At 37.2% G+C, this 121,896-nt stretch overlaps 3 protein-coding genes and 1 long non-coding RNA gene across 20 annotated transcripts in view; all 4 read right to left on the bottom strand.

The window, feature by feature from the left end:
- Positions 1–635: 635 nt before the first annotated feature.
- On the bottom strand, positions 636–43,211 carry pdzrn4 (PDZ domain containing ring finger 4). The gene is made up of 8 exons (XM_065285126.2): positions 42,923–43,211; positions 14,641–14,888; positions 13,364–13,466; positions 8,418–8,519; positions 7,273–7,335; positions 3,233–3,334; positions 2,943–3,059; positions 636–2,864 (listed from the first exon to the last, which is right to left on the bottom strand). The coding sequence occupies exons 1-8, from the start codon at positions 42,989–42,991 to the stop codon at positions 1,299–1,301; spliced, it is 2,370 nt and encodes a 789-aa protein (XP_065141198.2). The 5' UTR covers positions 42,992–43,211; the 3' UTR covers positions 636–1,298.
- A 5,969-nt stretch (positions 43,212–49,180) lies between these two features.
- Positions 49,181–52,292, bottom strand: LOC135779131 (uncharacterized). Of its 2 annotated transcripts, XR_012337799.1 has the most exons (5): positions 51,996–52,292; positions 50,395–50,451; positions 50,192–50,255; positions 49,844–49,905; positions 49,181–49,684 (listed from the first exon to the last, which is right to left on the bottom strand). It is a non-coding gene; the product is annotated as an uncharacterized lncRNA (long non-coding RNA). The 2 variants fall into 2 exon arrangements; XR_010544692.2 differs by lacking the exon at positions 51,996–52,292 and having other exon boundaries at positions 50,395–50,729.
- Positions 52,293–93,962: 41,670 nt separating this feature from the next.
- cntn1b (contactin 1b) lies at positions 93,963–113,343 on the bottom strand. Of its 4 annotated transcripts, XM_065289807.1 has the most exons (25): positions 113,058–113,143; positions 111,200–111,260; positions 110,352–110,421; positions 108,765–108,806; positions 108,490–108,616; positions 107,988–108,169; positions 107,820–107,915; positions 107,355–107,561; positions 106,682–106,781; positions 104,912–105,093; positions 104,192–104,316; positions 103,961–104,078; positions 102,997–103,147; positions 100,207–100,334; positions 99,953–100,125; positions 99,751–99,874; positions 99,345–99,512; positions 97,713–97,862; positions 96,588–96,658; positions 96,261–96,492; positions 96,066–96,178; positions 95,788–95,977; positions 95,593–95,708; positions 95,359–95,515; positions 93,963–95,246 (listed from the first exon to the last, which is right to left on the bottom strand). In XM_065289807.1, the coding sequence occupies exons 3-25, from the start codon at positions 110,404–110,406 to the stop codon at positions 95,164–95,166; spliced, it is 3,090 nt and encodes a 1,029-aa protein (XP_065145879.1). In that variant the 5' UTR covers positions 110,407–110,421; positions 111,200–111,260; positions 113,058–113,143; the 3' UTR covers positions 93,963–95,163. The 4 variants fall into 4 exon arrangements, with proteins under 4 accessions (XP_065145879.1, XP_065145878.1, XP_065145881.1 ...); XM_065289806.2 differs by lacking the exon at positions 111,200–111,260 and having other exon boundaries at positions 113,058–113,343; XM_065289809.2 differs by lacking the exon at positions 111,200–111,260 and having other exon boundaries at positions 110,352–110,416; positions 113,058–113,179.
- Positions 113,344–115,582: 2,239 nt separating this feature from the next.
- Positions 115,583–121,896, bottom strand: part of nrcama (neuronal cell adhesion molecule a) — a 134,443-nt gene continuing 128,129 nt past the window's right edge. For 12 of the 13 annotated variants that reach the window (XM_065289810.1, XM_065289814.1, XM_073814538.1 and 9 more), the window contains 3 exons: positions 121,476–121,607; positions 121,030–121,108; positions 115,583–119,362 (listed from right to left, as the gene is read on the bottom strand). In XM_065289810.1, coding sequence (XP_065145882.1) covers positions 119,128–119,362; positions 121,030–121,108; positions 121,476–121,607 — 446 coding nt within the window. In that variant the 3' untranslated portion in view covers positions 115,583–119,127. Of the gene's footprint in view, positions 119,363–119,864; positions 120,948–121,029; positions 121,109–121,475; positions 121,608–121,896 lie in introns of those variants that run through there. The other variant, XM_065289818.2, reaches the window with a different exon arrangement.

Genomic DNA, 121,896 nt, shown 5'->3' with positions numbered 1-121,896 from the left:
AATTAAACAATGTTAGCTACAGGTCTTTGAATTCTTGCCAGGCTGCACAGCTTTGATCCATGCTTGTCGTCTCCCTTCATCTTTAGCAAACCAAAACACTTTTTTTCGACAAGGTATTTGTTTCAGAGATCGTTTTAGCCACTGGCCAGGCCGATAAATTAATACAGACCAAAAGTTCACTTCGGTTCAGACGCTATTACTGATTACTGATACTGAGAAAATCTTCTTTGCTTTCAGTTTTCAGCAATATTAACAATAGAGATGTTTGTTAATAAAATAACCCATTCACGACTATACATTCATAATCCAACAGATCTGATCTTAATGCCACTGACTGACAGGATGTAGGTTTAAATGTGACAGGTGTGGTATTTGGGTGAGATGCAAATCTGAGAAATGCCAAAGCTGTCTGACTAATGACATCATTGCCGTTTATCTCGCTTCTTCATCTTAAGCTTAATTAGTTCGGGAAGTCAATCAAAAAGCAAATCAATTCCTTTGGCTACAAACATCTCCGCATGCTGAACACACAGGAAAGACAAACATTTTTGGAGAATAAAAAATTAAACATTTGAGTTATATAACAATAATTTATTATTCTTTTTTGCATGTAGCACACAACACGTAGACTTGGCTACAAAGTTGTCTTATACATCGAAAAGAGACCAGAAACATGACAAGATAACTCTGTCTCCTCACAACCTGTGGTAGAAAAATGAGCCTCCCTACAAGGCACATGAGTGTGGTAGGAATTCGATATACAGACCGAGTCATTTGGCATTATAAAGATGGAACAAAGGCTACATAACTTATAACTCAAAAATATAAATAATATTCGTTCGTTTTAGAACAGTACAAAAATCGGTATACAATACCATTAAAATGGTAACATCGTGCGTCTGCCAAATGTGTAAACCTGATGCTGAAATGAAGACCTTTTAAAGAATATTTACATTTCTAGATCCAAAAGATGAAACGGCAGCAAAATGCCGACATCGCACATTCAAGTACTTTATCCGATGAAAACTTTATAAAATACAAATGCATGGACAGAAACACTACATTAAACCACAATGTAGTGCGTTAAAAACGTCTTTTATACATTCGATCAGAAATCACAGCGAGGTCTGTAACGGTAGTGTCCAAATATCAAAAGAGAGTTTGAACATTCACATTTCTTGAAACGACACCCAGTCGAGTTAAAGTACGACTCGGCTTCAAGGAAAAATATTTGCATCTTAACCTTTATAAAATGGCCACTTGGAACGAGGCAAGTACATAAAAGCAAGACCACACCCTTAAACGGTGGTGACTGAGAGGAAGGCGTTGTGAACTTTGGTGCCCTCAGGCGCTCGTGCCCCGTGGCTCATTAGCTCTTGAATGGTCATCCAGTTGTCTAGGATCTTCTTGTTTCGTTTCTTCAGCATCTTTTTATGGCTGAGCTCCAGGATGCTCACTTCCCCGCTCGCTGTCCCCACAGACTCTTTTAGACACTCCAGCCTGCTCTTCTGCATGAACTCCCTCCTGCGTCGTTGCTCTCTCGCGCGTGCTAGCTGCTGCTTGCGTTCCTCTTTGCTCCAATATCGACCCATCTTCAGTTCGCTGACTGCGTCGTCATCTGTAGTCATCCCCCCGCTACGTTCCTCACGGATCCGCAAGGCTCGCTCCCGTAGGATGCGGTCTCGTGCGGGTCTGCGTGCCACATACCTCGTTCCATCTGCCCGGACTTTGACCTTCCATTCTAGCCGGCCGGATTGTGAGGGACCGGGCCGTCCACGGAGGCTGAGAAGACTAAGCTGGCTCTGGGAGTATTCCAGAGAAGAAGAGGAATGTTGTTGTAGGAGTTGTAGGTAGCTCTGGTAACGTCGTGTGCTGGGGAGCTGGGTTGTTGCAGTGTTGCTGTGGTAGGGTGAAGGGTGGTACAGAGCGGCTGCGACTCTGTTGCGGTTCCTTTCGCAATGTTCGTCATCTGCCGGGAGGGCTGGGTCAGATTCTGAGGGGTTGCTGGGGCTTTGCTCCAGGCTGCTGGAGAAGGCCTGGCTGGGACCTTGTGAACCAGGACTGGTGATGGGAATCTGTAAAGGGGTTGTTGAGGTGGTGTAAGTATGGGCACGACTTTGGCTGGGAAACGTCAAGATGGGGCTATTGTATGGACTCTGTATGTGATGGGGACTCTGGAGGTTCTTCTGATTGGTCAAGTGGACGCGCTGGTGTAGCGAGTGGTCAGGTGATCCTTCCGTTCCCAGTGGCGTTGAGCGGGAGCTTTCTGCTGTGTTGTAGGCACTAGAGCTGTCTTTATCTCTCAGCTTCTCCCCTTGAAGTCTTTCAGGATGCTCATTAATATCTGCAAGCTTGCCACGCCGCAAGCGATTTTCTTTATCTGTTCGGGGTGAGTCGTGTTTGCTCCGGCGGAGCTGGTGTGCCTGCATGATGCTCTGGCACTCGCGTTCAATGCTGCGTAGCTCCTCGTTTAACATATGCAGCTCCCGCGCCACGCCGCTTCCGCCTTGCTCCGTCAAGCTGCATTCAATAGTGCTGCTTCGCCTGTACACCAATCCGCATTCCCCACCATTCCGTATCTGGCACTTGAGTTCCAAGAGCTGTTGGAAGTGGTCGCATTCTACTCCACTCTCACTTATCCTTTCATCCTGACCCGACTCAAAGCTTATGGTGTCCATAGGAACCGAACGTGAGCCTGCCCCCCATTTGTCCAGAAGTTGTTTTTGAGTCCGGGTTTGGGCGTGAGAGAAGGTTTCATGTTCAGAGGTCTCCTCAAAACTGCATTTTATACCACTGTCCTTCTCTAGAATGCTAGAAGAGCAGGTTGCCGTATCTGTAGATACTTCCTCCTCAAGTCTTTTGGACTGCAAGAAACGAACAGACATGAGTCTTCAACGGCCGTCAAAGGATCTAGAAGGAACATATCAAACGGTCACACTCACCCGCTTCATGCGACATGCTGTTTGAAGGATTCCTTCTTTTTTCTGTTCCTCTAAAATCTCCATCTTCAGTTCCTCTAGGAAGTCATGGTGGGCTTCATCAAGCCAGCTCCCATCCATCTAAAGGAGACAAGACAGATAGAGTTCACCGGTTGTGCACCAACCAAAGAGGTCCACAAGCTTGTTGCCATGCATTCTGGGATGGCATTCTTTGTGCTGACAAAGCTATATTAGAATTTATCTCTTGCACATGCACATTTGTTTGAAACCATCAACAGTGCCTATTAGCTCACCTGTCCTTCAGGTCTGGTGACAAGCAACACTATGGATCTGGAATTTTCATTTGAGAGAAGAGCAACAGCCTCTTCCTTGTCCAGCACGTCATGACCGTTTATCTGGAAGAAACATGGATTCAGAGAGACAATGAATCCCACACAAAGATAATGATAGACTGTCAAGATTTTCATACCGGAAGCACACTTCATCAAAGACAGAAGTGGAGCAAAATTGCATTTCCTCACACGCGCACCAATGCGCCGGGCTCCCGCCGTGTGATAACAACCTCCAGTCAATTATGCATTTACTACAGGACAGACTTTGCATCGATTACCAAGACTGCCGACTGGGCTGCAGGAGCCGCAGCATTTATAAAAGCATTTTGGCGGCACACACGCCTCCGACACACAATTAACCAGGATCTGACAGGTGTCGTTCATCTTTTCTCCTACAGAGTAATGGTACTGTCACTGAAAGATAATAGGGGTGGGGTGAATGAGACAGGCGCCGGGTGAAGCACTGCATTCATCTCCTTCACTGTTACATCCGCAGATGCCTCATGTCCTTTGTACTGTATCTCTCTCCGTCGTCTTTTGCTCGTAAATTCTCTGAACCTTTAACCCCACGGCCTCCGCTGAATGTCACACGGTCTCTGTCAACACGCAGTAAAAGCTGAGGCATTTAAAACTGATATTTAACCACAGTTTATCATGATGATCTAGTTTATTTACGGGTGGCTGACTTTGTTAGTTCAATTTACATGGCTATAAAGACAGGGACAGATAAAGTCTGAGACCAATTGTGAAAATGCTGCTGTTATGGCCTCTTTCGAAATTTTTCATTTCCAGGTAATATTATTAACTTAAGTTGGAGATTTAATTTAAAATTGATTATTAAGACATATTTTAGATTTTGTTTATATGTTTTGTTCATATTCTGTAGTGCGCAGAGATGGATGTCACAAATTTGCTAACATCTTTAGAAATAGTGATGTAGGTTTTTAAAATTATGATCGCAAAAGCTGTACTGTCAAGTCTTGCGATAGCTAGACCACTGACACATGACGAAAAAAAAGATGTTACATTTATTAAAATTGCGAAATCCTCCGGATTCAAATATTGTTGGAAAAATTTTGTATAATGCAAGTACACAAAGAAACAAAATATAAAACAATGTTTCAGTGATTTTATGTATATTTTAATGGGACCGGGGGAAATTTTCACAGCCTGTGAAGATATACCGAAACAAACCAACATAATCACAAATGTCGCAATGGTTTACAAAAACTGAATGATTTTAATACTTCAAAACGTTATGTATAGTCAAAGTTTTAGGTCGATGTAAATAGACTGGTGAGACAGAAAGAGTGATGCTTTTTTATCCTAGAAAGAATGTGAAACGTGTATAGTTTTATACATTTATGAAGGGTAAATGTTTTTAAAATTGAGATTTATTATTTAATCTGAAAGCTGAATAAATAAGCTTTCCATTAATTTGTTGATTTGTTATTATAGTAAAATATACAACTATTTAAAAATCTGGAATCTGAGGGTGCAAAACATCAAAAATATTGAGAAAATTGCCTTTCAAGTTGTCCAAATGAAGTCTTTAGCAACACATATTACTAATGATAAATAAATTTTATGATATATTTACGGTAAGAAATATCCAAAATATTTTTATGGAACATGATCTTTAAGTAATATCCTAATGATTTTTGGCATAACAATTGATAATTTTGACCCATACAATCTATTGTTGGCTATTGCTACAAATATACCCGTGCGACTTACTTGTTTTGTGGTTTCAGCATTTAAAATTGTTATATTTAAGATATTTTATTATTATCCAAATTGATTTTACAAATTAAATCTTTATTGTACAGCATATCGCATAATTTTGCAAGTTATCACCAGTGTTGGGGGTAATGCATTATAAGTAACGAAGTAACGAGTAAAGTAACAAATTACTTTATAAATGTACACATTAATATTTGAGTTACTTTTTTTTAAAGTAATGCGAGTTACTTTTCGCTTTAATTAATTCAATTTAAAAATAAATTAAACTGAACATATTAACATAGAATTACGCACTCTGTGCGCATGAGCGGGAACAGTTTGAGTCAGAAACGGAGATGGCAGGCAAGAGCTTGACATTTTTTGCGAACACTAAATATTGTAATGCATTACTTTTAAAAGTAACTTTCCCCAACACTGGTTATCACATTTTCTTCAAACATTGGTTCATATCAGTGTTGTTTTCATCAACGATAACGATAATGAAATGATTTCGTTGATGCACCTTTTTTTATGACGATAACGTGACGATGACTAGCTAACAATGGCTCTTAGGTGACTAAAACAAGACGAGGCGCTTAAGTGTTTTCATTGACAAAACGGAACAAAATTTCATTTCTGCCTATTTTGCGTGAAATCTGTTTGTTTTTAGCTAAAAAGTATCAGCAATGCTGCCGTTTCCTATCCTTGTTTTGGGTACGCCCACCACCCGGCTGCCGCCATGCCACACACCAGATTTCACACAACAACAACACACCCGCGGCTGTGTCGAGTTCGAAAGGACCATGGCGGTGAGGCCAGTAAACGGGCTTGGTAGTCGGAAACGACAAGATGATGATTTTAGTATAACCCATCAGAAAGAAAAACTGAATGCATAGTGTTGGGAGACGACAGTAAATGTAGCCACAAACTAAGTGTGAAGAATAGCACCAACCTCAAGCGGCACCTGAAGGCTCATCACGCTAATATTTTTTTAAAGGTAACTAACAAGCCATGCTGTTAACATATCATATACATTCAATTTTACTCAACAATCGGCTTGTGACACATTTCATTTTAAGCTTAAGGTTTTACATGTATCTACTTGTCAAACCTAAGCCCATTTCCAATACTTTTTAACCTAAATTAATTTGTTAAAGACTACTGTTTTTACTAAAATTGACTTAAAGGAATATTCCATTTTCTTAAAAGAAAAATCCAGATCATTTACTCACCACCATGTCATCCAAAATGTTGATGTCTTTCTTTGTTCAGTCGAAAAGAAATTATGTTTTTTGAGGAAAACATTGCAGGATTTTTCTCATTTTAATGGACTTTAATAGAGCCCAACATTTAATACTTAACTCAACACTTAACAGTTTTTTTCAACTGAGTTTCAAAGGACTCTAAGTGAACCCAAACGAGGCATAAGGGTCTTATCTAGCGAAACGATTGTCATTTTTGACAAAAATAAAATAAAAAATATGCTCTTTTAAACCACAACTTTTCGTTTAAGTCCGGTCCAGCGCGACCTAACGTAAATGCGTAGTGACGTAGGGAGGTCACGTGTTACATATATAAAACGCACATTTGCGGACCATTGTAAACAATAAACTGACACAAAGACATTAATTAGTATCAGTTGACATACAACAATGTCGGAACGGTCCTCGTTCTCAACACTTGTAAACACTTGGGCAGAGTTTCGCGTTCGTCCTCTGTGACCTCTTGACGTCATGACGTATTGCGTGGGGTCACGCTGGCGCATCACGACCGGATATACACGAGAAGTTGTGGTTTAAAAGTGCATATTTTTTATTTTTCTTGTCAAAAATACAATCGTTTCGCTAGATAAGACCCTTATGCCTCGTTTGGGATCGTTTATAGTCTTTTAAAACTCTGTTGAAAAAAAACTGTTAAGTGTTGAGTTAAGTTTTAAATGTTGGGCTCTTTTAAAGTCCATTAAAATGAGAAAAATCCTGCAATGTTTTCCTCAAAAAACAAAATTTCTTCTCGACTAAACAAAGAAAGACATCAACAATTTGGATGACATGGTGGTGAGTAAATTATCTGGATTTTTCTTTTAAGAAAATTGACTAATCCTTTAAACTTGACTAAGACCTTTTGCGTTTTCATCGACTAAAATTAGACTTAATCTATCAAGTTTATAAGTGACTAAAATGTGACTAAAACTAAAAAGCATTTTTGTCCAAAAGACTAAGACTAAAACTAAAAGGGCTGCCAAAAACAACACATGTTCATATGGGTTTTATGTACCACACCTGTAAAATTCTGTCGCCCTGTCTGATCCGTCCATCCCTTGCGGCAATGCTGTTTGGCTCAACCTATAAACAACAAACGTGACATCAATATGTGAGCTTATTAATAGGACAATTCAATATAAAGTCATTTAAGTTTTGATACAAAACAGAGGGTGGTAATCTGTCCCCCACCCTAATGGATGGAATAAACTTACTACAATCCATATCAATATGTATCATGTTCTTTATAAATTGTTTTTTTATTGACGAGTACAGATATAGTAGTTAACTTCAAATTGTAAAACGGCATCCATTGATATAACACAATGCCTTTATATCTTTGTGTGAAAGTAAGTCAAGAAATGAAGGCTCATACATCAGAGATGTATAAATTATGAATATTTGAATGAACTATTCTTTTTATAGACACGTTCTGTATGTTGTTTACTATAATCCATTCCCGTGATGATATGAATGAGAAAATAATCTGTTTCAGGAGCAGTTTCTCCCTGTTTGATGTCAGGTGGTCTGAATTTACATATCTCCAAGCGAGAAATGGTGTAAGAGTCGGCAACATCTGCACAATAATTCTCTCCCTGTCTGTGTCGAAACACGTTCTCCGTTTCGTGCCTTTGTTTGCCAAAGGAGGTGAGTGGAGAAAAAGTGGCATTTTACACTTCCCGGGAAACAAGAGAGGTGCCATTCCCTGCTAATTAAAATCAGCAATTAAAAAGCTTGAAAAAGGCCCATCTATATGCTGAATAATTTCTAAATCTCTACTCTTCATGTTTTGCACAGTTCTGGTACTTTCGTTTGACATTTGAACTTCGGAAAGGAGGAAATCATCCACAAATGTTCCATATTAAGTCCTTTTGATTTTACTCGGATGTGGAAAAATTAGATTGGATCAAACCAAGCTTTTATCTTTTAATTAATTTTTTGAAAATTTAATTGATGCTTAAAGCGTTCAGTAAGATTTTTTAGATCGCCCAGATTTTATGCTCATTGCCACATCTTACAGTTGAGACCTATGTTTGATAATGAATGAATCAAAAAACCGCTCTTTGCTTATAAAACATCCATTGTACATACATTTGTTTTTCAGGTTTTCTACAACAAGTTTAAGTTGATATGATAGGTAATCTCTATCGCTCATAATTGCTCACCTGGCCAACAAAAATAGCCGCATCTTCTTCATCCTCATCGGTGCGGTAACAGAGGGTCAGACCCAGTTTTTCCTGGCTGTTCATTCGACAGAGCTCAACCTCCTGTAACACAAACACACCCAGATATTTCAAACATACATTGCTGAAAAGTCAAATTGGAAAATCTGTTAGTTAGCAGATATGCAGGTTAAAGGTCACCAGTCGCGGGTCACTCATTTGGTCTCTTTTGAAAGGGAAACTATGGGGTTATGGTTAAAGTCCTGCAGAGGATTATGTCAGTGGATCTGTGATATAATAATGTAAGCTTTTATGATATAGGTCTAAGCTGATGTTTAGCGCTGAAAGACATTTATTTGTCAAGAAACAGCAGGTACACTGCAAAAAAAAATTTCAAGAAAAAAAATTTGTAGCATTTTTGTCTTGTTTTCAGTAAAAAATATCTAAAAATTCTTAAATTACACTGTAAAAAATTCTGTAGAAGTTACAGTTTTACTAGGTATTACTGGCAACTAGCTGCCAGTAACTTACTGTAGATTTTACATTTATGTTATTTACTGGCAACAGTTTGTTCAAAGTTAAATGAACATTAAACATTTTCACTCACTTTATCTTCTACAGTAAGTTACTGGCAACCAGCTGCATAATTACAGCAATTTTTGTTACAGTGAAGATGCTTTTTGATAAGCAAAACTACCCAAGAAAATAAGTCTAGTAAATTTAAGTGATTTTGTACATAAAACAAGCAAACAAATCTGCCAATGGGGTAAGGAAAAAAATCTTGAACATTTCTCTTAAACACTTAATTCAAGAAAAATTCCTGAAAAAATATTTTTTGCTCGTTTTATGCACAAAATCACTTTAATGTGATATTTTTTTTATCTAAAAACTAGACCTATTTTCTTGGGTCGTTTCGCTCATCACTAAAAGTATATTAATTTAAGAATTTTTAGATATTTTTACTGAAAACAAGACAAAAATACTAAGAACATTTATTTTCTTGATTTTTTTCTTTTCTTGATTTAAAACGAGCAAAAAAAGAAAAATGTTCAAGATTTTTTTGCTTACCCCAATGGCCTTTTTTTTGCTTGTTTTATGCACAAAATCACTTAAATTTGATATGTTTGGTCTAAAAACTAGACTTATTTTCTTGGGTAATTTTGCTCATCAAGAAAAAGCATATTAATTTAAGATTTTTTTAGATATTTTTACTGAAAACAAGACAAAAATACTAAGAAAATGTTTTCTTGAAAATAATTTTTTGCAGTCCACCTGAGGCACTGTAAAAAATGACTTTCTTAATTAGTTTTTTTGTCTTGTTTTAAGCACAAGTATCTAAAAATTCTCAAGTCAAGATGCATTTTCTTGATGAGCAAAATAACCTTAGAAAATAAGTCTAATTTATAGACAAAAAATATCCAATCTAAGTGATTTTGTGGATTAAACAAGCTGACAATAAAATCTGACAATGGGTACACTGCAAAAAAAAATATTTTCAAGAAAAAGAATCTTATTTTTGTCTTGTTTTCAGTAAAAAAATAAAAAATATCAAATTTAAGTGATTTTGTGCATAAAACAACCAAAAAACTGCCAATGGGGTAAGCAAATTTTCTAGAATTTTTTTTATGTTGTGATTTTTTTTTTGCCTACCCCATTGGCCGATTGTTTTGCTTGTTTTATGCACAAAATCACTTAAATGTGATTTTTTTTAATCTAAAAAAATTAGACTAATTTTCTTGGGTCGTTTTGCTTATCAAGAAATAGCATCTTAATTTAAGAATTTTTAGATATTTTTACTGAAAACAAGACAAAAATACTAAAAATGTCTTTTCTTGAAAATATTTTTTTGCAGTGTAAGCAAAAAATCTTGAACTTTTTTCTTAAACACTTAATTCAAGAAAAAATCAAGAAAAATTTGCTTACCCCATTGGCAGATTTTTTGCTTGTTTTATCCACAAATTCACTTAAATTTGATACATTTTGTCTAAAAAGTAGACTTATTTTCTTAGGACATTTTGCTCATCAAGAAAAAACATCTTGATTTAAGAATTTTTAGATATTTTTACTGAAAACAAGACAAAAATACTTAGTAAGAAAGTCATTTTTGCAGTGTTGCCAAAACCAGGCGTACCGCTTAGACTCGGTTCATTCAAGCAAAGCGACTCATTTACCGGTCGACGGTCCTGACCGAGCACTCGTGTCATACATCAACCAGTCCTCCTTCCCCATTAACCAGATTTACAACAGCGACAATATGACGTTCCAGCTTCTCTTCCAGGAACACATATCCCAAACTGTCAAATATCCTTATTTGGCAAATAATTTCTAAAAATGAGATACCAACACCTTCACGAGAACGTCCACGGTGTGATATAAATAGCTGGACTCCCTCATATTTCAGCCCAACCCGAGTTACTGTCAGTCCACACAATGGGTGCAATTCATCACCAACGGCTTTAATACGGCTTCATATTGATCGTTTAGAAGCTCGCCGATACTTCATATTTTCCTCAAGCCTATTGTGTTCACAGGAAGGGATCAACCGATCCGCCGAGCAAAATAATCCTCCACAATCCGCTTTAAACCAGATCGTCCACCTGAGGCATTGCAAAATTATAGTGATTATTCTACGTATATTACAGATTTAAAGATGTGACGTATTCATATACCCTCTGAATGTTATTAGTTTGGGCCGGTTATGAAAGATCTTGTGACAGACAGCTGAAGTTATTTCGGATGGAAAGAGCTCGTCCATGCATGAAGCGACGTAGGCTAATGCAGAACCCAGAGAGTGAAGCCGTCTATCATTATTTACTCACCTATCAAGTCTTTCCAAACCTGTATATTGTATTTTTTTCTGTGGGACACTAAGAGGAATCCTGAAGGATCCTCACAAATGTGGGCTTGAAAGACGTAGTCACTCTAAACTGTCGTTGTATGCAAAATAGTATGTGAAATGGTATGGAAAAGAACGTTTTCGCTGCAATGTTTTACGGTAAAAATAACAACAAGAGCATGAGTTTGGAAAGATACGAGTGCCAGAAAATAACAATGACAAAATCCATAATTATTCCTTAATTAAAAACCCATCGTAAATAGTATCCACTACTTTCGCGAGACGTCTGGCAACAAGCTGTTTGTGTAGCGTCAAGCAATCTTTATTAATGACGAACCATTAAGAGATATACGTGTTTTTCTTACAAGTACTATCAATAAGAGATCCATTAGAGAAGAACATTAGTGATACTAAAGTAAAACTAATCACATCCGTATCTGGCCTTCTGTATCTATCATTCAGAGTTATAATGGCATCATTTGCGAGATCTCCAGCTGTAGCAAAAACCCAAAAATGAAAATGATGTCATTATTTATTCACCCGCATATCATTTCGTGGATCACAAGAGGAAGACTGATTTGCATAAAGAGGATTCACATAAATCTTTTCCATTCAAATGGCAGTAACCACAGAATGTCATGCAACAAAAGTACAAAATGGCCTATGTCGTTATATAAAAATACTAAGTACTATTCCACCACATCCCAAAGATGCTCTATTGGGTTGAAATCTGGTAACTGTGGGGGTCATTTTAATACAGTGAACTCATTGTCATGTTTAAGAAACCAATTTGAAATGATTCGAGCTTTGTGACATGGTGCATTATCCTGCTGGAAGTAGCCATCAGAGGATGTGTACATGGTGGTCATAAAGGGATGGACATGGTCAGAAACAATGCTCAGGTAGGCCGTGGCATTTAAACCATGGCCAATTGGCACTAAGGGGCCTAAAGTGTGCCAAGAAAACATCCCCCACACCATTACACCACCACCAGCAGCCTGCACAGTGGTAACAAGGCATGATGGATCCATGTTCTCATTCTGTTTACGCCAAATTCTGACTCTACCATCTGAATGTCTCAACAGAAATCCAAACAGAGTCCAATTTTGTTGAGCTTGTGTAAATTCTAGCCTCTTTTCCTATTTGTAGTGGAGATGAGTGGAACCCGGTGGGGTCTTCTGCTGTTGTAGCTCATCCGCCTCAAGTTTGTGCGTGTTGTGGCTTCACAAATGCTTTGCTGCATACCTGGGTTGTAACGAGTGGTTATTTCAGTCAAAGTTGCTCTTCTATCAGCCTGAATCAGTCGGCCCATTCTCATCTGACCTCTAGCATCAACAAGGCATTTTCGCCCACAGGACTGCAGCATACTGGATGTTTTTCCCTTTTCACACCATTCTTTGTAAACCCTAGAAATAGTTGTGTGTGAAAATCCCAGTAACTGAGCAGATTGTGAAATACTCAGACCGGCCCGTCTGGCACCAACAACCATGCCACACTCAAAATTGCATAAATCTCCTTTCTTTCCATTCTGATATTCAGTTTGGAGTTCAGGAGATTGTCTTGGCCAGGACCACACCCGTAAATGCATTGTAGCAAATGCCATGTGATTGGTTGATTAGATAATTGCATTAATGAGAAACTGAACAGGTGTTCCTAATAATCCTTTAGGTGAGTGTATTTTTTAACTCTTCCCCTGCCATTTACGAGTTAACACGTCAATTAAGAGAAAACGCTTCCCTGACAATGATCAGGTTTTACGGCAATTCATATTTCCGCTATTATCCACTAGGTGGCGCCCTTACACAACTTATAAAACACTGAAGCATCCACTGATCCTTAAATAGTAAAAACTCTGTGTATGTTGTATATCGCTCTGAATCTGATCTTTAACAAAAGTAAAAAACACCAAAATGCTTTGGAATGACCTTAAAGTAAGTACAAATGACAGAAATTTCATTTTTGGGTAAACTATTTCTTTAATATAAAAGCAATATCCCTTGGACCTTCTTCTTTATTCGCTTTAAACTTTGTTGGAACCCATAAAAATATGAACTTGATTACGGTAAGTAGGTCTGCATTTTAACTCATTATGACCCTGCGGACTTTAACTCACCTCACATTCAAATTCGTCGGCCCTTTCCACTTCTGCCTGAGTGGCGGATACGTACTCCGGACAATCGAAATATTCACGATCCACTGTCTGAATGGAATGACAGCTGGGGAAGAAAACAAGAGAAAAGCATGATTTACTATATAGTTAAATACGTAAGCACATATTAAACAGACCCCAGAGCCATGCGTTACACTACTCGTCAGACACCAGAATTTGTTTGTAGTCAAAGGGCGCATGCAATAACAAACAATACTCATTAATCTGTTAACACATTATGTCGGGATACAACTGCAAATGAACCGTTCCAAGATCCCAAGCAATCTGTGCGAAGCCTGGTCGTACACATACACACGCAAATGAGATGAATCCTTAATTTTGTTTAGCCGTATCCACACACACACACAAGCACATAAGGAGGTATCTGATCAGATCATCCACAGAAACGCAGTGCTGAAGCCCTGAGTGATTTGTGTTTCATTGGACAATTTGAATTGGATGAGGGGCCATAAAAGAGGGTATAAAACACCAAGAGAAACCTGTGTGCCAGCCTGTTTGATATTTTAGCACTCCATTAGGTTTTAATCACCCTGCATACTACTCATTACAGGAAATGGATAAGGGAAGCCACCGCAATAATTACACATAGGCCCCGGCGTGACTTTACGACTGTGATGGGGAATAACTCGAAAGGGGAGGGGGGTTACGGCCATTGCCGCGTGATGAAGAAAATCGTGTACCGGTGGGACATCGTTGAAATTCAAACCTGAGTGGTTTAGAGAGACTTAGATGTAATGTTGAAAAGTCCACAGAGAAGATGCATGTGTCAGGATAAAGGTAGAGGCAAATTGTGCTATTAAATTAGCATTAATGGTAATAACATAGTTATAAAACGGTAATACATATGAAATAATATCTGCCTGTGAAATTCAGGCTCAAGTCTCAATCTAATGATGAGATAAGGAGCATTAAAGTGTGATTACAATCTTGAAATGATCTTACTCAGTCAATATTAACTCTTTCCCTGCCAATTACGCTTTCCTGATGAGTTTTTATGGTAATCTGTAATTCTGCTATTATCCACTAGATGGCTCTTACCCAATTTATAAAAAAAACTGAAGCAAAAACGAATTCAACAACTTTGTAAACTCCATATATGTGTTGGTAATCATTCTTAATCTGATCTATAACTAAATTAATTTACAAAAATGCAATTATTTCAGCTTTTTGCTCAAAATTTGGTATGTTTGAAGAAACCTTAATGTTTTTTTCTTTTGTACCTGTCAGACAGCAGGAAGGGACAGATGTCCGGCACAGGTGGGGTACTGGGTCTCATTTTGGCCAGAGCCATGATGTGCTCGAAGGTGATGTCCGTTTGAGTGCATACGTCCACCACACAGACTTCCTGTAGGTTGCTCTGGTTTCGGGACGAGTGACCCCGCCTCAGCACCTGCACCACTATTGGGTCTTTCCGCATGGCTTCCACTGCCCCTTCATGTCCGGACTTTGAGAAGTCACGGCCATTCACCTGAAAAGAACAAAGGCCAAACCCACAAATTGAAGAATTATTTACTAATCTAAAGGAAACTGTGGATCATAAGATCAGCACAATACATCTCATGGCGTTCAATAGATATTTCATAAATGTGAGCCTGTTTGTGGCTAAAGTCTCAATCTCATTTTAAGATTAGGTGCATCAAAGTTTAATTGAATTTATTGATTTCAATCGTTGACATGACCTTACTCAGTCAATATTAAAGAAATAAAGGTTAAATTTAAACAGAACGTTCTTCTACCTTTTTATGTAGAAAACAGTAAATCATAATAAAAATGACTAGGTTGCAATTTTAAAGCTCTTGTAAAAAATTTTAATGACTAGGTATTATTTGCCTTGGTTAACAGGTACAGGTGACTGCAGGTGATTGAAGTTATGAGGGATTAAAATGAGTGCCACAGGAATAACCTATATAGGAAAAGCAAGATAATGAAAGAATATAACATTAAATCTTATCTTTTTTTGGCTAATACAAACTCGCACCTGACATGTACGCGCTGCTTTCATGGACAACTTTGCTTTTTACTTTTTCTAGCTGACTGGCCACTAGCAAGCTAACATAATAGTCCTTTTAAAATTCCACAATATTCCATGACTTGGACAAAAATATTAATTTTCCTGACTTTCAATGTCTGGAACAGACCTTTTAAAATTCCGTGATATTCCATGTCTTGGGCGAAAAAATATAAATTTCCCTGACTTTCAATGTCTGGCATAGACTTTTTAAAATTCTGTGATATTCCATGACTTGTACATGTATGAAAAAATGTACATTTCCCTGACTTTTAATGTCTGGAACAGACCTTTTAATATTCCATGATAATCCATGACTTGAATGAAAAAATATAAATTTCCCTGACTTTCAATGTCTGGCATGGACCTTTTAAAATTCCATGATATTCCATGTCTTGGGCAAAAAATATAAATTTCCCTGAATTTTAATGTCTGGAACAGACCTTTTAATATTCCATGATATTCCATGACTTGAATGAAAAAATATAAATTTCCCTGACTTTTAATGTCTGGAACAGACCTTTTAATATTCCATGATATTCCATGACTTGAATGAAAAAATATAAATTTCCCTGACTTTTAATGTCTGGCATAGACCTTTTAAAATTCCATGATATTCCATGTCTTGGGCAAAAAATATAAATTTCCCTGACTTTTAATGTCTGGAACAGACCTTTTAATATTCCATGATATTCCATGACTTGAATGAAAAAATATAAATTTCCCTGACTTTTAATGTCTGGAACAGACCTTTTAATATTCCATGATATTCCATGACTTGAATGAAAAAATATAAATTTCCCTGACTTTTAATGTCTGGAACAGACCTTTTAATATTCCATGATATTCCATGACTTGAATGAAAAAATATAAATTTCCCTGACTTTTAATGTCTGGCATAGACCTTTTAAAATTCCATGATATTCCATGACTTGAATGAAAAAATATAAATTTCCCTGACTTTTAATGTCTGGAACAGACCTTTTAATATTCCATGATATTCCATGACTTGAATGAAAAAATATAAATTTCCCTGACTTTTAATGTCTGGAACAGACCTTTTAATATTCCATGATATTCCATGACTTGAATGAAAAAATATAAATTTCCCTGATTTCAATGTTGGGCATAGACCTTTTAAAATTCCATGATATTCCATGTCTTGGGCGAAAAAGTATAAATTTCCCTGACTTTTAATGTCTGGAACAGACCTTTTAATATTCCATGATATTCCATGACTTGAATGAAAAAATATAAATTTCCCTGACTTTTAATGTCTGGAACAGACCTTTTAATATTCCATGATATTCCATGACTTGAATGAAAAAATATAAATTTCCCTGACTTTTAATGTCTGGCATAGACCTTTTAAAATTCCATGATATTCCATGTCTTGGGCAAAAAATATAAATTTCCCTGACTTTTAATGTCTGGAACAGACCTTTTAATATTCCATGATATTCCATGACTTGAATGAAAAAATATAAATTTCCCTGACTTTTAATGTCTGGAACAGACCTTTTAATATTCCATGATATTCCATGACTTGAATGAAAAAATATAAATTTCCCTGACTTTTAATGTCTGGAACAGACCTTTTAATATTCCATGATATTCCATGACTTGAATGAAAAAATATAAATTTCCCTGATTTCAATGTTGGGCATAGACCTTTTAAAATTCCATGATATTCCATGTCTTGGGCGAAAAAATATAAATTTTCCTGACTTTCAATGTCTGGCACAGACCTTTTAAAATTCCATGATATGCCATGACCTGTGCGAAAAAAATATGCATTTCCCTGACTTTCAATGTCTGGAAATTCTGTGATATTCCATGACTTTGAAAGTCAGGGAAATGTATATTTTTATCGCCAATTTCAGGAACAGACCTTTTAAAATTCCACGATATTCCATGATTTGGGCGAAAAAATATTAATTTCCATGACTTTCAATTTCTGGAATAACCTTTTAAAATTCCATGATATTCCATGACCTGGACGAAAAAATATTAATATCCCTGACTTTCAATTTTTGGAATAGACCTTTTAAAATTCCATGATATTCCATGACTTGGACGAAAAAATATAAATTTCCCTGACCTTTTTAATGTCTGGAATAGGCCTTTTAAAATTGACAATATTCCATTACTTGGGCGAAAAAATATAAATTTCCCTGACTTTCAATGTCAGGAATAGACCTTTTAAAATTCCGTGATATTCCATGACCCGTGGGAACCCTGTGCACCTGACACCTGTCAAAACAGCCCAATCAGAACTCATTCACCCGAAACAGCAGGTTCAGCACCTGACCAATTAAATGTGCTTGTTATAAGCTCAGAGTATTCAGTATTTTAAACATTAATTCAAGACAGATTTGTGGCAAGCACACACATCCTACTACTGTAGATCAATGAGAAAATAGTCATACTTTATAAACAGAGCTGAAATATTTTTTATAATTCACTTAGGACAAAACATCATGTTATTTGATGATCGACAAACAACACACAGACATTAAATATAAATATAAAGTCTCATTTTATCCAATTTATAAAAACGGGAATAAACAGACCCAGTCTGTGAAAACCAAGCTGAAGTCATTTTTGTGATGTTTACTGTTATAAAATCCTCTTACATAATGTAAAGGACATTCAGTGAAAATATAACCTTGAAATCTTTAATATTGACCATGCTCCAAATCTCAATTAGATCTTGGATTTCACAAGCAGGGTCACATTTATTCGGTCTCCAAATCATCTTAACAGCATCCTTAACAAATAGTATAGGTAACCCCAAATAACCTTTCGCATCTGCTTCCCTTGCACATGCATTGAGCTTTCCAGCAGCTCATTCAATTGACAAATCGCAGCGCTGCTTCTATTGATTTCCTGAGCGAAAACATCACGGGTGCATCTCTATGGTTTATCAATTAAATATGATTTGTATTTACAGCTAGTTCTGCACAGCTACATCAGCACGATGTCCTTGAATCACAAAATTCACCTGACCTTTGCGTTCCATTAACTTTGCCCTATACATGACATATTTCAATTATAAAAATGTATACTTTGAATGCAAAGCAATGCACTCTTTTTGTAATGTAAATGTGAATCAGACTTCTTACAAAACCAAAACTGACTGGTGTGTCAGACATCTGTCTTCTAACCTCATAACCTCATTTAAATTTTGTTTCAGGAGAATATTTGACACCTCAGGCTGCTTTTGAAATCAGCGTGAACAACCTCAGCATCCGACACAACATGACAGTGACCTTTGCTCTCAGGCATTCATCAACTCGCAAATATCCCCCAAACACCATCAATGTCAAAATCTAAACAGACCTTCCCCCTTTCAGCTCATCAATGTCCAAGCATGACTATCATGTTTTTTACAGGAAAACAAGAGAGCGTGAGATATCCAAGCTGGATGTCTCACCAGATGGGCCAGCTGATTCCCAAGTTAGTAACTGACGGGGACACTCGGGGAAAGCATAGAGAGGAGAAGAGAGCTTTTGGGACTCTCACCAGATGTACAAAATACTTGAGTACTAAAATCTAGAAAATAATCTGGTGCATAAGCTGTAGCAAAAATAAAAACTGAAAGAAATCGACTTCTATTGAGCAGGTAAAGAAACGTTGAAGTTCACTTCGGTCAACGCTGATCAACGGCGATATGAATGTAAAGGTCATTGACGTCAATGAAACATGGCCGCCGCGTACCGTCAAAGTCCCACCTGCCCACCTCCATACACGACTCGAAAAAGGTCAGGTGCCACACGACTGGATAACAAGGAAAAAAACGCAGTCACCTCAGAGCTTTCATATTGATTTTGGACTTTTATAATATCAGCTGTGCCTCAAGAGGACCACGTGGTGAAGTGGAGAGCAGAAAATGCAAGAACCTCAGCTATCTAACATCAATGGAGGAGAGTACAATATGTATGTGTGTTAAATGTCAGAGCTGTCATACTTGGGTCAGTTCTCATCAGGTGATGCGATGCAATGTTTATTTACTCTAAGCTGAATGATATGCACACGTGAGATAAGCCCGAAGAAGCGATAAGACTGCAAGAGTGTGTGTCTAAACACATGTGGCTCGTGAGATAAGAATTGGATGAGGACCTCGTGGCCATGCGACCCGAACAGAAGAAAATGCAACAGTTAACACAAACACACACAAAGAGCATTACAGCAACCCAAAAAGTGCCAGTGGCTGTTTGGAAGAAGTCTGGCTTCTGTGCAGGCCCGGATTAAGAATTTGGAGGCCCCTGGGCACAATTTCTTGTAGGCCCCCCCACGCACACAATCAAATTATATATATATAATATATATATATATATATATAATATATATATATATATATATTAATATATATATATATATATATATATTATATATATATATATATATATATATATATATATCTAAATAATTAACAATTAGATTTTACATTTTATTTTCTCCCGTCGCTTGGGCCCTGACTGCGCGTGGGCCCCTGGGCATGTGCCCATAATGCCCATTGGATAATCCGGCCCTGCTTCTGTGACAAAAGACCAAAGTCAGTGAAAATTCAGTGGGTGTATTTATGCTGCACATTGCATGCTTTTGTAATGCTATGGATTCAAAGGTGACACCAAGCTGGGTGTCAAACAAGTGGAAAAGATATTCACCAGGCCCAAAGACATCTGACACACGGCCCTATTCTTAAGCCCAACAGCATTATATCTTCATAATGGGCTCATGGGAAAAAACACAAAGATTGCATGGTGTTGTGGTGACAACTATGAGAGTCGAACTATAAATCATGAACTTATCAGTTTCTCTATAAAAAAATCAGAATTTTGCATATTATTTTAGTGCCTGTCAAAATACCCCAACAATTATTATTAAAGCATGTCCAAAATGCTCCTAATTGGTAAAAAAGCTCTGTTTTCATGCGTGTACCTTTAAATGTAAATGAACTACAGCTCCTTACTCCCTTACGAACAAACAGTGAGCGCTTTTGGTTAAAAATAAATCTGATTCCTATGAATACAGTCTGGGACAATAGTATCTTTAGCCGCATTAGCGCTACAACGTGATAACAAACACATTTAGAAAAGCTTTTGAGTAAAATGAACCATTCAGTCAGTGGCCGTGTGGCGGGGCTTTATCAGTGTGATGTCACATTAACAAGAGAATCAAAACAGCATGTCTAATGAGACAGCTTTGGTTTAATGGGTGATTAAAAAAGAGAGGGTGGATTTTTTCATTGTTTCATTGTAGGGTTGTTGTGTTGACACACAATTGAAACAAATTTATCTAAAAAAAAGTGGATTTTGCATAATATGTGCTCTTTAATACTGTGCAAACATATGACAGAGAGACTTCGCATTATTTAACAGCAAATACAAAACGGCTGAAAGCTTTATTTTACAGCATTAAAAACACGCTCCATGAACTTGTTCTGTGTCATCGACTCATCGATTTTATTTAAAGTGTGTAAATGTATTTCCACAGGAATCACCAGAATTTCTCGCATACTGAAAACTAACTCTCTACCAACTCGCAGTGTATTTAAAATATTCACATATTCAAAGGAGACTATTAAGTATTTGCATATGCTATTTTCTATGTCGTATCTGAACCAATTAATCAACGTGGCAGAAAAGTAATGAGAGGCAATTAGTCCTCTAACAAAATTCAGACTGAATGAGAGGTGAAGAGAGAGAGAGAGAGAGAGAGAGAGAGAGAGAGAGAGAGAGAGAGAGAGAGAGAGGAGAGCGGAGAGAGAGAGAGAGAGAGCGAGAGAGAGAAGAGAGAGAGAGAGAGAGAGAGAGAGAGAGAGATGCGAGAGAGAGAGAGAGCTGCGAGAGAGAGAGAGAGAGAGAACTTGGTGCAAGTTGTGTTATTTATTAATAGCATTAAAAATAGTTTTTGTCTCATTACACATATCTAATCCAAGCATACTAAACAGATGGCAAACAAACAAGCCAACTGAGCAGATTAGTAATGATAACAACTTGGTATAATTACCTAAAATCAGACTAAATGCCGTGCACTCACAAACATTATCCAACATTATGAATGCGGTTTCTCAATTCTCCACCTGACAAAGCTTAAACTTTTAGGGGTGGTTTTCCTGGGCAGGGTTTATTCTAGTCCCAGATTAAAACGCATGTTTTGAGCTGTCCTAATTTCAAAACACCTTGTTCTGACGTATCTAAACATATATCAGTGCCATTGTTTTGCACACCAGTATTGTTTTCTGTAAGGTTTGTTTGTAAAAACTACTTAAATGTCCTAATATAACCAAGGCCTAGTCCTGGATTAATCTAAACCAGGGGTCTCCAACCTTTTTGTGAGCAAGGGCTACCACACTCCATATAACAAACTGGAGGGCTACCTTTTTGATATAGTCTACTCAAAACCTTTTTGTTTTTACTTGTTGAGTTTTTTTTTATTTTACTTGTTGATATGTTTTATCATTGCTTAAAATGTTGCCATACACAAAAGAAGCCAAGCTAATGTAATAAATAATTAATAAATAAATATTAAAATTGAGGCTATTAGAAATTGTGCTTTTTGCTTGTGGTAACTCACAGACTCTACGCGGGCAACCTGGTGCCACGTTGGAGATCAATGATCTAAACCGTGTCCAGGAAACTGCCCCCAAATGTGATCTATGTCACTATTTCAATGTTTAAAACGAAAGGAGCCTCAGGTGCAAAAGCCCCTAAATGCCACCTTTGGTCAAAAATAAAATAATGATAATAAATGTTGATCGTGCCTCAAAATACTTTCGCTTCAAATCTGTTTAATCTCAGGCCATTCAGAAATACCAGTTTGTTTGCAGAATCCATGTCGAGAGTGCACGGAAGATGAATGTGAAACTACATTAAATCTCATTTAAAGCTGCAGTCCGGCGTTTTTCCTCTTTGTCGCCATCTCTGTTCGAAAATCTGCCATTGCAGCTATTTGCGGAATTATCAACTTAACCTGGGTTGTACATCGGCACGAAACAGCGAGGATGAACACAATGTATTGTGGAGAATCTGTCAATCACCACGTCCCTGTGGATACTGTCATCCTGACTGACTTCATATCTTATTTTTTTATCAGATTTAAAGACTAAATACTGCATATTGGGATGATAAACTTATATATACACGTGAGTAAGATCTTCAGTTATGTCTGAACAATGAGGACAAGTAAATAAGCGTTCATCTTAGTTAGATACTTTATTTATCCCAGTGGGAAACTTTACAGATCAATGGAAGATCGACTGGAGGAAGATAATATTCCTGAAGTAAGTCATTTATTTTAGGGATGCACCGATAGGATTTTTTGGGGCCGATACCGATTTAAAACAGACAACTTCTGGCCGATACCGATATTAAACACTTGTATACAATACTATACAGTTGGTCTATTAGCTAGTTTATTTCTGCATCAAATTATTTTTACTGAACATGGATTGAATCTAATTAACATTCAACTGACCAACATAATAAGAGAGGCACAAATTAAGCTAAAACAAATATAATAAGACAGCATGACAACCTTCAAAGGTGGTTTTTGCTATTCAGCATTTATTTTATTAACAACATTAACTCATTTTTTTTTTTACATATAATGGATTTCTTTATGCAGTTAATTAATAAACAATCGGTATCGGCCCTCTCTCGTGTTATTGCCGAATATGCCGATGGTTTCAAATTCATCAAAAATCGGCCGATAAATATCGGCTGCCGATACATCGGTGAATCACTAATTTATTTTCATTTATATTTGCTGTCATGTAATATTCTTATTACACATCACGCGGATAAGTTACACGCGTCCGCGTATGTATTGTTTACAAACAAGAACGTGTTACTCGTGGCGTGTATTACTCTACATGTTGTGTATTACATTCGCTATTATGTTTTCTTGATAGTAAAGGGGGTCGCACACCGGACGCGCAGCTTAGCGGATTGTCGCGTCTAGGAAAACTGGAAGGTATCGTAAACTGGAAGTGCACATTAAATAGCGCGAGCTTAGTCAGATAGTGTCTACTTCAAAATGCAAAATATACTTTGGCAGCCATTGTTAATTGTTAATGATTTGGGCAAATATGATGTCATTCAATGTTAAACTATGTGAGTGGCGCTCTTTGGTGCGACAGGGAATTGAGCAACTTCCTGAGTCGTAGCTGAGCACCGGCGCCACCTGTCGGCGTCGGTGTGCATACACTCATAGAAAACAATGTGTTAGATTTTTTTAGAACGGCGCAGCGCTGCGCGTCCGGTGTGCACTACAGGATATTTTAAGTGTGTGCTCTAATATGATTCCATACATTGCGCTGCTGTTTTGCACGTGACACAATGCCAGTCAGTTTGTAGGGCGTTTACAGAAACCCACGCATTAAACATTGTTAAAAACAGAAGCTAACCAATCAGTCGATGGCATCAGAAAACAGCTTTTTATATAACTAAGCACTGCAGATGTTCACCAAGTGCCTGTGAGAAAGGTTATAAATATCCACCTCCATCATTCTCACATGCAATATAACCTACTAGCCGGCTCACCTTCTTTTTGTGTGCTGAAGTGATGTAATGACGCAAAGACGTGATCAAATTTCCAGCGGAAAACCACCAGTACCACTGGAATTAAAATCATTATTACAAGTTTACCGTTTTGAATCGATCTTAGGCAAGCAGATAGTTTTGAAACACTGTCTGGTTGTATTTTCTCAAAATGTTTTTTAAACCCAAATAAGTGCCGGACTGCAGCTTTAAAGTTGCGCCCCCTTGTGAGTACTTGGACCTGAATACAACCCAAATGTGGCAGCAACATACATCACAGCGCCCCCTAATGTGTGCTTTAGTTTCTATATTTTTGCATTTTGAATTCTGGCTTTCATCATTTGCATCTTAAGAGATTTTTGCAACTGTTTACTGTTATGGCCGTAAAGACAGGGGGATCGTTCTGGGAAACATCATGATACTCAAAATCGAATTATTTTAAAAGTACGCATTTCACACCTTAGCACCTGCAATTCACAGTGTTCACTTTCCCACATCAGTATCTGTGATTAGGACACCATCCCCACTGAGATCAAGCTTTCTGCACCTCCATCATCATTATCTATAAAACTCATGTGCATCTGCATTAAATTAAAATTGGTCTTTAGGGACAAAGCAATGACTCTCCTGTTTCTGCCACCAATATGACACCACGTTACTCTGTGGATTCCCAGGTAGCGAGACACAGTTCAGCCTCCAGGCAAACGTCTGCATCTCATAACATAAATAAATTCTCCATCAGCGCCAACCGCGCTTTGATCCTCCAAGTGAGAGAAACGCCTCTCATTCTTTTCTATTTTCCGCGTAAAAATAAATAATGCATTCGAAATAACATGCACATATATCACACGGAGCCGTGCATTGTGTCTGTGTATGCCTAACTAATGAGTCTTTCAGCAGGACCCAGTCACGGATGACACGGGTTATGACAAACCCCCATCAACAAAACATTTATTAAGCCTCGGTCCTCAGTGCCTAACAAACAATAACCTGATTCAAGCGCTCTTCAAATACGCATTCACGCTGGCGTTGAAAAGATTGCGTGCATTGAATCTGATGGGGGTGTGAGGACATTTTTTTTCTCCATTTACTACACTGCAGGTGTGTAAATAAATGAAATCTTCTCAGGATGATATTATGTGATGGAGACACCAGTGACAGTTCTGGGGTCACCTGGTACCATGAGATAAGAAGCTAGCAGAGAAAAATGCACTTTTTAATAACTTTGTAGTCCTTTATGTATTTGTAATATACAGTATGTTAGTCTTGTGGTTCCTTTTGTGTTCAGCGCACATGGGGTCCTGGTTCAAATCATGTCCTAATTTGTTTTTATTAACCAAGCAACTGAATATTGTGCACATTTTTTATTTATTTTTTATTGAATAGAAGACATTTATCATGTATAGTTTGAGAAAAAAAGTTTATTTTAAGCTTAAGGCCAAATTATCGGAGTGAAAATAATCGACTCAATCGGATCAAACTTAGACAAACAAGTGAATGAATATTTCAGTCTGTGCTGTACAATGTATTAAATATTCAAATACACTTTTTTAAAATTGCATTTAAGAAAATAAAAACTGAAGCAGATACTTCCTTTTAAAATGGCATAAAACGTTTCGTCTTCATTAAAAAAATTACAACACAAGATTTTCAACAATGCCGTGTTTGTTTTCTGCAGGTCATCCTTAAACCCTCCATGCTTGTTTCTTTTCCATGGTCCACTACTGGATTTAATCAGGAGCTTTTGGAGCTTTAAATCTACAGGACTTCGAAGCCACTGATCCTTACTGAACAAAAATACCCCACCAAAACCAATTTCGCTATCGGCCGTGCCGTGCCGCTGAACCCGACCTCAAAGTTCACCAATAAACGTCACAGCAAAAATGCTGTGGTCCGGGCCGACATTAATCATATCAAACACGTAACGGCACAAGGCTATTCAACAATACAAATAGTCGACCTAAGGATCAGGGCTAAATACAACTTTTTTGTACGCGCTGACGTTCACTGACCCGACACCGTAAACTACTGATTGTGCCTGAAGGGCAACGCACCTCAGTCTTGTCCTTAAAATGCCCAAGAAAATCAGTCCAAGCAAGACGTGGAGAGTATGGGCACTGCAGGCGGGCTATAAGAAAGGGGAGAGAGACAGATCTGGGTGTGATTTATGGCTTCAGTGCGTATGCTTTATTATATCAGCTGATTTTCTAGTAGTAGATGTCCCACCAGGCCTCTCTAATGACCTTAATGAAGTCTTTCCCAGAACGGTGATTTCGAGCCGGTGGGGGGGGAGGGGGGGGGTTGTTTTCTATAGCAAGTACTTAAGCGGGTCGCAGGAGGTATTTGGAAATGTGATGTGTTAAAGTAATCTTTGAGTTTACAAGACGTCTAAATAATACTCTCTCATTGCAAATTGTGCATATTTTTATATATTTATGACAGCAATACGTTTTTGTAACGACTCACTTCGTACGAATTCCATACAAATCGGCCTACCTCGTAAACACGAATCATTTCTTGTGAAATCAGGCCGGTCCAAACACCACCCAGAGGCTAAAAAAATGGCACAAATATGTTTGAATCAAAACACCTTGTAATCAATGATGACTTTGCCTACATGATGGAATATCATACATCTTAAGCAAAAAAAAATTGGTTTATTTCGGATAGAGCGTGGGTTACTAATAGCCAGACTATATCGGATCTATAGTTAATTGGACTATATAGTGTCTATAGTTACCCCCGTCTATATCGCATCTATAGTTAACCCGACTATATCGGGTCTATAGTAAACCAGACTATATCAGGTCTGTAGTAAACAGGACTACATCGTGCCTATAGTTAACCCGTCTAAATCGTGTCTATAGTTAACCGGACAATATCGGGTCTGTAGTAAACCGGACTATATCTGGTATATAGTTAACTGGATTATATCGGGAATATAGTTAACCGGACTATAAAGGGTCTATAGTTAACCGGATTGTAACAATCTATAGTTAACTGGACTATATCAGACCTATAGTTAACCGGACTATATCGGGTCTATGTTAACTGGACTATATCGAGCCTATAGTTAACTGGACTATATCGGGTCTATAGTAACTGGACTATATCGGGCCTATACTGTCCTACAAAGGCTAAGTGCAGTAACTACGCAAACACAGAAACTGAGAAAAATGCCTTTTTTTTACACCAGCCAGTCAAACATGTTACTGCAGTTTTGGCACACACGTTTCTCTAAAATGGGACAACACTAAACCAGGAGACTTTGTCACAAGACACAACAGATCTCACAAAGCCCATTTCAACCCTAAACTCAATTTTGACCAAATGCGTAGTAACTGCGCTTTGGCTTTGTAGGGCAGTATAGTTAACCAGACTATATCAGGTCTATAGTTAGCCAGACTACATCGGGTCCATATTTTACCAAACTATATCAGGTCTATAGTTAACCAGACTATATTGGGTCTATAGTTAACTGGACTATATCGAGCCTATAGTTAACCGGACTAAATCGGGTGTATAGTTAACCGGACTATATCAGGTCTATAGTTAATCGGACTATATCGGGTCTATAGTGAATCGGACTATATCGGTATAGTTAACCAAAATGGTGAAATGACGCGATTGCTTGCTGGGGATAGATTCAGGATTTTAATTTTAAAAATTCTAATAAATCTTTAGGATTGTAGCACAACAGCTACAATCTATAGCCTATAGTTATCCGGACTATATCGGGTCTGTAGTAAACCGAACTATATCGGGTCTGTAGTAAATCGGATTATATCTGGTCTGTAGTTAACTGGACTATATCTGGTCTATAGTTAACTGGACTATATCTGGTCTATAGTTAACTGGACTATATTGGGAATATAGTTAACCGGACTATAACGGGTCTATAGTTAACCGGTCTATAATGGTCTATAGTTAACTGGACTATATCGAGCCAATAGTTAACCGGACTATATCGGGTCTATAGTTAACTGGACTGTATTGAGCCTATAGTTAACCTGACTATATCGGGTTTATAGTTAACCGGACTATATCAGGTCTATAGTTAACCGGACTATATCGGGTCTATAGTGAATCGGACTATATCGGTATAGTTAACCAAAATGGTGAAATGACGCGATTGCTTGCTGGGGATAGATTCAGGATTTTAATTTTAAAAATTCTAATAAATCTTTAGGATTGTAGCACAACAGCTACAATCTATAGCCTATAGTTATCCGGACTATATCGGGTCTGTAGTAAACCGAACTATATCGGGTCTGTAGTAAATCGGATTATATCTGGTCTGTAGTTAACTGGACTATATCTGGTCTATAGTTAACTGGACTATATCTGGTTTATAGTTAACTGGACTATATTGGGAATATAGTTAACCGGACTATAACGGGTCTATAGTTAACCGGTCTATAATGGTCTATAGTTAACTGGACTATATCGAGCCAATAGTTAACCGGACTATATCGGGTCTATAGTTAACTGGACTGTATTGAGCCTATAGTTAACCAGACTATATCGAGCCTATAGTTAACCGGACTATAACGGGTCTATAGTTAACCGGACTATATCGGTATAGTTAACCTAAACAGTGAAATTATGCTATTGCTTGCTGAGTACTGTATAGATTCAGGATTTTAATCAAATAAATCTCCAATAAGTAATTAGGATTGTATCACAACAGCTACAATCTATAGTCTTTAGTTAACCTGACTATATCGGGCCTATAGTTAACCGGACTATATCGGGCCTATAGTTAACCGGACTATATCGGGCCTATAGTTAACCGGACTATAACGGGTCTATAGTTAACCGGACTATATCGGGCCTATAGTTAACCGGACTATATCGGGCCTATAGTTAACCGGACTATATCGGGTCTATAGTTAACTGGACTGTATTGAGCCTATAGTTAACCAGACTATATCGAGCCCATGGTTAACCGGACTGTATCGGGTCTATAGTTAACAAGACTATATCGGTATAGTTAACCTAAACAGTGAAATTATGCTATTGCTTGCTGGGTATAGATTCAGGATTTTAATCAAATAAATCTCCAATAAGTCATTAGGATTGTATCACAAAAGCTACAATCTATAGTCTATAGTTAACCAGACTATATCGGGCCTATAGTAAACCAGACTATAACGGGTCTATAGTTAACTGGACTATATCGATATAATTTACCTAAACGGTGAAATTATGCTATTGCTTGCTGGGGACAGATTCAGGATTTTAATGAAATATATCTCCAATAAATCTTTAGGATTGTAGCACAACAGCACTGAAACAGTAATTCATGCCACCTGATGTGTTCCTGCAGCTCATCTGCTTCACCCATGAGTTTGTTTCCTACTTATTAAATCTATACCCTGACATATGCTTCTTCCAAATGCATAATTATCAATTGCTGTAAATATAAACAAAAGCTTTCGGCGGTTCATGAAGATATAAAGCACAAAAGTGAAGCACACCTCCACATCACTATCCACTAAACACTGCCAATTCGAGTCTAATTCAAGTATTTCAATGCAAATTATTTTCTGCCATTGTTTTTTTTCTACATCCCACATTTGCCTATCCAAAATCTGATGAATGCATCTGGCAGGTGAGCGTAGGCTGGCACGGGCTGGTCATGTTCTGCGTGCAGATAATGCACCACTACAGGTGTGACACATGCGGCCGTCAACACGCAGCCAAAAGCGACATCTGTTCCTAATCAAACCTGAAGCTCCATATTCTGATTAACCCAAAATCAGCCACAATCTCTGAGCAAAACCCAGCAATTGAGTAAATAATTTAATGTGTGAAAGATTGAAATAAATTTATAACTATATCTTTGTAATGAGCTACCAGAAGTTTTCTTTCTTTCTGAATGCGTACGTAATTCCTGCTTCTTCCTGTTACACGCCAATTAGCATTGTTCCCCATGTGTGAGGTTGGATTCCACTCCTATAGAGGCTTAAAAATAACACGTTCCTTCACACCTGAGCGCTCTTCAAGAGAAGATCTGAGCTAAAAACACGCACGCATGCTTTACGATCGCCTCCGACTCGCAGGGATAAGTAATGCGCGCCACACCGGGTTGTTTTGGAGAGCAATCTAGCTCCATTCAGCCTGTTGACAGTCAGTCAACACCCGCGTTCACAGTCGCTCTACGGATGACTTCAAGTATGAATTGGGCGTAATTGGCTAATCAGTAGACATGTAGACAGGATTTCAATGAGAAGATATACAGGCCAATATAATTAGATAGTAAATACTGGGGCTAGTTGTCACACTCCAGTTAACATTGAGGGAAGGTTTTTTTAAACGTAATTTGTTTATATGTCGAATGTGTCTAGAAATGCTAGGGCTGTGGATTTAATTCCCATGAAACCCACATACGGACACATATCTTAAATGTATTTAAATCACTTTGGAAAATGCATAAATGTAGATGTATTTGACATAATGTAAAGCTACACTGTAAAAAAATGCTGGGTTATTTTCAACCCAGCCTTGGATCAAAGCGAGGCAAACCCAGTTGTTGGGTTAAATTAACCCTAAAAATTCATATTTGACCCGACAATGACTTAAAACAACCCAGTATAGGTTAAATTACAACCCAGCAGATTGGAGTATACAATATAGTTATTGAACATTTCCACTGATTTTGCATAAAAAGAGGAATGTCAAATTATCACTGCTGAATATTATGTGCATGTATTGAATATTATGAATATTTTACTCTGATTTACAATTACTCTGAACTAGGATACAAAACCACTACTGGGAAAACACTCATTTGTGTAATTGGACTTTGTACACAAACCCTACAATTACCAAAATACCATCCTATCTTGTGTGACAACTTGCCCCATTCTCACTATAAGCCTTACAATGACACACAAAGCAGCAATGGCACATCAAGGTACTTGTTTCCCAGAAAGGATCCGATCTGCTAAACCCCGCTGATGTTTCACAGATCGGATCTGGTTACAGATTGGAGGCGCTACTGCGTGCACCACAGATGGGCCGTCTGATACTTAATACGCAAGCGGTTGGCGCAAAAGACCTCAGAGAACCGCTAATGACTTTTCAAGCACGCTAGAAACCCAACACAAGTTTGATGGTCCCGCAGTATTGAATGAACATTCAGTCTGTGATAAAACACAAGAAGTTCTGACTCAGGCATTTAGACAGTAAGCAGAAGTTCAACGCATTCACAAGAAATGCTTTAGTGATTGAATAAGAAAAGCTTAGTGGTTGAATAAAGGATGCCATGGCGTATGTGTCAGACTCAGAGGAAATGACCCGGCCCAGTTTGTGTCTCTCTGACAGACTGACACTCACATAGGGGTCCGGGGCCAGCCAAGAGGAACAGACTGGAGCGATGACCTCCTCTTATGTGTGTGTGTGAATGGTGAAAAACATTGAATACTATCTGGAATAGCTAGATGTATGCAGGAAAACTTATCTGCAATGACAATTTTATCTTTATATTTTACAGAAGCATCCCTTATTTTATAGGATCATAGGGGTTTCATAGTTCCACATAACAAAGCATGGTCCATGAAGACATGGTTTGTGTCCGAAATCGCATATTGTGACTGTAGGTACTCAATTAGATGAAGTACCTACTCATCGACCATTAAAACAGTAGGTATGAATATGGATGATATGAATGAATTCGGACGTACCACATCTGCCATGTTGATACATTACGTGATATACGTCGTCATGACAAGTTAGTTGTTAACTGGAATGACGTTAAAGTAGTGCAATTTAAACAGCTGTTTCTCAGGTCCAAAGAAATGTACCCGACTCGAAATGACCCGAATCACTTGTTACCCAAACCTGACGGGCATAAATAAAAAAATTTTTTAAAGACCTGACCCGAGAAAATTAGACCCGAGTCCGTCCCGAACCAGTGCCAATTTTTTTTTTACCCGACTGGACTCAAATGTAAACGGCACCGACGTATGCAGTCTGCAGCCCCACACGCAGAAGTTAGACAGAGAAAAACCCCGCTGGTCTCGCAATCAATTTGGCGAGCTGCTCCATTTGTTTTACTTTGTTATCTGACGAAGACACCAAGGTAACCGCTAAAATGTAGGCTTGACTGCCATGTTTGTCTCAACGAAAATTAAACTACCGCCAGCCACACAATGTCGCAAGCGCTCTTGGCAAACAGAGGAGAGGTTTGAAAAGGACATTGACGCACACACGCGAGAGAGTTCAGGTCTTCGGGTTCGTTTGGCAAAAACACATTCATTTTAAATTACCTGAGACTCGGGTCGGACCTCAGGTTTTCGGATCTAAGTGGACCCATGGAGACCTCTAGGATAACTCCTCTTCGGGGTTCTTCATCAAATTAACACTTCGGTAGGGCTCGATTTTTCGATTAATCGTTTTTTAAAACGTGGTCGATTAAAAATCGATTCTCAAAGAGCAGAATTGATTTTTTTTTCATATTTATTTCCGCAAACATTAAATGGAGGAATGGAAGCATTTTAGATTTCGCAAGCAAGACGTGTTGTGGCTTTTAATTTCTTTTTATTAATTACCCACTTGTAAACTGCTGTTCACTGTTCTTTTTTATTAATATAGTATGTGTATTAAATCTATATTCATTGAGTTGAATCGAGAATCGAGTATAAAAACCTACCTGAGAACCGGAATCGAAAATTTAATCGAGAATCGGAATCGAATCGATAGCTTGTGAATCGAATCGATCTGGAACATCTGAATCGATACCCAGCCCTACAGTTCAGGATCTTCCGGGTACTTTTCGCCCACTATGTTTGGAATAATATAAATTGATGTTTTAATATCTAAAGAAGAGGCTTCCCAAAAGAATAAATACTGTTATTGCAGAAAAGGAGGGCTAACTCCTTCCCATAGCCCATGATTTTGAAATAAAGTTGTTCTGGTCTCAATATACGTTGGCAATGCTGTGTATATACAGTACAAAGACACGCTTGTTTCACTAGATGATGTTTACACCTGGTATTAAGATGCGTTTTGGTCTTTTGGATCACAAGTGGATAATGTTAAATACAGGTGTAAAAAATTTGGGCTAGTCCACTTTCGACCACATTCAGAGGTAGTCAAAAGTGCATTTGACCAGAATCCCGGATGTGTTTGAGCAGCCACAAAAGCCCCCCTACTCTCTGCCCATTGATCTAATGTGATGTACCGAGAACAATGTTTGTCCATCAGACATGACTTCTAGCAAGAACACGTAGTGTACAGCGCTATCTTTAGGCTTTCATTGATAAAATTGAAGGGGCTGCTCTCTGCCTCTTTCATTCGTTTCATTTTGTGAGCGATTGAAATTTGCGTGAGATTATTTCATCAACTGCTCTGAAATATCAGAAAAAGTGCTTACATATATGTATGAAACATTGTGCAGCTTGTTTACTAACAACACAAGTTGCAGACTCTGACCTAATATTAGTTCAAGTCAATTTAAACCCGTCATTTTTCCTGTGTCAGCGTGGGTTTACTCCGGGTACTCCGGTTTCCTCCCACAGGCCAAAAACACGCAAGTTTGGCAAATTGGAGATACCAAATTGTCCCTCCCCCAACTTGTGTATAAATCAACTTGTCTGAATAAACTTGTGTATGGATTACCTGGTTCTCGCCATGAATATAGCCGTAGATGCTGGAATGGCGTTAAGAAATAAAGGAAGAAGAAGAAGAAACCCGTCATTTATCCCGCTGCACCCAAACAGTATTAACATAAAAGCAGACCATTAATCGGGACAAAAGTGGTCGAAAGTGGACAAAAGAGAAAAATTAAAATATGTGAATGTGTCTCTCTCGTCCACTTGTGATCCGACTGACCAAAACACATCTTAATATCAGGTATAAACAGCCACTTAGTGAGGTCATTTCATAGACGTCCACTGATTTTATATCAGGCTACTGATACTTTCGATCTTCTAACCCTACTCCGAAACCCTAGTTACAGAAAAATGTGCATAAAATAAAATAATCAAAATAAAATGAAATTAAGAAAATAAAATAATTTGTATGATTTATGACCATCTTTAATGTGGAGAGAGAGAGAGAGAGAGAGAGAGAGAGAGAGAGAGAGAGAGAGAGAGAGAGAGAGAGAGAGAGAGAGAGAGAGAGAGAGAGAGAGAGAGAGAGAGAGAGAGAGAGAGAGAGAGAGAGAGAGAGAGAGATGGGGGTTGGTTATTATCCTTACGTTTTCAGTGCCAGACAGACACTAGAAGCCACACTGAGAGCTATTCTTGTGCCGTAACCTTGCATAGAGACGCTTCATCATTTGGTCTGCATAACAATTTTGCCAAGTAACTGCGCTACCGGGCGGAACGGCGGCCTGGTTTTTTAATATCGCAGCGCACACAATCCATAAATTAACTGAATTTGTCTGAAGAGCTCTCGAACTCCATTTCTCCTTGATACAGCGGCAGATGTACAACGCACAAGTTATTTTCTCCCTAGGTGCTCGGCCAGATGGGATATTAGGGTTTGTCATCTACACTTATGCACCTGATAATTGTGTGCTAATTATACATGGATGTATTCATTGTTCTCCGGTGCACTAAAAAAACGGTATATATAAACATATCGATTCGAAACAACATAATCGACTACATTTACCGATATACCACACTATGTTTGGCGCAAGTTAGCAACATGCAATCAAATAAGCGCTGTGGAGGCAGATATCGAAACATTTCATCTTACACGTTACCCTATCACGCCAACTCTGCTCATTAAGTCAAGTGAACAGCAGTATGTAGATTTAATGCCCTGTTTTTTATTCGCTCATGTGTGACAGAGGTGTAATCAGCCCCTTTCGACTCGGCAAGTGGGGCGACTCGCAGAGGATTGCATGATGAACACAGACGAAACTCCATAACTTCTTATAATTACCAATCAGCTCTGGATCCCAGCTCTAATTACACACTAGTGTGTCTGGAGCAGACAAGCAGGTCATCTCCTCTGCCATTTTAGACAAAGAACTTTTACTATCGGTTTTGTTAAAACTACACCATGATTTCCTGAAAAGTAGGTGTTGGTTGGGCCAAAATATGCGAGGCAAAATACGAGAAAGCAATTGGCCCACACCTTTTTTATTTCTATTGGTGCTCAATTTAAGGTTGAAATAAAAGGTCGTCTAATATGAGAAATTCACTTTTATATATATGTTTTTAGATCTTAACTGTCTAGGGGGTCACACACCGGACGCGCAGCTTAGCGCGGCGTCGAGTCGCATCTAGGACAACTCGGAGGCATCGTAGAACCGAAAGTGCACGTTAAATAGCGCAAGCTTAGTCAGATTGCGTCTACTTCAAAATGCAAAATATACATTAGCAGCCAATGTTAATCGTTAAAGATTTGGGACAAATACGATGTTATTTAATGTCAAACTATGTAAGTGGCCCTCTGTGGCATGACAGGGATTTGAGCAACTTCCTGAGTCGTAGCTGGGCGCCGCAGACAGGCACCACCTATGTGTTCAATTTTTTTAGAACGGCGCAGCGCTGAGCTGCGCGTCCGGTGTGCGACCCCCTTCTGTGTGACTGCTATGTGTGTACACAACCACCCTGTAATGATAAAAATCGTTTTTTAATTCCTGTGAAACCTCAACAGTCTCATGGGACAAGCTGTTGACGTTTTCTGAGCAAACTGACATCACTTTGCACAGGCCCCCGCCCACAACCATCCAAATACCACAGTTAGGTTACAAATTTCCATGTTTTAGGTGCTGTGTGTGGATTTTAGCTGCATCTGGTGGTGAGATTGCTAATTGCAATCAATGGCTCAGTTCACATGCAGCTCCCCCCTCCCTTTCGAAACGCATAGAGAAGCTACGGTAGACGTCACAGGACAAACACGTCATCATCAGAGACAACATAGTGACAAAACGCACTCTGTTAAGCAGTTTGTCCATTTAGGGCTACTGTAGAAACATGGCGGCAGGAAATGGCGACTTCCATGTAAGGGGACCTACGGTGTACAGTATGAAGATAAAAACGGCTCATTTTAAGGTAATAAAAACAAATACAATTCATTATGTAAGGTCTTTATACACCACTGATAATATCGTTTTATATATTGCATTTCTGTCAAGAGATCCTCTTGAAAGTTACACAGTGCACCTTTAAATCTTCTTTACGTAATTCATTACCACATAATGAACAATGAAGTAAGTTGATTGTCTTATTAAAAACGGTGTATGTTTTCGCTATCGATAAGTAAACACAGCTCATTTGCATTTAAAGACACACACAAAAACAGCAAACACAAAAATTGACCTTTTCAACCTCAGAAACTTTAGACTTCAAAAACTTATACCGTATCTGACTGCCCACATTTATACATTACTGCCTATTAAGTGTTGGCTCACACTGAAACACTAGCATGAATGAACCACGATTTTGGGGGGGAAAATAGTTTAAAAGAGACAAGTACAATATGAATTTCAATAAAGTGTAAGCCATGTAGGGTAACATGTCGAAACCAATGCAGGCAAACACTAGAAGAAACCAAAGGAAGTATCCCGTGTGCACAGAGAACCTTTTTACAAAAGCAGGCAGAGGATCTGGGTCAAGTGGGTTGTCTATATGGATGTAAAGGTCAAGCTTACGTTTTTAAAATGAAATAACACGAAAAAGAAAAGGTCACTTCATAATTTCACTTGAGAGACAGAAAGTAGATCAGACAGAAGTGTAAAACTCAATGAAACTGAGCAGACACTATTGTGATTCCAGTAACAGCATTAAGTATTCAGTAATGACTCTGTGGGGAGTTATAACCGCCTGTATTATATAAAATAAACATTTCTATTACATTTATGCATTTGGCAAAGCTTTTATCCAAAGTGACTTACAGTGCATTCAATGTGTAGATTTTATTAGTTTGTACGTTGCAAGCGCAAACCAGTTTAGCTGCAGAGCAATAGTTTTATAGGGATACAAAATTACACACTTCAGCTTTATTTTGACCAGATGCAGTCCACCCAAACACTATTGATAATTTTGACTAATAAGTTGGTTCATTAACTTAAAAAACGGAAGCTTGCTTGGTAAAGCATTGTGTTAGCGTTGTAAAGGTTTACACAACAAAGTTTTTTATCTTAAACTGTAATGTTTTTATGCAGGTGGTTTGTTTACACGACAGTGCCGTTTTAGAGTCCTGAAAATGCAAAGTTTTTAAGATGGGTGTCAAAGTAAAGTTTTCATAACAACGCCTTGTCGTCTTCGTGTAATCTACATGTGAATCTGTGATAACGGTGACGTTATGCGCATGTGTAAATTCAGTCTTTATACCTGTGCGAGAAACTAAAACAACAATTGCGGACTACAGGACTGTGTTTGTACTGCTCAAGATACTGAGTGTATTAACGCTTCTCCGACAAAGTTTACAAAATTATAGTCAGGGTCACTTGTAGTAATAAACTTACCTCATTGTCAATCTAAACAAAACTGCTTGATGCTTTCGACATCTTGATTGTTTTTACTTATCGCACTGTAGAAAAATGCGTATGCGTGCAGGCGTGTAGTGATCCTTACGAAGTAACATTGCCATCTACTGGCCTGGCATATGTATTACGGCGTATTTAGTCGTGTTTATGGATCTGTGTAAATGCGGATCTTTTAGACAGCGCCGTCGTGCATGTGACCTTGGACCACAAAACCAGTCATAAGTCGAACGGGTTGTAGCAATAGCCAACAATACATTGTATGGATTATATTTATATTGTTTATACATTGTATGGATTATGTTATATTAAAATAAATGCACATAAAAAAGCATTTTTCATGATTCATTGGCAATGCTTGGCCAACTTTAAAGGCGATTTTCTTAAAGGCGATGTTCTTAAATTAATTCTTAATATTTAGGTTATTTTGCACCCTCAGATTTTTAAAAAGTTGTATCTCGACCAAATATTGTCCTTACAAATCAGAATCACTGAAAAGCTTATTTATTCAGATGATGTATAAATCTCAATTTCCAAAAAATTAACCCTTATGACCAATTTTGTGGGCTAGGGTCACATGTGAAATTTTTAAAAAGCGCAAAAGAAAATTTTCGTTTTCACTACATCTTTGTCTTTAAAAAGTAAAGGAACTGTGATGAATCTGTTAATGTGAGAAACCACATTTAATATTCATATAAATGAACCATATAGCCACACATATATCGCACAAGGTAATACTGTCTGTTAAGGAAGATCAGTGGCTATGTAAATGACATGAGACAGGAGGTCCCGATAAGGTCATCCGCTCTCCTTACAGACCAGGAAAAAAGATCAACTCACCATCTATTATTTCAGAAAACCACCCAGGCAATGACAGATTGAAACAGAGTAGACTATTTTAAGCAATAATTATGCAAGCATTCCATACATGCAAGACCTTAAAGATGAGACTTCAACAAAGGCTGGAGCTGTAAGCGTCCACTGAGACAAACAGTCCAGGGTCTGTGCTATCCATCAGCCTTATCATTCAGCACGGTCACAGAATCTGTCAAAACGACATGCTTTTCTCTCTATATATATATCGCCTTACACAGATCTCAACACATCAGCGAGGAGCATCATTCAAAGAAACGCTCCGGCACAAGAAGATGGATGAGTATGTTGTGAGAAACGGACAGAGGACGGGGCCCAGCTGCAACGATCGTTATAAGAGAGATCTGGGTTCAGACATCCATACATGCAACAGCCAAATCCTCTTGGCATGCCTCTCTAAGGTTGTCCTCCATCTGGACACCCATTAAACTTGAAGGCCGTGATACACTGACTGCCCGTTTCTAGATCCATATGGCTGTTTAGCGCTCATGGGACCGACACTTCCTGTATGAACCTCGATGGCCACAGTAGGTGGTGCAGAGGTAAGCTGGCAGTCGCCCAAAGCCCAATGCCACATAAGTTAATTAGAATTACATTTTTATTTAATTAAAATAGCTTGGAGCAGATTTTTTGGTAAACTACAGGTGGTCCAAAGTTAATTTACAAATTATTTAAAATTTTAAGCTAAAGAGTAGAGGTCCAAAAAAAATTTACCCAAACCCAACGTGCATAAATATTTTTTTAAAGAAAGACCCATCCCGAGACAAGCCCAACAAAATTAGACCCTAGTCCGCCCAGTGCCAATTTTTTTAACTAGACTGGCCCCAATGTAAACGGCACACTGCAACCCCCATTGCACAAGGCAGACAGAAAAAACCCTGGTGGCCTCGCATCCAATTTGGCCCGCTGCTTCATTTATTTTCATTTGTTATCTGACAATGACACCAATGTAACCGCTACAGTGTGCATTAAAAACTGATTGACAGGTCTGGTTCAACAAAAATTGACCTAACGCCAGCCACACGATGTCACAAGCGCTACTGGCAAACAAAGGGTGGTGAGAAAAGGACTCGATGCACACACATAACATAGTTTGGGTCTTCTCGGATTCACTCGGCAAAAACACATTCATTTTAAATTACCAGAGGCCGCTAATATTATACCCGACCCGTGTCCAAGGCACACATGAAACTTTTAGACCTTGAGACGGACCTCAAGGTTTTCGGATCTAAGTGCACACGTGAAGACCCCTACTAAAAAGTCTACTTTGTAATTTTCTTGTTTGACATGTATGCTAATAAAAAACAAAGTACATAGGAAGAGCTCGGATACAAAAGCGTCTAAAGGGCATAATTGACGTACAATTGTTAAATACAAAACCATCTGTCCGTCCAAAAGATAACCCTGACCCAAGCTCACACCACAAGCTGGTTGGAATTTTCAGGAATATTCCCATTTTAGGAAATAGACTTGGAATGGGCTCCCATATATCTTTAATGAGCTGCTTGAAAACATCTTCACATTAATGAGATATCCTGGAAAAATTAGCGTTGGAGCAACTACAGATGGAGAAAATAAGTCCAGGCATGATCCACATACTGGAAACAAGACACAGCATCTGTCCCCATAGAGACTCCCGACTGATGCTGTAAACTCCCTTGGGTCTCTGCATCTCAGCTCCACTAACCTAAACAGCCCTCATACCAATACACCCAATTACCATTTTTTGGAGATTACTGACAAAATGAATGTCTAGTATGTCTGGTGTAAAGAAGAGGGTCATATCTTGTATCCAAAAGGAGACTTCAGCAAGGCATTCCCAATTATTCGCAATTTCGTTAAATCGATATCAGTATGATTTAACAATACAAACCGCATGTCATAATGAGACTCATATGACATCACACATGACATCATAATGTATAAACAGCAACCAATCAGAGCAAGTTTGACAGTCTGCTCTCTATAAAGACTGAGGAATCAATTTGAAGTGAAGTACTGCGCTGACTGAACACGAAGATCTTAAAAAACAAAAGTCAGTGTTTCTGCTGAGTGAACAAAAACGCCAACGGGGAAAGAGACTAACTGAGAGAAAGATGGAGAGAGAGGGAGGGGTGCTTGCATGGGACATCTTTGTAATGTAGGTAACAAAGACCGAACCCACAGAAGGGAAAACACTTGCACTCAACTCATAAATCTAACAGACCACCAGGGCTAAAAGGGTTGAGCTGCCAGTAATGGTGTCAAAATTATCAAAGCGTGCGAAATTGCTGAGCGTGTCTGTGTTTGTATCGTTGTTGTCATGCGCCGTGTGTGCACGACAAATTTCCTTTGATTCCTTTGGAAGCATGAATATTTAAATTGGCAAAAATCAGAGACGAGGCAACAACTCCTTGACACACTTTCGTTTCCGCCTGGGATTTCACTCTGAACCGAATCTTGTATTTTTATCCGTTGCATTTGATTTTTCACTTTCTCTCCATCACTATCCGGAGCTCAAACACCACGTAACATGGATATAAATTCACTCATAGGTATTCACTGGAATGTGAAAGCAGCGGCACGCTGCTCACTAAAATATTCCCCGTCCCTCTTCTCTAAAACGTACTTCACTTCATAGTGCCGCCTCACGAAAGAGCAAGTGCTTTTACAAACCTACCAATCACATGCAATGAAGCACCGCTGACAGTGGTCGTGTGGCTGGGCTTAATGTTATCTGAATGAGTAACTCTTAACAGATCCCCACTGGTTAAAATCAGTAGGGTTCAAACTCCCATCACCTCGAGCAGGCCACCGACAGGGATAATCTTTCGGATTGGATTTGCACAGACAAAAGTCACCTTTAAACGTCTAATTAGGGATCAAAGCCTGTTTGTACAACAGCTTAATAAGGCTGTGAACAGAGCATTTCCTTGGTGTTCGGACTTTGACCTCCTGTACGGCACTAAAGCGTATAATCATTCAGCCCAAACAGAAATAGGGTTTGAACTGGTGGGAGATCAGTATCGTTAATCCTTTACATAATATGATTTTTTTTAGCAGTGCACAATTAAAGTACATCTACTTTTGCTAAAGTTGATGCAGACATACTGTGCAAGATGCCAATACTCACTTTTATGAAATACATGGTATGATTTAGCACTATAATGAAACAAGTATGTGTTATGAACAGATATAAGGCACTACTACAAAACTTTTATTGGAAGTGCACCAGTATACTTCAAACATTTCTTCACCAAATCCAGAACCTTACGTTCAGCAAATCAGCCATTCACAAACGGGAACAAAATCACGTTCCTGCTCGTTTTCCTTCAATTCTCCCTGCTGGTGAAATGATCTTCCTATTGCAATCCGGTCAGCCACAACTCTTGCAACTTTCAAAAAACAATTGAAAACCCATCTCTTCCAAAAATACTTGAAATAGAAGAGAAATGGTGTCAATATCTCTCTTACAACACTTACTCTCTCTTTATCTTTCTCTCACAACAGGTATTGCGTCGCAATAGTGAAAACTTGTATCTTGGTATAAGCACCTTATAACATTATACTTGTACTATTGCCTCCCTATTACATATTGCTTTATTGATTCAAAATCTTTGGATAAAAGTGTCCGCTAAATGCCTTAATACAAATTAATACGTCCATAATATTTTCAATTAATTTCTTCACTCGAGCTTGAGTTTAGATCAAGTTTTTTACCACAAGTTAAATTGCTAACCCTACTTATATCTCAAATGACAATACTTAGTGGCTTAAATACCAATGGGAGGTCTTTTTATATGTTTTTAAGCATTTTTTCAATTATTTTCCATAGTTAGGTAACTGTCCAGAAATCCTAAATTGTCACATGCATAACGTTTTTCCTTCTCATAAAGGCGCACATGAAAATTTAAATAAAAACTATTTGTTTTTTATGAGCCATCCCTCCTCCATTGGTTGGGTATTATTGCTTCTGGTTTGTGCTTTTTAATGCACAGAATTCCTACAAAGTATGTTGTCTCCTAAAAACTTGTGTCTGTATTTTTCACATCCCTTACCTATAATAGAAATCATGAGTATAGACTGATATTTTGGGGTTTAGGAAAATATAAACAGATGGTTTAATATATTGTTCATAAATAAATAATATTTAAAATTTTTGACTGAATTGTCACATCCATAACGCTGGAATAACTGCGCATCCACGGTGATCTAACTTTGGTTTTCGTAGACACCAGGCAACAGGCAAGTTGCCAAGTGTGCAATTCTACAGCTCTCCTCCTCCTACCTGCGAGCATCTTGTACGACAAATGCGCCTACATTCACATGCGTGTGCAAATCTTCCTTTGATCTTTGACACATTTTTCCAGTTAAAAGTTGAACACTGTTGGGAATGACTTCCCATGAAAACTTTCTTCGGAGACCAGAACCAAAGAACTCAACTTACTTGCAAATTTCCTAAGTCCCTGTTATTATTCTCATTTAGTATGAGTGTTGGTTAAAAGTAAATCCATACAATCACCCTAACAGACCTTTCTTAGATAACATATCTCCAGAGAAGATAAAAACTTGCCATTTCACCTGTAAAAAGTCCTATCTGACCTTGTGCCTCAATCTCACGATATTTTCTTTAAAAGTGGACTCACCTGCGCGATCTCATACAGCAGCTTGTAATGTTCCTCTCTCTTCTGCAAAGTACACAGGTTGCAGCCCATCGTGATCTCCGGCAACACTCGCTCACACGCGCACCAGGGATTTCCCTCAAACGTGGAGTAACGTATCTCATCGGTGGGTATCTCTCAACCCGTCGTCTTTGTGTAAAAACCAGGCAGTCTGTCAGGATCCTGGATGAAGGAATGTGCGTGTGCATGTGTAAGAAGCACGTGATGATGTTTCATACCACCTTCATACCATTGTCTCGCTGTCGCTCTCTCATCCACACTAGCAGTCATCCACACACGCGCTGTACTAACCCTTCTTCATAGAGACACACCCCCTTTCTCACTCGCCCAGCTCTCTCTCTCTCTCTCTCTCTCTTTCAAGCTCAACACACATGAATACACCTACTCTAGCTCATGAATAATAATAGATATGAATAAACAGTAGATAAAGACGGTGTTAACTGAGCATTTATCTCTAACTATGAATAAAGGTGATAACAAGTATTAGATTTAGTCAATGAGGACAAAGAAACATTTATTTTAAATGTACTTATTGGATTTTTTATGCTATTTATGGGTTTGTTTGTTCATTTTTGTGCAATATTTCAGTGAGATACCAGATATTTAGGGCTGTTAAAAAATTGTATTGCGATTAATCGCATACAAAATAAAAATTTGTTTTTGCATAATATATGTGTGTGCACTGTATGAAATTATTTTGTATATATAAATATACATATTTATTTATTTATATTTTATTCATTTATTTTTATAAAAAAAATATATACATAAATAATTATTTTCTTACATGTATACATGTATGTGTGTATTTATATATACATAATAATTATACACAAGAAACACACAAATATATTATGCAAACACAAACGTTTATTTTGTATGCTATTAATCGTGATTAATCTTTTGACAGCCCTACCGATATTTCAAAAAGATATCTGAGATATAAATATATAAGGTTAGTAGGTATGAGGTTAGTAGGTTAAGTTACTATTAAATTCTATTTTTTAGTATTTTATTATATAATTTTTTCATTATTTTATTGTATTATTTCATTTTATTTTATTTTATTATCTAGGGTATTATTAAACATTTTAAATAGCTTCCGCAAACCTCAATTTACTATTCACTGATTTATTAACAGTGTAAATTTTTCGTCCACCATTCATAATACTTGGAGGGGGCGGCACCCCTATTTTTGTCCTTGCAACTGTCAATGGTTGATAAATTAGATTTATGTCGTAGGCTTATTGAAAGACAATGGTCCAGTAAATATGCATAGGAAACAAGACAAGACACGGACCATTATTGATCGCCCCCAAATTAGTTTCCTGACTAACAGTGAAAGAAAGGAAACAGAGAGAGGAGGAGGAGGAGGAGGAGAGAGGAGCGTGGTGATAACAGTGTACCGTAGAGACGCTTCTCTTCTGGCAGCGCGACAGCTCTCTAGGGAAGCAATAATCCGATTCGCAGAGCTTTAATTTCACTCAGCAGGTTTAAAGAGGATCTGAGCCAACTTAGCCCCAACTGGAGCTTCTCCGTCCCAAACACGTCTCTCGCCGTGCCACACAACATGGGTCTGTGGATACTGAACATTTTTCTCCTTTCATCTCGAAGTTTATTAATCTCCAAACAGCCTAGAAGCAGAAATAGTTGTTTTAGGGCTTTTACTACAGCTCAGACAGACATAAACCAGCAAGCAATAGCCATTTCACTGTCTAGGTTAACCATAGACCCAATATAGCCTGGCTATAAGTAACCCACTTGAATTTAATTTCCACTTAAAATAACTTGCAAGATGATATTCTGTTAAATGTTTATTTTATTTATTTTATTATTTTATATAAAATTTCATTCAATTATTTATTTTATATTATTTTATATATTTTTTGCTTCATTTTATTTTATTTTATTTTAAGACCTCGTTATAGCCTTGACGTCTGGGTTGTGTTTGGACGTCTATTAGATCTAGTCTTTTAAACGCAAAATTGCTTGCGAAATTAGGTACGATGACAAGCTGTATAATCTAAATAATCTGAAATTGATCAATAATCAACAGTAGCATTAAACACCCATAAAAAGAGAGTTCATTCAATCCCATTCAATTCAGTTTCATTCAATATAGCATATAGCCTTTCTTCTTCAAAGTTGTAATCCATATTCACCAAGGAGGGACAGGTCATCTACAGAGATCAGAACGCACTGTCGCAGATAACATCAGCTGTGACATCACAGGTCACCGAAGATGACCCCTATAAGTGACATCATCAGGAAAAAAGGTGCTTAGAGACGCTAAAAGAGGTGACCTTACGTATCACTGTAGTTGCATGTTTAATGCTATTATACTGTGGCATTAAAGAACAACTATGGTCCGATTCATGATTTTACATTTCCTTTAGTGTGTAAGTGTGTAGTACATGTTAACGATACGCAAAAAGTACAAACCCCAAAGTAAACAATGACACGAGCTATCGTTTACAATGTAAATCTCTTTTCTTGGACTACAACAAACACGCGGATTATAGGCAACAGTTTACTTCCTGAGATTGGTGATGTAGTAAAGACTGACATTATCATAATTCCTGTTTGGATCCTAAGGAATGAATGGGGCTAGGCTAAATGCTAACACATTCACGACCTGCTGTACAAAGATTAAGTGCACACATTGTAGAAAGGATAGGTATGTATTATTTTTCTAAGTTGAGGTAAGACCATAGTAAAATATTGAAAAACAATGCTGTTTTCCTTTAACGGCCTATGGTAGTATGATAATGATATAAAACATAAAAAATTACATTCACAAATATACACAAATTTGAAGTAATTTTATCTACAGTAAAACTTTAAGCACTATATCAATTGGTTAAAATTAGTATTCACACATCCGCTCTCCTTTTATCAGTGTCCTTAAGACTCCAGGGTAAATGTAATCTTTCATGTAAAGTTCAGGCCCTTTAAAACCTTCAGAGCTCTGTTCTGCTGGATACTTCATAGTGTTTCGACACAGTTAAGATGAGTCATCAGTTCAGAGATTTAAAATCCCTTCAACATCACCATCTGGCCCTCAGATATCCTCAGAGACATCAACTTGTCCTTGAAAGTTCTGTATGCTAAAATGATAAATGAATCAAACCAAAGACACTGGATATAACAAGATTAAGCACTCATTAATATAACCGGGGGGCAATACAATGCTCAATGTGGCCGCTATGTCAACGCAAGTTCCGCCTTTCAGGTAAAAGAACCAATCAACAATCAATAAAACTGACGATTCTCTGGGGGAGGGGCTTTGTACAGAGTTGCAGCACAGCAGCAGCTGAAACGACTGCGAAAAACTTGTTTTTTTTTTAAACATTTCAGATTATAGAAACAAAAATTATGGTACAGTTGATTTTATTAATTGTTGGTCAGAAACGTGTTGTTTAATTGTTTAATTTTAGCACGCAATTTTAAGAGATATCTGTGTTTCCCCATTCAAGTGCTGTTCACATTATAACAATAACTATAACAATAACTTTATTTGCGTCCACGCCACCGGACAATAACGATAAATTGTATGCTAATTGTAGTGTTGTAATCAAGACCACCTTAACCGAGACCAAGTCATGACCAAGACCAGGACAGGCCGAGACAAGACCAAGGGCTCTATCTTACACCCGGCGCAATGCAGCGCAATGCGTGACGCAAGTGTCTTTTGCTAGTTTCCGCCCTGCGCAATTATCATTTTCACATTTAGCGCCATGTTGTTTAAATAGCAAATTCATTTGCGCCCCCTTTTGCGCCCATGGACGTTCTGGTCTGAAACCGAGGTGTGTTCAGGCGCATTGTTGGCGCGTTGCTATTTTGAGGCAACTAAAATAGACTACGCCATTGACCAACAAAAACCTGGTGTAAAGTCAACGGCGCAATATGTTTTTTGTTATTTAAAGAGCGCATTAGTAATATGCGCCCATAAATGGGACGACAACGTGGGTTTGCTTATCACATACATGAATGCACAGCAGCACAAAAACACTTTTAAATATGAAAAATTAAAGGATTGAATGTAAAAGATTATTATTGAGTCTCTTGGATATAAATGAGGACCGATTATGAGACGTTAGAAGGCACAAAGAGCTGCTTCAGCAGCCTGGTAAAATAAATGCTTTGCTTTAAACAAATGCATCTGTTTTTAAATGTTTTTTTGTAAATGCTACCTCACGGATTTATTGTATATGATGACGCTGTACCTGTGGATATGGTGGGATGAGAAACAATTTTAAGTAATGCTTAAAAAAAACTCAGGACGCTGTCCAAGTGCTGAAACTGGCGGAGAGCCGTTTGTAAATTCTTTATCTCCTGTTTATTACAAATAAAGTATTTTTACAGTACAAACCTTTTCTTACAAGCTTGATATTGGATAGCCATACATTTAAAGAAATTAAAAGCCTGCTTTTTTACTTCTATGACTAAAAGAAAACGGGTTTTAAAGGTTTTAATAAAAAAAATAACAATTTCTATACAAGTGAAAAACAACACAATTATTTAACATTAATCTTAAACTGGAGATCTTCTTCCTCCGCTTAGTTTTTCAGTTTACAAAGTCCGTCATCTAAATAGGGATTAGACATAGCGCCAGCGCAACTGGCTTTTAAAGGGGATGAGAGCTGGGACTCTCATTGGTTTATTGCACGTTACGCCCAAAATACTCCCATTACTCATAAAAAAAAGAACCAGCCCTTTTCGACCATGCGCTTGGCACACAAACCATTTTTCCCGTCGTTAAATTAGCCTAAGTGGATTCGAACACGCCCATTTAGACGTTGCGCTGTGCGCTTTAGACAATGCGCTTAGATCGTTAAAATAGGGCCCCAAGACTTTTAAGGGTCGAGACCAAATCAAGACCAAGACCAAAACAGACCGAGACCAAGAACCAAACAGGCCGAGACAAAGTCAAGACCAAGACCAGTGTAAGTCACTGCATTAAAACACTTATGATAAAATGTAGAATATGCATATGATTAGGCACTTCTTGTCTGTGTGTGTATGCCATGAGAGAAGTTGATAAAACAATCAAAGTCATTGCAGATATGTGGGAATTTTTCTTTGTCTATAAGCAAATAAAGGTGAACAAACACTAAAGAGCTGAAATCAACTTAAATATTTATTTTGATCCGTCCTTCCATGGCTTGCCATCCACTTAACACAATGCAGGTGTTTTTAGTAATAAAAGTAGAAAAATTGTCATTGGGAGAAACTTAAACAATGCTTAAACAATGCCAACATCATATGCCAAACCTGAATAAACTTCATAAAATTAATTTGTGATGTTCCATCAGTTGTGGTCTTGACCGGTCTTGAAATAAAATTCCAAGTCCTCTTTGTCTGAGACCAAGACGAGAAAAATGCAATCGATTCCAAAATGAGACCAAAACCTTTAAAAAGTGGTCTTGAGACCGGTCTCAAGACCACAGTATGTTTGGGCACATTTTTTGGGCACACAGCGGCAGTTATGTGGGCACATTTTTAAAGATTTGAAAACTGATAAGTTGACTTGTCCTAGCCATTTGTTTTGAACTTTTTTACTAACAACATAACTCCCATAATTATTTGTTATTTACATTATAATATTTAATTTTGGATGTTTAGAATTGACCATGCAGCTGCTTCACAGAAAGTTATAAAACATTTCAAAACTTCAATGTAAAATCAATTAATCTGCAATAATAACCACACTTACAATATCAAGGTGAATAATCGTCAATTGCGATTTTCGTCAATCTTGAAGTGTAGCCCTAGTAAGTGGGCATAAATAGGTGATAGGTTTCCCCAACACTTAAATCATTGCACACACATCTGTGTCTATTATTGTTAAGTAGCCTTTAACCACACTGTTAACGATTTCCCTGTATTTTTACAGTACGGTACTGGCAGCACGGTTGCCAGTAAGTTACTGTATTTTGGTTTTACAGTACTGTACTGTAATACCATTTTACAGTACACAAACTAGTACTGTATAGTTACAAAGCAGTACTGTACTGTAATTTTACAATATTTTATTACAGTAGTCTATTTTTACAGTAATTTACTGTAATGTCTATATTGACCCATAAATACTATTTATTACTTATTGCAGTTAATACAATAATATTATATAAAATAGCTAGAGATTTAGGTTTAAATCTATAGTTATTAATATGGTAAAAATGCTAAATTAAAACATAATGAATTAAAAGGCAATCCAAGCAATGTATGTATCAAAATTTTATTTAAAAAAACATTTAATTGAAACAAACATATTTAAAACAAGATTTTAAACAATAATAAACATATAATCAAGTAACATAAAATAAAATCAACAAGTATAAACAAGTTTGGAGACCCCTGCTGTAACATATTTAACTCTGGCAAATAGAACACTGGTCCATAGTTTGAAGTTTTCAGTTTAAAGTCCATCATCGACTAAAAGGTAACATTTCACTGTGGTAAAAAGAACACTGGCCCATAGTTTTAAATATTCTACTTGAATTTCATTTAACACTAAAAATAAATGCATTAAACTGTGGCAGACAGACCACAGTGGCCTTTACTTTGAAGTCGTCCATTCGAACTCAATCAGGGACTGCATGAAGCTGTTCACAGGGGTTAATGGCCACAGCTTTTCTCTGCACCAAGTTCCTTGTCTTTTTGCTTGCTCCTTGTCTGGATGTGCACTTTTTCCCATCTTTGGAATTAATTCTATCCAGAAACCTGTTAGAAATATCATAAACATTAAGTCAACAAATATAAGATAGAAAAAGATTCTTAAAAAATTAAACTCAGCCTTGAATTTACTCCTATTCTGAAACCTTTTGCTCTTATTCTACTGTTCCACACCTAATTTCACTAAAATACAGAAGATTCACTTACCTCTGAACAAACTCTTTCCTCAATGGACAGCATCCACCTGGATCCTGTCATGATTGAATGTCCTGAACAGAAAGTACAATTGTTACTGATTTGGACACAACTTTTTATTCTGAAAACAAAATCTTTTGTCAATAAAGTCCAGGGACACCTCTGCTAAATAAATACAATTATTAAATTAAATTTCTTATAACCAAAGTGTGAATATTTCTGTTTGTATATTTCTACATGGCAAACTAAGACAATTGTGTACATGTTGTGTATGGTCGTGTTACAGTGTTGTGTGTGAATGAGTGAATGAGTGTATACATGGGTATTTAAAGAAACTGTAGTGGTAAAGTGCAAACTTACCGAACATAATGTGCTTGGTGTGTGTCTGGTATCACCCGTTGTGCCTCCACATCTGCCTTAACTCCTGAAAAGTGCAATGACACTCATGTAAACTACAAATAAAAAGTCAGCCACATTCCTGTGTAATTTTGCATGTGACGTGAAAGCATTTAATATTGCAGTCGAAAAAATACATGACTTGTAACTGTACATCATGTACTTGCCTGGTGCCTTTAAAGATGATCCATCTTACCCAATCCAGTTTACAAGCAATGGTAAGACTGTAAAAAAGACAAATGTTACAAAATCTGTTAGCCATAGAAATAAATAGACATTGTGAAGGAAATGGTAAAAGAAAATTTAGTAACACTTTACTATAAGAGTTTATTCCTTAACATTTGGTAATGCCTTAGCTAATATGAACTAACAATGAACAATATATTTTACAACATTAATAATATTTGATAATGTTCATTGTGCAGAGACAAAGTGATTGATTTAAAAATTTATTAAGTGTTTAAATCTAATATCATGCTATGCTAACAAATAAAACATTACTGTAAGTGTTTAGTCAGTTGTAAAACAAATATATATATATATATATATATATATATATATATATATATATATATATATATATATATATATATATATATATATATATATATATATTAGTTGTTATATTATATATTATATCTAAATAAGTCTTTTTTTAATTATAACATCTTGTCTACAGAAAATCTCTGAAAATGTCTCGTTTAGTGCAGAAAATAGCGATTTATAGTGACAAGGTAAAAAGACTGTCCCTTTAATGTTTTACCCGGACCGGCTGCGGTGTAACACGCTATTTCACGCAAAGTTTTTTTAACAAGTTAGTAGCTAGCTGCTCACTTTAAAGATAAACATGATCGCCTAAATCTGAGCAATCCTGGTGATGCCAGTTTCCTACACGATGTTATTATGGACTATTTTACATCCAGAGATGAAGGATCAGATGACAGAGACGAGAAGACAAAGGTACGTAAATGCGGAGCCCATTCTCTTTTCGTGCATTGATTTGATGTGTTTTGGAAACTTATATATACTGCATGTAATGCATCTGAAGTGGTGGAAACAATATGCCATAAAAATGTATTGGACAACTTACTGGGAGTGTAAAACGCTTAAGAGAAGATATTCTCTGCTTTTGCGGATATACCGTAATATAATAACAACAACAATACGCGCGGCAATCCCTTTCGTTCATCTGATATTAAGATGAGCCCAGGTCTGAATGATATTTGGTCGAAGTTAAAGCTGCGATGAGTTCGATGCATGTATCCAGTTAAATATGAGGTTTCTTGTTTTCACTTCTGTGGAGGAGTTCGGTATGCTGTGTACGGCGTGTCAAGTCCTGTCTGTTTACAACCACAGCCTTACCAAACAGTCGAACTTAATACTTTTCTCTGACGCTAACTGAATGGATGAAACGCCGAGATAAACGACCGTTATGCTGGGACCGCAAGACCGCGCTGGCGGGTTGTCTTTGTCCATTTCGTTAAAAATAGTTTCATTGTCACCACACTTTCATCACAATATAAACTCACCAAAACCCTCATAATTTAGTTAAAACAACCCTATATTCATTAAAAAAGGTGTAAAGCGAGTTAAAGCAGCGGTAGACATCTGTGTGTAACGTTAGCTTACTTTCTGAGGGAGATTGAAACTTTGTTGGCGACCGTTTTTTTCTCTCATTGCACGTTTAAAACAATATTGTGACAAACTATTGACAACATTCTTAAACTAAAAATTAAGTTTTCATGAAACAGAAATATTTCAAACTTACCGAACTGACAGAAATCAATCATCCTCCTTCAGCTGCAGCCAGGAGTTGTGCTCTCCCTCCCTCTGTGTGATTTGACTCTGGCGCACTTTCTCTGATTATTGCAAGTACACCTGGCACATTACAGCAATGGCTACAGCAAGGTTACATCAAGACCAAAATATACTGTAAAATTTTCCCGCTCAAACAAATTTACCCAGAATGCATTATGAACTGCAGTACTGTACTGTAATGTATACATACAGTATAGTACTGTGGATTTTTACAGTAATGTACTGCTAAATCTACAGCGACATCTAACAGTGCATTGTTAGGAAAACCAATAAAGTCGTAATTGATATACTGTACAAACTGTATTATTTAAGGGCTATCTGAGACCCTCATTTGGCGCTTTACATGTTAAAGTATGTGAACGACTTAGCATGTATGTTCACATCGCACGTGAACACAAAGACACAGACTAAAATGATACATAGCTAACAGGTGCCGAGCTATCAGAATTACTGAGGGCTGATGCGTCATGTATCTTAATGACCAAAACACATCAATTATTTAAACGTATAAATCATTCATCAGACTAAAAACACAAGCAGACCTTTTGTTAATGCTCAGGTCGAGGTGTAGAAACGTAAAAACGCTTGTAATGCCGACGCATCAGACACTGAAGGCGATTAAGACATCTTAACAGTTTAAATTTAAAGTTTCAATCTGCAATGACTAAATGTCATTGACGTATTGGGCAGACACTTTTATCCAAAGCGACTTAAAGTGCATTACAAAGTATATTTTTTTATTAGTACGAGTGTTCCCTGGGATCAAACCCACAACGTTATGCGCCACTAACGCATCAACTATCTATATTTGCTCACATAAAACATACAATAAAACCACAATAAAAACATCAAAACACATCTGAATGCCCAGATGTGTATATGAACACTGGTTTGCACTGTGTTGGGCTGCCACTGACAACCTTAATCCTGCTAACCAGCACAATTTCGACCATAATTAAATTACACTTCTTTTTAGTTTACCTAGAGGCGTCAAGCAAGTCCATCAAATGGATCCCCCGGCACCTCTGTATAACATTTGAAGGCGCCGGTGGATCTGACGTGTGTCTTGGTACAATTAAACTCACTCACCACATTCTGACCTCAGATCATTCTAGACACACTGGCTGAAACTTATCTGCAACAAACAGCTGAGCCTTGCCCAATGCTGCGGTTACAATGACCTCCGCAGACGTCACACCGACCTATACAATGTCTGGGACCAAAGACAGCAATCTCAGTGCCTCCCTGTCCAGTCAGATAATGACTTTAGAGACACTGCTTTGTGTATGAAGGGAGCCTGTAAGAAAACTGGTTTTGTACTGACTGGCACCTTTACTTTATGCAAACATCTTACTGTAAAATAATGTTCCCTAGCTGTCACTGGGGCAGTACCCTTTCTAAAATGTATACTTTTGCACCTAAAAGAGGATATATTAGTACTTTCAAGATACATATTTTGTATACATATTAAGGCGATTAATCGCGACTAATTGTTTGTAGAATAAAAATGTTTGTTTACATCATACTGTATTTGTGTGTATTGTGTATAATAATTATGTATATATAAATACATACAGATGCAAGTATATATTATACAGTAAATATTTACATGTGTATATACATTTTCATATTTATATAGAATTTATATTATTAGTATGATTTACAATATAACACGATTAGTCACGATTAGTCGCGATTAATCGTTTTGCAGCCCTAATACATATCTGTATGTAAATGGTATATATTAGGACCTTTTTAAGGGGTATGGCCCAGGGACAGCTAGGGACCCTTTTTAACCATTTTTCGACCATTTTTACAGTGTAATGACTGATAAACTATAAAATTAAACCAATAATTTACGTTTCTTCAAATGCTCTCTCTCACTGCTCCAGATTCATTTTATTTGCAAGCAACCATCAAACCAGACAGACAGGATAGTGGGAAATCACAAGAAGTGAAGGACAAATTTATACTACTCCCAAAAATTTGTCTCGGTTGACAGGATGATGCAAACATTTCATCTGGATGTGACATGATCTTACCATGATATACAGCCTGTAAAGGCAACATTTTTAAGCTTTGGGACGTGGCCCCAAGCAGGGGAACAACGGGGAGGTTCATAAATATTAATTTAGTTAAGTAACATTCGGTCAGTAGTCTTTAAAGATTTGCATTAAGCGAGCATTAGCCTTATCACTCATGTTTCTTTGGCAAAAACGTCTCCTTTGAATGTGGCGAACCACATTTCGCCCGCACCAACGCCAAGCAAAACAAAGCTCGTAAAGTTTAACGATAATTTCCCAAACATCTTGAGTATGGGAGCGCACTTAGAAATCCGTACAATATGTCACACATTCATAAACGCCCCAGCACTCAGACACAACCTGGTCTCCACAGACCGTCCCCACCGAAGCCCTGGGGCACGATAACCCACAAACACAGAGACATGAACGCTGCTGGAGCCTTATCCCACGTCTGATGTTTTAACACAATAGAGCAGTTCTCATAAAAAGCATTATGGGGCTTTCCCCTGGTGCCCCCTTCAGCTTCTACTCTCAGGTGGTCGAATTTGAAACAGCACTGGAGGGCCCTTTACAGCCAAACAGCATCTGTGCCAAACGTGAGATGCCTTCCATTAGGAACCGAAATAAACAGCTCGCCATGGCCGAGACAGCTTTGGTTTCATGTGAACAGCAGGCTACGGTAAACTAATGCCCTTGTCTGTGTCTCTCTCAGTCTGTGTATCTTTCTCTGCGCTCGCTCCTTTAAACTCATCTCTATCTCCTTCTCCTGATTAGTTGACCGTCCGGTTGGTGTCAAGTTCCATATAGCCAGCTGTCTGTAGTCGACGTGCGTTTGCGCTACATTTATAGTTTTAAATGAGCCACTTCGCTCGCCGCGCTCCTCTGTGAAGGGTTTGTGGGTCATCTCATCTCATGAGGAACGTATTAGGTCATATTTCATAACTAAAAAAGAAAAATAAGATATGTGCGGATAAAATAACGATGCTATATAGGTTTTCAAACTGTTTGTCCCCCTTGACCTAAATTATTTATTTTGAGTTTTAAGCATTTTAATAATTTATTAGAACATTTGCATGTTTAACTTCAAAAACAAACATATTTTACATAGTTATTGATACTATGTTATTACGTTATTAGACCTTGATCTGATCACTTTCTTTTATTGCATAAAAACGTATCTGTGCATTAGCATAAGTCTTCGAAGTTTTCTGATATATTGTAGTGTTGGGTAATAGTCACATGGCATGCAGATTCAACAAATCAAGTATATATTTTTGTTAGTAAGCATTTGGTTTAAATTTTTTAACATTAAAATTATTTATTTACATTTTCTGATTGAATTTTAATAATTTTTTTATTAACTCACGGGACCACCTGCAATTCCCCCACGAACCACCAGGGACTCACGAATTGCCGTTTGGGAAACCCTGCTCTACAGATTTGGGTTTTAAAAAAATAAAGAAAAACATTTCTTAGTATTTTTGTCTTGTTTTCAGTAAAAATATCTACAAATTCTTAAATTAAGATGCTTTATCTTGATAAGCAAATCGACCCAAGAAAATTCGTCTAGTTTTTAGACCAAAAATATCAAATTTAAGTGATTTTGTGCATAAAACAAGCAAAAAAAATCTGGCAATGAGGTAAGCATTTTTCCTAAACACTAAATTCAAGAAAATTCAAGATTTTTCTGCTTGTTTATGCACAAAATCACTTTAATTTCACTTATTTTCTTGAGTTGTTTTGCTTATCAAGAAAAAGCATCTTAATTTAAGAATTTTTAGATATTTTTACTGAATACTAAGAATTTTTTTTCTTGAAAATATTTTTTTTTTTGCAGTGAGTTAAGCACATCTTTTCCAACTCTTATTACCATAGCTATGATATAGTTTACGTTGAAATATTTTTAAAAATTCAGAAATATAATTTTGTAATAAATTATTTTATAAATTCATATAAATTTGTAAATACTTAAAGATTATTATTATTATTTTTTTTTTACATTTTGGTAACAAGATTGAGATTTTTTTGCATTATGTTAATGAGAATTGGGTAGATGCCTTATCTTACGGATTCTAAAGATATTTTTGTGCAATTATTTTTATTCGCTAAATTTGGCAACAACAAAAAAAACATTCAGGACCGCCCTTATTTGGACATTTTATTAAAATATCTATGATTTTAAAAAAAAGTATAATTAAAAATTGCTAAATGTTAGGGGCTGGTTAATTTGTAAAAATTTTTACTCGTTATATTATACTTCACAGCAGAGACAGATTATGTAGACAGCTAGTAATGTTTAGTATACTATACTATAGTACACAGTACATAAACAATATTTGCATGTGTGAACAGCACATACATAAACATTATATGCGTGTGCGTTTATATACAGTCTTTGCCAGCTGTTCCTTCATAAATCAGGTGCTTAACTCGATTACTCCTGCGCTTGAAAATCCAATGATAATATCAACCCACCACCCAAGTAAACAAATACGACAGTCTTCTGTTTCTTGTCATCTTCCTTTCATCCTTCCCTTGGCTTGTATGTTTAGCATAGTGAATCTGATCTTTATCAAAGGTGCCGTTAAAAGCCAACAAGCTTTGCATTCATGCGCCCTAATCTGTTTTACCCCACAGACCGAGCTGAGAGCTTGAGGTCAGATTTGTCACACTCCAGCAGGTTCCTCTTTGGGTCTAAAGCTGATATTCAGATCTTCACATGAACTTCCGTCCAGCTTGATGGTTCCAGCTGGTCACAATCTTGTCTTCCTCTTCGGCGACCGGGCGGAGCTCTGCGTCTGTTCCTGTGATAACAGACAACTCCATTGTCTCTTTTTCCCTCACCGGACGCTCTTATCCCCAACTTAGCCATATAAGACCAAACCCATAAGGTTCCCCTAAAAGCTAAACGTTATCACACTACGGATTTACATAGAAAAGAGGTCTTGTGTTGTAGTAAGGCAGAAGGTGGCAATGTGCACACTCGGCAGTGGCGTGTGGCATCTCCCCTGAGACAAGATACAGTAAAAACCAGGAGGTGCATTAAGCTGAACATAGTGGATTTTAATAGTTCAACTCAGGTCAGAAGCTGAAGCGCTCATTAAATTCGTTTGAACCCTCAGGCAATCAATACTTTACATTGAAGCCATGGTTTTGGATCGTGTGGATCTGGGTAAAACAGATCTATAGAGCCAATCCAAACATATCCAAACACACTACTGGGTGTCCCATTGCTGCACTAAACAGCCCAATAAAACTTTTACTGGCCCGGTTTCCCATGGGACTCGGATACAATGGCTTATTCTGACACATTTGTGATCCAATTTTACCACCATCAGGGGCAGAAGTGATGGTCATGGTTAGAATTGCTCTTTATGTTGTGGTCAATACAAAGCTGGTTTCGGCCTTATGTGCGACCATTTTGTTTTGCACTTTTTACCTCATTAATCAAATTAAACGTGGTAAAGTGACATTGGTATTGCGGCTATAGCTCTTAATTGAAAACATTATTCTAAATTACAAGAAATGAGTTACAATGGTCTAAAAATCTGTTTCTAGTTTGGTTTAATTTCTTCTCTCATTATGAATTTAAGATTTCCAGCTTTAAAGGAATAGTCTACTCATTTTCAATATTAAAATATGTTATTACCTTAACTAAGAACTGTTGAATCATCCCTCTATCATCTGTGTGTGTGCACGTAAGCGCTGGAGCGCGCTGCGACGCTACGATAGCATTTAGCTTAGCCCCATTCATTCAATGGTACCATTTAGAGATAAAGTTAGAAGTGACCAAACACATCAACGTTTTTCCCATTTAAGACGAGTAGTTATACGAGCAAGTTTGGTGGTACAAAATAAAACGTAGCGCTTTTCTAAGCGGATTTAAAAGAGGAACTATATTTTATGGCGTAATAGCACTTTTGGGAGTACTTCGACTCGGCGCAGTAACACCCTCCCTCTCCCATTATGAGGGTGAGAAGGGGAGCGGACTTTTCAGGCGAGTCGAAGTACTCCCAAAAGTGCTATTACGCCATAAAATATAGTTCCTCTTTTAAATCCGCTTAGAAAAGCGCTACGTTTTATTTTGTACCACCAAACTTGCTCGTATAACTACTCGTCTTAAATAGGAAAAACGTTGATGTGTTTGGTCACTTCTAACTTTATCTCTAAATGGCAGCATTGAATGAATGGGGCTAAGCTAAATGCTATCGTAGCGTCGCAGGGCGCTCCAGCGCTTACGTGCACACACACAGATGATAGAGGGATGATTCAACAGTTCTTAGTTAAGGTAATAACATATTTTAATATTGAAAATGAGTAGACTATTCCTTTAAGGGGAAAATCGTTAGAAATGAAAAGAAGTTCTTTTTGTTAACTTTTAAGTTTCTTGCAAATAAATTGGTAATACTTCACAATAATTTATTAGCATATCGTACTATCATCTGCACTGCATAAAAATATAGAAAAGGCCCATATTTATATGTGGATAGACCTGTTAAGCTGATAGTTTAGCACACCATACTATTAGTATATTGAATAAGAGAGTCACCTCAACCTTCCCACTTTCTGACCTCAGGTCAACCCCCATGCTACCGCTGTGTAGGTCAGTAATTTTTTACATGTTATATATGTACACACACTGTCAGAAAATGAATCCTAGCTGTACCCTTTCATTAAGTAAACCTTTGCACCTAAAATGTTCATAATAGTACCTCAGCGGTACAGGAAATGTATACATATCTGTATATTAGGACCTTTTTAAAGGATACCACCCCACACTGCAAAAAATGATTTTCAAGAAAAAAAAATCTTAGTATATTTACTTGTTTTCAGTAAAAATATCAAAAAAATCTTAAATTAAGATGCCTTTTCTTGATGAGCAAAATAACCCAAGAAATTTAAGTGATTTTGTGCATAAAACAAGCAAAAACATCTGCCAATGGGGTAAGCAAAGTTTTCTTGAATTTAGTGTTTAAGAAAAATGTTTAAGATTTTTTTGCTTACCCCATTGGCAATTATTATTTTTTTGCTTGTTTTATGCACAAAATCACTTAAATTTGATATTTTTGGTCTAAAAACTAGACTTATTTTCTTGGGTCGTTTTGCTCATCTTAATTTAAGGATTTTTGATATTTTATTTGGATTTACAAAAGTACTAATAGTTTTTTTTCTTGAAAATTATTTTTTGCAGTGCAGTGACAGCTATACTACAAAAAATGACTTTCTTACTTAGTATTTTTGAAATATCTAAAATTTCTTAAATCAAGATGCATGTTCTTGATGAGCAACATTACATAAGAAAAAAAACTAGTTTTTAGACAAAAAATATACAATTTAAGTCAATAATATGTGCTTAAAACAAGCAAAACTATCTGCCAATAATGTGAGAAAATTTTTCTTGAACTAAATGTTTAAGAAAAAAGTACTTAAATTGTATATTTTTAGACAAAAAATTTGATTTTTTTACTTAGGTCATTTTGCTGATCAAGAAAATACATGTTGATTTATGAATTTTTTGATATTTCTACTGAAAACAAGACAAAAAACGAATTAAAAAAGTATTTTTTTGCAGTGTAGAGACCATTTTTAACATTTGTGACCCATGCTGGCCAAATGAGTCAGAATGCGCACCATGTAATTTTAAGCTACAGACCAAAGAAAGTATGTAAATTTTGGTAGAAATTTTAGTTTTTATAAAAATGTGTGCATTAAGCCCTCATCTAGTGATCCCAATGCTCACAAATGATCTTTATTTGTACGTTTTCTGAGATGTGTACCATCCTTAATGCTTAACCTATACAAAGATGCGTGTCCATCCACATGCGCGTCTGACATTTTGGTTTCGGTTTTAAAACATACAGGACTTAGAAAATAAAATGCAAGACTTTATTGAAGTTAAAAGAGTTATTAAGAGTCATAAGACATTAAAACGATCTTCCTCGCGCTGAGGAACACCGGACGAGAAGCGCAGCTAGGACAACTCGGATGCATCGTACACCGGAAGTGTACATTACATAGCGCGAGCTTAGTCAGATAGCATCTACTTCACAATGCAAAATATACGTTAGCAGCCAATGTTACCCGTTAATGATTTGGGACAAATATGATGTCAAACTATGTGAGTGGCGCTCTGTGGCGCAACAGGGATTTGAGCAGTGTCCAGAGTCACACCGAACAGACGCAGCTGGTGTGCGTACATTCATAGAAAATAATGTCTTCTGTTTTTAGATTCATGGCGAGACGCCATTTTATATAAAAAAAAACATTTAAAAAAAATTAGGCCAAATTATTTCTGACAGTGTTATATTTAGATGCTATCTTATTATGCAAATGTAAATATGTTTAACATGTGACCAACAGCGTGGGGATTGATATAGTCACTGACCACATGGCTGTGACAATACTTGAGGCTTGACCTGAGGTCAGAAAGTGAGAAGGTGGAGATGACACTCCTCTTCAATATGCTAATAGTATGGTATACTATCAGGCCTATACACAAACACACACACACAAACGTAACCTCAGGGAGTGCACAGAAAATCATTCAATTCAACCAGACACTACTGCAGAGAAAGACCCTATTGAAGGTTTTTGTGCCACAGACAATGGCAGCTGAGGACAGAGCAGTCAGGAAAGTGAGTGTGGCCCCAGGGAATTATTCCTCATTCAAAAATAATCACATAAAAGCACCACACTCAAAATATGAACAAAAAACTCGAAGAACACTTAAACTACGGCCTTGTAAAAGGTACGGAAAGATGCTAATGCTTTTTCAGAATCGCTTAACGTAGCGAATTACAACCTTCTTTGGAAATTATGTATTACAACTCAATATATATTTTTTTAAACAACCACATCTACAATTATCCTGCAAGTTTATGACCGAGTTTTACGAACGCTCCGTTATGCCTGTTTGGTCCAATAAAGTGCGATTTCACGCTTTCTATTGGAAAAGCAACAAACAGACGCCATAAAACAAAACAACTTTATTACCACTCAGAGAACCCTCGACCCCAACGAAAGTGAATTTTCGTCTTGAGCCTTTCAAAATAAACGGCACAGGCAATCTTTGACGTACGCGCCGTGAGCTTTGTCCTAACTAGCCAACCCATCTTCAAGGTTGGACATCGATTTTCAAAAACAGCTATGCATGGAAATTCGCCTGATGGAGTGCTCCCTCTTATAATTTTTCTTTCCCTCTCCCTCTTCAAAATTGTTCCCCCAGCCTTGTTGCGGTTGTCATGGCAACCCTGGCCTATGACGGAGTTGGTGACAGAGAAGCGGAGAGGTGAGATTTATCTCAGAAACGGTGTGCGGAGACGGAGTGGTCCTCTCTGCGTTACCGTATGTGCTGCTATCGCACGACGCATGAATGCATTTATTTAAAATAGGCCTGGCAGAGCCTGACGCATGACATATGTCTATAGGGCTGCATCTTCGAAGGCCGTGGATAGATGAATGGAGATGCTTTTATCCTTTTAAAAGCATGTTGAGGGGTTGACTAAGGCAGAATAAAGGCTGTAAATGACAGTTGTTTTATCCGAGGAGGCGATTGCTCCTCTTTTGGTTGTCATTGAGACAGATATCATTGTGCATGTGTCATCAGCAACAGTACATCTAACAATACATTGACCTTTTCAACCGTTTGCCTGCCTACACTAACATTTTTTGAACACAATTGACTAAACAGTAATTTATTAACAATACATTTACGATAAATTTATTTATTCCATTTTTATCCACAGTGACTTTTTCCCTTTACAGCTAATAGTAAGCTCAGTATAGACCGTTTCAGCGGTCACAACATAAACAAGCCGCTGTCGCGGTCCGCACGTAACTTCCAGTAAACTCCGCTAATAATAAATAACAACAAATTCTTTAAACATAGTTTATTTATATAACAAGCAAACAAAACAACACATAGATTACTTAGGAAACCAAAACATTTGTTATTTTCGACGAGGCATTTGTTCAAGAGATCAGTTTAGCAACTTGTCAGACCATTAAAAAAACGAAACCGGAAGTAAGGTTCGGATCCAGACCTGTATCACGTGCGTCCGAAGAAACCATCTATACAAAGCTAAATATAAGCTACATTTACAGATAAATGCGTTGCGCCAATTTTTTAAAAATACATGTATTTAAAAAAATAAAGAATAACATTTAAAAATAAATAAATAAATACATATATTTAAAATAAGTTTAAAATAAATGCAAATACATTTCTGTAATAAATGCATTTAAAATAAATAAATAATAAATATATTGAAAATAAGTAAAAAAAAATGCAAATACATTTCTGTAATAAATGTAGTTAAAATAAATAAATGATACATTTTAAAATAAATGCAAATATATTTCTGTAATAAATGCATTTAAAATAAATAATAAATTAATAAATAAAAAATATATTTAACATAATTTTAAAATAAATGCAAATAAATTTCTGTAATAAATGCACTTAAAATAAATAAATAAATAAATAAAAAATCTTTAAAATAAGTAAAAAAAATGCAAATACATTTCTATAATAAATGCATTTAAAATAAATAAATAATACATTTAAAAATTAATACATATATTTAAAATAAGTTTAAAATAAATGCAAATATATTTCTGTAATAAATGCATTTAAAATAAATAAATAAATAAATAAAAAATTGATTTAAAATAAGTAAACAAAAATGCAAATGCATTTCTGTAATAAATGCATTTAAAATAAATAAATACTAAATTTGAAAATAAATAAATACATTTATAATTAATTAACACATCTAATGTTAAATAAATGAAACTCATTATTATATAGTGCATCTTAAAGAATGGCCATTAGCTTGCTATAATTTGCATTGCATTATTAGCGCCCATGGAAAGCCAACACCAAATCCAAGATTCGGAATTGCACTGCAAGATTGCATGCACACAAAAAAACTTGCAATCCGCAGGCGCAATACATTGTAAATTCACCCAATCTCTCGAAAATAACTCTGATGAAGCTGATATAAAGCCACTGGGCTGGAGTAAATCCCACAAGCTGAGGCAAGTGATTCCTGCTTTATCTGCCCACTCTATCCTAGATTTCCCGTTCAGTAACTCCAGCACACTGCTGTATAAGCTGACCACATTGCCAGAGAAATAATAATGGGACTCATAATGAGCTAATGAAAGAAAACCTCAGGAAACAAAACAAACTTCAGGGGGTATTTTAATCACAAAGCATAATCGTATAATGTGAACAGTAATTTAGGACAAAGCAAGCAATTTCCGTGTTTCCAAAAAAAGTACTTCCATCAACGGCCATGAACCATCAACAGGGATTTCACAGGTTATTAGAGCCGGAGAATCAAAACATTGTATCATTTAGCTGTGTAATTAAACTAAATGATCTGACTGGCGATTCAGATTAGTCTTGTGTGGTCAGCGTTTCACTATCGATGTAAAGTCTGGTCCATGGGATGAAATTAAAAGTAAAGAGTATGAAAGTTTATTATTAGAAGTCGGACTCCAGTCATGCATCAGGGTTCATGTTTAACCACATGCACACTGTATTCAACGTACCTGTTGTGTGTACAGACCTTCAGATGGGTTACAGATGGCAACCCAGGTGGACAATGAGGCATGCGACCTCACAATAGCCGTCACTATGACATCAGGCTGACTTTTGTCATATTGCACGCCTCAGTACAGACACGTATCAAAGAGCTGTCACCAAACTGTACGCACTCATGTGCAACAGACTGCAAAGGACTCTGGGATTGATAAATAAAATACAATGCCCAGTTTATGTGGTAGTCATGCTTAAAATTTTCTATTTGAGGCTGTGATCAAGATGGATCGGATCACTTTTGTATTGTGCCATTTTGACTTTCATTATTCTAACATGCAATTTATTTTCTATAAAAGAGAAATAACCACCGTATTTTCTTGTTAAATTTCAGGTTTATCTAACACCTGCATGATTAACATTATAACCCTATCTATTCCTCTGTCCAATTAAAAGCTGATTTATAACAAGAGCAAGAGACTTCAAGGACCATAAGTCCTAAGGTCAGAGGCGGTCAGAAGATCACCCGTCAAGCAGAAAGCGAACTGGGTAGGACACATGCCATGAAATGTGGCATCAGGTGCATTGGGTTGAACTGTACATGGCTCTTTTGCACCTGACGCCCACCCCCTCAATTGGGTCCCAGGACAGCCATTTGCTCATTGGCCTGTTACGTCCAATAGCATCTGCAGTAATTGGCTATTTCGGGACTGTGAAGGTTGAGCTAGCAAGGGAGAAAGGCCAAGCAAGCCAGCTGTCAGTAATAAACACAGCCCTCATTTATCAATTACCACCACCAACATGTGAGTGACATCCGAGCAATCTTAACACATATTTACTGTTAAACATGAGTGTTTGAAGGGATGGAAATCACAAGGACCAGGTTTTCGCTTTTATCACATTTACAGAAATAGTACATCCAAGTATCAGAAAATTATCTCAACATTTATTTACCCTCATGCCATCCTAGATGACAACCAACATGAGATTCAACATCATTTAAACAAAATTTACCATGTTGCCATGCATACACAATGTATCAATAGCTAAAAAAATAAAAAGAAGTGTATAGTTTATTTTCACAATCGTTCACTACTGAAGACATAGTAACCCACTAGAGTTGTACTTAAATCTGGGGTTTTCACAATTTTGTCAGCAGAGCCCCCTTGATCGAAATTATTTGAAGTGTACTCCCTTAAGTATGGAGCTGTGGAGGGGACCTTTGCGAAAAATTAAAGACTTTCTTGTGCACATACAAAACTTTCTCTTGATAATTTATTGTGCGTATGCGAAAGTTTCTTGTGCACATGAGATAGTCTTTTATTTTAAAAATTTTCGCAAAAGTCCCCTCCACGGCTCTGCACTTAAAGGTACAATTTGTAATATATTTGTAGTAAAATATCCAAAAACCACTAGTCTGGTGTTATATATGTTTTCCAGCTGATTACTAACAATATCTATAATGTTTACAACTACTTGTAAATTATGAGAAAATTGCTGCCCTAAACCGTGACACGGGGCAGTGCAGTCACCTGTAAATGACGTTAATATCTACGTTACCCTTTGTTACCGCCTTTGCTGATGTAAAAACCACATGACAACAGTGTCGCAGACAAATGCGGAAGTAATAGCGTCTGTCGGGCCACTCGCTTTTTTTATGGTAAGTTTGTTCATCTGAACCCTTAATTCTGTGCTGTGTTAACAAACCATCGTATTGGACTAATACTGTAACATCTATGACTAACAATTGCGTTTTGAACATTACATGTAATCTTACATAATGAAAAAATAATGATGTCATCAAACACAACATTTATAAAACTTGATTACTTTACCTCATGTGTAACATGGACCTCCTATAAACATTAAGGGACCCCCTTTAAAGCACAAAAATATAAATTTGTTTTTTATTAAAATTAAGTGAGAGCAAGGTTACATCGAGTTACATTTTTGGATTCATTGCTACAGTTCCCTTTCGAGGGAACTCACGCTGTGTCACTGCGGTGACACTTTGTGGACGCCTCCAAGGGTAAGTTCGTCTGAATGTGTATATCAAATTCAACCAATGGTGAGGCTTAACGACAAAGACAGGGTGACGCGGGAGCCAGGAAGTATATCGCTATCTGAAATATTGCCAAAGACAGCGTTACAGGGACGCAGGAAGTATGGCAAGGGAGACGCAGCGTCTCGTTCCCTTCTCAGGGAACAACAGTTAAATACCAGAGACTTTTCATGTGTCAAACACACAGAGGTGGAAAGTAACGAATTACATTTACTCACGTTACTGTAATTTAGTAGTTTTTTTGTGTACTTTTACTTTTTTGAGTAGTTTTTAAAATCTGTACTTTTACTTTTACTTAAGTATGTTTTGTTTAAAGTATTGTACTTCGCTACATTTTAAATCATATCCGTTACTGAGTAAAAAAGATTTTAAAAAAGCAAGGTGAAAAGACGCGCAACTGATGATTGATGGGCGCGGACGCGCAAAAAGAACCATGGAGACGGACGAGACATGCGCACGCTAATGCAGACCCGCCTCAGTTCAAATCTTATGAAAGAAACCCATGGTCATATTTAAGGGACCACTTTCCACTGATGCGAAGCGAGTGTTTCATTCCTATGAAAGGTAGGATTCATGCCTTTGAGTACGAAATTGCAGAGCGTGTTTTTACCGCTCATTTGCACGACGCGTTTTTAATACATGCGCATTATCTTCCGAGGTCTAGCAGCTTCGCGTCAAGTCAAACACAACTTCAGAACGTCCTCGAGAATGCGCAGACATTGGAGACATTGGAGAGAGAGAGAGAAAGGGAGAGAGAGGAAAGAGAGAGAGAGAGAGAGAGAGAGAGAGAGAGAGAGAGAGAGAGAGAGAGAGAGAGAGAGAGAGAGAGAGAGAGAGAGAGAGAGAGAGAGAGAGAGAGAGAGAGAGAGAGAGAGAGAGAGAGAGAGAGAGATGAATAAAGGTCTGACATCAGGTACCCAGGTCAGGGATGCTAGATGACAATAAACGTGTCAAAAGTATATAGACATGGCACCCATGCTCATTTAAACTATATATAAAATAATGTATGTTACCAGCAATACATCAATTACAACCTTACTATAGTGATTGTATTTACTAGCTGCTGACCACCTTCAAATGTGCCTAACTCGCATGTAAAAATCATTAAACAATTCCATAAATGTTTCTTAGTTTAAAAAAGCTTTTTATTTTATTAACTTTTTGTTATTGCACTTTAATTGTAAAGATGTTCCTTCAATTAAAAACAACTAGTTTGAGATTTATATTCCCATGTCGTTTTTGAACTATACTAGAATCCTCCACCTCTCCCCGCTCTAACTTTTACTCTGAGTAAATTTAAAATGACATACTTTTTACTTTAACTTGAGTAGATTTTTAGACCAGTAACTTTACTTTTACTTAAGTAAAATTTTATTAAAGTAACTTTACTTTTACTTGAGTACAATATTTTATTACTTTTTCCACCTCTGCAAACACAACTATACAAAAAAGCATTTTGTTATGAATCAACATTTGCATACAGAAGATATAAGCATTTAAAGCGAACAGTTTGGCACGTGTGCTTAAAAAGTCTAGAATTTTTATGATATTATAATATGGATTTTTTCACAGAAAACTTCAAGCACTTTCAATGACCTGTATCTATGCATGTACTGTATATTTTCAAAAAACTTCCTAGGGCCTTGAATTTCCCCCCCAGATTCACAAACTTTCAAGGATTTCAAGGACCCGTGGGAACCCTGAATGATGAGGGTTTGAGTTAAGGGTAATTTTGTGTTTCTTTGATTTTTGTGTTCATATAATACGTCAGTCTTTGCAGTTCACTTAATATGGCACATCTTTTTGTGCCATTTTATGTATTGATTTTTTTGTTGAATTATGTTTTTAATTTAGACTGATATTATTATTGTTGTTGATTGTATTTTCTAAATATCCAAAAATACATTCCTGCATTTCTGGCCTGGTTTATCCCAGCTTACCGATATTTCACAAAAAAAATCTATCTTTGCAACAGTTCAAACTTTTTTCAATTACAAAGAGCACTGGGTTTTAAGAAGCTTTGTGGAAATGCATCCATTAGTGCGCATCTGTGTATGTGTGCCAAAGTCAACAAAGAGCTTCTTCGTGTCGGCTTTTGTGGCATGCGATGATAAAATTGCAAAATTTTACAGTCGCTCACCGAGCTTCACATCTAATTACTCATTACATGTGAAGAAGCAGCAGCATCTTGAAGACTTTCATAATTTAAATATTAGACTCTTAGGAATTAAGGTCTCCAATGGTGCCAAACAGATATATAGCTGCTTTAATAAAAAAGATGGTGATTACAGTAAATGGCAAAGCCTTTCTTTTTCTACTCCCATTAAAGATTATAATTGCAGCGTGTGTCAAATTGAAAGAGACAGGGAGTATCAGGGTGTAAACATGTTTGATATTGTTACTTTTCTGGTATAAATTTAACTGGCCACATTTGCTAAGAGTGCAGCCAAATCCATTACGACAGAGCGGATAAATTAGAGGTCCGAATTGTGGTGGCAGAATAAATTTCAATTACTGTCTTCATTATCTAAAATTGGATTTCTCTGAACCCTCCACACCCACACACAAACGCACCAAAGCACCCATCTACACACACACACACAAAAGCCAAATTATTATACTAAAAGGCCATCGAAACCTTGGAATCATGACTTTGATGTGGTCAACAAAGTTGGTTTGGTCTGTATCCAAAGGTTTGTCCAATGCATTAGCATCTTGATATTCTTTAAAGAGTATCACATGTCCCTTAAACTGAAGTCTGTGTTGTGTCTGATTATGAATGCTGTTGGTATCTGAGCAATTTGGGGTTATTTCCCAATAAGCACAGTCCACCAATTGTCTCAGGAAGAGCACCAGATCAATTGGTTAAAAAACAGGCCAGAAACAAAACTATCAACGTGCACATCAAGAGGTCCACAGTTAAGATATTGGGTTTTGTTTTAGTCAAACACCTTTAGGCCGTCCCTGAAGAGTGAAGGAATTCATTAATAAGCTTCACGTTCCACACAAATGCGATTTGGGTTTAAAATCCGATCTGTGGGAGTTACTGTCTACCAGGTCGTTTGCAAGTGATGAAAACTGATTCATCTATTTAGACAGCGTCATCAATATCCAATGTTTCTACATTGGTTGTTCGCTTAAAAAACAACTGGGGTGTTTCAACCCATGGTTGGGTCAAATATGGACCAACCCACCCATTGCATTAACCCAAGCAACAATCCAGCATATGTTAGAACGATGCCAAGAGACTTAAATATAAACAAATGATGCATTTTGCCACTTTGTTAAGTAAGAATGGATAGATTTTGATTTGGGAATAAAGATCAAATTGTGAAATAAATGAAACAAATACAATCAAAAAATGCTGGGTTTTAACCCAGTGTTGGGTCAAAACGAGATAAACCCACCAATGGGTAAAAACAACCCAGCAATTTTGGTTGAAACTTCCCAGCATAGGTTCAATTACAACCCATTGGTTTGGGTTTGTCTTTTTTGACCCAATGTTGGGTTGAAAATAACTCAACATTTTTAGAGTGTTTTATAACATCCTTATTTAATCTTACTTGTTTATCAAAGATATATCCAGCTTCAATATCTGACTGCTATTGTCTCCAAACAGATTTTCTCACATGTGAGTGTGATTTGCAGATTTCATGCCAGTTCAAGCTTTAAAAAATAAACAGATTTAAGTCAAACATTTTCTTTGACAAAACCTTACAGTGTATCATCGTACTGAGGATTCTCCTCAGTGGGATATCACTAAAAGCTCTCAGTATCTCTGTACTGGGGGTAATTGCAGGTGTTCATACAGGAAACCTTAAAACACAGCTCAGTCATGACCACTGATCTATATATAAATGACTGGATTGCGCATGACGTCACACTTGTGAAGCCACCGCGCAGCCATGTTGGTATACCCAAACGTTCTATTAAATCAATGGACGTTATCAGATTTTAATGATAAAACATCACTTTACTCGTCTTCGTTTTTATATGTGAACTTACCCTGTACATTATTACAACACAAACGTCCAAAGCATGTAAATAGTTATTTACTGAAAGTTGTACATTTTGCGTTTTAATCAGTTATTATACATTCATCTTTATTACAGTATCAGATCAGCAGACAGACCGCAGCATATTTAGTATTAATGAGAATAAACGTGCTCATTCTGAAATCTAAATAAATATTCATGCTTTGTACCGTATGCGCATGCAATAATTTGCTAGTTTTAAATTATGTTATCTAAACTTACAAGTTACCTAAACTTATTTAGAGAAATAACGCTGACCGTCACAGTGTAGCTGAATGTCAAAAAAACTTTATTTATACCCGTGTCATTAACAAATGCAACAGACACACTCACCTTAACGGTTTTTTATAAATCCATTATCCTGCCCGATTAAAACATAAACATTGCAAAAAACACCAGGATTAACAAATAATTAACGTACACATATCCTAAAAATTAACATTGTGTAACTGATACGCTGTAAAGGGGGTAAATTTTGATCATGATTTTGAATGGAAGTCAATGACGCTCTCTGCCGGTTGGGTATACCAAGATGGCGGCTCGAACTCTGCGCTGGCTTCACGTCACGCAGTTACGTCAAGCGTTCTATGCGCCATCTAGTCATTTATATAGATCAGTGGTCATGACCCATCAAGTATAATTGTCCTGGTCATCTAAAGACCATCTCATCTCCTCTCTATAATGGATATGGTCTTTTAGAGGAATGGAAAAGACAGTCATTTATAGCAAACAAAGATGCTGTCTCATTCACTGTGATTATTTTTCCTTTCACTAATAAGGCAACACACAATGAACTCACGATGCAGTGAAGCCTTCTTCCAACAGAAAAACATCTCTATGTGTAGAAGAAGAATTACATTAACTTCTTTCTATTAAAAAGTTTTATCACAAAAAAAGTTAAATGTGCTGTTAAATTTTTTTGTTTAAAATCAGGAACAGTAAGTAGTACAGCCTAATAACAGCTCTTATTGGACATAAAGCATCGGCCATTTGAGATCACATCCCTAACAAAAATGAACCATGGTTTTACTAAAAATGAAAAAAAAAAAACATTTACAAGCCTATAGTTAAACAATAGCAAAGTCCCTTTAGGGAAGTCACGCCACTAGGCGTCCATGTTTTCTAGCATAATGTCCTATTTACTTGAAGAAAGACCGATATCTCTAAAATTGTGTGCTAAATGACTAGGGCTGTGACGATAAATTGCGTGTCCCATTAAAAATGCCTGCCTGAAATCAATTCTGAATCGCAAGGCTGCGATTCTTTGTTTCATGCACAGCTTGTACGTGTACTACAGGTCTTTGATCAGTAGAAAGTAGAGCCCTGCACGGGCCAAAAACTCCAGCCCTAACCCGGCCCTAGCCCGAAGTGTTCAAGCCCTACCCGACCCCAGCCCGACAATGCCTGCAATTTTTTCAGCCCGAACCCGACCTGACCCGAGACCAATATCAATCACTTTTAAGCTCTCTCTGACGCGCGCGCGCTCTTAGATGTGTGCTCTCTCTCTCGGACGCGCGTTCTCAAACATAATAAGAGGTGAAGTATAGCTTTAGCCTACAGAAATGCTTATTGCTTTAATGTAGGGAGTTATAATAGTTCATTGTTCACAGTTCATATTTATGATCTTATAGTCCATTTGAAAATTTTTGTACGAACTGACTGTATTCTTCAGAAAAACACTAAATAACTTATGTTCCCTTACCTGTCGCTGTTCAGTGTGCAATTAATAAATAAAAATTAGTATGACGTTAATTTTTTAAAGTGTGCGAGGTCTTCCGCTAGCAACACAGAAATAGCAAAAAGCGCAATCGGCTAAACGAGTATTAAATATTAATATGACGTTGATTTTTTGTTTTTATTAATTTATATTCACAAAACTTATCAACAAAACATCGATTAAAATTAAGAGACAAATTATATGAAACGAAATTAATTTTAAAATAGCAAGAAAAACTTAAATTGAACTCGAAAATAATGTCTGACCCCATTACAATTCTCCCTTCAAATTGATCTTTACAACGCCCTATATGGCGTTTAAAATTACGGTCTATCTTTCGTAATAAGCTAACTAAATTTAAACAAAACATAAACAACATTACAACAATATTCAAACCCAACAATACTCAAACATAAATATAAAACAGACATTATCTATAAGGATACATAAAACAATCTGAAATAGCGTTTATAATAGCTGGTTGGTAGATGTTTACTATTTTTGGCAAAACCTCCGTTGCAAACCTCCATTTACCTGAATAAAAATAATTTTTACTTTGAAAATGATGGCTGTCACGTTAACAGCAGCTGTTCGTTTACATAAGACTCCATCTACGTTAATTTACACTGCAGCGCAACGTCTGAGTTCTCAAACTAAAACAGGGTCTGCAGCTTTTGCGAACGAATCCGTTTATGAGGGTCGAAAACGGTGGTGTGTAAATGAAAGGCGTAAACGTAGCAAAAGAAACGTTTTAAAGGATAAACGCATTAATGTAAACATAGCCTCAGATGCGCGCTGTCTCTGCTACAAACGCAAACACACACACACAATGAGCCCGAGCCCACCCCGAGGCCGGTCTGTAAAAAAAAAACGGCCCAAGCCCGGCCCAAATGGGCTTGCAGGGCTCTAGTAGGAAGTCCTTATCAATCTAAAATCATTATGAGTCTGAGTTGTTTATAACGTGCATTTAAAAAACCAACACTCGTTTAACAAAATCATTCAAAATATTTTACTTTATTATCATGAAAATACCTTTAACAGTTTGAAGAACAGCGATATAAATATTCGTACAGAAATTTCCTGGAATAGCGTTTGTAGTGCTACTTCTTCTTTGGCACAAATGGTGTTTTTGCACGAGAGCGCCCTCTGGCTTTTGGATGTGCAGGGATTTCACCGTAATTCATAAAAATTCATTCATTGAGAAAACGCGCATTTGCACCATTAATCGTCACAGCTCTAAAAATGACTATTTCTGATCAAAAATTTACCTGACATCAACTGTACCATAACTTTTGTGATTTAACTCGTTCTCTGCCATTGACAAGTTATCATGTCAATTAAAGAGAAAACGCTTCCCTGCCAATGACGAGTTTTTACGCTAATCCATATTTCCAATATTATCGTTTTTTTCGTGCTCAGCGCTGATCGCAGCTGGGAGTTGAAAAATATTCAACTTTAGGTGAAAAGTTCTGCTCGTCAATGTCAGTTCTCACATGGCCGTCCAATCACAGTGAACCATGCTTTCTGTAGTAAAAACCATCTAAGGGTCAACACACCCCAAGACCAACTTCATACTGGCCAGCGCAACATTAACAACTTAAACTTTTGTAAAAGCACCTTTAAGCTGCATATAGATTTTCTTTTTCATTCAAGCCACTCAAGGACACAAGAGCCGTGAACTCGGCAGTCCAGTAAAACGATCAATCTTAGACTGAACGCCATTGTTTTTTAATACAGCACCTCAGAGCTGGTTAGTCTCACTGACTAAAGAGCTGTCTGGATTTCCCCCTGAAGACAGACATGAACGTTTAACACCGCATCTACAGAATGAAACCGTACAGCTTTAATTAACCGCAACAACAACAAACCCATCAACAATTAAAATTAAATACAGGCGGATTGAAAATCCAATAACAGTGGGACTGTCTGAGACTTCTCGCTTTTGTTTCGACTTTGCCATACACTATATAAGTAATATGATTTTGAAACGCTAATCCTTATCCTGTATCATTTAGATAGCATGTTAATTGAAATCCACTTTAGGACTTGCTGTTTGTGAACTTTCTGCAAGTACCAATAACTGGCTTACTGACAAAACAGCTGTTGTTTGTTTGTAAATCCTATTAGAAATCAAACAAAATGCACTGAAATATGAATAGGATATTATCTCCGGAGATACTCTAATGAAGTGTTGTTTCTTAAACCAGAGACATCTGGTTGTATTTAACACACTGAGGCACTCAGCAATATCATTTTCATAAAAAGCAAACAAAGAAAGGGAAGTGGATTCAGCACGTGGCCGTATGTGTTTACTCTGATTAAAACCTGATAAATGGCAGCGATTCTAATGAGATTGCAGCGACTGCATAGTTCAAATAAAAACTCAATAAGAAAGACTCGTGAGTCATTTTAAAAGTGTGCTTTGACTTTGTCATGATCGGGGGCTCTGGGCTTGACCAGATGTTCATCCCTAAGCAAATCCCTATAGGGTGTTGCTGGGTCACCCTGTGCCAGAGGTCATTGGATAATCCACGTACCAAATCTGTACATGTATTCAACAAAATTGTGGCTGGTAGTAAGCAGAAGGGAATGTAGACATATGTTACCTGCTCTTATAGCTATATAACATACTGTATTTACATGCAATAAACCTGCCTCTTAACCTTACCTTCCTCTCAACCTTATGAATAAAATCAATTACATTATACACACAGTCTATTACGAGTGGTACCATATATCTTCAATGAGTCACAAATAGGCGTTATATAAAAGTGCAAGCAAAGTAATGTATCATTGTCGGACATAATTAGCCTGACACGGACCTTATGACCTCCACATAATGTTCCCGGACACCATGAGGTCACCTCACCCCGCATTGGGCCGGTGTGTCCTATATGAACCTGTTAACAAGCAAAAAAATGTCAAAGTTCAGATGCTGAATTTGCATATAATTCAACACGCTGTTATGACAATAACATCAAATGTAACCGAGTTAAAGTCCCCCAATCAAAACTGACTATTCTTATTTTTTAATGAAATATTAAATGCAGTGTTTATTAAAAATGATTTATCCGTCATGGGTCACTATATATATTTTTTTTACTTTAATCAAAACCTAAAAATTTTCTTGCGCCCTCTTGTGGTAATCTTTCTCTGTAGGGGTGTGACGGATCAAAAAACTCATGGTTCGGATCACATTACGGCACGGATCAGATCATTTTTCAGATGATCAAAAAAGGGGTGGGAAAAATCTAATAAGAAGAAATAAAGAAATTGCAAACACTTATAAAAAACAGAGCTAAACATTAAGTAAGGTCTAAAATTAACATTAGGTACAGAAATTGAATCAAATTTTGAATCAAATCAAGATTTTATTGTTTTATAATGTTGTCTGATGTCTACTTATGATATTCGCGTGGTTTTTACATTCAAAAACATCAAAAGCAATAAGTAAAAGGCTATTTTGTAACATGGATTAGTGGCTGTCTGGAGAAATGGTTCGTTTGAAGAGGCAGGCCGCATTGAAGACCTGGAAGTAAACGCCCACCGCTATGATTGGGCAGCTTGATTCCCCGTCATTACAATTGGGGAAATGTTTTAAAAACATTAATGGGATAAAAATAGAAGCCGAACACATATATGTTTGAGCCACAAAAGATTCTGGGTGCTAAAGATGATACACATAAATGACAATACGTATAGTAAAGTAGAAACAAAACTTTAAACTCGACGTGACTAAATTACCGTATACAACACAGTAAGCGCCCATCAGAATCTAAACCGCGGCTGATAAGTCCTTATTAATAACTTTGTATATTTCTATTGTGCTTGTGAGGTTGCTCTTCCATACACGTAATGTTACATACCACAGTTATATGATACAATGATATGATAAAACACTTTGTTGAGTGTTGGACCTTTCAAACTCAACTTGCCTAAATTACCGTATACAAAACAGTAAGCGTGCATCAGAATTTAAATTGCGGCTGGTAAGTCCTTCCTTATCACTAACTTTGTATATTTCTACCGTTTAATTACAGTCATATTGTTAAGTGTTTTACCTTTATTAATCGTTTAATGTTTTTAGTAAATTAAAACAGTCAAACATACGTGAGACACAGATGTTACAACAGGACATTTCAAGCGATCTCTTCTAACAAAGCAATAGTCAAACGCAGTAACTTAAATAAAGTAAAATGTTTTACTTACTGTGTATACTGCTGTGTCATTTATGTCAGATCCAATATTAGTGGTGCTTCTAATCACAGTCTCTCTGCAAATCCAGCATCGACCTCTTTACAAATGAATCCGTGGTACACAAAGTAAACAAACACTCCCCACGCGAGCTGGAACTTCTTCAAAAACAAACTTTAACCACGCATTGCTACTGTTACGTTCTGAGCCTCTGTTATCCAGCGTCTGTTTTCTTCCCATAGACGGTTCTTCCACAACCGAAAACTCCGTTACCATGGTTACTCTATCATAACAGATCAGCGCGTCAAAATAAAAGTCTCTCAGAAATTTTTTATTTAAAAGTCATTTTGGTTACATTTGCCATCTTTAAAGACATGTTTACTGAATGTTGAGACACACTTGCGTCACCGCGAAGCTGTGGGCTAAAAAAGTGGTCATTGTATTATGGTTTGGGGAGGTGCTTCAATTCTACTCTGACATCATATTTCTCAAAATTTTTAACTCTGCCGTTATACTGGGTTGGTGCCAAAAACTGTTATATTTCAGTAGCACAGATGTTTTCAGTTCTGAAACTTACAGGATGTTTATTTAAGTATGATGACCTCTTATATAACAAATTATCAAGTTAAAATTGAGTATTTGATTCACCGCTCCTTTAACTTTTGCAAGCCTTTGAAACATGTGCAAATGAACTTTCCATATTTTTATCTGCGTATTAATTCTCGAATCACATGCGAGCTGAACCGTGGGTCGTGATCCGTACAGATCACAGATCAATTGCGATCCGTCACAGCACTACTTCTCTGATGACATCAGTTTGACGGGGTGGGCGGAGCATCTGTTAACTCTTTCACCGCCAGTGTTTTTAAAAAAAGTTGCCAGCCAGCGCCAGCGTTTTTCATGATTTTCATGATATATATATATATATATAGTAATTAGTTTAGTGTAGAAATGTAAAAATGTATTTTACTTCTAATAGCTACTGTAGCAAAACAAGAAACCTCACTAAATCACAAAGCCATTGTGGGAGGAGGCATCTAGAATGCTTAGTGCAAATCTGAGAGTAGGTTAGACACAAAAGGCACAGTACTGACACAGTTGTGCATCTCAAATATCTATACATTGAGAATGGCTCACTGTAATCATATAAAAGTGAAATGTGTGTATATTTTACAGCATATATAAAATATACTGAATAACTAGTTATATGACCGATTTAATGAAGATAAAAAGTAAACATTCTGTAATCTTGGAGTAATATAAACAAAAAAGTACTTTTCTAAGCCGTCCATGGTCTACAATTGTATTGGCAGCTTTACGTCCTCATAAAAACATTAATGGCAAACATAAAAAGAAAACTATTTCGAAGTTTAGAGGGGTCGTAATTGTCCGACTGATATAGCTCACTATAAATCGAGGACAGATATACATATGCAAACTGATTTATATATCAAATAAAGCAGCGGGACTGTATAGTAAAGCGTTCATTATGGAGTCCTGGCTGACATTGATGATAAGAGCTTAACTTGAACCCAAAGCTCTGCGTCTCTGGCTCTCCTTTTCCTTGACTGATTTAGCTCAATTAACTCATCTCATTAAGGTTAATGATCTACTTCACCATTTTTCACTCCAAGTTCTTGGATGAAGGCGCACCGGAGACTGAAGATATCCGTTACGCTCCAATAAATCGAGAAAAATAGTCACGCACTCGGAAATGATGAGCGCTCTAAATTTTGCATTTTGCTTATCTATAATTAAAAAAATCTTATTTAATTATTTTAATCTGCAGTCTCTTCCATTTGATTTTAATTGCTGAAATATGTGGGCAAGGGTTTTACCCTTGCAAAAACTGTGGGTCTACTTCACTTCAGTGGCACCGACACATACCGACAAAGTACCATAATACATTAAACATTCATCGTTGTATAATACATACTGTTTCATATACTTCAAGTAGTCAGCACACGGTGTATACTACACAAGATATATGATCACATTCTTTTCCGAACAGCTTTCTGCTCTTGCCATAAAGAAAAACACCCTTTGGCTTTCCAAAGCCTTCAGCAGAATCAACACATCCCAGCATGCACTGCCACATTCATCTCTATTCCACTGACGATCACGGCCTGGAAAATCACATATGCAACCGTGAATACTTGAATACGAATATCTAATGCTTTCCGCCACCTGTGGCTAAAATTAAATGTTACAGATTGCAAAAGCATTACTTATAGAGGAACAGATTCGATTACTGTGCTTTTAGGAAAGTCGTTATTCGTCCTCCAAGCAGAGGTGGTTTCCTAAAATGCAAAATTATTTGGATCCAGAGAGATTTTGAGTTATTTTTCTTTTTGTAGTGAAATGGCTCAGATTCACTGGAGAAATGGTATTTTAATGCTCATTACCAGGGTATCATATTGGAAAGTGGTAAGTACTGACCCATAAGGTTCTGACCTGGGTGTGTATAAGGGGCTCTGTGCTGTGTGTAATCCACAGACAGTAAAGCATCTTTGTGATGACAGATATGATCCAGAAAAGGCTCACAGCGCTTTATTAGCTAACCCTGTACAACATTCATCTTTTCCCTCAGGTCTCATCAGTCTTCCACAGGGGTCGATTTCCTGCTATTTTCGCGTTCTGTTTGAACCGAGAACATCCTTCATAAAGCTTTACGCTATCTCTGGAGGCTCCTGTGATGTTCACAGTAAAAAATATACACACTTTCTGGCCAGACAAAAGGGTAGACGAGGGACTGCGAGGAAGTATTTTTCTTTTTGCTGGTGTAACAGTGGAACGGTAAAGAAATTGTTACTTCAAAAACAATCATGATCATTGAAGCGAAATGTGGGTACACTTCGGTGGCATCACAAATGACCAATGAAGCAAAGGGATGTCGTTCAAGGCTGGTTCACAGTGCACCGACATGTCACAAACTGCCTGTTTGATTAAGTAAGATGTAGAAAAGGATTATTTGTTGACCCTACTGAACCCTAACAACTGTTTCTTTGGGCAGTGTGTACTAGCTTTTATAAATATAGTAATGTGGTAACTAATGGGGCATACACACAATAAATACGAATTTAACGATTTGCACGAGTAGATTACATACCAAGTCAATGCAAATGGTTACTCATAGCTAGACTATATCAGGTTTATAGTTAATCTTAGCTGTGAAATGATTGTGATTGCTTGCTAGGTAAGGTGAATAAATACACAAAATAGTTCATCCATGATAAAGCCATTAGTGATCACACAAACTCCCGGATGGCAATGCAAATGACACGAATTGGGCAGCATGATTATCGCGAAAACATGCGCTATTGGCCCTTAACTCTTTCACCGCCAGCGTTTTTAAAAAAAGTTGCCAGCCAGCACCAGCGTTTTTCATGATTTTCACCAAAGTTTAATGCCTTCCAGAAAACGTTCTTCTATAAATATATAAACGTACAATATACCAAACGATATCTCGTCAATGGCGGTGAAAGAGTTAAACGCATTTTCGCACAAGTTAAAAATATCTATCTCAAGCGAAAAATTTGCATGACACAAAGTTAAATCCTACGTGTAATCTAGAGCGAGAAAACCCAATCCTTCGCATTTGGTGTGCACGCAGCATTACACTTTACGTGACTTACACAGATGGTCGAATGTTCAGCCTTGCAAAGTATAGTTTATTTGACTCGTACGTGTACACAGACGGTTCCATGCATGCGCATTGCAAATAAAATCCTACCCACCCTCATGTAGATGCGTATCATAGCACGTGTGAAAATCGTGCAATACATACAAATTCCAATTCCAGTCCTTCCTATTCACTTAAACGGCGTATCTTTTTTTGTCGTTTTATGTATTGGTTTCTTAATTTTTTTCTGTTTTTTAAACCATTTTCGCTTGGGTTTAGGGTTGGATTTCAGATTTCCTTAAGGACGTTACTTAATATACAGGTTTCTCCATGTTTTTGTCTATATTTAAGCCATGGTCGCATGGAGTTGGGGTTAGAATTGGGGTTTGGGTTAGGATGTCATTTTTATATAACAAAAAGTTGTTCTAACCCTAAACCAACGCGAAAATGGTAAAAACATTTGCAAAAACATTGAGAAACCAATAAATAAAACGAAAAAAAAGATTGGCCGTTTAAGTGAATGGGAAGGACTGCCGTATCATATGCAAATTGGAATTTGAAGTGAAGTGAAGTGAAGTGAGTATTTGCCAATGTATGGTAACCCATACTTGGAATGTGACCTCTGCATTTAACCCATCCAGTGAATAGTGAACACACGCACTGCAAGTCGTGAACACACAAACACCCGGAGCAGTGGGCAGCTATCCCATATTTGGTGTATGTATTGCACGATTTTCACAACTCTGTGAGACTGGGTTCCAAAATTCAATGCATATCCTGGGCTACATACACATTCTCTTGTAGGCGCATGCACATGAACAACCTATGTGTACAATGTACGAGGTGATTCAAAAATTTGGCGATTCGTGTATTGTATGCAAGCACTCTTCTGATGACAAAAACGTGCACATACCCTTGCGTACGTGTAAATTTTTTTACCATACTTCGACCTTTAGTCAACATTTTGCCAATTAGTGTATATAATTCTCAAAAAAATGTGGATGAAAACTTTCAATGAGCTATTGAAGTGCATTTTGTCATTGCCTATTCTATAAAGGTTACCCGTCAATTTAATGGGGGCTCGTCCAGGATATTTTAGACTCATTCGATGCGACTACTGAAAATTATTAGTTTATGAATTATGAGTTTTATTATGTTCAAGTTTTCTTTCACAGAACTCTGGAATGTTTAATTCTGGCAGCATTCTTTTGTTTGTAATTTCCAGCCAACAACCATCTCACACATGCCTGTCATCCCCGTTTTAATCACGAATTCACTTAGATTTTATGTTTTTTTTTTTTCTTAGGTCACTATGTTAATCAAGAAAATGCATCTTGATTTAAGAATTTTTAGATATTTGTACTGAAAACAAGACAAAAATACCAAGTAAGAAAGTCTATTTGCAATGTATACCTTGTATCATTGTTTGTATGGCAATGCATGTCTTGCATCTGCAAGTGACTTACACATAGGTCGCAGATGTTGCATTCCTTAAAGAGACTGTAAGTAGGATTTGAAGTGTTTTATTAATTTAAATCAATGTCTTTATATATCATTGTTGGTGTCAAATGACCTCTACCAATGATCTGACTTTTCTTTGTAAGCTTAGAATTTCTTCTCTGTACTCACATTGAACGGGTAAGTCCAAGGAGGCTTCCAGTCGTTCCACCGTATTGATAAACTATAATAGCAGAGATGGACAAAAAGCACTAGCCTACCAATGCCTTTCCACAATGTGTTTTCATTCAAAACACATAAACAAGCTGAAACCGACAAGGAGATCAGTGAGTACATAACGGCTACCGTAGTTGGAAAAGCGAGGCGCTAGAGAGCACTATTCGTTTGAATGCAAAATACAATTTCACCACTGGATGGGGTAAATCCTACTTATTGTCCCTTTAAGTTAAGAGTTGAGTTAAGCATTAAAACACAAACAGCAGTGTTTCCCTACATGCAAAGTTGTAAAAAATGCACACCCTGCCACACGTATCAGCCCACACTTTCAAATGTGCGAGTTTGTGGATGCGGTTGTACGTGCGCACTAATGCGCGTTGCGGTTGTAGCTTTGTGCATGGCTCGCCATCCTCCACTCATCCTCAAGAAGCTTTCCTTCTTGTTTTATTGACAAATAATGTTCATCTACCCAGTTATCGCAAATAAATCCCTAAACAGTGATACGATATATCTCTGCTTCACAACAAGTTTCTGATCACCCTGTCAAGATTTATTCTGCGATAACAACTGGCTAGCTGTACATTGTCTCTTACTTACTGAATTATGAGTGTATTCTACATAATAAAAAGCATATAGGGATGTAAAAAGCACAATATTGGGGTACAATCCTCACATCAGGAGCTTGCCAATGCCTAAAACGCTAATTTACCTTCAACTGAGAAGGCTTGTTAATTAAAAGTCCTAATTGCAATCATAAGTCTCTAATCTATTCTATAACCTAATATAAATGACTCCACACTGAGCAAGCAACTGTTTTAAAAGCTCAAAACAATGAATGCAACGTAATGGACAAACAGTACTTCTTTAATTTAATTTGTGTGCTTCGAGTCAAATCACATTCACCTAATAGACCTCCAGCCACAGTTGTGTCTTCAGAGATAGCATTCTTCTCTTAAGAAACAGACAGTGGTCACCTAATTATACATCTTTGTGAAAAATTCCCATAGAATTAGTCCTACAGTATTCCAATCATTTGCACCTACCAATATAATAAATTGGGTGGATGTGACACTACAGCTTAGACGTAACGCAAGTCAGTATCTCATTGATCCGATTATTAAATAAATAATCCTTCTCTCTCCGACACAAATACGCAAGTATACTATACTGTATACGTGCATGTACACCTACACTGCCTCCGGGTGTCTTGTCTTCAAACAAAGAGAACCACAGAGATGGCACACCCAGCATCATTAGACAGGGCTGATGGGAGAGATGTACCGTGAGGGAGGGTCTTACCACAGTGCAGCTTATTAGCGCTGTTCACTTTGTGGGCATATTTTAATGTCTTCTGCAGCAGATGAGATTCAACAGAGGCTGCTTGGTCGTTAAAAATGCATCCGTCTCAATTAGGTGATGGTTGGGAGATTTTCCCGTGCAATAGCCAAAACATCCGCAAAATTCAACACACTGGATAAATACACGCCTCATATGTGTGCTGTGTGTGTATTTTGGTAAATAGAAGTCTTTCGCAAAATTAACCTATTATTACATTGGATAATGTACTCACAATGGAAGTCTAAGACTCACACTTAGATTTAAGACCTAAACATTATGGAGCGGTTTCCCAGACAGGGCTTAGTCCCAGACTAAAATGCATGTTTAGGCTGCCTTAATTTCAAAACACCTTGGACTGACATATCTTAACATATATCAGTGCTATTGTTTTGTCTCAAGATGCACGACAGTAGTGTTCGTGTATGTTTAAGGTATGTTTGTAAAAACTACTTAAATGTCATGATATAACTAAGGCCTAGTCCTAGATTAAACTAAACCAAGTCCGAGAAACTGCCCTATGTGTGTTTTAAAGTATGCAAATGTGTATGAAAAGACATGTTTTCATATAATGAGAATTTATTTATCAGACTCTTAATGGATTCTGCCAACATTTCTGTATTTCGGAATGGCCTGAAGCCGGGTTATGCGGATTTGAAGCGAAAGTATTTGATGAACATATAATACGTGCCGAGAGCAGTCGGTTAATATCATTATCTCATTTTTGATTGAGGGGAGTACTGAAGTACACATCGTACACTGTTAGCCTGGTCTTTTAAACTTTTTAAAACACAAAACATACTTTGTATGCTTAAATAAAGGCTGAAGCATACAATGTAGACTTGTTTGCAACATTTTAACGTAGCATTTTTGCGTTTTACAGCTACAGACATGCAAAACATTTACAAATCTTTCATACCATAAAGATTGCTGTATAATTTCCCATTAATCATTGTATCGATATAACCCTACCTTTCCTAAACCCAAACATAATGCATTCTTTTAATATTATGCAACATAACAAACAGAAATGTGTAGGTAAATTATAGCAACAATATTGCATTTAAAGGGGACATTTCACAAGACTTTTTAAGATGTCAAATTTATCTTTGGTGTCCCCAGAGTACATATGTGAAGTTTTAGCTTAAAATATCATATAGATAATTTATTACAATATGTTAAAATTGGCACTTTGTAGGTGTGAGAAAAAAAATGTGCCGTTTTTGGGTGTGTCCTTTTTAGGGATGCACCGAATCCAGGATTCAGATTCGGCCGAATACTGGGCTTTTTGACGGGGTTCGAGTTCGGCCGAATCTTAGATTTTTTTTTCACCGAACCGAACCCTAAGCTTGCGTTACGCTGGTCGACGTCACACGGCCGTTGATTACACCTATTTTCTTACCATTTTCGCGTCGGTTTAGGGTTAGATTACGCAAAATTAAACAGTGTACGCGAAATTAAACAGTTGTCACCTGGCGTTGGGGTTAGAGTTAGGTACGCGAAATGAAACAGTTGTCACCTGGCGTTGGGGTTAGAGTTAGGTTTGGGTAGGGATGTCATTATGTAAATCTAACCCTAAACCGACGCGAAAATGGTAAGAAAATAGGAAAGAGAATGCAACGGACGTAATAGTATTGAAGTCCCCAGTTCGTCAAAAAATGATGCGAAAGGTATACCCTTCGCATCAACATATGACGAATGGTCAAGTGTCGTCAAATATTGACGACATGGGGTGAGACTGGGTTGGCCCGTCGGGCTATCTTGACTTATAGGGAGGAAAAAATATATTTAAATGCTTATGTATCCTTTCACAGATTTGGATGGGTAATTGTGGTGCATGAAATTCAGGCATTGGGTATTTAAATTGGGTTTGAATTTTTACTTTCACTTTCGCGATCGGGCGAAGCCGCTGTACAAGAAGCAATCCGTACTGATTTGTCATGGATTTTTGTGCAAATCCTCCAACTTCGTCCTGTCAGTCATTACTATCCTCACGTAAGAAAATTAATTCTCTCGCAGCAAGCTTTAAAGGGATATAGATTGTACGGGCAGTGAAGAGAGTGACGCAGAATCGCTCTTAAAGCGACAGTAGCCCCTGTTTTTCTGATCGAAAAAATGATCCAACTCTAACTGGATGATTCAAACTGAACCACTTTTAAATGGTGAGTATATCTGGTGTGGGGATGAACAGGAACAGTTGGTTTACATGGAAATCCAGTCTTTTTGTTTGTTAAAAAACCAACAGCATCAAAACAACAACAAGAATAGCAGATTAAACATTGTGGTTAGAGGCCCTATTGGCTTTGTATTGGCAAAATTTCGGGCTACGAAAAACTGAAGAGTGCCTGCCCGAAGGGCTACCAGGGATTTTGAAATTTTGCAAGCCCTGTAATTGAATAAGGATGCGAGTAGGATTCGGTATTCGGTCGAATCTTAAACAGTGGATTCGGTATTCGGCCGAATCCAAAAAATCTGGATTCGGTGCATCCCTAGTCGTTTTAAATGCAAATGAGTTGATCGATGCACTAAATGGCAGTGCAGTGGTTGTATAGTGCAGATTTAGGTGGTATTATACTTAGGGGTGGGCGATATTCTCAATATTCAACCTATATCGGTATATTTTTAAAACACAAAATGGATTTTGACATGTCGTAAATATCGATATAATATTTAGCAGTAGTGTTTCTCACAAACACACACACACACACACACACACACACACACTAGGGGGGATTTTTCACGCAAAGCCACCGATTGTTTGTTGAGATACAGCAAAATATATCGAGATATTCTTTTCACTCCATATCGCCCAGCCCTAGTTATACCCTTCGACATCACAAGCGGAGCCAAATTTCAATGACCTATTTTTTCACATGCTTGCAGAGAATGGTTTACCAAAACTAAGTTACTGGTTTGATCTTTTTCACATTTTCTAGATTAATAGAAGAATCGGGGAACCAATTATAACACTTAAACATGGAAAAAATCTCTTTTGATATGAGATTTTTATGATATGTCCCCTTTAAAAATATTTTAAGCCGCTAATAAAATCCTACCCCTAAACCTACCCAAAACAGTTTAAAAAAATCCACAAGAACGTTAATCCAACTGCTCTCTGTGAAGGCGCACATTTTGTATTTCAAAAGTACATTGACTGAAAGATGACAATTTCGCAAATCTGTGATGTAGCACGTAAGAGCCAATTAGCATTTGATATCGATGCCATAAAGTAATGTGTCATAAAGCTTCTTGAGGGGCAATATTTGAATTCAAATTCATAACGAACGCGAGATTTGACGTTTACAGTTGCTGCTGAGAACTGGGATCAAGATCACTGGATAAAGGGCTGAATTTGGATCCGTTCCTCGCAATCGTATGAATTTTAAAAATGTGGATATCTTTTGTGAATTGATGTTGTGTTTGGTGTAATGTGGTGTGTTTTTGTGCCCACTGAACGCAGCCCGGGACTGGGAAATGCGGGTAGACTTAGGTCAGAGGCATACCTTCCCACCGGAAATTGCAGCGACCATCTTGCGCCCAGACCTGGTCCTTTGGTCCAAATCCTGTCGACATGTCTTTATAGTGGAACTGACAGTTCCGTGGGAGGAAGCCATCGAAGAGGCATCTTAAAGGACAAGGTTGCGATATGCAGATTTGGCTGCCGAAGCAGAGGACCGGGGCTGGAAGGTAAGCATGCGTCCAGTGGAAGTGGGCTGCAGGGGCTTTGTTGCTAGTTCCACCACAAGGCTACTAAAGGAGGTAGGAATCAGAGGACAGGCGCAGCGAAAAACCGCTGGCTGTGGCTGAAGCAGAAGGAGACCGTATGGGCAGCCAAATGACCTCATGGAGCCTCTAGTGCAACACACACACAGGTCTGATCAGCCTTTGGTGGGCCATCCTCGGGGTGAGGTTGTATTTTGATAAATGGCTGAAACACCCAATGAAGCCGGGGTGCACAACTGATGATGTGTTGTATTGGAGGCACAGTTTTATTTTTCCCTCGTCAATCCAACCCCACTCAAGAGGACATCTCCAACAACAGATTTGTTAATTATCAAGGGATTCTAACATCTAGTCCTAGTAAGCATACTCAAAGTGTATAAAACACACAATTACTGCAAGTTCAGTTAGTCTGTCTAGGCTCAAAGTGATAAATTTAAGTGACATCTCTGTCGTACGGTCTCCCTCACATGCTGCTTTCAGACTGTCACTGCTGCCATCTTGTTTCCTGTCACTTTAGAAGAGTGATGAGACGTCCTGTAGCTCTCCCACATACTTTTCACTGTCAAAGAGTCTCTTAATACGATGAGATACTGCACGAATTAGCCGCTTCTGACAGAAAATGCCAATTTAAACGCACACGCTGACGTTTTGGGTCAACCTCAACTTAAATCATTCCAAAAGGGGGGGCGACATTTTGACAAGAGACAGAAATTAAGTCTAGATATCTTCAAGGAACAGCTCACCGAAAACTGAAAAATCTGTCAGCGTTACTCATACGCGAGTGAGCCGTACCAAATCGGTATGCTTTTTATGTCATACAGAAAGATTTTCAATGAATAATGGCTTTATTTTCAGTCACAATAGTTATAGCAGCGCACAATGATTATGGACAGTTTGGTGCTTTTTCGGCAACCCTATCATTTCAATAAACAGGTTAGACAAAATTAAATAATGGTACAATTTTAATGTTTGCTTGAACAATCCCACAGAGATGTGATTTATTGAAAAACCAACAGATCTGAAAGGGGCAAAGACACTTTATATATATTTGGACCTGTGTGTTTAAAACCAAACCTGACCACAGAATACAAAACAGACTTCTTCACTGTAATGCTCCCAGGCTTCTCTCTCTCTCTCTCTCTCTCTCTCTCTCTCTCTCTCTCTCTCTCTCTCTCTCTCTCTCTCTCTCTCTCTCTCTCTCAGGACCGAGGTATTGAGAACATCATTCTGTTCCCAGCAGGACATGAGCAGACCTGTACTGTGCGAGACAGGACTCAGAGCACACAGACTGCATTGGAGAGAGATCGCGAGGTGAAAATATGAAAACCCACTTGGTGAGAGGCTACAAGATGAGGGACAATGACCGTCTCAACAATCATATACAGTGCAGCAGACCTGAACTTTCGGCTAAAATGATGCTCCCGCTGGACCCGGTGCTCAGTTTATACTTACTCTTTCATAACCAGCCAAAAAAAACATTGTGCAATTCCTAAACCTAGTTTTAAAGTGGAAACGGTAGGAAGTATTGCAAAAGATCGCTGGAAAAACAGGCCAATCTCAACATAACACCAACTGTGATGTTACAGTCGAGATGTAAGCCTGCAACATTAAATTAAGTATAATGTTGTTACAATGCTAGAAACGAAGTTGTGACTGCTGAGTTAGCGCTATATGCTAGGTAATGCTATATGCTAACGTTTAGGCTGAAGTTCTGCTATTGACGTTACGGTACGTTTAGCAGGTCCATACTAAAAAAAACAAACTTACCACTCAGAATCGTCTATTAACAATCTACAAACAATTGATTATTCCTCAAAATCTGTATCTTTGTCTGATACACGCTCAGGGATAGATTTTCCTCGGCGTTAAGAAAGACAACACGTTCTAAATGGAACGTTACTCAAATTACTCCAGTAACATTTATTTTAAAATTTATTTTTAAGTTATCCGTAAAATATAGACTATAAATTAAAGGGGACAGAGAATGAAAAACCATTTTTACCTTGTCTTTGTTGAATAATGGTAGCCTACCTGCATTCACAAACATACAAAAAGTGCTTGACATGCTAAACATCTCAGTCTCATAGTAATTCCTCTTTTAGAAATGTCAGCCAGAAAACGGCCCAATCTGAAAAACTGATTCTTATGACATCACAGGCATCTCACTGCCCCTCCACTTTAAAATAATTGGCTAAATTTTTAGAGTGGCAGCAAAGTCAGCCAATCAGTAATGAGATTGCAAGTTAAGCCAGTAGGGGGAGCCAAATAGTTGCAAAACCACTTGTTTAAAATCCCCCACCCTAATAGAGCTATCTGAGAGAGGTTTTTAGGAAGCTTCTAAGGCATTACAGACCCAAACAAAAAAATTTGTCTACATGTCACATCACAGAACAAGGATGAATACCCCGTTCAATCATTCTATGTCACCTTTAAATTCTCAAATTGTCAGTAGGCTAATACGGGTAGACAAACCGGGTATCCCTCACTAATCATCCACCCTCCTTATCCCGTTGTGCCACTTGTGCCCCTTCTTGACAATGGGTTTAACGACTTTTAAAAATTATGTAATACCCTTTTATACTAATGGTAGGGTACTTTACAATAAGAATTGATTGGCAAGCAGTTGCAGTTACTTCTGTTTAATGCGGTATTGCTGGCCATTGGTTAATGTTTTCAATAAAAAGCAACCTATCTACAATGAGCAATAGTTAAGATAATTTAATATATCTCGCAGCCCTAATTTTTGGTTTAAGACCCGGCAGACAATCCGCTAATGTCAAGTTTCTTTTTTTAGTGGAAACAAATGGAAAAGGGCCTAATTGGACATCGACTTTGCCACCAGCACTGTGTTTTTGAGAAAGAGGTAATAGTATCATGAAAAGATGCTTTACCCCTAGGGTCACTGAAATGTGATAAACGATTCCCAAACCACCCCTGGATATTGCCCTTTTGATGTTGACCCGAGTCTTGACTCCGATGATGAACTCAAACGAAATGATCTGAGCTTGGCTGTTGATGCTTTGGGCTGGATATTATCAGCGGCTCAGATGTAATTTCAGAATTGTCGTAATCCTTAATTAAAGCGAGAGATGATGGAGATGATGGCGTTGATTGCTCTCCATCTTGCCAAGCTTTGCAGGGTAGGGGGTGAAAAACTGAGATTTAGTAGTAAGAGCCAAAAGTAGTAAAGGGTCTCGTGGCAGGCCGCATGCTGGCAAAGTGCTGACAAGCCAAAAGAAAGATTTGAAAAGCAATTGCACACCAAGCACACTTAAACCATGGTATTATCCGTCAAGGAGGTGTGGTTCTGTTGTGGGCTATAAAACGCAATCGATCAACGCTATGGAGCCCAGACTCACGAGTTAAATGAATTTACGCAACACATTTGGTTCGACAAAGGCTTCTTTTTCAAATTTGTCGCATTAAGGGTGAGAAATGCTTTTAGACGATCCTATATGAGATGTCGTAGAGAGCAGAGCACCGTGGGATGCGTACGAAACGCTGCGCAAACAATCCAATAAAAACGTCTACGCGACCAGCAATTACGGACATATACGGCGCCCCCCCTGCCAAACCAATAAAACTACAGGGGACCCGACCGGCACCGTAATGCTCTGGTGTGTATTACGAATGACAACTTGCATCAAACTGGCCCTGGAGAATTGTATACGTTACACAAACGTATGAGTCCCCACTCTTCGTAGATAACCACATGCCCTGCCACACACATAGTGATTTATGATGGTCTTTCAGTGCTAATACGGCCTGTTTTGCATGCTCCCTACTAAGCAAGAGGCAGGCCAGACTTATTGTCCAACATCCCCGTTCTACGAAAATACATCACATCCTCCCTCTCGGCTATAATGGCCGCCCTAAATAACGTACAATGTACTTACTGCCGAAACTTAAAATGTATGCGGCACAGATGAATGGCCTGATCTACATAAAGTCCATTTGTAGCCATAGATAAGGACATCACTCTTGATCCCAGCTCCTCACTCTTATTGGTTGGTCACATTGGTGTCATGAAAAATGCAAATGTGATGTTTTTGTATAATGATCAAAAGACTCGGCAGTCGGGAGCCATGCCAATCAAGACTGGAAGGAAGGGAATAATAAAGGAAGGAAATAAAATAAGGAAGGAAGAAGATATGAAGGCAGTAGACATACAACTAACAGATTTTTAATGAAGAGACAGGAAGGAAAAACAGGGACAGACAGATAAAAATGATCTCATTTTATCCATCACAAGAAATGTCACCGCTCTCAGAAAATACACTGATCCGACACACACATTCCCATTCATACAGTGGAAGATCTCAGTCATATTTAAGTTTTATGTCCCCCAGTCATGTTTAAGTAAATATGTGTTATGCCGACCCCGGGCCGGATCCGCACCAAACCCACACCAGAGCTGCCAAGTTCGGCACGGATCCGGCCCAGAGACTTGTGGGGTCTGATCATTAAAAATGTAAAACCGGGATGATTACATAAGTAGCCTACTTTCGCTGTAGCCAATAAGAGACGGAGGTGAATGACAGACATTTTGAAATAGCGGCTGCTGTACGTGTCAGACAGCGGAGACTTGTGGAAGTGTGGAAACAATACAACCATGAAAACGTATCATCACCTTTGCCTCAAAAACAAGAGCCAGAGTATCTATAATCATTACATCAGCACAAGTGGAAAAGCAGTTGTGTAAATCTGTGTGCTATGTTGCTATGTCCCTGCCAGTGCTGGTTCATTAAGAGTCTTAATGATGATGTGTAATTAGTGGCTTCTCATCCACAGCCATTCAGAAGTTTGCACGCTTCAACCAATGAGGGACGAGGGAAGATGCGAGCTGTGAACCGTGAAGAGTTTATAGTGCACATACGCACCAATGTTTCTCTGTAATGTGACAGATAGATTCAGTTCTCTTATGCACACACATTCATCATTGTGCTTTTCTAACCTGGCCTAAACTAGGTTAAAAGGTCTGTGAATGAACAGTAAAGACACTTTACATTTAGCAAAAAAAAAAAAAAAAACTAGCATATACATAGATATACAGGGTATAGGCAAGGCCGCCTTAATGCACGGGCTTACCTGGGCTGAAGCCCAGGGGCCTCCCAAGTTCAAGGGCCTCCCAAGTTTGCGTTCATGATGAGCTGAAAAGGTCATATTGTTTTGTAACTTGTCAGGTTTTCTGTCAATCACTCTAATTGAACGTTACATGGCTGCTGATTGGTCCGTTGTAACTTAACGTGAAATAAAATGTCAGACGTAACATATTTTTTATTCCGCGTAATGTAATTAAGTGCGCGTTGTCAACTTGACATTCCTGCACGTTAGACTGAGTATGACAGAGAAACAGGAATTAATCCACCAACAAATGAAAGAGTATTTTCTGAAATTTCATAATAAGCACTAGTGAGGTGCAGGTCTCTCTCTTTCGTGCGCGCGTTCGCTCGCTCGTTCGCTCTCTCTGTGCTCGTGCAGCTGTCTGAGTCTCTGGCATGCAGAAGTCTCTCCAAAAGTGCACAAGAAACTGTGCCGCTAAATTAAGAAAGGAGTTCCAGCACATAATGCTGTTAGTTGTTATAAAGTTTAAGTTTACTCGCGTTTATATCAGTGACGCGTGCGCAGCTGGAGCGATGTTTGACGCGACGTTAGCTCACAGTACACACATCTGTTGGTTTAGAAAGACGAGAAAGAGACGCAACGGTAAAGGTGCAAGTCTAAGAAAGTAAAGAGCGACAAGACCATCTCAAATGATCATCCCCTGATAGCACCATTATAATCTCCTTATCTAAAGATCTTATATACAGGTATGTTCCCTGTCTGTCTTGTGCATATTCATACTTGGTCGTTTTACATGCTTATGTATGCATAAATACTAAATACAATGCATACTATATCTTCAATAGCCTACAAAATAAATAACTGATTAAAAACCAAGATTCTGTCTATAAAGACTTATCTTTTGTTATCATTAATGCATTTAACAAGATTCTGTCTATAAAGACTTATCTTTTGTTATCATTAATGCATTTTTACTTTAAAACTAACTTTTACTTATTATATTTTTAAAACTGTGGTGAGCATTTAAGTATGAGTGGCAATTTTCTGCAAATTTGTATATTCCAAAAACTATATAAATATAAAGCTTATAAACATATATACTTTCACACATTTTGGTTTTATTATCACCACATGTTGCTGTGTGTGGTTGTTAAATAAAGTGTCTTGTGTTTATGCTCAAGCGGGCTCAGTGATATGTTAATAACAATATTATGGTGTTTTCTGGCTCAAAGAGGGAAAACTCAGAGTTGTATGTCTCGAAAGAAACTAATACATTTTGTGATGTAGATTACCTAGATATTACACTTAAAAAAAAAATTAGACTATAAATCGAGGGGAAGGGGGGCCTACAAAACCTCTTAGCCCCGGGGCCTCACATTAGGTTAAGGCGGCCCTGGGTATAGGATTTAATGGTGCTGTATTGGTTCCCATCCGCCAGATAACATCCCACCAACAGAATCCAATACAGTATCCAACAAAACCAGTTAAATTCCCATTATAACCATAACATTTCTGTGATAAAATCTATTGTTGTATTTAGCAGGAAGAATTATAGTACTCTTTGTTAATGCCTTACAACAACTACATTATAAACTACCTGATAAGATTCAGTTGTCTGTTTCGGTGGTTTTCGTTCAGTGTTTTGCTGACATCTGCTGGATGTGTCTTGTCATCAAACCCTGTTCTTCTGTTGTCAGAAGTTTGGGTTTATAAAATAAATAAAAATATGTTAATGTTCCCCCATGCGGATGTGTAAACTGTAAACACTAAAAATTAGGTATACATTTTGACAAAAACAATTAGGCTAACCTTTAAATTTAATAGATGCAGTTAAACTTACTCTGCTAGATTCAAGCTATGCGTTGATGAACTCAGGTAGATGTTTGTCCAGTTCAGGCATGCGCGTGAGATTAGGACGCTGCACAATTAAAATAAATCATCCACACCGGACCCTGATTTACCACTCATAACCAACAGAGGACGACAGTAAAACTAGCTTACTGTTCAGGTGTTTTTAACTATCCACCGGCGTCATGTTCTTATATCTTTAAAATTAGAACAAACAAGTTTTAAAAACATTCTAATAAATTTAGTATGAATTAAAGTTGTATAATCAATATTTTTCCTCACTTACAGGAAAGCCACAAATTCAAATGTGCCTAAAACAATTAATCCCATAATGCTGCTACTTCTCCGTCATGCGCGTGCCAAATAAACTCCCGCGTCTCGACACAAGATGGCGCCTGCAAAACGCTTCCGGCGCTTCCTGTACGAAATTAACTTTACACAGTCAATAGAATTTACCTTACTCACTCGTTTTCTTTCACTCAATCAAGTGGACTACATTAGTTAATTAATGTAGCGAATAGTCAATAAGGGTATATGGGCTATTTCGGACACAGCCGACGTTTCTGAACATTTCCTTGTGAATCCATGTAAATTCAAATGTGACGTAGTCCACAGATGTTGACAGTGATGACGTGGAAAATATGGAAATCATTTTTTTCCTGTAAGGACGTTTTGCCCATATCCTACAGGTAATTTTTATTTATTTATTATTTTTATATCATGTTTTTGTATTTCGCCATTATCAGGGCCATATAGGGATTAAATTTTTTTTGTGTGTGTGGAGATTAAATTTTATATAATAAAAAAATATATATTAATATACTTATTATGCTAAAATATGCCTTATTTGCAATATGATGGTTTTTATTTTTCGTTTATTAATTAATAGTTGTGTTTCATTTTATTTTCATTCAGTTTTGATAAAAAAATTTAGCCTTATTCTAAAAAATTTGATTAATAAATATAAAGTTTAATATTGTGTTTTCAGTGGGGATGTATAATATAACTAGATGTTTCGATCACATCTTTGCAATGAATACTGGATTGGATAACAAAGCCAGACAAGGGTTTAATGATGTGATAATATTTGTGCTATTTAATGGCAAACAGAAACAATTGTGTATTTTCAAAATATTTAAATTAACAAAAACATCTAATCAAATCAAACCAGCTGACGGAATTTGTACACATTATCGAAATAAATAGATGTACAAAACCATGTACAAACAAGAATGATTAAGAACGTAGCTACAATTCAAACACATTCAATATTTTTTATAGGCCTACTAATATTGTGGACTAGTTGAAATGATAAAATTGTCTAAAAAAAAACTTCTGCAATCACCCATTTTAAAATACCTGGTGAGATAATGATAATAATTCACAACACCCTTTTATATATAATATGCATATTATTTATAAGTAGAGATGCACTGATATAATAGGCCAATAATAGGTATCAGTTGATAAAAGCAATTTCGGCCGATAATTTAAAAACAGCCGATAGTCATGACCAATATATCCTGTTTATCAAAGAGAACAACAAAAAGCAATGAATTTGAGCTCTGTGTATAGAAAATGTAAAGAAACAACCCTATTTTAATGTTCATTATTAATGGTCATCATATGAATGAATAACATTCAGAAAATTTCATCTTCAGAATTTAAATGCAAGTTAATATAACTACCAAAATATCAACATCGGTCAATAGTCTGAGTAATCGGCTATCGGCATCGGTCAGTGCATCTCTAATAATAAGGTATCATTAGTTGATTATAGCCATTTGGTTAGGCAAAAATTAATACTATATATTCAGCCAGTGATCAATACATTTTTGTGTAGAAGAGATGGTTACTAACTTACAGTACAGGTAAGTCAGGAACATGTACAACTACACTCCCAAACAAAGCCTAATCTGAACAATACTGTATATAAAGACTATATTAGGGCTGTTTTTTAAGTGAAAACACTTCACTATAAGGTTGTATTTGTTAATATTAGGGCATAAACTGACATGAACTACAACTAAACAATACTTCTACAGAATTTATTCATCTTAGTTTATGTTTATTTTAGGATTAACTAACATATTTTTCAAATAAAAATTGCAATATCAACTTTAGCTAACAAAGTAGTTAATGCCAATGAACAACATGAACAATAATATTGGCATTTACTAGCATTAATAAAGCTTAATAATTACCGAAAAAATATATATTGCTCATTGTTTGTTCATGTAACAAATACAACCTTATTGTAAAGTGATAATGTTTGACTTAAAGACCCAAATTCATCCAGCCCAGCGCCAACAATAGGAGAGAGACCAGGTTGAGCGATGAAGCACCCAGAGTGGCTTTTCCTGAAAAAATACAAAACAATGGTGAGCCGTAAGAATAATTTTTATGTACATTTATGGAAGGAGAAAAAAGCAAAAAGCAAGTTTTGACTTTCAAGTGAAATGAAGGACTCACCTTGCACTCGTATCTGTGAAATGGGCCCATCGCCTCCCTCACAGCGAGCTCGGATCTCAATGACATAATCTCCGGTCTGTGGCATGGGGAAGTCTATGTAGTGTCTGCCCGTTGTGTAAAGCTTTCCATATCGCTCGCCTTCCTTACGAAACAAAATCTGAGCGAAACCAATACAGTCAAATTATTTTACGATGCATTTTACTATTTTAAAAGCAAAATCTCACATGAACTCACCTTGTAACCCTCCACATAAGACTCATTCCAGTAGTTATAGATGTGATCCCAATACAGATAAAGCCATTGGCGTGTGAAGCTGACATATTTATACACTCTCAAACGACGACTTGGAGCTGGACAGATTATACACACGTATAAATCAACTTACGTAAAACTTTAAATCTGGAGTCATCTGTACAGTAAAAGTCTTACGTGGTCTCCTGGTGAACATCTCACAGTGCTCGCTGGGTGGCCCGAGCCCGGCTCCATTGAACGCTCGTACCTCGATAAGGTAGTGAGAGTCAGGCCGCATGTTTTCCAGCCGTGTTTGGTTAACCGTTCTGTGAACCAGGACTCGACTGGCAGCCGCTTCGTTGTCATCGTACTTTCTCCAGTATCGAATCTGAACGGGAGAAGAAGAGAACTAAGAATTATATATTCAACTCTTATCAGTAAGAGACTAGTAAATGGTGAATGACTATTATGGTAACCTGGTATCCATCAACCCAGTTCGGTGGTGCCTGATAGATCGGTAGCCACCAGACCAGAGCTTCTGTGGAGGTCACTTGCCGGGCGTACACATCTAATGGAGCTTCAGTTGGTGCTGATGAAGATATTTTGGGGGGAATACATTTAAATAAATTGAAATAAAAAACAAACCAGCAGAAATAAGAGTTAGCGCTTACCAAGCCTTGGGGAGTAAACCACTGAGATGAGGCTTGAAGGTCCTTCACCTTTGTTATTAAAGGTGCTCACTTTCACCTGGATCTCACTGTCTGGCGTCATGCTCTCTTTGTAGACATATCGTCTGGTCTCTGGATCCTCCACCGTCGACCATTTCCACTCGTAATCCTCGTGCTGCTTGAATGCCACAACGTAGCCAAATTTTTTACCGAAGAAGAACTGAGGTTTCACCGGCTGCAATGAAATTCGACATTAGTTACTAGTGAAGCTTCATACAAATGTCTTGTGTTAAATAAATAATATATATTCAGTAAAACGGAGACACTTACAGTCCAGGTAACAATGAGCTCTCCACTTATTCCTACTTGACCAATGACGTCCAAAGGAGACACAGTTGGCCCTAAGACAAATAAGGATTCGTATTTGGGTCAGTAACAAAAACTTGTTTTAAAAGCATGCATCAGGTTTATTTCAATGCACAGTGTATTTATGGTCATTTTAGGCAAAAAAATTACATTTGCACCATTTTTATGAAAGTTAAGACTGAATGGACCTGAAAATGTCAAATGGTGTAACCGCCAATTGTGCCAAAGAATGAGAAACATTAAATATTTTATCCACCTTGATGGCATGTAAGCATAATCATCAAAAAATAATAATAATAATTTTAAAATATCATTTTAATAGTTATTTCTAAATGTAAATTTTAATGCATTTTGGTAATATCTGTCCTGACATATGCTGAAAACAGCTCTGTTTTCTAAATAATCTTTGACAAATTATGTAAAAAAAAAATCTTATTACACTAAACTAGATGATTATATTTTATTCCACATTTTTAAATGAATATATTTATATTTTAATATAAAAAATATTAGTTACACCAATTGACACAGACCGGTTACACCACATTGACATTTTTACAATTATTACCCAAATATTCTTTTAAAATGAAATAAAACCAGAAATTTTAGACTTGGTGCTCAAAAAAGAGAATGTATGCAAGTAATCTGCAAATTTATTTTGAAATTTTAATCCTTTTACATTTCATTTATCCATTCGGACACAAAATAATTAACGTCACGTCATTGACCCATTTATGTGCCTTACAGGCTTCCATACTTAGGCTAATCTTACACTGTCAAAAAAAATTATCTCTAGCTGTCACTGGGGCACGGTACCCTTTCAAAAAGTACACCTTTGCACTGAAATAGTCCATACCTCAGATACATATTGGTTCCGAAGAGTGCATAGTACTTCAAAATTGGTACCAAAAGTACACATATCGTTACCTTAATGGTACTTATAGGACATTTGTACTGCCCCAGTGACAGCTTAAGACCATTTTCTGGCCCATTTTATACTTTTTAGCCATTCATTCTACGCAAAATAGCTTTCACCATTCTGACCCTTTTAAGTTGTATAAAATTACCAAATTGTAAAACAAATCTCACTTGCATCCCACGTCTTGATTTTAATGGAGGGGCGACTGCCTTCCCCGGCTCCAAATTCGTTGATAGCATACACACGAAATTCATACTGCATCCAGGGGTAAAGATCAAGCACAGTGGCCGACTGAGCAGACCCATTCAGAAACACAGGAGCTGGAAAAAGTAGAGTATAAGCATTCATATGGCATTGTTGTAAAGATTTGTACAGTAGTTATTTGGCTATGCTTTAAATGTGTTGTTTGTCTCCCTCTAATGGACATCCATTAAAACATAAAACATTCAAGTTGTAAAGGGCACCTATTTCATTGCTAAAACACAAAGTTATTTGGTGTATTTGGTGTAATACAATGTGTTTGCATGGTTTACGGTTCAAAAAACACATTATTGTGCACATACCGTACATTTTTGTAGCTGGGTCAGTGACAAAAACGGTTTGCAAGATGAGAAATTCAAAAATCGTTTTAAAAATCTTGTTTTAAAATTACGCATCAGGATTATTACAATGCACATAGTGTATTTATGTTCATTTTAAGAAAAAAAAATTACATTTGCACCATTTTTATTGATGTAAAGACTGAATGGACCTGAAAATGTCAAATGGTGTAACCGGCAATTGCGCCAAAGAATGAGAAATATTAATATTAATATTTTATCCACCTTGATAGCATGTAAGCGTAATCTTAAAAAAATATATAATTTTATTAGTTATTTCTAAATGTAAATTTTAATGCGTTTTTTTCTAATATTTTCCTGACATATGCTGAAAACAGCTCTGTTTTCTAAATAATCTTTGACAAATGATGTAAAAATATATGTAAAAACAAACATATTACACTAAACTAGATGATTATATTTTATTCCACATTTTTTGATGAATATATTTATAGTTTCATTTAATAAAATACTAGTTACATCAATTGACACAGACAGGTTACACCACATTGACACTTTTGCAATTATCCCCCAAATATTCTTTCAAAATGAAATAAAACCAGAAATTTTAGACTTGGTCCTCAAAAAAGAGAATGTATGCAAGTAATCTGCAAATTTATTTTGAGATTTAACCCTTTTACATTGAACCATACGGACACAAAATAATTAACGTCACGTCATTGACCCAGCTCCAGATATCCCTGTCTTCCTGAAACGCACTGATTTTTTACAAAAGTCATCGATTTGAAAAGCGCTGTCCCTGATTGGCCAGCTAATCTGTACGTTGTGATTGGTTTGAATACATCTGACATCAGCCAGAAATGTGACGCTCCTTACCATGTTTGAAAGATTCGCTCACAATGCAAAGCTGACAGGAATTAACTTACACGCTGTGAGGAATTATAATAATGTCGGTCTTGTCCACGTCAACAGACCCAATAAGTAAACCTTGCCTACAATCCGTGTGTTTGTTGTAGTCCAAGAAAAGAGATTTACGTTGGAGATGATAACTTGCGTCATCGTTTACTTTGGGATTTGTACCTTTTGCATATCGTTAACATGTACAAATACACACTTACACACCAAAGGACATTTAAAAGTGTTAATCGGAGGATAAATGCTCTTTATTGCATTGTGGTAAAGATTTCTACAGTAGTTTGGCAATGCTTAAAATATGTTTTTGTCTCCCTCTGCTGGACTCACTTGTAGATGCGGTTTTCCAGTCCTCAGGGTCCAGCGCGTAGAAGTCTCGTGTTTGTACAACATGTTGTATGAGAGGACTGCCATGGTCGGATCCCAGACACCAACGCAGCTTAACCGACGTGTCTCCGATCTGTTCCACACGGACGCCACCCGGCTGCCCAGGCAAACCTGAATCAACAACATACAACACGATGCAATGCTTAATATTGGCATGCAGCTCCACCAAGTTCCATAATTGTAAAGCAAGGTTTGAAATATAACTTTTATCTGAAGTGACTTACGGTGCATGGTATTTCATATAATATATAGTAAGTGTTTTGGCTGTGACTCAAACCTATAACCTAAGGCAATGTTTTACCAACAAAAAATAACACAATAAGGACAGCTCAAATCACACGTGACCGACCTTTGACGAAAACATCAGCTTCTGCAGTGGCGTTGTCCACTATAGTCTGGGCTGTGCAGATATAATGTCCCGCATGTTTCACCTGAATGTTCTTGATCAGGAGATCTCCGCTGGATTCGTGACCCTGCAAATCCACAATAACATCAGATTTAAATTAACCATTTAGTTTTTTTTCAACAACCTGGAATTCCTTTTTGTTTACCTTGAGTTGCTCGTAATGATCCCAGTCTGTGTAGAAGTTGATGACGTATGAGTCGACGGTCCAAATGAAGGTGATGTCCAGACTGGGGTCGTATGAGGCAGAACACCGGAGAATGATATTGTCACCTACAACCGCCTCAGAGTCTGATGGAGCTACTGTGATCTTGGTGGCCTCTGAGACAATAAAACACACAAAAACTCATTTTTTGTGTATTTCATAGATAAAGTGTAAATAGTGTAGGTTTTGCTGTCTACCGGTGATAGTGAGGGTTCCCGTGCTGTTGGATTTGCCCCGGTCATTCTCAGCAAAGCATGTGTAAGAGCCCGCGTCGCTTTTCGATACGTTCAGAATCTCCAGACTACCATCACCCCAAATTAACATCCTGCAGAATAAGAAAACATGATAAAATGACAATATGTATCTCTCAGCAAAGTTATAAAGACACTTTTGTGTAAACCGTTTCTTTAAAACTATAATATAGTTCATGTCTTAACCCTGTCTTAAACGATGATTTTCTACATGCCAACGTATGAATGATTGTACACTCACCTAAAGGATTATTAGGAAAACCTGTTCAATTTCTCATTAATGCAATGGTGAGGGGGATGCCAGTTGGGCATCGTTTAAATGCCACAGCCTACCTGAGCATTGTTTCTGACCATGTCCATCCCTTTATGACCACCATGTGCCCATCCTCTGATGGCTACTTCCAGCAGGATAATGCACCATGTCACAAAGCTCATATCGTTTCAAATTGGTTTCTTGAACATGACAATGAGTTCACTGTACTAAAATGGCCCCCACAGTCACCAGATCTCAACCCAATAGAGCATCTTTGGATGTGGTGGAACGGGAGCTTCGTACCCTGGATGTGCATCCCACAAATCTCCATCAACTGCAAGATATGGCATCTAAGATCAATATGGGCCAACATTTCTAAAGAATGCTTTCAGTACCTTGTTGAATCAATGCCACGTAGAATTAAGGCAGTTCTGAAGGCGAAAGGGGGTCAAACACAGTATTAGTATGGTGTTCCTAATAATCCTTTAGGTGAGTGTATAATAGGGGATTTTCACGCTGATACGTAGAACTTCCGCTTTCAGCGATCTTTGTGCATGGCCGCTTCCGGCACAGTTCAACAGTGGCTGAAACGAAGGCTACATGTCACTGCTCTGTTAGAAGTCGAACAAACAACGCCAATCCTACTTAGGTTTTCTTGGATTCCCGACTAGAAGTGGATGATGTGGCACTTTTTAACAACATTGCAGTGTTTAAAAGCAGCTTTACAAGAGAAGAAACCGTAGAAAATGGGGGAATTAATTATATATAGAATATAATGCAATAAAATTGAATATATGGTATTTCTGCAAAGTTTTGTGTTCTCACAAATAAAAAATAAAAAAACGGTATTAACTAATAAAATGGTATTAACTTTCCCTCGCGTATTAAGATGTATTAGTCAATATGATTAATGACAGGTATATTTATTTAATGTGTAAATGATTGTTTAATACTATAATCACGGCATTTTGAGATTTGAATTTTGTGTTAAAATGTTATGCAAGAAAAAATAAACTCAGTTGTCATTTGCGTGCTGTCTTTACTATTTGGTTGTACTGCATGTTGTCTGAAGCCTTAATATGCGTGTTGGGCTCGCAGTTGAGGGGTGCAAGCAAACAAAACTTATCAAACAACGCATGAGTAAAGTATTGAGATCTGTTTCGCGTTTTTTGTGTGCTTTTTTGCTGCTAACAACACATTAATTTTAACACGTTTGTAATTATCTTACCAATGAGAAATAAATCAACTTTTTGATGATATTGTAATTATATGACCAGCACCTGTATATAAAAGGAATACAATAAAATTGAATATATAGTATTACTATAAACTTTTGTGTTCTCAAAATAAATAAAAATCAGAATAACTAATAAAATGGTAATAAATTTCCTTCGAGTATAAGATGTTTAGTCAATATGATTAATTTAATTAAACATGACTTTCCATCTTATTTGAAAATGGCCCTTAACAAAAGAATAACGTGATAGCAGGTTTAAAGAATTTGCAATAATACCATGAACAGCAGTGCAAAAACATCATTATGTGCATCTTAGCACCATACGCTTACAAAAGTGAACTAGTGACGTCTATAGCAATAAAAGCTTTATTAACAGAAATTACTAAACCCTAAATTAATCTGTATTTCTTCAATTGAGTTATTCACCGGAAGCAAGTGTGCACAAAGATCGCTGAAAGCGGAAGTTTTACGTATCAGCGTGAAAATCCCCTATTACAAGGACATTTGGTGTCCAAAGTCATTATTTTGGTTTTATGGTTTCTTAATTCTAAATAATTTGGTACATACTCATTGTCATCAATTACAAGATATTATAGGCCATAATAATATAATGTTTTCTAGTAAAAATTGTGCCTTGTTCTGCCTGGGTCTGGTGCGGATCCGCCCCTGAGTCGTCTGATGTCTCCTACATCTTCTCTGATTTAAAATAATGTACTATTACCTCCAAGAAACACCTTTACTTTGCTGCTCCCAAGTATAAGGGGTTTCCTTTGCATTAATGTTTGGATAACACTCCTATGTCCAATTCAATAAAAACAATGGGTAGAGCGGTGAATGTGATAGTAAACCTACCAACATCCGTCGACGTGATCTTTGGAATGACTTAACGCAAAGGAAAAAACTAAGTTTTAGGTGCATATCATAGGTTAGTGGCAGCACTGTCATTTCACAAAAGGTTTTTATTGAAAATATTGCATACATTTTTTGCAAATCTGTAATGGAAACGCAGCTACTATCATGATTTTCAGCTACATAAGACAATTATTCAGAAAATATTGTATTGTTATGGCCTGTAGCAGCTTGTGATCCATGACAATGAGTACCAAATTATTAAAATAATTAAAAATATAAAACATTTTAAAAGCAGAAAAAAATCTATGACTTTGGACACCAAATGTACCTGCAATTAATCATCCCCAAATCTAGTCTTAAAACATTTTGATGTGAGAATGAACTACTGAATAACCTTGAAGAGTTGGTTAGAAGTTCTGAACCTCGTTTCCAAATGAATCTGGGTTTAGGAGCAGCGCGGGGTTTACACTCGATCACCACACGTCCATTTTCAGCCCCTAGCAGAACCTTTTTCACTGGATTGTATATGAATGTTGGCGCACAGGCTGTGAAGCAAGCGGTAAAAACAATTATACTCAACAGAAAATAAAATATTTCCATCCCTGCTGGAAAAACCAGCATAATTCCCATGCTGGTCTTGCTGGGATGCTGGTGCTGGGATGCTGGTTCTGGTATACTGATGACCATCATGACCGTCGTGGGATAACAACCCCTAATAATTAGATTTTCACTTAAAGGTGCATTGTGTAATTTTTAGAAGGATCTCTTGACAGAAATGCATAATAATATACAAAACTATAATATCAGGGGTGTACAAAGACCTTTCATAATGAACCGTTATGTGTTTATTACCTTAGAACCAGACCTTTTTATCTACATACAAAGAGGGTCCCATTACATGGAAGTCACCATTTTGTGCCGCCATTTTTTTACAGAAGCCCTTAACGGACAATTTTTTTACTAAGTTGTCTCCGACGATGACATGTTTGTCCGGTGGCTGCTACCGTAGCTTTTCTATGTGTTTCAAAGCAAGGGGTGAGCAGTTGACTACCCCGGTTGGTTGCAATTCGCAACCTCACCACTAGATGCCACTAAAATTTACACACTGCACCTTTAAAGGGCACCTATTATGCATAATCTGGGATATAATGTTTGGACATAAATGTGTGTTGGCAGTGTGTGAACACAACCACTCTACCATGAAAAAAATCCACCATCTCTGTCTTTTTGAATATGCAGCCTGCATATTTCCAAGTGCATTTTATGTGTAAGACACTGCTATATGTTGACAACCATTAATGATGTACTACTAAATCAAATCAATTCAATACGACAATAAAGAAGCATTCGAAACTCACAGACGACTCGTAGTTCTGCGTTGGCGTAGATGGTCCCCCAGTCATTCTCAGCGATACACTGATACATGCCCGAATCCTCAAATGTAAGACTGGAAAATTTAAGCTCCCCTTTGCCGTACTGATGATCAAACAAAACAAAGCACAACATCGTTTAGGATTTCATTTCTGATGTTTATACTGTACATTATTGTATCGTTCTCTGCACTACAAATAAGTAGAGTAGCTATTCACCGAGTAGCCATCCTTCAACCAACGTATCCATGGTAACGGCTTCCCCACGGCGACACATCTCATAGTGAGTTCGCTGCCAACATCCCTCTCTGTGTCATTGATGTGCTCCGCCCATTCTGGTGCACCTGAAGAGAGATCACATTACCAAGTGAAGTGAATCCGAATTAATGCATGATCAGAATTCAGATCGTCACGATTCGTCTTGTTTTTTAATATATTTTAAAATGTAAATATGTCAACAGAATGAAACTTTATCTTTATACATAGGTTTTATCCACAAAAACTGCACATCTTACTAAACCAGATGTGTTATTAACATCTTTTAAAGCTGCAATCTGTAACTTTTGTATCTCTTTCTCTGTTTGAAACATAAAATTAAAGGTTACTTTATGCACTTAAGCAGACATTTCCCACAAAGTCCAACCTGATAGCTCAAATTTTGAACCATTACTATAAGCCGTTTTGAATAGTGATGATATAAGAAGACCCATTTATTTTGCACAGAGTTGATTTAGTTTATTATTAAAGGTGCTGTGTGTAGATTTTAGCGTAATCTTGCAGTAAGGTTGCGAATTGCAACCTCAGTCCACAGCTCACCCCTCCCTCCCTCCATGTAAGGGGACTCGCGTTATGTAGATAAAAACGTCTCAAATTTACACACTGCACCTTTAACCAAAAAAAGGTTACAAATGTTAGCTTTTAACTTTGAAACTGGATTACCTTCTACATAAAGCCACTGGCGATACCAATCCATCCCTTTTACGTTTAGGGTCTCGCACTCATAGCTGCCTTCATCTTCATACTGCACATTTATTAAGTGCAGTAAAGCTCCATTCATGCTGACCTCATAATTCGGAGGAAGATCGGCATCTAATTTCCTCCAGCGGATGTGCGGGAGCGGACTGAAAGGCAAACACTGCGTTTATATGATCGGTTGAAGCAAGAACTGAGTTAATCTATTGCTGTTGTGCAAACAATAATCTAAGAGAGACAGTTCACCCCAAAAAAATTACATTTGGTCACAGTTTATTATCCATTTACTTAATTTTGGAGTGAGCTATTCCTTTAAGATTTTGTACATCTGTGGGGACTCCCAAAAGTACCAAAGTAATATTCAAAATATTGTAACTTAAATTTAAAATGGCTTCCTAAGTAACTTGGTACGAGAGGCTGTGCTGTATAGTGGAATAAGTCACGGCTGACGACAGTGTTCGAGTTGAGGGGGGGCTTGGGTGGTCCCGGACCTCCCACCTGTATAAGCATTGAGCACAAAAATATAAATTGGGGGGTACCCTGTTTTTTATTAAAATTAAAATACTACACAAATTTAAAATGTCCATTATTTGTGCCAATTTCGCAATAAACTAATCCAAATTAAGATTTCTGTCTGAAATAAATGTAAACTCTCAAGGGCGCCTCACACTGTTCAATTGACAGATTGTTAGATTTAGGATTGGGGCTTTTAAAAAATGATTATCAAACTATTATTTCACACTAATTTAAAGGGTAAAATGTTTAGGGCTTGAGTTAAGGGTAATTTGGGGTTTCTTTGATTAAAATCAAAAGGCAGTGGTTGAGTGGTTCATGTAGGTTGTCTACAAATTGGAAGGTTGGTGGTTCAATCCCCGGCTCCACCTGACCAAGTGTCGAGGTGTCCTTGAGCAAGACACCTAACCCCAGCTGCTCCCGACGAGCTGGATGGCGCTTTGCATGGCTGACACCGCCGTCGGTGTATGAATGTGTAAGTGAATGGGTGAATGTGAGGCAAAATTGTAAAGCGCTTTGGATGGCCATTGGTCTATGAAAGCGCTATATAAATGCAGTCCATTTACCATTTACCAAAATGTTAATCCAGGACCAACAAAAAATTTTGATCCAGGATCACATCTTACTTTGTGAAATCACAGTGACCCATTAACTCTTTTCCCGCCATTGACAGGTTATCTTGTCAATAAAGAGAAAACATTTGCATAAAAATAACGAGTTTCTGAAGAATTTTTATGTTAATCTGCAATACCGTGATTATCCACTAGATGGCACTTACCCAATGTATGAAAAAACTGAAGCCAAAACGTTGTTTACTCATTTTAAACTCATTGTATGTATTAATAATCGTCCTGAATCTGATCTCTAAAAAAATTCCTTCACAAAAATACAATTATTTCAGCTTTTTGCTAAAAAAAAAATATATTTTTAAAGAAAAATGCCCATATTTAAGAGTTTATAAGCAGAGAAAAAATATGAAACACTTTTTTCCTGTTTTGTTTGTTTGTTTGAAAGCAGGGGGTCTGTTCTTTTATTTGATATATTTGTATGTTTATATATTTTTAGAAGAAAATCTTTCTGGACGGCTTTTTGTGAAAATCACAAAAATGCTGGCGGGCAACTTTTCAAATAATGGCTAGCGGGGAATGAGTTAATGACGGGGTGAATCTTAGCGAGGGGACCCATAATCTTTGACATACTGAGAAATCTGCTTTTGTGACTCACTTTCCAAGAGCGAAGCACTCCAGAGTGATGTTCTGATGCACCAAAGCATACGTCTTGGGAAATTTAACACGAATATCCGCAGGATATCTCTTTACCTCCTCTGTGTAAAGGCAGAAAGGAACAGATACAGTAGGTCTTTTTTTCTTTTTGAAGGGATAGTTCACCCAAAAATAAAAATTCTGTCATTATTTTTTTCATCCTCATGTGGTTGTAAACCTGTATGAATTTTTTTTTCTGATGAACACAAAAGAAGATATTTTGATAAATGATGGTAAGCACACAGCTGTAACCATAGACTTCCATAGTAAGAAAAACAAATTCCGATGGAATTCAATGGGTACCATCAACTTATCATCATTTATCACAATATCTTCTTCATCATTTATCACAATACTTCCATAATATTAGCTTTTCCTACTATGGAAGTCAATGATTACAGTCAACTGTGTGCTTAAAATATCTTCCTTTGTGTTCAACGGAAATAAGAAATTTATACACGTTTACGAAAACGTGAAAGACTTTTCATTTTCATCAATTTCCATTCATTTTTGGGTGAACTATCCCTTTAAAACATAAATTGGACTTAGTAAAGTAGTAACAAGCATAATACATTTGTATGGCAGGATCTAGAGTCACTCTGTTTCTTTAAACCATACAATGTGAACACGCTCACTTTCTATTTGTGGAATCAGAGGTATAGGCATGCTGAAAACACTTTTGCCGATGGTGGGGCTTGACACAAAACAAGAGTAATTCCCAACATCAGAGGCCTCGACTTTAGCGATGTACAGATTCCCAGTGGACTGGGACACGAATCGTCTTTGATCCGGGTTGATGAAGTTGGGAAAGTCGTTGTAGATCCAGCGGAACAGCACCTCGTCTGAGTGAAAAACAAAACAATTAACAGATCAAATAAACATATATGGTGTTTAAAATTAATTTAATTAGTTTTTGCTTCAGTTTTTTTTTAAATGTGTAAGAGTGCCATCTAGTGGATAATGGCATTATTACAGATTACTGTAAAAACTTGTCAGGAAAGTGTCATTGGCAGGAAAAAATTTTCTCTTAATAACTCGTCAACGATGGGGAAAGAGTTAATATAGCGAGTAACTTAGTACAGTAGTTGACCAGATCTTACCTGGATATCGAGAGGGAGGAGAACACAGTAGCACCGCCCCCTGCCCCTCCTTAACATTCACTGGCTCTCTTTCATCTGTGGGGAACTGATTCAGGTCTGCAGACAGATGAAGGCGTCTTAACGTAACTTTAACAGAACACAAACCTATATTAGTAAAATATCACATACATCCAAACTTGACGATGGCCTCTTTGCTGATAACCACTCCATACACATTCCTGGCCACACATACGTATTTCCCAGCATGCTTTCCTTTGTCTGGGTTGGTGATCAGCAGGTTTCCACCCACCAGGCTAAAGTGTTCATCAGGCTGCTCCATCAGTTTAATTTCCCAGTTGTTTAACCACCATCTGTGACCAACAAATGTCTATTTATAAACAAGCTTATCAATCATGCAGGCAGCTAGTGTTGATATCTTTAAAAACGTCCAAAAAATTAGGTACAGATTTGGTATCAGTACGTACCTTTAAGATACTAAAATTAACTCTTTATGCAGGTTTTGAAAGGATACCACCCCAGTGTTATTTAGTATAATACATGGACATACAGACCTAAATATTACTTATTTGGAGGGTAATGTGACAGCTTTTTTGGCCATTTTTCATATACATTGAGTGTATAGACACAGGCAGACATTATAGACAGAGGTGAGGATGTAAAGATGGATTACTTTATAATGGCTGGTGGGTTGGCTCGCACCCTACAGTTCATGGATATTTTGTTCTCTGGCGAATCCTCCGCGTACACCGTGTCCAGCGGTTCCTCCTCAAATATGGGACCAAAGCCTGTGGCCTCCTCTGAAGGACATGACAATGAGGAAGCGTTATACTCAAAAAAACGCATTAACTAACAGTAATGCACATATGGCAAACTATGTAGTTAAGTATGGTAAAAAAAACGCATTTGTCTGTCTACTAAAATATAAGATGATTGAAACAGACTTACTGTCAAAGATTCGGGGTTCAAAGATCCTGGGCTTAATCGCAGCTGAAATTGGTAGAGAATATGTCTGTAAACATTTTGATTTCATTTTTAATTTTTATTTAACATCCTTTCAAAGGGACATATCATTAAAATCGGACTTTTTCCACGTTTAGTGTTATAATCGGGTCCCCACACTGAAAAAAAATTATTTTTAAGAAAAAAAATCTTAGTATTTTTGTCTTGTTTTCAGTAAAAAATATAAAAAAAATTCTTAAATTAAGATGCTTTTTCTTAATGAAGAAAACAACCCAATAAAATAAGTCTAGCTTTTAGACCAAAAATATCAAATTTAAGTGATTTTGTGCATAAAACCATCAAAAAAAATTCTTGTATTTTTCTTGAATTTAGTTTTTAAGAAAAAGTTCAAGATTTTTTTGCTTAACCCATTTAAGAATTTTTAGATATTTTTACTGAAAACAAGACAAAAATACTAAGAAATTTTATTCTTGAAATTTTTTTTTTTGCAGTGCTTCTATCAACCTAGAAAATGTGAAAAAGAGAAACCCATTAACTTAGTTTTGGTAAACCATTCTCTGCAAGCATTTGAAAAAAGAGGTCATTGAAATGTGGCTCCCCTTGTGATGTCAGAACGGGCATAATCTGCACTATCCAACCACGGCATTGCCATTAAGTGCAGAGATCAGCTCACCACAGAAAATGTGTTATTAACCACCCAGCCAAATTTGATTGATTAAAAAAAAACGGCAAATAAATAAAATAATTTATCAAAATATTGGAAAAACCCGGCAGATTCTCTGCTCTTAAACGCTGTGGGCGTGTCCACTGTCGGAGTGTCAGCGCTTAAACCACGCCCAGCTGCGTTTGACTTTACGCAGCGCCGGAAGAACCGACAGGCGGATAACGTCAAGGTACCACGAGAGCGATTCGTGAAATCATACAAAGTAAGTCTAATTTTGAATCGCTCTCGCCGTATTTAGATGTCATCCGCCTGTTGGTTCTTCTGGCGCCGCATGAGCCTGCCGTCTCTTTTGACTTTCAAATACCGCTGCAAAATGAATAAATGCTTGTGATTGTGTTAGGGGCGGGGCCATGCTCTGTGGCTCCAGTGTGTCATCGAGCCACCATTTTAGCCCCGCCCAAATAATCCTTTATTTAACTCCACAATTCACATAATTCACAGTATTTGTAACGTTTATACATTTATAATGTGTTTAGAAACAATTCTCTGAAATCATTGTTTTTTGTGATTTATGAAATATTTGTATGCAAATTTTTTTATCAATAGGCTTTATGCCCAGCTGCACTACTTCCTGAACTTCAGCCAGCTCCTTGTTTCCTGTCTGCCATTATTGGACAAACGGATTAATCCAGCTGTGTGTGATTATTGTTGTAGGGACTACTGAGGTCAGGCACACCTGGATTAATCAGTTTGTCCAATAATGGCAGACAGGAAACAAGGAGCTGGCTGAAGTTCAGGAAGTAGTGCAGCTGGGCATAAAGCCTATTACCTTTGAAAATGAAATAAACTTGCCTTGCCTTACACTACATAATATATACATAAAGGATGACTAGATAAGTTTTCCTCACCAGCTGATAAAAACAAGGAGGACAGGACACACAAAAGCATGGCTGGGGTCACCATCTTGATGATTCTGCTCTATGAAAGAGACCGAAATAAAGACAGTTAGTATCCCAGCAAGCAATTTTGCATTTAAAGACGTCTAATAGCGTCCAATCACAACAGACAAATGGCTAAAAATCTACAGCATCTCTCTCTTAAACACACATACTGTATGTACAGCGTATTTGCATGCATCCACTGAATAAAGAAATGCATTAAAGTAAAAGACAAAAGTCTTTGTATGCTAACATGCAACTTGCTACTGCACCACACTTGTGTCAGCACAGCAGCATAACAGCATGCATGAGAATGCATTTTTACAGTCCGGCTCACAGCATCCTTCACTTTACTGACGTATGCAGCTTCTCTTATCTGCTACCATTGCTGTTTATACAATAACCTACTGGTGGTGAGCAGGGAACACCACAGTTATTGTGAATCTCAAAAACCTGCTAAAGTTGGTAAATACCTGCATTTCCGATCTATCCTGTATGGGCATACGTTTGTCCATGTGTGTGGTATCTTTCTTACTATCTAAATGTCCATCTATTCTTGTGCAGTACATGAGGTTATGTGGTCAGCTTCTATATACATGCATGGTATTTTCATCAATCTGATCTCTACAGTAATCTTACTGCATCCTCTCATGTGCAGTCTGCTTTAGCACTGAACACTTGGATTTAGGTCACTGCAAGCTCATGTAAAGGGAGGGGTGATGAAAATCTGGCCATTAACTCGTAAAATTACATATTTTAATGTCATTTAAATAATACAGGAATATGGATAAAAAATGGATCAATTGCCCATTTCACACCAAAACTATGCGGAGTCATTCAGCAATTCCACAAAAGTGTGATCATGACAAACTGGCCATACTGAAAAAAAAAACAATAACAAAAGCATCACAGAAATATTAATGAAATTAAGGGTTATAATACGAATTGTATTGGTTTTAATGGAAACTACAATGGTCTCTACGGGTTCTGTTTGTGTGATGGTCTGGTGGATGGGACACCATTTAATTTCACTGGAATGATGCCGTCTTTACCTGCTATTGGAGATGAGATAATTCCCACTTCTAAAGTCGTGATTACAAGTTCGTTGTGTTCGGCTGTTTTGTTGATGGAAAGAATAGAGGACGCCAGGTAGGCGGAAATGGGAAATGTTATTTGAACACAATTATGTACTACTTTAACAACAAAGCAATCAAAGCTGTTGTGGATAAAAACTATTAAAGCATACCTGTCACATCAGAAATCCTTCTCCCATTCCCCATTTTTTAAAATCTGAGGGCCAGAATTTTGTGAATTTGGGTATCAAAATGATGCCGCCCATACGGCAAAAAATACATTTCTCTGGCCAAAAATATATTTTAAATATAAGCTAAATACATTTTGTAGAAAGTAATGCTCAATTGAATATATTTTTTTATTTGGACATATATTTAGTTTTAACTTTCATATATCAACATATTTCAAAATGTATTTCAAGGGCAAGCAAATACATTTCTAACCGTTTTATGTTTACAGGTTCATAACAAAAACAAAGTTTTTCTTTCCATGCAATGTGAATACATTTCCTTGGATTGAAATATATGGAGAGATAAATATATTTTAATGCTTTAAAATGTATTAATTTTTAAAATAAACACAAGTTCGTAATTACAACTTTATAAGTGGGAATGGTCAAATTTACGAAAGCACGTGGCAAAAAAAATATATTTTTAAATAAATATATTTCAAAATATACAAAAAAATGGCAAAAAATATGGGTGAAAAATATATTTTTGTAAACATTTCAAAATATATTTTTGTAAACATTTCAAAATATATTTCAGTAAATATATTTTTTGGTATTTTTTTGTATATTTTGAAATATATTTATTTAAAAATATATTTTTTGCCACGTGCTTTCGTAAATTTGATCATTCCCACTTATAAAGTTGTAATTACGAACTTGTGTTCAGGTGATTTGTTGTCGAAAAGAAGGACGCCAGGTTCATACTTGTGCGTGTCTTGCAAAATGTTTTTAAACAGAAATTTGGGTATCAAAATGATTTCCGAATGTCCAATAAACACGAACACGATATCAATCAGATGGTGTTCATGTGCAATGTTTTACTTGAGAAACTCGTATTTACGATCATTCCAAAAAAAGGCAGCATATGACCCAAACACATAAAATAAAGGTCTTTTGTAATGAATTCTTGTAATGTTAAACATCTGTGGTATTTGTTATAGAAACCTTTATAATTTAGTATTGCTTTTTATGTACAAAATTGACAAAATGACGCAAGTCTACTGATCTGCGTCACCGGTGCCAACAATCCTCGAGCGCCGCCTTACGACAACATATGTCATTACAATCTCTGTCAACTTCTGTCCCGTTTCAACTTCATACAAGTAAATATGACATCACATCCACTCGAGTTTAAGCCTGCTGCACTCCTTTACAAATGTATCCGTGTGTGGTTAACACAGACTGGTTTAATTTAAGGGGTAAACTGTAACCGGACAGCAGTAAGCCACAGACATCCACCCTAATCTTCTGCATTGCGGTATTGCTGAACTGCGCTCGTGCAGACTTTTGCTTCAATGATAAACTCTTGAGCCCTCATGTACTCATCGGGATCATGCAATGCGTTACACGGCATCAATTCAACACAAACTCACCCGACGAATGTGATAATAACGGCAAAGGTTCCTCCCTAAATCCCACACACCTGAATCAGCATCGTCCCGCAGCCCAACACGGAGACAGACGGCAGGGTAACGGACTGCTATTGGATGAGAGTGACGCTGCGCATGCCAGGATGCTGTTGGACGGAGTGATGCGGGTCTGTGCCCATCAGCTGCAGCGGATTTGATCAAGTCAAGGTAATTTTGAGACAAGAATCGATAATGACTTTTAATTGGTTGACAATGAGGTAGCATCTATCCAAACCACGAACGGCTTAGCCACCACCACACACATCTGTTCAAATCCAGATTAAATACTTACACTGGCAGGCTAGGGGGAGGGAGAGAGTTTTTTTTTGTAAAAACAACATCTATTTGTAAACAGGTTGGCTACAAAGACCTCAAGTAAGTTGAAGTCTAAAGATTTGACTTGAAAAATGGCATAACCCATACGGCAAAAAATAAATTTCTAATTTTAAATAATATGCTAATACATTTTGAAGACAGTAATGCTTTTTGAATTTTGAAATATATTTAGTTTGAACCTTTATATATCAACATGTATTTAAAAATGTATTTCAGGGGCAACAAATACAATTCAAATTTTACATCTCATATGGCAAAATGTATTATTTGCTCAAATATATTTGAAATATATGCTAAATAAGTTTTATAAAGTATATTTTTGAAATAAAAATATATTTAATTTTAACCATTTTAATACTGTTTACATGTTCGTAGAAAATTATTTTTTTCCATTTTCTTGGATTGAAATATATATTTTTAAAGCTTTAAAATTTATTTATTTATGAAATATTTTCATAATATACAAAAAATGGCACAAAAATATTGCTGAATTTTTTTCAAACATATTCCAATATATTCAGCAAAATATTTCTAGCAATTTTTTAATATTTTGAAAAATATTTAAAATATATATTTTTAAAAAAATATATATGTATTTTTAAAAGATATATTTTTTGCCATATGGGAATAAATTTTATTTTTTAGGAATTGAGAATCAAAATCTGATTGGATAAAGAGGCTGAATTATGCTTACTCTCCATGAGAGGAGGGCATGGTGCATATACATTATAAAAACCTGCGCATGCATTTTAAAATAGTATATACTTTATAACTTTAGGGCTGTCAAGATTATGAAATTTGGCTGACGTTTAATTGCCCAACAAATTGTGGTGATTATGACGATTAATTGTCTGTTTTATTGCTTTGAAATTTAATTTTTATAAAAAAAAATTTTGTTCATGAAATAATTTTCACACATTGTTGTGATTATTTAAATTAAATATTTTGCTTACCTGTCAGTAAATATTAATACACATAACACAAATTTAAAAGTAATTATTTCATGAATATATCTTTCAAAAACTGAAAATTCTTCATAAGAAATAAACACAATAAAGTCTCTGAAAAATAACTGAAAATAAAAAGCAGCATTTCTTTAAATGCTGTTTTTTTCCACTGTATTAAATGGCAACGGTTTTCGCATTACACTGTCAGTTAAGGAGCACCATCTGATTTGGTCAGGTTTATACAGGCGCTGCAGCTCCCCCTTGTGTTTTTTAAAGAGATGGCAATCATTGTGGTGATCTGAAATCATCGCGATGAGTTCAAACTATTGCGATTAGACGTTTTTTTTTTTCATTGTGACAGCCCTATATAACGTTGAGGCCTTTAAAAATAATTTAACTTGTTGGGCCAGAAAAAAATGTCAAAATATGTACCATAGCTGTCACTGAGGCCTATTTATGAAGTACACCTTTGCACCTAAAGAGTTCATATTAGTAATGGTACATGTTGGGAACTTTTAAAGGGTACTGCCCCAGAGACAGCTGGGGTACATATTTTGACCATTTTTTTCTGGCCTAACAAGTTAAATTATTTTTAAAGGCTTCAACGTTATAAAGTATGCAATTTTAAAATGCATAGGTTTTTATAATGTATATGCACCATGCCCTCCTCTCATGGAGAGTAAGCCATTACCCATAGTGCTGTGCATTCATTAGGTCCATAATTCAGCCTATATCCAATCAGATTTTGATTCCCTAAAAAAATAAAAAAAAATTCCATATGGCAAAACAAATATATTTTTTAAAATATGTTTGAAAATATACAAAAAAATTGCCAATATATATTTCCTGAAATATATTTTGGAATATGTTTACCAAAAATGTATTTTTCATCATTTTTTTTTTTGCATATTATGAAAATATTTTTAAAATAAATACGTTTTAAAGCTTTAAAAATATATATCTCAATCCAAGAAAATAAACTCATGTCAGAAGAAAATGGAAAAAACTTATGAAAATGTAAACAGTATTACAATGGTTAAAATTAAATATATTTTTACTTCAAAAATATATTTTAGAAAATTCACTTATATTGAATTTATCATGTAATATAATTATTTATTTTATATAAAGTTTATTTAAATAAGTTAATAAAGTTTATAAAATGAGAAACACTGTTGAAAAAAAAAACAAACCAGACAGTTATAGTGAAATCCGGAAACCAACATTTATTTTTAATTCTTTTATATACAAAATATTTTTGTGATTATATTATAGAGTAAACCATTTCACAGCCTTTCATGCTTTATTTTCATGTAACTTTAACATTAACCAGAATATTATTTCACACACTACTTTTCAGTCTTCGTCGCCCCCTCTGACACGAACACATCAACAGATTGCGCACCCACCCATGTACCCATGTATGGGCGTAATCTGCCCTTCATCTTTGGGAATGTGTCCGTTTCTTTGATTCCCCTTCTAAATTTTCCTACAAAAAAGGTTTGTGAACCAAAAAATGCAGAAACGCCTGGCCATATAGAAAATAAAACAACAGAGCCAGTGAAAGAATAACAGCTGAAGTGTATCTGAGATCAGGCGGTACACTGTGTGTGAAAGACTTGGCCTTTTCGCACTTTATTGAGTTCCAGTTTTTGGATTTAAGAACAGGGATAGTTGTCACTTTGCAAGTGCTTTTGTGTGCACAGACTGCTGGGATAGTCTTGGGTAGGTACCGGGCCGCGAGGTGTATCTCAACTCCTGGCTCGTCCACACATCTTAAACCCAAATCAATGTAATATCTATACATTAAAAAGCAAAGTAAAACTTGATGCAAGTTATGACAAAGCTAAATCAATCTAAAGTATATACAGTGGACACACACATATTCAGACACACATGCACACACATTGCCTGCATAAAATGCATACATACAACACACTCCAGCCATATTCGATGACAGCACCACTGTGTTTCATGAAGCCCTGATTTACAGCTTAACATGCAAGAACATGATGGGTACATGTGCGAAGATGTGTATTTCCGCAGGCCATGAGCTTTCCAAAGTGCCAATGAATGGAAACAGTGGCAGTATTTTGAGCAGTCTGTACAGTATCAATCTGCAGTTCTGTGGTGGTGGCTGGGTTCCCATACAAAGAGGTGACATCATTTCCTCGTCGAATTAAAGCGAAGGGAATTTGTTGATGATCATTTCTACCAAGGCACTAAAGAACCGTGCTGAGGCTTTCGATGCATCCCATACTGTGAGACCCCACAGAGGACTTCGGAGATGTTCGTGCCCACCGAGGGCTTGGATGACCAGAGGGTGCATGCTACGTACATGGTTGACTGGGGGCTTTCGAATAACAGTGAATGAAGCCATAAAGTCTTCTTAACATATAACCTTTTCAAAGGAAAAAAGGGGGCATAAAATAAAAAATAAATACAGCAAATATTTGTGTGTGAGAGTTTCTGTGTGTCAAAACATGCTAGCCCACATCCCTGATTCCCATTTTTACCGTGATTTACTCTGATAAATAGTACAGCTTGTAAAGGTAGTCACAAACGTCACAAAGACATTGGTGCCCTTAATGTGTATAATACGGATTTGAACACTGACAACAGTACAGGCATTACTGTAGCTGTGAAGCGGGTGAGCACAGTCAGACGAGGTTCACGGTCTCCACAAGGCTAGCTCAGGTCCATTCACTGAAGGTGTATTAATCCAGTCTATGCAAGTCCATGGTGCAATTTATATATATTCATAGATACACAGTTTGCTATACAGTAGTTCCCAAAGCGTATTTGGACATCTAATCCACACTTAAAAATCTGGGTTTAAAAGGGACAAACTCAGGTGTTGGGTTAAATCAAACAAGAAAATGTATACATTTGACCCAACAATGGGTTAAAACAACCCAGCATAGAGTTGGATTCGTCTCTTTCTGACTCAACACTAGGTTTAAAAAACAGCATTTTATTGAGTGTAGGAATGCTTTTGCATTATATGACAAAATATCAAAGCTAGAGGTTTGTCTTAGCCAAGTTTTACCTAAATTTATAGTCGTTTTATTTCACAGAAATGTCCTAGCAAAGTAACCACAGATGGAGTTCATCACATTAACTATACACTGAAAAAAATGATTCATTCAATTTACTACTTTTTTAAGGTAAGTGGTTGCAATCAATTTATTTAAGCTACATATAAATAAAGTTTTTTACTTATTTATAATTTTTTTGTTTCAATGTAGATTAAATAAATTGATTGAAACCACTTACCTTAAAAATTGAGTTAATTGCATGAATAATTTTTTTCAGTGTCAAAGTGTTACGTTAACATTTGGCAACCATTGTCCAAATACCAACTTAGGCCTAGTCCACACGAACACGGGTATTTTTTATAACCAGAGTTTTCCCTCCAAAAAAAATACCATCTACACATGCTCGGTTTAAAAGAAATCTCCATCCTCATGAAAAAGCAAAAACATGCTTTCAAGCACTGTCAAGACATTGTCATTCCACACCAGCAGGTGGCGATATAACTCAAATCGTGGCCAATCAGAAGCCTAACAAAAGTGACATCGCAAGGCAAAAACCCCAGTTGTACTGTCTACATGAAAACACTGCAACCGCCATTTCTTAAAATCCTCACCCTGGCAGGGGTTTTCAAAAATGTTTCAGTGCCGTGATACTGCGTTTTCGTGTGGCTGAACCGCGTAAAAAAATCACGGTCATAAAAATACCCGTGTCCATATGGACTAGGCATTAAAGTCCCCATGAAATCAAAAACTGACTATTCTTATTTTTTTATGGAAATTTGCAATGTTCATTATCAACAATTTATCCGGGCAGGTCATTATTTTTTATTATTCTTGTGCGCTCATAAACTGATGACGTCAGTTTGACGGAGTGGGCGGAGCATTTGTTAACCCTGCCCCCTGCAACTGCTGCGTGCATAATGCAATGGCGTAGTGAAAGCTTGCCGACTTCCCAAGATTTTTGGCACAGGAAGTGGGCGTGTCCAGCTACGCGACAAAGTTAAGAACAGCTCAACTTTATGCAAATGACGAGCAACTTTCGGGAGTGACTACCAATGAGAGTAAAGCAGTGGAGTTCACATCATCCGTCTTTCGTCATTTAGTGAGAAGACGGTTATTCACTTGTTTTTAGAGGAAGCAGATTTAGGAGCGACGAATCAGTCTGGTGCGAATTCCATATTTTCAATGAAATGCCCACTTTTCTATATCCAATCAATTAACAGTATGAAGCACAAGCCACGCCCACAATTTGCCATATGTGGTATTCCATTTCACTCAGTTAATATCGGTTAATAAATTCACCCTATTCATGGGGACTTTAACAAAATTTTGTGAAATACTTTGCATGAAACTATACTTTGATATTTTATTTAATGCAAAGATATTTCTATATTTTTAAGTGTAGCTTAAGTGTCCCGAAACTTTCTAGTGCATACTTGCCGAAATTATACAAGCAATTTCATCTAAATGTCACGTGACCTTCATTTTGACCGATCAAGGTCCTGTGGTCCAGAAGTCCTCTTACATATATACCGTATACTGCATTCGTCTCCTACATCCCTCACTGCTACTTTAACTGTTTGACATTCTTATGAGGAGTGTCGTTTGGGATTCTTTCGCTGTGATGTCGTGGGGTCACAGTGCAGCAGAGATAGCCTGTTCTCCATACGATGGTGTGACGATGAGGGCGTGGTGTGGGTCAAAGGTTATAGGTCGTTACACAAAAGAGTTCATGGCGTTGACCGGCGAGGGAGCCTCCGAGCTCTCGTTGCCCTCCGCCGTGTCTTTTTCCTTCTTGCCGCTGTACTGGCCGATGAAGGAGCCGTCCTCGTTGAACTGGCCGTCGCCGCCCTCGCCGTAATCCACCAGGCTGTCGTCGCTGTCGTCCTTCTTCACCGTGCCGTTGGACGGGGTCCGGCTGCCCTTCAGGGGCTTGTGGTCCTCCGTGTCACTGATGTAGAGAGTAGACACAAGGGGGAGGGGAGGATATTACAATACAACAATTAAAAGTGTACAAGCTAGTGTATGGAGAATATTCCATTCCAGTCCAAAGAATCCAAGAACATGCTGTTTTCAAGACAGTCCCTATATAGATTAGATTATAATTGGGGGTCAATGGATTGTTACTGAATATTACGTGCATCTGGAAGGAAGGAAGGTTTGGGTACACATTCATAATGCAGTGCACCTTTATCAAAACCAGAAAAATACGAAAAACAAGTCAAGATGAGGATTTCTCAAATGCAGAAAAATAATAATAAAATGAAAGACCTCAATATTATAATGCAGGATTCGGGTTTGTTCGCTACAACGGTTCGTTCGATGATCTGGCTATGGTGACTAACAGAGATTTTAGACATGCAGGACTTGCAATGGCCCTCTTACCTTTCTAAAGACCTGATCTCCCCCCAAAATCAAAACACACAAGGAAACAAATGAGACAAACGGACATGTTTGACAGTGATGTCATCACTTTACAGTAAAAACAACAGTGATATACACAACACATGATGACTTTATGACAACCAGACAAATGTACTCTGAACACAAAGTTTTAAACAGATTTTTTGGAGATGAGTAAATTGCAATTCTGATTTGGCAGATTTAACTCTTTCCCTGCCATTGACGAGTAAAACGCTTCCCTGCCAATGACGAGTTTTTCCGTCAATCCGTATTTCAGCTATTATCCACCAGGTGGTGCTCTTACCCAACTTATAAAATCCATCAGTATTCCTTTAGGGCAAACAGTACAAACTCCGTGTATGTTTTGAGGATCGATCTCTATCAAAAGCTTTTTGCTGAAAATTTTGTATTTTTTAAGAAACCTAACCATATTTGTTAAAAAACGCTGGAGGAAAGAGTTAAAATTGTATTAAATTTTTTTACAATTATATAAACGTATAAATATAAATTATTCATGAAAGTATGTTCTGAATTAGTTGAGACCAAATTATAATTTAATTATTGGAGTATAAATGACATTGAACATATGGACAAAAAAATTTAAACATGTACACATAAATACAAAACAATAAATAAAAAAGAGTTATGATGACAATAAATATTAATGATAAACAAAATAAAAAAATTCAGTCAGAAACTTGAAATGTAAATGAACTAAATGTATAAATGACTTATATAACAATGTGTCTGAATATTTTTTATACAGTCATATAATACAAAACTTTGGTAAAAGTTTGTTATCATAATATACAGAAGGGTTCCCATTCATGTCAAATTCCCTGCATTTCCCAGACTAAAAACCTGAATTTCCATGACCTATGTCCAGGATGCCGTGAGTCTGAATAATGTAGTGACAGTAGTGTACACCGTGAGTTTATAAAAATGTGTCTAAAATGCGTGAAATGAATAAACAGTGCCAATAAATATAAAATTCCCTGACTTTTAAATGTCCATGATATTCCATGATCCATGGGAACCCTGTAAAAAGCCCTTTTCCCCCAGCTTTCCTCAAGCTGTTTCTGCAGGAGCTTTACATTCATTTCAGAGGGATGAAAAAACTACGATCTGAGTCCCTGAGCAGGAGGAGAAGTTAGTTTTCAATGAGTCGTGAAAACAAAGCAACATTTAGCGATTTAACGTTTTAATAAATCTCACCTGTATTCACCAAATGTCCCATCATCCTCTTTCATTGGTTGGATCTCTGGGTCTTGGTGTGCGTCTTCTTTCTCTTTTACTATGAGAATGAAAAATCATGACGTTTCATTATGATAAACCATTCTTAATTTGCACTTCATGTTTTCTTTTTTTTAAAGATTTATAGGCTAAACAGTACAATATATTCAGATGCTACTGTCGAAGTTCGCCCCCTAGTGGCAGTCTTAATGAAATGCAATTTAATCGTAAATCTGTGTCATCATGAATGAGAGAAGCTCATTCCAGTGCAAGAGCCTTTAATCTATGAATATATTTATTTAATAATCAGTAACACAAACCCTTTCTCACTCTCCTTCCGGTTTATCGGCCGTCATTTATCATGTGTGTAAAGGTAAAAAACGGTCCATTAGTTGACTAGCCCTGCTATAGCCTTTGTTCATATTCACCTGGATATTTGCCTCCTTTGTTCCTCTTAATGAAGCAAACGATGAGTAGCACCAGGATCAGTAAAGCGATGGCACACATGAGTCCGATGAACCAGCCCTGTGTCGCTATATCAACCTGCTTGCTGCTCATAGCTGCACAAACACACAGAGAATAAAAGAAAGGAATTAAATACAAAACTCTTAAAAAAATTTTATTTTAATGGTTATCGGGCAGCCATCATGTTATCATGAACCCAAAAATGAATGAGAATCGATGGAAACCAAAAGTATTTCACGAACAGAAGACATTAAAACCAAAATGAAGTCTTCATCCTTTATGATACTGAAAGGAAAACAACCAATGATGTCACGTTCATTCATTATCCTCGAATGATGTACAGTATGAAGACCTCTGATATGAAAAGCATGCATCTACCATTTC

Source organism: Paramisgurnus dabryanus, chromosome 1 (assembly GCF_030506205.2).
Source record: "Paramisgurnus dabryanus chromosome 1, PD_genome_1.1, whole genome shotgun sequence".
In the NCBI taxonomy this organism is placed as follows: Eukaryota; Metazoa; Chordata; class Actinopteri; order Cypriniformes; family Cobitidae; genus Paramisgurnus; species Paramisgurnus dabryanus.
This window is presented reverse-complemented; position numbering and strand designations above follow the sequence as displayed.

Coding starts and splice junctions, on each gene's coding strand:
- pdzrn4 (XM_065285126.2), bottom strand. CDS start 42,991: ATGGGCTGCAACCTGTGTACTTTGCAGAAGAGAGAGGAACATTACAAG. Junction 13,467..14,640: donor CCCTTCCTGCTGTCTGACAG/GTACAAAAGAAA, acceptor TTTCTTCCCCAG/CTGTCATTCCATTCAGACAG. Junction 8,520..13,363: donor CCGACGAATTTGAATGTGAG/GTGAGTTAAAGT, acceptor TTTGTGTTACAG/GAGGTTGAGCTCTGTCGAAT.
- cntn1b (XM_065289806.2), bottom strand. CDS start 113,318: ATGCTACCTCATTGTCAACCAATTAAAAGTCATTATCGATTCTTGTCT. Junction 106,782..107,354: donor TCTGATTCCACAAATAGAAA/GTGAGCGTGTTC, acceptor GCCTTTACACAG/AGGAGGTAAAGAGATATCCT. Junction 104,079..104,191: donor GGTTGAAGGATGGCTACTCG/GTGAATAGCTAC, acceptor TTTGATCATCAG/TACGGCAAAGGGGAGCTTAA.